The 123486-nt window shown below is 46.6% G+C and overlaps 4 protein-coding genes, 2 long non-coding RNA genes and 2 pseudogenes across 32 annotated transcripts; 6 read left to right on the top strand and 2 right to left on the bottom strand.

Annotated features, from left to right (window-relative positions):
* The first annotated feature begins 32919 nt into the window (after positions 1–32919).
* On the top strand, positions 32920–33883 carry LOC123170703 (uncharacterized; annotated as a pseudogene).
* A 5883-nt stretch (positions 33884–39766) lies between these two features.
* On the top strand, positions 39767–45458 carry LOC123166904 (uncharacterized). Of its 6 annotated transcripts, XM_044584724.1 has the most exons (4): positions 39767–40953; positions 41596–41755; positions 43041–43311; positions 45000–45458. In XM_044584724.1, exon 1 carries the CDS (start codon positions 39855–39857, stop codon positions 40602–40604), a length of 750 nt encoding a protein of 249 aa, XP_044440659.1. In that variant the 5' UTR covers positions 39767–39854; the 3' UTR covers positions 40605–40953; positions 41596–41755; positions 43041–43311; positions 45000–45458. The 6 variants fall into 6 exon arrangements, with proteins under 6 accessions (XP_044440659.1, XP_044440658.1, XP_044440657.1 ...); XM_044584723.1 differs by having other exon boundaries at positions 41596–43311; XM_044584722.1 differs by having other exon boundaries at positions 39767–41755.
* Positions 45459–49627: 4169 nt separating this feature from the next.
* LOC123167820 (uncharacterized) lies at positions 49628–52043 on the top strand. The gene is made up of 2 exons (XM_044585680.1): positions 49628–50804; positions 51652–52043. The coding sequence occupies exon 1, from the start codon at positions 49649–49651 to the stop codon at positions 50798–50800; it is 1152 nt and encodes a 383-aa protein (XP_044441615.1). The 5' UTR covers positions 49628–49648; the 3' UTR covers positions 50801–50804; positions 51652–52043.
* Positions 52044–58489: 6446 nt separating this feature from the next.
* Positions 58490–61805, top strand: LOC123169194 (disease resistance protein PIK6-NP-like; annotated as a pseudogene).
* Positions 61806–63664: 1859 nt separating this feature from the next.
* LOC123164479 (uncharacterized) lies at positions 63665–75239 on the top strand. 20 transcript variants are annotated; one of them, XR_006482465.1, is made up of 11 exons: positions 63675–64100; positions 65373–65470; positions 66216–66287; positions 66620–68797; positions 69205–69277; positions 69478–69940; positions 71416–71577; positions 73360–73427; positions 73520–73816; positions 74000–74092; positions 74887–75239. It is a non-coding gene; the product is annotated as an uncharacterized lncRNA (long non-coding RNA). The 20 variants fall into 20 exon arrangements; XR_006482461.1 differs by having other exon boundaries at positions 63665–64100; positions 66620–66708; positions 68733–69940; XR_006482457.1 differs by lacking the exon at positions 69478–69940 and having other exon boundaries at positions 66620–66708.
* Positions 75240–77321: 2082 nt separating this feature from the next.
* LOC123168559 (uncharacterized) lies at positions 77322–84713 on the top strand. 3 transcript variants are annotated; one of them, XR_006484400.1, is made up of 5 exons: positions 77322–77735; positions 78502–78668; positions 78753–79002; positions 79163–82575; positions 84253–84713. It is a non-coding gene; the product is annotated as an uncharacterized lncRNA (long non-coding RNA). The 3 variants fall into 3 exon arrangements; XR_006484401.1 differs by having other exon boundaries at positions 77876–78668; XR_006484399.1 differs by having other exon boundaries at positions 77322–78668.
* Positions 84714–85593: 880 nt separating this feature from the next.
* LOC123168872 (peptidyl-prolyl cis-trans isomerase CYP18-1) lies at positions 85594–86686 on the bottom strand. The gene is made up of 2 exons (XM_044586733.1): positions 86541–86686; positions 85594–86449 (listed from the first exon to the last, which is right to left on the bottom strand). The coding sequence occupies exons 1-2, from the start codon at positions 86541–86543 to the stop codon at positions 85970–85972; spliced, it is 483 nt and encodes a 160-aa protein (XP_044442668.1). The 5' UTR covers positions 86544–86686; the 3' UTR covers positions 85594–85969.
* An 898-nt stretch (positions 86687–87584) lies between these two features.
* Positions 87585–91550, bottom strand: LOC123165334 (probable aminotransferase ACS12). The gene is made up of 4 exons (XM_044582964.1): positions 90925–91550; positions 90680–90823; positions 89119–89279; positions 87585–89028 (listed from the first exon to the last, which is right to left on the bottom strand). The coding sequence occupies exons 1-4, from the start codon at positions 91405–91407 to the stop codon at positions 88170–88172; spliced, it is 1647 nt and encodes a 548-aa protein (XP_044438899.1). The 5' UTR covers positions 91408–91550; the 3' UTR covers positions 87585–88169.
* Positions 91551–123486: the final 31936 nt, after the last annotated feature.

Raw genomic sequence — 123486 nt, 5'->3', positions numbered from 1 at the left:
TGCATGCCATCAGGCATATCACCCTGAAACAAAGCAGAGAGATGACAGGTTTTGCACGTGTATAAACAAAGATGATAACTGTTCTGTCAATTCTATCCAATTTCAAATTAGAAAATAAAGAGTAAGTTCAAAATATCAATAGCATAATTTGGCATTGTTCATAATGCGGGGAGCTTCACCACACTACTGGATTACCATGTCAACATAACAAGCATAGATGAAGGGCAAAGAAAATCATTGTATCTATTTTGGATAATGTGCATGGCATGTTGTTCATATCATCAGCCACATCAGTAAGATAAAACAGGAGATGACAAGGTGCAAACGTGGGCTGCTTCACCACACACTGGATTATAGATCCACAAAAACAAGCATACATATAGGGAGTATTAAGTAATGTGCATGGTATGAATAAGGAATTTGGTTTTACAAGTAAAACTTAGAACTTACGGTTCTTACGAACATGCATTTTGGTAGAAACAACAAACTAAACAGCAGTAAACGATAGGGAGTATGAGCAAATTAAACAGCAGTTGAGGATAAAGGCTTTAGAAGGACTGACTTACATTAACAGTTAACACCGGCTTTATAATGCCCTTCTCCATGTCAAGGGAAGGATAACTCAAGAATTTCAGCACAGAATCTTCTTCATAAGCATTGCCTGTACTCTACATTTTGTAGAGAGTAATTATAGATATGATAATACTGGAAGGGATAGAGGATAATGAAGATAAGATGCAGATTGATGCTACATAATCAACTACCAATCCCTGGAAGTACAAGCGTTACAGGACAAAATGTACTGACAAGAGCAATGGGCTACACTTCTGCACTGGCATTGTCTGTGTATTCTACTTGTTGGTAAGATTAAATATAGATCTGATCTTTTTTAGTAAATGGTGGGCGAGGGAGATAAGATGCAGAATGCTACAAAATGAACCAATCCCTCTTCCCATAATACAAGAGTGTTTTGAACACTGGTGTACTGTACAAAACGTTCTTATATTATGGGACGGAGGGAGTAGCTGTTAATGTAAGTACAGTGATAGACCACGTTCAGTCCTTACAAGAGGACTGCAGAGCTAAACCTCTTCAAAAGCATTGGGTTGATTCTAAATTTATGTAAGAGTCCATACGGATCTTATAATGTCCACCAAATGGACGATTACGAGGCTAACATGTGCAGTGATGCTACATAATCAAACAACTATGAAAGTAAGTATGGTCATACAGGGCAAGAGGTACTCACAAGAGCAATGCAGTGTGCAGTATAGTTGCGAGATTCTGTGGTCCCTTGAGAACGAATGTTCTTCTGCTAACAGTTTTCGTACAAGTGAGACATTAAGGCAAATGCAGAAATGTAGTTCAAATTGTGATGTGATATCATAGACAGTACCTTACGCTGCAGCCGAGACCAATGTGTAACAAGATTATTCCAGTCACCGTCGGATAAATGTAGCACCGGAGACTTTACAGAAATTTCGTTCAGAGGCTTGCCATCGAAGTGCGCTTGCCTCAGGTAGGAACGATACTTCATCAACGAGTGCTTGAAAAGCGCAACCAACCCTTGCTCGTCATCACAATCCAGTTTGCTCCTCGCCTATTTAAAAGAATGAAATCTTGTGTCTTCTGTCAGCAGAAACATATGCAGTAATGACCATGAATAACATTAGTACATTACTTACGCGTAAGTTGCGGAGGAAGACTGGAAATTGTTCTGTGTCTGCGGTATAATCTTTCCATGAAGGAAAGATGCGCACAAAGTTCCTGACAACAACATAAGCTTCGTCTTCTAAACTGGGAAGAAATGGAACAGGGGTCCTATTTGCTGCAATTGGGGCTCTCTCTGGTTCGAAAAGGGATTTGGCAACTGGATTTGGTGTACTCTTTGCTGGAATGGGGGTTTTGCGTCGTACAGCTGGTGCTATGTCAACTGGCATAATCATACTGTTTGCTGCAGTTGGGGTCTGCTGAGTTGGGGCATCAGAAATGACCAGTGTAGTAGGGCTAGAGTCTGCTAGAGTTGGGGTATTTTGTGGGTCAGGTGATATTGCAACTACACCTAATGGGCTATTTGATTTATCAGGTGCCACTACCTTTTCCAAATACTTTGCTTGTGCTCCTCCACGATCAGCAATCGCCCTCTTCCTTTTGAACGTCTGATACACAAGAACAACATTTGAATGGATAAATATGGTATGATGACAGATGGAATATGTACTGAAAATGGATAGGCAGGGCGTATTCACATACACGATGTGTAAACTAAGCTAATGGCAGTTCAACAAAGTAGAAGCAATGCAAAGCATCAGTTGCAAGATATGTGCGAGCAATGTAACCTTGGAAAGTTAGAGCAAGTACCTTGATGGGTGAATAAGATAGGGCATCTTCCTCTGACTCCTCCACTAGGGAGCTACATTGACTTAGGTCTCCCTCTAGCTCAGAATCACTGTTAGGATCATATTCTGAGCATGAATCTGTAGGTGGAGAGCGTTTGCATTGCATTGCATCCAGACTTGATTTCAGTCCCTTAATGCCAAGTTTGACAGCCATGGCATTGTTCTGCTTTATTCTTTTCATGCGCGCAAGCTCATAATCATTATGATGCTGTTCAGAATCTGAGATTCATGAAAACATAAAAAGTAGTCAGATTATCTATGGAATGCATTGCGGATTCAACTCGGAGAGTGTCTCCCTATAAACCCCTGCATATGCAAAGTTCACCTCCCCAACCGTGCTGACCAGACCACACACAGAAATACAAACCCCTTATGTCTCTATAACAGGCAGGCACACATTTCAAAACTGAAGTAGGAACATTAGAATCATATGAAATTCGTATTTGAACAAATAAACTAAGCAATTATGAGTGGCGTAATGTTTAGCTTCAAGGGTGGAGTGTTGGTAGTGCGACACAAAGCAAGTAGGCAGATTGTATTCCATGTAAAAGATCGAAACCTATGTAAAAGCTGGAAATGACACTTTCTTTCTATACAATGCAGTGTTCGTTACCCACACATGATGGAAGAGATCACATAGAGAAATACTATTCACTCATGTCTACGGTTCCAGTATTTAGAAACAGGGTGGTCCACCCTAAAAGAATATTGACAACAAATATGACAAGGCAAGCATAGATGTAGTGAATCAATCATTTACTTGTGAGCTTACTAGGACAAGTATGCAGAATTGTAACTGCAGTAAGAGACCGTCCAAAATCTGAATGAAGAAGTTTGTCTAGCACTTATTGTTTGCAACTAATCGACGTGAATAATTGGATATTATATCGAATGAGTAAGAAAGACAAGTAAAATTGTCAACAAACCTGGCTTGCAGTAGTAATCTGGGTCAATGTCACTACGACCAACAATCCAAAATGACTAGTTTCTGTTCCGAGGGCCGGAATTTTGAAAACCCTGTGAACTTTAGAGGTACTAAAGATTACCGAAATACATCTGAACCATTAAGTGTAGGTAGCACTGAGCACAGAACAAACCCTAATGACAGTCCTGCCTAATGAGTAATGAATCAATTAGAAAATGGGTGATGAGGAGTGGCTGCTGAGTGTTGAGGACGTATCTCAGGATAAATCGGGTTGGCTTGGTGGGTGCTGCACGCCTGAGCCCTGAACGGACTGGGAAGGTAGGCACGGCGGCGCGCCCGGGCATCGGTGACGCTGTTGGGCGAGCGGCTCCTGGCCTCCTGTTAGTCCGGCGTCTCCTCCTAGAGTCATGCCGTCCGGGGACGGCAAGTCACCGGCGAGGCAGGCGGCTGGGGGCGAGTAGAGATCGGAAGCGCGCAGCAGAACAGAGGGGAATCGGGGCCTGGGACAACCCAAAATCCCAAGGTGGGCCGGCCCATCGTGGGCACCCTGTAGAGATACACACCCGAGCGGCGAACATGCATTTTCGAAACTAATTTAGGAACATTTAGCTGACCAATTAAACAACTTTGTTTGGCTTGATGGGTGGAGCAGTGTTATTATGACACGAAGCACGTATTCTGATCGTATAGTGATCATAAAAGGGGGAAACTCTAAGCATATTTTTTTAGCAAAAGAGGGTTTCCCCTCCGATTTCTATTAAAGAAACCACCACGGAACCAACATGATCAATTAAACCCTAAGCATGATCAATTAAACCGTATTATGGCTGTGCCATGGCAAATTTGAAGCTGCAAACCGGAGAAATGATATTTAGCATCCATTGTTTGCTTCGAACTAAGAACTAAATTCTAAGAGCTGAAAAGAAAGTAGAGTAACCAAGTTAAGATCTATTTTCTGGTTGAGATCAAAAAGTTGAGGAGATATGAAGTACCACCTCTCTTGCGGCGCCGTGTAGGCATCGGGGGTGCGATGGCTGTCGGTGGCGTTGAAGCAGATCTGCGACGGTAGATGGGTGCATCGGGGGATAAGTCCCGTTGCGGTGGAAGAGAAGGTCGTGTGAGCGGCCCCGGCAAAGAGGACGACGGCGCCGATGAAGCGAGAGGACGCGATGCAAGGCTATTGGTCCGTCGCCGTGGATGAGAAACGTCCATCTCTAGCAGTGGACGACGCGGTCTTGGTAGGCGCTCCGGCATGGTGGAGGACGGTGGCGATGGATGTGGTGGAGGACGGCGGCGATGGATGGGGTGGCGGACGGAGGCTGGTGTGGGGATGGGGTGTTCTAGCGCGGACGGTGTATGAATGGGAAAATGGAGGGAGAGGTACGGGGAACCATGTTTTTGGGACGCGCCTGTCTGAAATATGGGAAAGTTACGAACTTAGCCCCCGTTTAAAATTTGGACGTCTCGTCGGTTGGGGATAGGACGGTAATCTCGCATCTCGCCAATATTTGCCCAGAGCGATTTCGGGCGAGGAGAGGGTGGTTGGCGCCCATGGTTGGCGCCCACGGTGTATGAACGGGGCTGACAGGTAGGGCGGTTGTGTCACGTCTGAGTGAAGTTACAAACCTGCCCCTATTGAAAATATTTGCCTACATCGATTTCGGCCGAGTCGAGTTTGTTTTGCCGCCCACCGTGTATGAATGGGGAATGGAGGGAGAAACAGAGGTCTTTCGGACGAGCTTGAATCAAATGAGTTTTGCCGCCCATGTTTGACGCCCACCGTGTCGGAATGGGCTCAGAGGCGGTCGTGTCACGTCTAATTGAAGTTACTAACCTACCCCTATTTAGAGCAGTGGAAATCGGGCCGATGGATTGTCCGTGTAATGGGTAGACAGTAATTTCCATCTCCCAAACACTTGGCTTCGGGCAGCCGACGTGGGAGTGGACATTTTGCTGCTTCTTTCGAATTTTGGGACAATAAGCATCCACGTTTACCCTGGCAACTAAATTCGAATCCATTTTGTATTCCTATATGAATCTTTATAAATCATTCTATGTGTTTTTATATATCTTCAAAAGGACGACAAAGATGTATTCCACTGTCATATATGAATATGGTTTACAAATGCCGATACTCAAATTCAGAAACTAGAATCCAGTTTAAGGTGAATTCGAATATTTGGAACACTTCATGTCCAACTCAAATGTCACACGCAGCATAATGTGTACTCCCATTTAGATATGTACACAAGCGATGTATCAAGATTCAAATACCGAGTCAATCAACCAAGAATGTACAGAACTAACAGACATATAAACACTTATAGAGTATATGGATCAATAATATCAACTAACATACATAAGCCAGGCCGCTGTACTTTTTTTGGCTACAACAGCATCCTTTTTTTAGCCAGCATCTTGGCCCTTTCCGATGCGTGCCACTTATGGTCCATCTATACTACTACTATTGCTGAATGCACATTCAGCCCGATTGGCATATTTGTAGGTCTGGCACAGCAATCCAAATGAAATGTCTCCGAGTCTTATCAATTAATACAGACTTGTGCTCAAATAAAATTACAAACCAAAAACAAAAAAACAATTATTACATGATCTCTAAAACAAATGGTTTGATTGATTACATGAACAGACAACACAAAGGTTATTCAACTATGGAAAGAACATTTCACCTATGATTTACCAAGTAGGAATTTAATTTCCTTTTTTCCTTCAGGACCTTAACAATCTGGTCAGTCTCAGCTTGCTTCGTTTTGAAATCCACCAAATATTTAATGGTTGTCTTGAGTACTGCTTGTGATTGTGCTGTTTGCTTCCTCAACATGTCAACTTCATCTCTAAGTGCAGAAGCAGAATCTCTTTCTACCACTAGTTTAGCCTCTAGAGCATCAGCAGTTGGCAATTCATAATGCACGATTGGGCCGGTGCCACTGCTGTGGGATGATGCAACGTCCATGGGGACCTCGCTCTTTGATCTTGGGCTAACCTGTTTTGCCATTAAAGTTCCGATTGGATTCAGAAAAGTTGAAGTTAGCAAAACATCTCAACTGGGAGTTATAACAGCAAACCAGTTAAACAAACAAGGAATTAAAGAGTTTCAATTGGATGCTGAAAAGTAGTTATTAACATCATTGTAACCCGCTGTTGCAGCAGCAAAGCAGTTAAACAAACAAGTAGATATTTAAGTTAAGGCAAACAGGTAATTCTTAACAGTAAGTATCAAACACATAGATAGGCGCAGTCTACAATATGATTAACAGGCTGTGCCATTATGTAATCAGTAGCAAACTAAATTAAGCCAAGCAACGTAATTGAACAATTTTGCAATAAGTGGCTAACTAAAATTCCGAGAAGCAGGTAACTGAACTTACGCTAGTTCTTTGTACAGGCACACTGCAACTTCTTTTTCGCTTACAAGGTTGTACGAAGGAGTCCATGGCATCAATTGCTTGGATACGCAGTCCCAATACTTCTTTCTTCCCACACTGCATGGGTAAGTCGAATGGTTAATCTGGTAAGATGGTGCGTCCTTGATATGTTATATGAGGACGTGTAGTCAGACTAGTTGTAGCCAAACACATCACACTGGCTTTTACTGTATATTTCATGCGATTACTTTTGGCATATCGAGATCTAAGCAATCTACAATAGGATGAAAAGACTGGCATCCTTCACATTATTGGCGAACTCAGTTCATAGAAACAAGCAATTCAACCATTCTGTGGGTAAATCAAAAGCGCCACTGGAATATTTTTCACTATCCAATCATACACGCAAAAAGGGGCGACGCCACCATAGGGGCTGGTATGGGCGGCCGCCTCAGGTGGCTGGAAAGTGTGCACCTAGTTTGAGTCGTCCAGGTTGGCCCACGCTAGTTTTGTTCGTCCCAACGCACGAGCAGGCAATGTAAAAAATGAAGAAAAATGTTTCAATTTGGATGGGCCAATAACATAAGTGCAAGGCAGGCCCTATAGCAGGCTCGCGGCCCAAACGAGCGCCTCCCATATCGATCGACAGCAGGAAAAATCCCAATTCATTCGCTCCAGCCTCCAGTCTGGTTCGCTCCTAACCTAGCCGCCGCTGGACAGACCGACACAGCACTTCCTCGCGCCCTCGTTGGAGGGCGGTCGCCGGGCTTCAAGCGAACGGAAGGACAAGAAGATGAAGATCCAACCCTGGGTGTAGCCTGCGTGGGAGGCAGCGGCGGCAGCACGGGCATGGCATCGAGCTTGCGCAAACGGACAGTCGCAGCTTGCAAGAGTAGCATGCGCAACGAGCAGGTACATCACATCCCTGATTATATCTAATTCAACTCTTCAATTTCTGGCCAATAGTTAAACCTGACGGTGTTGTAAAACTGCTTGTATGTAGGGAATCTATGAGAAAATGAAACCAATTTCTACTTATTTTATAACTCCCCCAATCAATACTGAACTGACTGAATCTGATGTATCTAATCAAGTTTCCGGTGCAAACATACAAGCTCATGTTGTTCTTGAGCCTGAAGTGTCTAATGAACAGACTGCTAATGAAGGATTTGATGCAAACATTTTACATGCTCCTGGTGATGAACATATAGTGTCTAATGAGGGATCTAATGCAAGCATTTTGCAAGCTCATTGAAGGATTTAGTGTCTAATGATGATCTACTATGTTGAGAGAGACAGAGATTTGCAGGCATTGATGACAAGCAAATTATAGTGCATTTTCATAGCTTGAGGAAACGTCGAGGCCATCTACCAGAAAGTCCCCGTATCATGACAACATAGCATAAATACTTTTCTAATCTGTTGTTTGAAACTATTGGCATACTTGTGCAGGATAGATATATTGATATGCAGTTTGCGCACTGGTTATACGTGCAATTACACTTCGATATTTTCAGCCAGAGAACGAATAATTCAAGCAGGTACAGACCATGTTTGTAGTCCTTGTACACCATGTTGCATTTTGTGTTTTTTGGTGCTTGCATCATTTAGTGTTTATAATCTGAACTACTTTGGATCATTAGCTGGTTTTCAAAGTGCATGTAGCTTCACATTTCTCAAGTTATGTTGATTTCCGGAGTGCAAGTGCCTTCGTATTTTTTAAGTTAAATGTTCGCCCCTGGTAACTTGAATTCGTGGATCAGCCACTGCACACAAATCATACACGAATGCCAGTACGAATTAAATGAAATGCAGGGACTTACGCTAGCTCGTTGTACAGGCTCACTGCAGCTCTGCTTGCGCTTGGGATGTTCCATGTACAAGTCCATGTTACCACTTGCTTGGATGTGCAGGCCTTGTGCTCCTTGCATCCCCCTCTGCATTTTTGACACGGCGAATGGTTGATCAAATAAGAGGAATCGACCTTGATGTTGTACCGGAGGACAGATACTTACAAGGTTATACGGGTGTGCAGGATGTGTACCAGATCCCGTAGCGCCGTCATGCTTCGCTAAAAAATGGATTTGCTTGTTTCAGATGATATCTCCAGAAGAAATAAGAGTTAAAGTCAGAGTTGCATAGGCGTGTAAGCTAAGAGAGCAGTGAAAGGATATCCAAACATCGTCGGAACAGTGCACAAGGGAGTGATGTGTGGATACCTAGTTCGGGCCGGCGTTTGGGCATGCTCGCCTAGCTAGAGTGCGGGTCACTTCAGAGCCGTTGAGGGTGATGCGCTGGCGTTGGCTGGCCGCGCACGGATGCAGATCTTGAGTGGCAGCGGAGCGCTACGATGCGGTGGACGAGACCGTTGGTGAAGCCCCAACGGCCTCGGGGGGCGGAGGTGCGACGATGTGCTCGGTGAAGTAGCCCCGGTGAGCTGGGAGACGGCGTCGGTGAAGCGCACCTGATGCGGTGGAACTCGGTGTCTGTGAGGCACGTCGGTTGCGGCGGCCGACGTTGTCGGTGGACCACCCGGTGCGGTGGACGAGGGCGTAGATGAGGTAGCTCCGGTGCGGTGGTGAAGCGCGACCGTCGTCTTCGTCGTCGTCGTCCGGCACAGAGGTGGGGAACGGTGGGGAAAGAGACGAGACGAGGGGCGATTCGAGGGTTGGCGGCGAATTAGGGATTTGAGCAATCTGGGCGCGGAAGGGGACGGTGGAGAAGAGAGATTTTGCAGGGCTGGAATTGGGGCCGCCAGATATTTCAATCCGAAACGTGGAAGCGCGAACTTATATTGTCGTCGTCCTTTTTTGGGGGGAGGGGGGTGGGTGGCTGGGTGCTACGCGTCCGTCCGACACACGCGACCACCCCGACAGGACTATGCTTCGGTGCCTTAAGGCACCTGCCTTTGTGTCCATGACATGTGGGCCCAACAGGTGGCTGGCCCACATGTCAGTGACCCAAAGGCAGTTGCCTTTAAGGCACCGAAGCAGCGTCCACCCCGACACGACCCTGGTCTGCCTGGTGCGCCTACATTTGAGAATGCAAACGAATCTTCTTTCATTTGCAAACGAATCTGTATGTATTACCATGCCCGTGTTTTCCTTGCAATAATTAGTCATTCGAAACGAGATACTCCATCCGTTCACTTTTGTAAGTCGTTTCAGACAACTTAAAATGAACTGTTTTGCACATTGTCTGAAATGTCTTCAAGGTCTTATAAAAGTGAACAGAGGGAGTACTATAAATTAATTAATGAGGAGTTATTTGAAAAAAATCGAAACGGTACCCACGCTAACGTGGATTAGAGTGTGTGTCACATAATTAGTTATTTGAATTAGAGTGTGTGTCACGTAGTTAGTTATTTGAATTAGAGTGTGTGTCACGTAGCGATCTCCAATTCTAACGTGGATTTCGCATTTCACTGTATCCACGCTACTTTTTTAATACAAATTCATATGTATATGATGAACACCATGGTAGTGAGAAAACTTTTGGATGGATTCAAACATATGACCTACAAAATAGCACAACAAACTGAGTCAATGTCAACTTTTCGAAACTTAGTATGGCACGAATTCGAAATAATTACCCGTATGCCTGGTCCTCGGTTCAAATCTTACAATGTACACCGAATTGAAACATCGATATTAAGTCTCGTACTATGTACATTCAAATGTTGTTTTTAGCCCCCCCCCCCCCCGCACAAACGCTACATACTTCCTGTATCGGTCAATCTTCCTCTCCTAACCACCTTAGGAAGCTATCGGTTTCCAACACACGTTCATTCTTTCTCTCCATGTTTCGATCTCTAAGTCTCTCAACTACACAACCCCTTTTTCCACTCTGTTACCAAATGTATTTACCTCACACACCCGCCATTGCACCCCATGCCGAGCTCTCTCTCTCTCCCCCCTCTCCCTCTCACCCTCTCGCGCTAAATACATGCATTGCCTATCTAGCCCCCCAACCTCTCGTGCGCACGCACGCACGTTGTATATCTAGGTCACTCCCTCGAGACTGTCTCACTCTTTCTTCCGCACGGCGGGCCACACTCGCTCAATCTCGCTCTCTTTATCTGAGTCTCGTTTAACCTCGTTTTCTTTCACACACAAATGATATATCTCCCTGTTCGGGCCTCGATCGACACACTCTATACTCTCTCACGCAGATTGTCTATCTAGGTCAGTCCATCCAAGCCGCCGCCACTCTTTCGACCTCATGGTGGGCCACGCTCACTCAATCTCTCTCTCTCTCTCTCTCCGTATGTCTCGATTGACCTCGCTCTTTCTCGGACAAAAACGATATATCACCATGTTTGAGCCCAATTCGACCTATTCACATTGTATACTCTCTCACGCACATCGTCTATCTAGGTCACTCTCTCCAACCCGTCTCACTCTTTCGATCGCACGGCGACCCTATGTGATCGGTTGACCTTGCTTCCTCCCACGCACAAAATATATCTACACGTCTGTGACTGGATCATCTCTCAAGCTCTATCTTACAGCCCTCACCCTTGCCAAAAAGCTCAATCGGACAATATCTCTCCAGAGCATATATATTTGTTCAATGAATGTCGGACCACACTCACTTTGTCTCTCTATCTATATGTCTCTCGATTGACCTCGCTTTCTCACACCGTATCTTCCACGCGTTGAAGCTACTACCTCTCCATCCCTCGCAAAGCCGGAGCTATTTACATTGCGAGGGGCACTCCAACCTTGGATTAATTTGTGTAGGCATTTATTCCGGTCGGTTTAGATTATATTTTCGTAGCATTCGGCCCACAACTACTCCAAACACCGTTGCAACCCACGCAACTCCCCTAGTTGATTTCCCTCTGGCTCGGTCATCGCTCTCTCGCACGTCCTTTCTCGCCTTCAACGTCGCACCATGGTATTATTGAAAAAACTATGTTGTTCTCTTTAATTATTATAAATAAGCTACAAAACTACACACCGATAGTCCACTTGGAATGGAACAAATTTCGACCCACAAATTAAAGTGCTACAAACTACACACCGAGGGGCCCACATGTCATGAAACAAATTTGGACCCATATACAAATTAAAAAATAAAGGACGAGGATCGAACATGCGACCGGGCCTTCAAGCCGCACGTCAATAGGCAACATACGTAGAATAGCAATGTTTGTTGTACCCCCTTTGTTCACATAATGTTTTTATATTACCACAGCCTAATTAATGGATAACATGTAATATTATTTTTAGTACTATTCGCCTTCACTTACTGGTGGGTTCCATGTGTGCTCTCTCTCTCTCCTCCCCTTCTGCGTTTAGACGCACGGGCAAACAGGAAGAACTCGCGGGCGATGTTGCCGTTGACCATATCTGGACGCGTTCACAAGTCACGGCACCAGTTTCACGTACTAGCAGCACTAGTCAGTGTGTACGTGCAATGCACGTTAATTTGGAAGTATATTAAGTGCATGCGGATATTAACTACTAGGATATTATTTGCGTGTTGTCATGTGATTAGCACTATTTTTGGCATGAAATTAACTGCACGCTAAACGTGTTGAGCGCTCGACATTGAAGCAGTCTAGTCTAGGTCGTTGGATGACAAGGAATACATGTGGCTTGATGACGTTTTATATTTAATTTGATACGGCTCTAGCAGAACATTCAATCGATCAAACCATACATTTCGTTCAGTCTAACTCCGACTTTAAATTATACGAAGATCGATATAAAATAAACGGAAATGATAAACGTTCGGATTTTAAGCATGGCAATCCGAACGTTTTTCATGGCAAATTTAGATTACGCGGCGGCGGCGGGGGCATCTCGCGGTGGGAAGCGGCTCCTCTGCCGTGCTCTGTGTGTCGTCAGGCCACTGACCGACGGCGATGGCGGCGTCTTGCGCCGTTGTTGGCGTACTCCTGGACATTGGCCTAGCTTCAAGGAAGGCCAAAATGTTCTGGACTTCGGAGCGAGTCAACTGGCGGGAGGAGGCGACTGGCGTTGGTGCAAGGAAGCGGTCGACGACGGCCATCCATGCCGCTGAGGGGGGCACTCGCACCCGCACGGGGACAGGCGCTGTCAACGCGCCGCGGAGAGATTCGTGTGCAAGGGCACCGGCACGGGCACGCACGTCAGTGCACGCGCTGGCAGGTGCACGGGCACCGACACGGGCGTGCGCGTCAGTGCATGCGCTGGTAGGTGCACGGGCGCGTGAAAGTTGGCGGGGACCTCGTGGAACCCCGTGGGATCAAGCTCGGGGACAATGTGCGGCTCCCAGCCCATCAATGCCACGGGGATGGGCGCTGGCGCAGTCGGGGCGACAGGAGCCGGAACGGGAGCGGGGACAGGCGCGGCGTCTTCCCGCAAGGCCAGTTCAAGCTCATCCCAAAGCGCCTTATGTTCTTGAGACTCCGGCTAGGTGTCTTCCTCAGGAAACTGGAACACTAAGGGCAGACCATCGTGATGCGGCATGGCGTACGTTTAGGTCAGGCTAGTTGGAGGTAGACGACAGGAGAATTGGAGAGGAAGAGAGAGGATTGTAGCGATACCGGGTAGTGCGGGGTTGATTTTAAACTGCGGCGCCGACGACATTAAAAGTGGGAGCAGTTGGGACGACGGTGGGCGGCGGAGCCTGGTCAAAGGGCTCGCCTCCCGGTGAGCCTGCACAGCGGTCTGCTCGCACGCCTCCCTGACAGCCGGCGCAGCGGTCTGCTCGCACGCATCCCGTCGACTCACACGCTTGCTCGGACGGCACCTGCCGATGAGAAGCGGGGACTCGTGGCGGCACGTAAACGCCCACGGTTTCAATAGTGAAAGCGTTCGCCTTAACGTGACAGGTCTTTGTTCCAAAATACCTTGGCTCTTCATTTGTGCAACTTGTCATAAGCAGCTTGTCTCAAATTGAAGAAAAAACTTACGAAGTAATATTTGTGCCATATCACGTGACCATGCTTAGTTTCAAGAATTTATGCTCACTTTTGGATTTTCTGAAATTTAAGATCCAGGATTCGAAACAATATCATAACCTGCATCATGCAATAAATTTTCAAGCCGTACATCTGTCCTGTTGTATTTCTTAAGAAAGGATTTGGTCAAACATTTTGCTTAGTTAGACTTCAGACAAGTTATATATGTAGAGTAAAAGGATAATCCCTGCGTACGAGTGCATTGCCTGATATATTAACTCAAGTACTAGGCACGAACAAACGGGCTCAATTCTGTGCTCATCCTGGTGTAGTAGTAGTAGTACTAGGCAATGCAGTTGATGGGTGACCTTGACGAGCGGCGACCGAGGGAATTGAACCATGCTCGGCATGGTAGGTAACATTGTCTAGTTACTAAAGCATCCCTCCGTTGTTCATCGGTAGTCATTATGGACCGGGGACATGAGGGGAATTTCCTAGGGCTGGAATTCTGGCCGCCAGATATTTCGACTTGAAACACTGAGGCTCGACTGGTTGGGGTTGCCTAATGTGCATACCACGCACGCCACCGAAGGACACGAGCCCTTTTTTTAGGATCAACACAAGCCAAGGTCTGGCTGGTACACCGTTGGGTCCTACCATTCAAGAATACGAAAGGAACCTTTTAAATTGCCGAACGAATCTATGTGTATTACAATACCCGCATTTTCCTTGCAAATACTAATCTCAACGTGGTAATTGATTTATGACGAGTTGTTGAATTAGAGTGAGTTTGTGATATAGTGATCTCAACGTGGATTTCACATTTCATGGTATCCCTAGTAAGTTTTCCAATGCAAATTCAAATTTAAAAGATGAACAATATGGAGGTGAGAAAACTTTGTATGTATCAAGCATATGACCACACACACACACACACACACACACACACAGGGAGAGAGAGAGAGAGACACACACACGCACGAACACAACAACAATCCAATAAGTATAGTGCATCTATTTTTCCAACCCATGCATGTATGACACGAATTCAAAAATACTCCTTCTATCCCTAAATATTAGTCTTTTAGAGAGTTCAACAAGTGACTACATACGGAGCAAAATGAGTGAATCTAGACTCTAAAATAGGTCTATATACATCCGTATGTGCCAGTCCATTTGAAGCCTCTAAAAAGACTAATATTTAGGAACGAAGGGAGTAAAATGTAAGACATCCATGGTCCTCAGTTCAATATTTAAAATGAACATGAAACTGAAACATGAATATTAGTACTACAGTACATGCAAATGTTGTGTTTAGGTGGAGCTATGATTGTTGGGGGTCAACCCCTCGACCTTAGATAAAATTGTGGAGCTCTGTTTAGGGTTGTTTTGATTATATTTGTCCCCACCCTCCCAACCACCGATTGGTTGTGCACGCCCCACCCCTCCTCCCCGGGAGAATATCATGTACCCCCATACCTTAGATGCTATATGTCAATACGAGTTGCTTGGATCTTGTAGATCTGAGATATAGCAGCTCACATGATGTGTCTTAATTTTTTTGCACGAAACCTTGATGAGTTTGAGAATTGCACACAATTTGTACAAAAACTACTTAGATGCCCTTTGATCCCATATCCAACGACCTCGAAGCTCGTATCACCGTAGCATCTAAGATGAAGGAGGACATCATATTCTCCTGTATGTAAGAATATCATGTGCTACCACACCTTAGATGCTTTGGTGATACAAGCTCTTCGGAGGCGTTGGATTTGTGACCCAACACCTCCTCGGTGGTTCGAATGGTTTTTTGCAGAAAAGCCCCAAAAGAGATCGGCCACTGCTTACAAGCACAAAGACTGCTCAGATGCCATTGGATCTCAGATCAAACGACCTCCAAGCTCGTATCGCCATAGCATCCAAGCTGCGATAGCACCTTATGTTTTCTCGCACGGGAGAGTATGAGGTGCTCCCGTACCGTAGATTCTATGGTGATACGAGTTCACTGAGATCTAACTGGCCCACAGTAGGAGGTTTGAATGTTTTTGCAATATACGGCTGATAGAGTTTGGGAAATGCGCAGAAAGTACAAGTACTATGCATGTGCCATCTGATCACTGATCATACGACCTAGATGCTCATATCACCGTAGCGGGTAATTAAGCTACGGGGAGCACCTAATATGAGCACCGGGGAGCCGTTGGATCGAAGATGCAGCGGCACACACGAGGCCTGAATGTTTTATTTGCAAAAAAAACCTTTGGAGAGTTTGGAAATTGCGCATAATTACAAAGACTACTCCCAAGCCATTGGATCTCACTTCCAACGGTGTAAAAACTCGTATCACCATAGTATCTAAGCTGCGGGGTGGATGTGATATTCTATGCCGCTGTCATTCTTGTTCGTAAACTTGCAAAATACGTGTAACTCGTGCCGTTACTTGTCTAACCGCGCAAAGTGTTTGTTCAAAAAAACCATCCTACACTGAAATATCGGAACAACACACGGGGGTCCCACTTGTCATTAATCAAATTTGGACCTAAAACTAACAAATCTGAAAGACGAGATTCGAACTGGCAACCTGGACTACAAAGCGTAAGTCGATAGCCTGAAAAAACGAATGGTTGTTAGCTTTGTCCCATAAATTGATTTTATACAATACTTGCGTTGAGTAGAGTAGAGGGAGTGCCTCGTCAACACGTGCATGACCGTTGTCTCACTTACTGGTGGGTCCCAGGTCTGCGATCTCAATCTCTCTTCTCTCCATCCTCTAACCTTTGCACGGGCACACACGAAGAGCGGCGCTAGATTGCCGTGGTGTTATTACAACTAAAAAAAGCTTGGAAAATAGAAGAATCGCCTAGAACAAGAGACGTTGTGGCTGGTCGAGACGGAGCTAACCGTGCCACGTTTGCATGATGAAGCTGTGTGGCTAGTGGGGTGTTTTTGACCAACTGGCTGGGTCCCGAGATCGAACCATAGGTACTACGTCTGATACAGTATATTTTTACACGCACATTTTTCCTCCGTGCCGAGACGTGGCACACCTTACCGCGCGGTTTCGGGGTCCTCCTGGGTGGTGCACGCATATATTCTTCCTGACGTGGGATGCCCTACTGCGCGTTTTCTGGGTCCTCCTCGGTCGTAGCGCCGAAGCAAGTAAATGAGTCATCAAATCACGAAAGACCACCTTTCCCGCCGAGTACATCAATGAAGCACGGTGGTTAGCTAGTTGGGCTAGTTCGACCAATTAGGTAGGCCGCCGCAACATTTGTTTTTTCACCCCTTTTTTATCTACTTGCCAGCATGTAAATTTAAATGTCCACTGTGGCGTTGCTCTGGTGTTTGGGTGCGGCAGGATTTTTAATTTTTTGATTGATGGGAGCAGGCGCGGCAGGATTTTTAATTTTTTGATTGACGAGAGCAGGCGCGGCAGCAATTAGTCATGATGACTCTGCCTGTAAAAACCCACTGCTCCCTGATGTGAGAAGTCGTCGACTGGTGTTTTACCGTGGTGAAAACCAAAAGATTCCCTGCTCCTCGGCTGGCTTTCTCCCCCTTCTCGTAGATGCATTGCCTTTCAGCCGTTTTGCCCCCTTTGCTTCCTCTCCCCATTGCTTCTACCTGGTGCCATGGCGGCGCAGCAAATCATGGAGTCCGAGGTGAGGCACCTGACACAGGAGCTCCATGCCAAGGATGTGGAGCTCAGGGCCAAGGACGTGGAGCTCTGTGAGCTCAAGGAGGAGAGGAGTGCCATGCTCCTCCGTTATGTGCGGGAGTTCACGGAGCTTCAAAAGTGGCAGGCGTCCACCACAAAAATGCTCGAGGCGCCGGCGGCATTGCTGCAGAAAGCGGGAGATACGATAGGCCGTCGGGGGAGCCGGCTGGAGAGCGAGCGTGCCGATCGTGACGAGGTCCAGGATCGCCTCAGCCACTTGGTGAACCAAGTTGCCACGCACGTGTTGCGGCTGCGCGATGCCTACCGTCGTGCCAGCGCGACGATGCCGGCCGTCGGGCTAAACCTGTTCGACCACCCGGTCGACTTCAACGAGCTGCGGCTTCCTGACCTGGTCTCCTTCTTCACCTATATCTCCGAGGAGCTGAGCCGTCTCCGCGCGATGGTGGGGGCTGAGCTGGACAAGGAGGGGTTGCGGGCTGCCGTCGCCGTTGCCGGGCGAATCCTTTCAGGGCTCCATCACCGGAATCCATTCGTGCCATTGGACGCCGTCTTTGACGAGCTGGCTCCCGTCGACCGGGAGCGGGCTCTGCGGGCGGTTGCACCCTACATCACCAACGTCGTGCGCCTCGAGAAGCAGAGGGACTTCGGTGGTGTTTAGGCGCCCTCTGCATGGGCATGTCCATGTCTCGGCGCAACATGACCGTTGGATCAAACTCAGACGGTGCAGATCAGTCACTGTAGCACAAAGCGTGTGGGTGTGTTTGGTTGCATTCTCATCTCAATATAGTTGTTTCCTCTTCGTGTATTTTTGTCAACCTACTAGTGTGGACTCATGCACCCTTCATGCACTCTGCCAAACACCCAAAAGTGGGTCGAGAAGGGAACTTTTGCTCCCATCCCGTGCACCCTTCATACACCCTGTCTAACACTATTGGATGTGCTTCATATGGTTCATGTTTCGTGGAGTACTGTAGCACCGTACTCTCCGTGCGCTGTGGACCTAGTTCTGTTAACATTGATCTCACCGTTCATTCTCGACCGGACAGTCGAAAAAGCGGTACTATGTTACATATAGGAGTAGTTGACATGCGCACAACATCATTTGTTATCGTCATATCTTACTACACTAGCAACAAGATTGTGTAGTACTGACGTATGAACCACTGCACATGCCTAGTAGTAGGAGCACTGTGTATGTTCAAGTGGCTGCCGTGTTTCGCACTCCTCCGTCGTAAGAGTGGAAACGCTTGCTGTAATCATTTTTTTCTTCAGAATGAAAACAGTGGACACGCTCTACCGTGCGGATCCTCCTCCAGCCATGCACTAAATTACTCACTTTCGCCGACGTGTGGGACAGCCAGCACCTGGGTCCACCAGCCATGCACTAAATTACTCCGTAGTAGAGTGACGGTAGACTACCCCGATCGAACCGCCGCAGTAATGCCCAATGAGCCGTCAAATCACAAAACCCCCTCCTTTCCAGCAGTAAGTTGGACGGACGAAGCAACCATCATTTCACTCTTCTCTCTCAGCTTCCTCTCTTGAAGAAAACCCCCACTCGCTTCGCTTCTCCCTCATCTCGTTCCTCCTTTCACTCTTCTCTCTCAGCTTCCTCTCTTGGATGGACGCCGGAGCACCGGCCGACGTGATGTCTATGGCTCTGGCCAAAACCGTCGAGGCTCATGGTACGAAGAAGCGCAAGCACCCCGCCGAGACTACCGCAGACAAGCTCAAAGCCATCGCCCTGTCCAAGCCCCCCTCTCCGGGATCCCTCATTAAGCAAGTCCAGGTAATGTCTCTTGTTGACGATCTTTTTCTCGATCTTGATCGTGTTTTTTCATCTAACACGCAGTACTAGTACTGGTAGTACAACTTTCTGGGTGATCTTGCATGTGATTTTAGTGTGCCAAATGACGGTTCTAAATTCCTCTTTTGACCAAAACATGCGAGAGGTTGACACTGATTTCTTATAGATTACTTTCAACTACTCCCTCTGTCCCAAATTTCTTGTCTTAGATTTGTCTAGATACGGATGTATCTAATACTAAAATGTGACTTGATACATCCGTATCTAGACAAATCTAAGACAAGAATTTTGGGACGGAGGGAGTACTTTATGAACATCAATGCTACCTTTTAAGAGGGTATATTTGCCTCAGTAACTTGTGTTATGGATATTGCATGTAATCCCTCTGCTCTCATGCCTTTGAAGACATGTTCTAGTGTCTTTGTTCACTCATTTCTGTGCGTATATGTAGTCATATATGGAGTATAATATCGAAAATCATCTTATATTTCTGAACGGAGGTAGTAATAAAATATGGTTTCTGTTTGAATTAGAACCAGGTCCGCGGTGGAGATGAAGTTCTCAAAGTCATGCCGTGTGAACTGGAAGACCTGATGATGAGTTCTACTGCTGAACTATCCAGCTGCTGTGTCCTTGTCGCCACGTGTCCTGAACTAGTGTTTTCCTGTAGCATTGTTGTCAGGCGTGTTCTCGAGGCTGTACTTGACCACAACAATTTCCTGGTTGTGCCTTCGATTACGAAGGGTGTGGTTCTTGTAAAGCTTCCCAACAAATCTGATGCGGCCTGTCTTCATCATCATGTTTATGAGTGGAAAGACCACTCTGTTAGGTTCTCCAAGGTTGACAAGATGGTGATGGTGCATGTAGACATCTCACACGAAGTCCATGGCCTAGTCAGTTATGCGGGGTTCATCCCGTAGGTCGGTGGCAAGAAATAGTCTGCAGAGTTTAGTTAGTGCAACTTTGCTTGTCTGTAGTAAGTACTATTGTTCAGTACTTGATTTGTGTTTGTGAACCCTGTATTGTTTATTAGTACTGCCGCTTTTGGTGTGTGGTCAGTCCTGAGAACGGTCTATGTTAATGTCTGTCCACTCAATTCAGTCTGTATATTTTGAAGTATCCAGATCATATTTTTTGTGAGGACGGTTTATCAATTATGGTTACACTCCAATATCTGTATGCATTGCAGGGTTTATCGCACCCACCAGGATTTCCAGTCCCATGGATGTTCGGTCCATACGATTTGTCACGACCTTTGGACTGTCCTGCTTGTGGGAGTAGGCGGGGCCCCTGCATGCCACGCGTAGTTGGACGATCAATCTTCTGTTTAGTACTTCAACATAGTGATTTCCTGGTAAGGATTCACTCGTGTCACATCAAGTAAATCTTATTGATTTACTGTCTAAATCTTATTGATTTAATGTCATGTTTTCTTTCTTTTCCTGCAATTTTACGATGCAGGTTTTGCCATGTGACATTCATCACAGAATAAACCGTTTGGTTTGCTCTACGATGGCTATTTTTGCAGGTTTCACTTCTTATGTCGTGTCAGTAACGAAGGCACTGTCCATCACTTATATTACTGGAAAAAATTGGATCAGTCTATTGTCTGAGTACAAGCTGAATCCCTATGATGAACTGCAGTTTGGTTTAACAAAAACGCCACAATTAGTCCTTCTCGCGTTTAAAAGAAATGAAGAAAAAAACTGGATCACGGTCACGGATCCTAGTCAAGTTAGAAAGCTGATCATAGCAGACCAGACACGATCGCCGCTGTCTCGCACAGATCGAGCACCAGCAGTTGCTCTAGCACTGACAGCGGCAGCAGCTCAGTCTGATCCAGCTGAGGATTGGGCACCGACCGCGTCAGCGGATCAGTCTGATCTACCGGAGGATCGGGCATCGACACCGGCACCAGCTCTACAAGGAGCACCATCTCCGGCAGCAGCAGCGGCTTCGGCACCTGCACCAACACTTGCACTTGCATTTGGTCCGGCCCGTGCAGTTGCACCGGCAACAGACTGGGCTGCAGTTCGCACTTCATATACCAAAGTCCTTACAAAAACCGACATGTCCACCTTCTTGGTAAGCATTGGCCGCCCAAGTGCTTCGTTCTTTTTTCTTTCCATGTTGTTTCACATGATTCACTGTGTTGATCTAACTGTTTGGGTATGTCTTCTTGTTTGCAAACAGAGAATTCCTAGAGCAACGAGGGAGTCGTTCAACAATCCGGGCGACCGCGGCCAAGTTTCTCTTACCATGCGCAGCCTTGGTGTGAATGAACCTGCTCAATATACCGTAAGTACAAAGGATGGTCGCATGATGATTGATGCTAAAGGATGGTCAAGGTTCAAATCTAAATCATATCTTGCGGTAGGGGATGATGTCAAAATCGAACTTTCTCGGCAAGGAGAGCTGGTCCAAATCAACTTTGAAATTCTTCAGTAGCAGCACGCAACTGCCGAACTGATCTATCCTCCGAGAGATTTTGATGTAATAATCTGGCATGGTGAAACAAGTGTCCTGTGTGTATAAGTAGTACGACAGTATTATTTATCACATGGTATATCGTTGATAGAATTGCAACTCTGATTGCTGGTTAGGAACTGTCGTTCGATTTCATTCCAACAGCTGCCGTGCTTTATTCAATTTTGTGTATTCGCCTTGCGACAGCATCTAAAACCAGCGCCGTACCGATCGCTTGCAATATGAAAAGCGCTGAGGTAGAACACATGGGCCCCCAAACATGCAGGGTCGGCCTGCGGCCCAAAGTCCAGAACCGTGAGCCTATCTGAGTATTATATTCTCAGCTGAACCCCCATAAAAAAGCTGAACCCCCATAATGCCCGTGCGTTGCAGAGGGAGTATATTTCTCGGCAAGGTGAGCCTGTGATATAAAAGATTTGTATATTTCTTTACAGAGGGAGTATCTCTCTGTCAAAAAATATATTTATGTGTAACTAGTTACTCCTGTCTTTCTACTTCCTTTCGCTGATATGTGGGGCAACCGGCAACGGGGTCCACGTGCCATATGCACAAATTAGAGTGCACAACTTCACGGTAGACACACCCCGGTCGTAGCGCCGCAGTAATGCCCAATGAGCCGTCAAATCACAACCCCCCTTTCCAGCTTTAGCAGTAAGCTGGACGGACGAAGCGGCAATATTTCACTGGGCCTGAATCCCCTTCTCCCTCGTCTGCTTGTTCAGAGAAAACCCCCTCTCGGCGATTGCATAGGGTTTTCTCATGGAGAACCAGGTACGAATTCTTCATCCATCCCCGATAAATCCAAGTCCCTTGGTCGCAGGTAATCCTAGGATGGCAGCCGCCGCCGTTGATGCATTTTTCTTCCTACTGAATCTAGTGTGTTTCATTTGCAGTGCCCAAAGTGCGAGTACCCTACAGGTTTCTGCGCCCTCGGCGAGACGCCACACTTGTTCCTTCTCATCCTAACACAACATTTTGAAACGCGCACAGTATGTTCCTAGAATCCTCTTTTCTATCCGGGAGGGTGGGGTTTTTTTTGAACATGCTGTGTTCTCATATTATTTTTCCTGCAGTGTATTATTTGCTCTGCCAGAACACATGTACTCAAGATGCTCGGCCTTGCCATAACTGAATACACTAGTTTAATGGTCACAGTGAAGACAAGCCATGGATATAAGTTCCGAGTTGGGTTCATGAACCAAGAAGATCGCTGCTTTTTTTATGGCCGAACTTGGATAAACTTTCTCAAGTGTTACGGACTGAAAGTTGGCGCACGAATGTTGATGGAAATAGCAGAACCTGGTCTCATCTTCACTGCGATCTTCCACCCCGACGTCGTTCCAATTGTTCATCCATGTTAGTTTTGTATCTGGTTCTTGCTTGTTGCCTCGATTACTTCTTAATCCACCTATTCTGTCTAACTAATCACAATTTAACTTTAGAAGTAGCAACGAATCTCTCACGAAGATGCTACTTCTAACTAATATTTTCTTATAATTGGTGGCACGTGTAGGTTTTTTCAGAGTTAAGCAGTCTGCTCGTTTGTTACTCTGTAATAACTCGGCTGTTACTAATGGCACTGAAGTTGACTGGATCGACATCCACAAGTTCCTACACTTTATTGATCGTCTTGAGGTCCTTGTGGGGCGTTTCAATGGTGGAAGGCCACGTGGGATATGTGTGCCACTGCTGCACTCGTTGAACAGGTCCAACTGTGTCGAGAAACTTATGGTACGAGCTGTTTTCTGTTATATATGTTGTTCATAAACTATTGCTTATACACAGTTTTACAGCTGTGATCTTCTTGAAACAGGAACTGCCGAGTTCTATTGTTCCTATACAGATGCCTGACCATGGTCGGGTCAGACTTGCGCTTGGTCACAACATGATGTTTATGTCGACCTACTCAATTCCCCTTGGAGGTGAAAAGATACTTATTCATGGGTGGTCTCAAATAATGAAGGCCCGTCCATCTTGGAGAATAGGACAGAAGATTATGTTCATGCTTTTCCATGGCTCTAAAGCGAATATCCTGTTTATTGACCACGTTGCGAGATGAAGCCGCTTTCAGAAGGTTGTGGATGCGCGGGGTGGCGCCTGGGCCTTGTCCTGGGGCTTGGCGGCCTCACCCTTGGTTAACTGTAGGCAAAGTAGCACTGTTCGAGGCGTGCTTTGTACGGTTGAACCTGTATAAGTACTCATACTGCTTTCAGCTTTGGTTGTTAAGTGCCCCTGCTGGTTTCAGTTAAGGTTGTTAAGTACTCCTGCTGCTTTTACAGTCTGTCGTGTTTCTTCAGTCCTGTCTTCCTCCAGCCGCCAAAACCAAACCAGCGCCGGCGGGGCCGCCTGCTTCCGCCTCCCACGGCTGGCTGCGCCTCAGCGCACGCATCGCCGCCCCACCGTCTCCTAAATCGTTAACGCCGACGTCCTCCGCGCGCTTTGGTGCGCTCGCCGCGGCGCCGCCCTCTCGCGTTGTCAACATGGTCAACAAACAACAGGAATCGGCAGAAGTACGTGGAGAGGATGACAGTAGGGGCCCACCACGTCAGCGTATGGAAAAATAAAATGCTTCCTCCTAGTGTTTTCCTGACATCTGGGACCCACGACATTGTGAGCGTATATAGTCAATAGACAAGAGAACAGCACAAGATCGGCTGACACCTGGGACGTAGCTACTCGAGCAGTATTTTTTTGTTTGGTATTGTTGAGACGGAGCAGGGTTTGAACTGGGCTGTGGCCCGTCTAGCCCAGGCTTATATTTTATGTTCACCATGTGACCAGCCCAGCTATTTTTTCTTTGTGAAAATGAGCCCAGTTTATTTTTTCTGAAGAATACCCAATCCAGGCCTACTTATTTTTCTACGCCCTGATGGGCTGCAACTCTTTCAAGACGCCTGCAAATCTTGAAAGTAATATGAAATGGGTTGTAAATATAAAAACAGATGACAAATTGGCAATTACTTTATAATTTCTGAATTTTTTCACATTTTCAGATTCCTATTTCACTGGGCATTAACCTAATTTAAATATATCTTCAAAGTACTTTAAATCTGGCTCGACATTTCGGTATTAAAAATAGTTTGGAACCCACAGAAATATGCGAAATTGGCCCTGGCCAACCAAAAAAACGACTGCAATAAATTGCATAAGAAGTTGCCATGAGCTATATATAAATTATTAAAAAAAGAGGGAGTGGTCTGACTTGTGGGCCTGTTTAGTTGACGCGTATGCAAGATTTTTTTAGTTATTATATACGTCAACAAACGATTCTAGCAGACGTAACCGTTGGATGTCAATCCAACGGCCGTCGTGTTTCTTCAATCTCTGATCTTCTTGCTCCAGCCGCCAAAGCAGCGCCGGCGGGACCGCCTACTCCCGCCTCCCGTGGCCGGCTGTGCTGCCGCGCAGGCCTCAGCGCCCCCTACTACTCCCACCGCTGGCCAGGGCATCCCTCTACTCACCCACACCCCCTGTTATTCTGCGGCGACGGCAGCCTCACACCGCAGCCGAACCGGTGAACCCTCGTACTCCTCTCCGCGCGGGCTTCCACTGCCGCGTCTTCCCCGGCTCCGCGTCGTCCCCTTCCTAGGCCTCGCCGTCGTCCACCGCCGTGGTGCTCTCGGCGCGGCGTGGTCAATGTGGTCAACGACCGACTTCCATCGGAAGAGTACTGTACGTGGAGAGGCTGACAGCTGGGTCCACGGCAGCCGCAAGGAAGTGCCTCCTTATTACGCGGAAAATAATTATTCCTCCACCTGACAGCAGGGACCCACCGGACGGGCCACCAGTATTTCGCGAAAAAAACGTTTCCCCCTGACTGCTGGGACCCACAGGACGGGCCACCGTATTTCGCGAAAAAAACGTTCCCCCCGCTGTCAGCTCGGACCCACCGGAAGTGCCTCCTTATTACGCACAAAAAAATGAATACCCCCTGCTAGCTGGGACCCACCTTGGTGGGAGGCTGACTTGTGGGCCTACTAAGTTGACTGGGACGGAGGCCTTTGTCAACTTTAGTCAATATATGAACGATTCTAGCTCCAGTGACCGTACGATGTCCATCCAACGGCCGTAGTGCTTCTTCAACCTCTGGTCTTCTTGCTCCAGCCGCCCAAAGCAGCGCCGGTCGTGCCGCCTGCTCCTGCCGCCCGTGGCCGGCTGTGATGCCGCGGAGGCCTCACCGCCCCCTACTACTCCCACCGCTGGCCAGGCCATCCCTCTACGCACCCACACCCCCTGTTATTCTGCGGCGACGGCAGCCTCACACCGCAGCCGAACGAGTGAACCCTCATACTCCTCTACGCGTGGGCATCCACTGCCGCGTCTTCCCCGGCTCCGCGTCGTCCCCTTCCTAGGCCTCGCCGTCGTCCACCGCCCTGGTGCTCTCGGCGCGGCGTGGTCAACGTGGTCAAGGAATGGCTTCCATCGGACGTGGACTGTACGTGGAGAGGCTGACAGCTGGGTCCACGGCCGCAGCAAGGAAGTGCCTCCTTATTACGCGCAAAATAATTATTCCTCCACCTGACAGCGGGGACCCACCGGACGGGCCACCGTATTTCGCGAAAAAAATGTTTCCCCCTGACTGCTGGGACCCACCAGCTACATCTTCGCACGCAAGGAAGTGCGTCCGAAAAAAAACGATTCGCCCCCCTGACTGCTGGACCCACCAGCTACATCTTCGCACGCAAGGAAGTGCGTCCGAAAAAAAAAACGATTCGCCCCCCTGACTGCTGGGACCCACCAGCTACATCTTCGCATGCAAGGAAGTGCGTCCGGCAAAAAAAACAAAACGATTCCCCCTGACTGCTGGGGACCAGCAGTTACACCTTCGCACGCAAGGAAGTGCGTCCGGGCAAAAAAACAAAACTATTCGCCCCCCTGACTGCTGGGACCCACCAGCTACATCTTCGCAGGCAAGGAAGTGCCTGACAGTCGGGACCCACCTGGTCGAAGCGTACGTAAGCGTTGTCATTCTGGTCGCGAACGTGTACGTACATATATACTGGTCGATGTAGAGGCGCGCACGTGTCGTAGTAGAGGCGCGTACGTGTCGTAGTAGAGCGCGCACGTAGCATGTACACGTACGTACAGCGGCCAGGGTGCAAGAAAGAAAATACGGCCACGTACGTACATACGGGCAGGGTCTCGAACGCCTACTCGCGCATACGTACGGCCAGGGCTCGTGTACATGGCTGGGTCAACAGCGTCGTCGTCGTGTTCATGGGGAGGCAACGGAATGCGTCGTGTTCATGGGGAGGCAACGGAATGCGTCGTGTTCATCGGGAGGCAACGGAACGCGTGGGAGCCAACCGGCTGGGTCGGAACGGAATGCGTGGTCGTGTTCATCGGGAGGGCTTGGACGGAACAGGCGATGGAAACGAGGCCTGGCGTACCGCAAAACGGAGGAAACGGCCTTGTGTTCGACCGGCCACGTTCGAAACGGGATCCTGTTCATCGGGAGGGGTCTGGCGTACCGCAAAACGGAGGAAACGGACCTCCTACGGTCGAAACGGGGGTCCTGTTGATCGGGAGGGGTGTGGCGTACCGCAAAACGGAGGAAACGGACTTGTGTTGGAGCGCTACGGTCGAAACGGGGGTCCTGTTGATCGGGAGGGGTGTGGCGTACCGCAAAACGGGACTCCACGGGATACTGTTCATCTCCACCGTCGACCTCCTCCAGCCTCCACGGGCTACCGTCGACCTCCTCCAGCCTCCACGGGCTCCTGTTCATCCAGCCTCCACCGCGCGCTACTCCACCGGCTACTGTTCAACCACCCCTCCACGGGCACCCCTCCACCGTCTACTGTTCATCCAGCCCTCCACACCACGGGGTCCTGTTCAACCACCCCTCCACGGGCACCCCTCCACCGTCTACTGTTCATCCAGCCCTCCACACCACGGGGTCCTGTTCATCCAGAGGCAACGCCACCGCTCACTGTTCATCCAACCCCCCCCCCCCGCAACGCTCACTGTTCATCCAATCGATCGGCTTCAGTTAGCAGCAGTAGCGAAGGAATCGCTCGATCGGGTTCAGTTAACAGCCATCGATCGATCGCTCGGGTTCAGTAACGCGTAGCCTGCAGTGCAATCGCTCGGGTTCAGTTAGAGCCCAACGCCTCGCTCGGGTTCAGTTAGAGCCAACGCCTCGCACACACGCGCGTACGTGTACGAGAGAAACGCGCATCGCTCGGCCCCCGACCTCCCATCGTAACCGGGAACTCCCCGAAATTTTCCTCCCCCTCGCTTCTACCATGGTTTTTTCCATCATGGACGCCCCAAAGAATGTCATGCAGCTGCGTCTCCGGCCCGCCCAGGACGAAAAGCCCATTTTCTGTCATGATTTTTTGTCATAGAAGTACGAGCCCACCACATCTATGACGATACCGGGTTTTGTCACAATTATCGTCATAGAAGTGTCATATGTATGACAGAAAAAAAAATTCGTTCGGCCCAAAATGTCACGGATGTGTCTTCTTTTGTAGTGTATTTTGAGAGTCTTAAATAGCATGGTAATTTGCTTAAATAATCCTAATATGCTTGGTATTCAAGAATAGTAAAAAATTCTCATGAGTGTGTTGAATACTAAGAAAAGTTTGATGCTTGATAATTGTTTTGAGATATAAAGATGGTGATATTAGAGTCATGCTAGTTGAGTAGTTGTGAATTTGAGAGATACTTGTGTTAAAGTTTGTGATTCTCGTAGCATGCACGTATGGTGAACCGTTATGTGATGAAATCGGAGCATGATTTATTTATTGATTGTCTTCCTTATGAGTGGCGGTCGGGGACGAGCGATGGTCTTTTCCTACCTATCTATCCCCCTAGGAGCATGCGCGTAATACTTTGCTTTGTTGACTTGTAGATTTTTGCAATAAGTATATGAGTTCTTTATGACTAATGTTGAGTCCATGGATTATACGCACTTTCTTCCTTCCACCATTGCTAGCCTCTCTAATACCGCGCACTTTTCGCCGGTATCATACACCCACCATAAACCTTCCTCAAAACAGCCACCATACCTACCTATCATGGCATTTCCATAGCCATTCCGAGATATATTGCCATGCAATTTTCCACCGTTCCGTTTATTATGACACGCTCCATCATTGTCATATTGCTTTGCATGATCATGTAGTTGACATCGTATTTGTGGCAAAGCCACCGTTCATAATTCTTTCATACATGTCACTCTTGATTCATTGATATCTCGGTACACCGCCGGAGGCATTCATATAGAGTCATATTTTGTTCTAAGTATCGAGTTGTAATTGTTGAGTTGTAAGAAAATAAAAGTGTGATGATATTCATTTTTAGAGCATTGTCCCAAGTGAGGAAAGGATGATGGAGGCTATGATTCCCCCACAAGTCGGGATGAGACTCCGGACGAAAAAAAAGAGGCCATAAAAAAAGAGAGGAAAAGGCCCAAATAAAAAAAAAAGAGAAGGGACAATGTTACTATCCTTTTACCACACTTGTGCTTCAAAGTAGCACCATGATCTTCATGATAGAGAGTCTCTCATTTTGTCACTTTCATATACTAGTGGGAAATTTTCATTATAGAACTTGGCTTGTATATTCCAATGATGGGCTTCCTCAAAATGCCCTAGGTCTTCGTGAGCAAGCGAGTTAGATGCACACCCACTTAGTTTCTTTTGTTGAGCTTTCATATACTTATAGCTCTAGTGCATCCGTTGCATGGCAATCCCTACTCACTCACATTGATATCTATTGATGGGCATCTCCATAGCCTGTTGATACGCCTAGTTGATGTGAAACTATCTTCTCTCTTTTTGTCTTCTCCACAACCACCATTCTATTCCACATATAGTGCTATGTCCATGGCTCATGCTCATGTATTGCGTGAAGATTGAAAAAGGTTGAGAATGTCAAAAGTATGAAACAATTGCTTGGCTTGTCATCGGGGTTGTGCATGATTTAAGTACTTTGTGTGGTGAAGATAGAGCATAGCCAGACTATATGATTTTGTAGGGATAACTTTCTTTGGCCATGTTATTTTGAGAAGACATGACTGCTTTGTTAGTATGCTTGAAGTATTATTATTTTTATGTCAATATTAAACTTTTGTCTTGAATCTTTCGGATCTGAATATTCATACCACAATTAAGAAGAATTACATTGAAATTATGCCAAGTAGCACACCGCATCAAAAATTCTGTTTTTATCATTTACCTACTCGAGGACGAGCAGGAATTAAGCTTGGGGATGCTTGATACGTCTCAAACGTATCTATAATTTTTTATTGCTCCATGCTATATTATCTACTGTTTTGGACATTATTGGGCTTTATTATTCACTTTTATATTATTTTTGGGACAAACCTGTTAACCGGAGGCCCAGCCCAGAATTGCTGTTTTTTTTTGCCTATTTCAGAGTTTCGGAGAAAAGGAATATCAAACGGAGTCCAAACGGAATAAAACCTTCCGGAACGTGATATTTAGGAAGAATATGATCCAGGAGACTTGGACCCTACGTCAGGAAACAAAGGAGGAGGCCACGAGGTAGGGGGCGCGCCTACCCCCTAGGGCGCGCCCTCCACCCTCGTGGGCCCCCTGTTGCTCCACCGACGTACTCCTTCCTCCTATATATACCTACGTACCCCCAAACGATCATATACGGAGCCAAAAACCTAATTGCACCGCCGCAACCTTCTGTACCCACGAGATCCCATCTTGGGGCCTATTCCGGAGCTCCGCCGGAGGGGGCATCGATCACGGAGGGCTTCTACATCATCACCATAGCCCCTCCGATGAAGTGTGAGTAGTTTACCTCAGACCTTCGGGTCCATAGTTATTAGCTAGATGGCTTCTTCTCTCTTTTTGCATCTCAATACAATGTTGTCCCCCTCTCTCGTGGAGATCTATTCAATGTAATCTTCTTTCTACAGTGTGTTTGTTGAGACCGATGAATTGTGGGTTTATGATCAAGATTATTTATGAACAATATTTGAATCTTCTGAATTCTTTTATGTATGATTGGTTATCTTTGCAAGTCTCTTCGAATTATCAGTTTGGTTTGGCCTACTAGATTGATCTTTTTTGCAATGGGAGAAGTGCTTAGCTTTGGGTTCAATCTTGCAGTGTCCTTTCCCAGTGACAGTAGGGGCAGCAAGGCACGTATTGTATTGTTGCCATCGAGGATAACAAGATGGGGTTTTTATCATATTGCATGAATTTATCCCTCTACATCATGTCATCTTGCTTAAGGCGTTACTCTGTTTTTATGAACTTAATACTCTAGATGCATGCTGGATAGCGGTCGATGAGTGGAGTAATAGTAGTAGATGCAGGCAGGAGTCGGTCTACTTGTCTCGGACGTGATGCCTATATACATGATCATACCTAGATATTCTCATAACTATGCTCAATTCTGTCAATTGCTCAACAGTAATTTGTTCACCCACCGTAGAATACTTATGCTCTCGAGAGAAGCCACTAGTGAAACCTATGGCCCTCGGGTCTATCTTCATCATATTAATCTTCCAACACTTAGTTATTTACTTTGCTTTTATTTTACTTTGCATCTTTATCACAAAAATACCAAAAATATTATCCTATCATATCTATCAGATCTCACTCTCGTAAGTGGCCGTGTAGGGATTGACAACCCCTTATCGCATTGGTTGCGAGGATTTATTTGTTTTGTGTAGGTGCGAGGGACTCGCGCGTAGCCTCCTACTGGATTGATACCTTGGTTCTCAAAAACTTAGGGAAATACTTACGCTACTTTGCTGCATCACCCTTTCCTCTTCAAGGGAAAACCAACGCAGTGCTCAAGAGGTAGCAGTGACGCGGGCTCCTCCTTCTTCACGGAGCCGCGGCGGCACCTCGAGGAGGAGCCGGCCTCACGGTCGTGCTTCCCCTTGCGGTTCCAGAAGCCCATGGCTTCGTGGTGGCCGGCCGGCGAGCTCGAGGACAAGGGAGGGGTAGGGTTCGGCGCTGTCGGGTTTCGAGGAGGCCGCGGGGTGGCGTGGGGCAGTGTGGACGACGACCAGTCCAGGGTTTCCACTTAAAGAAGGACGGCGACCCTTCGATGTGCGGATGACAGGTGGGGCCGCCCGCTCGTGCGCATTGATGTGGGCGGGTGGGAGATAGATGGCCGCCTGCCACGCGGCCCCGACGCGGATGAGGCGCGCATCCGTTTGGTGTCCGCCGCGACCCAAACCCGGCGCAAGTTTGCGCTCGAAATGGGTCGGCCCGGACACAAAACGGACAAGATGGGTCCGGGCCGTCGCATGCTGGGCCGCCTCGTTTGTCCCTTTTACCCCAAACGGACGGGGCCGGACAGGATGGGGTCGCGCGGTGGAATTGGCCTTATCTCGCTGCAGCTGAGCCTTTTTCCCCAGGCACCCCCCGCGTTAGCTACATCTGGTGGGCCGCCCGTCCAAATGAAACGACAAACAAACGGGCCGCAGGAAACCCCGTCAGCACCCTTGGGCGTCAGTCACCAACGTAGGCTACCACGGCGTCTCTTGCCATCGCGTACACGCATTAACTATACCTTCGTCTGCCAGCTGCAACACCACGGAGGTTCCGCATCCCTAGGCGAACGAACGTGAGACGATACAGAGAGCGCGCGAGCTCGTCCACGCCAAGTAATTTTCGTCTTTGTCTGGTGTTAAACTGCATCACTCCTTCCTTGAAAAAACGGCATCACTCCTCCATCCTTACCTTGACCTCGAGCAACAGAGCCAACCGTGAGTTGCTAGCTCGCCTTGCAGTCTCGATTGGGGAGCTTTTACGACGCGGCTTCCCAGTCCAGTGACTCACCCCTTTTGTTGCCGAAGGTTTGGCCTTTCAGAAATCTGAGCTATGCCATGTATCGGTACGAATGACCTTTATCACTTTGCAACAGCTGCAGACTTGCAATTGCGTCCTCATTTCTCCACTAAAATAATGTGTCGTCACATAGGGATAGGGGTTGCCGTCCCGGGCGATGCTGCTTCCAACTGCTCTGGTCGAGCTTCGTGTGCTATCTTTGTTTGCACCTTCGGTTGAGCGGCTCGGCCAGGTGTTGTTGTTGGACGGTTGGCAGTCTTTGGTGCATGAACACATTTCTTTCACTGGGATAAGATCAAGGGGAGGGAAAATCATTAATGTTGTCAACCTGGTTTCCTAATTTAATGTGAAGTTAACATTGTTGTCAAAATCAATTAAAAATTAATACAATCAATGTTGTTTCTAACTCAACTTCAATTAATGCAATTCATAATTTTATTCCTAATTTACCAACAACGTAATTAATAAAGTAGCTAAAATGGCTGATATCATCTCGATTCATCCAAATCGTGGTTTACGGTAGTGGCAGATCCCCGTGCTCCGCCGGCCCAATGGCGCTCCCGGATGAACTCCTGGAGGAGATCTTCCTCCGCCTCCCCGCGGCCGCCGACCTCGCGCGCGCCTTCACGGCCTGCGTCTCCTTCCGCCGCGTCATCACCGGCCATCCCTTCCTCCGCCGATTCCGCGTGCTCCACCCGCCGCCTCTCCTCGGCATCCTCTGCTGGGATCTCACCCCGGCCCAGCCGCCCCACCCTTCCGCCGCCGCAGCGGCCACCTTGGCCGGCGCCGACTTCTCCTGCCCCTTCCTCCCCCCGTCCCCCGACCGCTGGTACCGCCGCGACGTCCTCGACGGTTGCACCCTTTTCAGCCCCCGCTTCAAGGCGGGCAGCCATTCGCGCAACAGCATGCACAGGCCCAGCGACCTGGTCACGGAGTTCGCCGTCTGCGACCCGCTGCACCGCCGCTACCTCCTGCTGCCTGCCCTCCCCGACCATCTAGCCGACCTGGTCCATCAGCCGGACATCGTGGAGCGTGAGCCCTTCCTTGCTCCTCCTGGTGACTCGTCATTCAGAGACTTCAGAGTCATGTGCTTGGTGCGGTGCACAACCAAGCTCGTCCTCTTCGTCTTCTCCTCCTGCGCTGGGCAATGGCTCGCTGATCCTATCACATTTGACGTGTTTGGGTGCGTCGCGGCGTTGCGCCGCTACTACGCCCATGGATGCTTCTGTTGGCAGACTTGTGATGGTGCCGACATGCTCGTGCTCGACACGCGCGGGATGGAGTTCTCCACTGTCGACCTTCCACCTCCACCTGGCTCTTATATGCGGGACATGGCCATTGTGGAGGCAGAGGAAGGAAGGTTTGGGATGTTTACTATCTCTGATAAAGTTAAACGTGGTGTATATCATCTCTTGTATGCCACACGATGCAAGGATGGGAATGGGGAAAACCAATGGCAACCCAAGCCTCCAATCTCTTTGCCAGAAAATTATCGCTATTGCATCAAGGGTGTAGCTGGTGGATACTTACTCCTAATTGGGTATCCAAAAGATGATAGGTCAACAGTAGACTATTTTTCACTGAATCTCCAGACTTTCCAGGTTGAATGGTTCTGTCAGACTGGTGATTATGTCATGATTGGTCACATGTATGCCGATCTCCCACCGCCCTTATCCCCACCAACTCTTTGAAGTGATAAGCTTGCCCTCTATTTTGAATTTCTTATTTTGCAGCCATATGACATTGCAATATGATGCAGGTGTTGGTCTTCTTGCAAGTGTGCATTATCATTATACTTTGACAAACGGTCCTGAATTAACGCTGACATGGCCAACTCCCAAGTTACTTTCAACCCTTTATAATACTCACTCATATTGCTTGTCATTATTTAGTTGCTATTCTAATGGTTAGTAGTTTAGTACATCTGTGAAATTCGAAAACTGTGAATTTCAGCATAGGCAAGTATTTGTTTCTCATCCTGTGAATATTACTGTCATCATTTTCAGTGTCATATAGAAACAGTAATCAACAGTCTTATTGTGAATAGTACGCACAGGATTTGGATATGTGTATTTGCTACCTTCCCTTCAGTGTCTTTTCTCGTACATTTTCCCCTCCGTCTTTAGTTAATTATTAAACCATTTGCTTCTGCTAGGTCCTTTCAGAATTGTTACATTCTTCTCACCAATTGATTTCTTTAGTTCGTTACTTTGTGGTGAGATCCATTAAGCACATTTCATACAGTCCTAAGTATTACTTTTAGTAGCAGCAAGCAGCAGTATTTATCAAAAGTGGCAATTTGCACCACCTATATTTGGATTTTGTTGGGCTGTGCAGTGTGCATCATGTCTAATGAATTCTTGTTTTGGCTGGTGAGACTCACAGTCAGCTGAGGTTGCATTAGATAGCATGCTAAATTTGGGTTTTGCCAGCTGGCATCATCACCAAGTTATCAAGTCTGGTGGTGTTAGGTGGAATAGCTATAATTTTTCGTGCAGTCAATTGACCACAATGGTTGAATGTTCAAATTTATGTGTTTTCATCTCATGATGCACTTGCAAGTAGCGACTTGGGATCATACTATTGCTCATGATGTTGCTAAATTAGGCCATGGGAAAAAAAAATGTTTTTTCACCATCATCATATTCGTAATGACCCAATCTGTAATTACGCTTTGTTGTTGTTGTATCATATTTGGAATGACCCAATCTGTGATTATGCTGAAAACTTGCAACTGACATATTGTAACTGACGCTGGTCTTCCCACGTGGCAAACGCACTAGTCAAACCAACGTCTTACTCATGGACAGCTGAGACATACACTACATCCGATTCCCAAACGTGTGTTGAGCCTAATGGGAAATATGAAAACTGTTGTGGACTGCACTCCACTGCTATGTCCGAATAGATGGCACAACCTCTGATTTTTCTTTGAAAGAGAGTAGTGGGGTTGGAACCTGGATGGTTGGTGGCACAACCAACTGTACCCAGCAACGCAATGCCCTAGTGATTCCCTAGTTTCAGCTCTTGTTGCTCCTATGACAATACGGCGTGATACTTGGTGTGACATTCTCAGAGCCAGTTTATGTAATGACGGCTCCTATCTTGCCTCTCATTCATCTACAAATCAATCACTCTGATTAAATAATGATAGGCTTCTGCAGTTCTACCTAGTGGCAGCTTATAACGTCTTTGCTTGTACTAATAAATCAAACTTCTTAATCTACATTTTATCTCTCTGTCTTGCATAACATGCAAAATGATAGGTGAATACTAAGTTGTTGCGATAACACATGAATCCAGATGCCGTGCTGATGTCTATGCCCAGTAACATTTCTAATCTGGAACTGTAAATACATGTTTAGTTGTCTAGATAACTTCAGAAACATGTTTGTGTAGTTTGGCAAATAAGAGTTGGCTTTATGAGCATTTCAATCAAATTGGATACTCTTCAGCATAATGACTTTTAGTGGCAGTTCAAAAGTAGAGGTTTGTATTGCAAACTAGTACTCCCTCTGTTCACAAATATAAGATGTTCTAACTTTTTTCTGAATCGGATGTATATAGACACATCTTTTATGTTTGTTCACTCATTTCAGTCTGTATGTAGTCCGTATTGAAATATCCAAAACATCTTATATTTATGAACGGTTGGAGTAGTATTCATGAAAATTGTGTATTATGGCGAGTTAAAATCCTCATTCCCATTTGGTCATTCAGTTGAATACATTCCTTTCTTTTTATAAATAAGAGAGGCTTGCAGACACATGCTTTATATTCCTCGGTTTGTTTCGGTTTAATATTTTCTTTCGAGTTGTCGCATCTAAACAGTAAACACCCTTTCCCTTTATAACCAGGACTTCGTCCAAAGAAATATGCTGATGGCCAGGACTCAAGCAAGTGTGACTGATGCCATGTTAAGGAGAATAAATGGAAGAGCTTCTGAAAGGGCAAATATGATGCCGAGAAAATATGATGCCCCTTTGAGCTACTGAAGAACAAGAAGCACACGGTGGATATCCGTCGGATCCACCTTCTTTTTCCTGTTGAAGATTTCATATCATTTCTGCTACTTGTGCTTATTATGTATCCACCACCTGATTGGCTCACTTAATTGTATAGTGTCAAGCTTCAGTAGTTTGTGCTGAACTATATGGTGGCATGCTTATCTCATGCAAAATGCATTTGTAAGATGTTTGTAGAAGTTCATGGAGGATGCTTATATCGCTTTTATTGCAAAGCTGATGTTTAAATCCAATCCACCCTCTCCTAGTATTGAACACTAATACTACCAATCTTCGTCGGTTTTCCACATCCATTTGAATGGTTAAATTCTAGAAGTGATGGTTTTCCACATCCATTTGAATGGTTAAATTCTAGAAGTGATGATAGCAGAGCGATCATTTAACGTCAAAAGATTACAAGTCAAATGGTGAATCTGCAGGCCGGGAGAGGATTGAGCCGGCACTTGTAGTTGTGTCATGATGTTCTTACAACAACATTCTTCGGGTAGACGAACAATCACATGCAGCGGTGGCGGTAGCACATCGCATATAGCTGCTGAGATCGCGGAAAAGTGGTAGCGACAACACATAAGTGACATTGATGGTGGTTCTACTCAAGCACCCGGACTCGAGCTCCGGGGTGAAAGCCTAAGTCTGACCTGAGTCGGTGGTGCTACTCAAGCACCCGGTCTCGAACTCCGAGGTGAAAACCTGGCAATGGCGATGTTTTTTTTCGTCGTTATCTTGTTGAAGGCATTGCTTGAATATGCCCGGACTGATTCTGCAGGGTGAAAACCTAGATTCTGGCCTTCGTGGCTGGATCCAGTGACGGCAGTGCTTTAGCGTTGCTCCCTTCTTGAAGGCATTGTTGTTGAAGAACCTCATCGTCCATGTGGTGTCATGATATGGTTGGTGCGGATATGGTCATTGTCGCAGTTTGCCGATTGCAGATCTGATCCCTTAGGGTTTTCCCCTCGCCTACACGTAGCTTTGGTCTCATATGATTTTGCTAGTTATCGGTGTGTTTGTATGCGTGTGTTGGTGTTGGCTGTGTGCATTCTAGGCTTCTAGCTATGCAGAGGCCGAATGTGTGCTCATCGTGTTTGTATCTTCTTTATGCTCCATTTTGAGTTAATAAAATTCACCCTTCCTCGAAAAAGATGAATAATCACAAGCCAGCAACAAAACATTTAACCAAACACTTACAGTATCAGTCAACACACTAGTATGTACTCCCTCCGTCTGAAATTAGTTGCTCAAACGGATGTATCTAGCACTAAAATACATCTGGATACATCCATTTGAGCGACAAGTAATTTCAGACGAAGGAATAATATACAAGCATGTTCTTGCAGGATGATGATACCAGAGGACAAGATATGTAAAATTCCAGTTCCTAGATCAAGAAGAAGAGCTCACATTGGGGGAGGTCGACAAGTGACTCCTTGATCCACCAACAATCTTCCCTCACTTAGAGGCAATTAGGGCTCTGGGGAGGAGGAAAGAGATCACATTTTTTCCATTGGGCAACTTTTTCGGCATTATCTATAGAATCAATGTTATGACCTCTTAGGATAAGAGTCTTATCTATAGGATCAAAGAATTTTCCCATTGGGCGGCTTTTTAGGCCCGAATTGGCACACAGACTACGTCCCTAAGCCTAGAACCACCTGGAGGGAGACCCGGAATCTCGTGCCCACAATAACACACAAGGAGTAACACACCCACAAAAAATGACATAACTCACTCCTGCGAACTCTGTTTGTGATGATTTTGGGCCTGTTTTAATGCTAACAACAATTTCCGAGGGTCCTTGAATAAAGAAACCGCCCAATATGAACTCAAAAGGAGGATGCAATACATGCAGAGGTTTGAAGAATCCACGATAACGTGATCGAGCTACTAATTCGATAACCCTCTCAAATCAACATCATGTAATCCATTGTCCCAGAAAGCACCTTGAGACCAGTAAAAAAAGTGAAATGTAACTAACATATATCTTTCCATCGAGCATTCCACTTGAGCTTGATGATGACATTCACACTTGCCACGGGTTGAAATCCTTCGCCGTCCAGAACCTTCACACGGCACCTCCAGCCTACATTGAGAGCAAATCATGGGTTCAAGTATGGTGCTTCTCTTTAGCTTATCTAGTGGTTTCCTCTCAAACTTGGATGTGTATATAATCTCAAAAGTTGTTTGTCTCCACACTCCTATTCATCATGTTGCCACTCTTAATAGTTAGTCTTTCCTTTGACTAATGCATAAGGTAAAATACATAAATGAAAACTAACAATCTTCTTCTCTACTTTTTCCTTAGGGGTCTTTGCCCACCTTTTCTTTTCATCCATGGAGCAATGCATGTTGATGAAACTTGTAAACAACCTTTTAGTCCCCTAATCACTTCATTTATACCAAAACCGTTCTAGAGGCTTAAATGTCATTTCAACGAGTATCACTCTAACATGCTTCACTATTTTCGGACAGATGCTGGAACACCTATCATAGCAAAGAGTGGTGGATGGATTGAACACCAATGTAGCCCGCTCGAACGGTTGGCGCGAGGAGCGCAACCCCACCTTGTTGCTCTTGCTCTTGTCGAGAGTAGGGCAAAGATGTTGTCCCGCCCCTTCACCCCCACACCGAGCGCAATAGTCTTGACCACCACTCATCGCTCCCCCAGGGACGTAGCTTCCTTGTAGGCATTGGGGTCAATTGACCCCAATGAAATTAGGAAATGCTTCATTAATTTACTACTAAACACTATCTATTTATTAACGATGACCTCATTGCCATAGATATGACCCCAACAACCCTTTGTTCTAGCTTCGTCCCTGGCTCCCCCACTGATGTTGCACACATGCCTAGTGTGTTGGGCCTCATTTTGTAGCCCAAAAGGTAGTTCGGTCCGAGTTCGGGCTTCTCAATTTCAAGGCAGGCTTTTGGTGGTCTAAGACATCCTTCAGGTTGCGCTTTTAGGGGCTGTTTGGTTCTAGGCCTAGGAGTACCACATTTTACCACACATTTCTTGCCACACTTGCTTAAGGTTAGTTTTTCAAAATGAGAGCCACAAGTTGGCAAGCCTAAGGGAATCTTGCCACACTTTTTGAGTGTATGTCATGTGGGGCCCTAGTGTGGCAAAAAGTATATCGCCTAAGGTAAGGCTAGAACCAAACACCCTCCTAAGTTGGTCAAAGTTGCCTAACCTTAGGTGTGGCAACATGGGGCAACCATAGTCACAAACCAAACAGCCTCTTAGTCTTTTGGTTTGACTTTGGGCTGGGCTTGGGCTTGAAAAAAGAGGACAATTCAGGCTTCGGTCTGGTATTTTCAAGGGCCGACTTATAGAAGCCCGGCCCGGCCCGGCCCATGCTCAGGTTTAGCCGTCAATCTGATTCCTCCAAGCATCATACACAAACTTGTTTCGATTCCTGCTGCTGTAGGCTGTAGCTCCCCCAAATCTCATCCACCGGCCGGCCCTAATGGCGCTCCCAGATGAACTCCTTGAGGAGATCTTCCTACGCCTCGCCGCGGCCGCCGACCTCGCGCGCGCCTCCACGGCCTGCGTCTCCTTCCGCCGCGTCATCACCGCCCACCCCTTCCTCCGCCGGTTCCGCGCCCTCCACCCGCCGCCCCTCCTCGGCATCCTCTGCGGCGGCCTCATCCCCGCGCAGCCGCCCCACCCTTCCGCCGCAGCGGCAGCCGCCTTTGCCGACGCCGACTTGTCGTGCTCCTTTCTCCCCCCACCCCTTTTCTCCCGCGCCCTCGAGGGGACCGGCGGCGACTACAACCCTAGCCACCTGGTCACGGAGTTCGCCGTCTGCGACCCCCTGCACCGTCGTTACCTCCTGCTGCCGGCCCTCCCCGACCTTCTGGTCGGTCAGGTCCATAGGCCGGACATCGTGGAGTGCGAGCCCTTCCTCGCTCCTCCTGGCCCTGACGACGTTGGGGCTGACTGGTCGTCATTCAGAGTCATGTACTTGGTGCGGTGCACAACCAAGCTCTTCCTCTTCGTCTTCTCTACCTGCGCCGGACAATGGCTCGCTAATCCTGTTACAATTGACGTGTTTCGATGCGGGGCGGTGCTGCACCGCTTCTGCGCCCATGGCTGCTTCTGTTGGGAGGTTTTCCGGTCTAACAAGTTGCTCGTGCTCGATGCGCGCAGGATAGAGTTCTCCACTGTTGACCTCCCGCCTCCACCTGGCCTGATGTGCGAAAGATGGCCATTGTAGAGGCAGGAGGAGGAAGGCTTGGGATGCTTACTATCTCTGAGCATCCTGAACCTGGTGCAGATCATCTCCTTTATGCCGTACAGTCTAAGGATGCGAATGGCACAAACCAGTGGCAGTCCAAGTCAGTAATTTCTTTGCCGGAAAATTATCGCTATGGCATCATGGGTGTAGCTGGTGGATACTTACTCCTAACTGGGTATCCAGAAGACGACATGCCAATCAGCTATTTTTCACTGAATCTCCAGACTTTCCAGGTTGAGTGGTTCTGTCAGACTGGTGATAAAAGTCATTTTTGGTGACCTGTATGCCGATCTCCCACCGTCCTTGTCCCCACCAACTCTTTGAACTGGTAAGCTTGCCCTCGATTTTTAATTACTTTGCTTGCATATGGCATTGCAATTGCAATCTGATGCAAGTGTTAGTTATATGGTAGTGTGTACATTATCATTCTCTACTTTGGAAACGGTCCTGAACTAACGCTGATGTGGCCAAGTTACTTCCCATCCTTTATAATATTCATTCATATTGCTAGTTGGTGTTTAGGTACTATTCTAATAGTTTGTGCATCTGGGCAATTCGAAATCTGTGAATTTTAGGGTAAGCAAAAAGTATCTGTTTCTCATCTTGTGAATATGACTCATTTTGAGTGTCATACCGAAATAGTAATCAGCATTACAGTATGGACAAGTCAAGCTGGATTTGACATGTATTGGCTACTTTCCCGCTAGTCTTTTTTCTTGTACATTTGAAACTACATATTTTCCCCTTTTCTAGCTACGTATTGAACAGTTTACTTCTGCTAGTTCTTTCTCCCCTCAGCATGCTCACATTCTAGATGTCCATTGATTGCTTTAGTTAGTTACTTTGTGGTAGGATCCATTCATTAGATTGCATAAAGCACCAGTGTTAATAACATTAGTAGCAGCAAGCACCACTATTTATCAAAACAATGGTACTTTGCACTATTTTTAAATTTTGTTGGGCTGTGCAGTGTGCATCATGTCAAATGAATTCTTGCCTTTGGCTGGTGAGACTCACAGTCAGCTGAGGGCGCATTAGATAGCATTCTAAATTTGGGTTTTGCCGGCTGGCATCATCACCAAGTTATCAATTCTGGTGGCATGTTAGGTGGAATAGCTTCAATTTGTGCAGTAAGTTGACCATAGTGGTTTAATGTTTTTTTTTTGTGTTTTTATCTCACAATGCATCTGTGTTTTTATCTCACAATGTTTTTTTGTGGTATGATGAAACTTTGCACGCACACAAGATATTTCTCAATGTTTGCAAAAAAGATTTTATTTTTAATTTTCATATTTTTTTCATTTTACTGTTCATCCGGTCTAATTTGAGCCCAAGCTAAGAAACTCTATGTCTTGCTTAGACTGCTTTTCCTTGAAAGCTTATGCTTAACCGAAAAAGACTAGAAACAACTAACTGGTCATAGAGATAATTCAGCTGCTCGCCTCACTCAAAAAAGTAATTTGCCGCGGCAATGTCTCCTCTCCCTCTCCCACAACACCTCTCTCTCTCTCTCTCTCCATTAGTGAGCATCTCCCCTTCATCTACCTCTAGAGCCCTCCCTGCTCTTCCGCGGCCTTCCCTGCTTCCACTATTATCTTCCTTGGACGCCCATCCTCTACTCTGATGACAACTTTGACCATCTGGTGTTAATTTGGGCCCAATGAACTTTCTGTTGTAGCACTCTTCGTTTGGTGTTAAACTGCATCGCTCTTCCTTCCCAAAAAAATTGGTGTCGCTCCTTCGTCCTTTCACAAGCAAACCCTCATGCGGCGGCCGACGCTGCGCGGGAGCGGCAGCCCCCCTCCCGTGATTTTGACATCGAGCAGCAGAGCCATGACTTGCTTAGCTGGCCTTGCGGTCATGCCTTGCATCCCTATCCAGCGACTCTTCCCTTTCGTTGCACGTATGTTGCCTAAGGTTTGGCCTTCTAGGAATCTGAGTTATGCCATGTATCGGTATGACCCTTATCACTTTGCATCAGCTGCAAACCTGCAATGGCGTCCTCATTTCTCCACTAAAATGACGTGTCGTCACATAGGGGTTTGCCGTCCCGGCGATGCCGCTTTCCAACCGCTCTGGTCGAGCAGTCGAGCTTCATGTGCTATCTCTGTTTGCATTGCACCATCGGTTGAGCAGCTCAGTCGGGTGTTGTCGCTGGAGTGTTGGCAGTCATTGGTGCATGAACACATTGCTTCCACTTAAGGGGAGGGAAAGCAATTAGTGTTGCCAACGTGATTTCCTGATTTAATATGAAATTAACATTGTTGTCAAACTCAATTATGAATTAATGCAATTTGTCTCTAAATCAATTTCAATTAATGCAATTCATAATTTCATTCCTAATTGATCGACGACAATATACTCCTAGTTGGTTAAATTTAAATTCACCCAAATCGTCTCTTGTATGCTGTACAGTCGTCCAAGGACGGGAATGGCGCAAGCCAGTGGCAATCCAAGCCCGCGACCCCTTTGCCGGAAAATTATCGCTATTGCATCAGGGGTGTAGCTGGTGGATACTTGCTCCTAACTGGGCGCCCAGAAAACAACAGGGCAATAGTAGACTATTTTTCACTGGATCTCCAGACTTTGCAGGTTGAGTGGTTCTGTCAGACTGGTGATTATGTCATTGTTGGCGACTTGTATGCCGATCTCCCACCGTCCTTGTCCCCGCCGACACTTTGAAGTGGTAAGCTTGCCCTCGATCTTTAATTACTCACTTTGCTTGCATATGACACTGCAATTGCAATATGATGCAAGTGTTAGTTATATGGTAGTGTGTACATTGTCATTCTCTACTTCGGCAAACAGTCCTGAATTAACGCTGATGTGGCCAAGTTACTTTCCACCCTTTATAATACTTATTCATATTGCTTGTTGGTGTTTAAGTGCTATTCTAATGGTTAGTGTCAATTCGAAATCTGTGAATTTCTGGATAAGCAAGAAGTATATGTCTCTCATCTTTTGAATATGACTGTCCTCATTTTCAGTGTTATACAGAAACAGTAATCAGCATCATAATATGGACAAGTTAAGCTGGATTTGACATGTATTGCCTACTTTCTCTTGAGTCTTTTATTTTCTTGTACATGTATTGCCTACTTTCCCTTCAGTTAAGCTGGATTTGACATGTATTTTCCCCATTTTTATCTTCACTAAGTTATCATTCTGGTGCCATTTTAGGTGGAATAACTATGTCTGCTAAATTAGGCCACGAAAAAAAATGTTGTTTTGCCATCATCATATTCGTAATGACCCAATCTGTAATTATGCTTGAACTTGCAACTGTAACTGACGCTGTCTTCCCACGTGGGAAACACTCTAGCCGAACCAGCCTATTACATCGACTGAGGCATGAAAAGCTGAGACATACACTACATTCGATTCCCAAACATATGTCTAGCCTAATGGGAAACTGAAAACTGTTATGGAATGCAGTCCACTGCTATGTCCGAATAGATGGCAAGACGATGCGAGTTTCACTAAATTTAAAACAGTTTTGCTAAAGCACATCTAGATATGCCATAAGTATTGCACATTTAAGTCCTAAGTCACTGATCTTACACGGAGATTCGTGTGGACATTTTCTTTTTCCTTTTTCTTTTCCTTCTTCTGCTTGATTGAGTGACTTATATGTGCACCAATAACCAGGGCACATCTAGATGTGCCCTAGAAGACCAAAGGCACTAGAGACTCTGATTTTCCTTTGGAAGAGAGAAGTGGGGTTGGAATGCAACGCCCTACTGATTCCCTAATTTCACTAAAATTTGCACCTCAGCGCTTGGTTCTTTTGTCTCAATATGACGTGATACTTGGTGTCGCTTTCTCAGTGCCCGTTTGTGTAATGATGGCTCCTATCTTGCCTCTCATGCATTTACAAGTCTATCACTCTGATTTAATAATGATAGGTAGTAGCTTATAACGTCTTGGTTGTACTAATAAATCATACTTATTAAATCTACATTTAATTTCTGCTTTCTTGCATAACGTGCAAACTGATAGGTGAATACCGAATACTAGTTGTCATCTCATATATGAATTCAGATTCCATGCTGGTGTTTATGCCCAGTAATATTTCTGTTCTTGAACTGCGTTTACATGTTTCATTGTCAGATAACTTCAGAAACATGTGAGTGTAGTTCTGCAAATAAAGGTTGACTTTGAGCGTTTCAATCATTCTATTACATACAAGTATTCATGAAAATCTTTGTATCATGGAGAGTTAAAATCCACACTCCCATTTAGTATTTCAGCTGAATACAGAAAAGAGAGTCTTGCTGACACATAGCCTCTATTCATCAGTTTGTTTCAGTTTAATACTACTTTCTTTCGAGTTGTCGTATCTAAACAGTAAACACCCTTTCCCTCTATAACCAGGGCCTCTCCAGAGAAATATACCAATAGCAAGGATTCGCAAGCGTGACTGATGTCATGTTAAGGAGAACAAATGCAAGAGCTTTTGAAAGGGAAAAAGCGGTTTGCATTCGACAACAATTTGCAGCCCGAGAGAATACGATGCGTCGTTGAGCTACTGAAGAACAAGAAGCATACACTGGATGTCCGTCGCATCCACCTTGTTTTTCCTGTTGAAGATTTCATATCGTTTCTGCTACTCGTGCAGTGCTTTTATGCCTTGCAAGAGACTAGCTTATTATGTATCCACCGCCTGATTGGCTCACTTACTTGTAGTGCCCAGCTTCAGTAGTGTCTTTGTTTGAACTGAGTTTGTTTGCGGCTTTAGTAACCCAAAATCTGTGTTGAATGTATGGTGGCATGCTCATCTCATGCAAAAGTTCATTTGTAAGATGCCAGCACCGATAGCAATGCGTCAATCCATATCGAGCGAATCATTATTCATAGATGTTCATAGAGGATGCAGTAATTACTGTAACTTCATTTCTAGATAGATGCTATCAGGTGGAGTTGGACAAACTATAACCCAGACCCCTCTCCCTTTGTTTTCTCTGGAAAAAAAAGTCCTCTGTCAGTGAAGGTTTTCCACATCCATTATCAATTTGAATTGTAAATTCTGGAACTGATGATAGACATGATGTTCTTACAACACCATTCTTCAGGCAGATGAACAACCGGCAGAGGATTGAACTGACACTTGCAGACGTGCCAGGATGTTCTTCCAAACCCATTCTTCAGGTAGATGAATGATCGCAAGCCAGCAACAAAGCATTTAACCAAACACTTGCAGTATCATCAGTCACCACACCAGTATGCAGATTTATAAGGCTAGCACATACTTTAAGAAAAACTTTAACCCTAGTTATTAGTTATATGCCACAACAAAAAATGCTTCATTAGATAAGCATTCAGAAGAAGTTTCCAATGATATAAATTTTGTGTCATGTAACTCATATTTTGGTGATTTTACTCCTAAATGGTTAGAGTTCTTCGTTAAGCTCGTTACTTTGGAGTTGAGTGGACTCCTAAACGGGCAGAGTCCACTGAGAGCATCCAGGCATGTGGATTTGCCTCGATAAAGTAAGGTCAGATCACCTCAAGATTTGCCTCGATAAACTTTCATTGGACGGTGGCTTATTCAGCCCATCTACATAGAGCCAAGTACCATATTTCTTGTCCTTCTCATGCACACCTGATCCGCACTCCTTACAATCATGACCAATCAATCCACATACGCTGCAGAAGCGCGCCAGTTTCTCATATCGCACCAAGTAAACTTAGCGCTCTTTCCCCCTCACAATACTGACAAACATGGTGAGAGGGCGACGAACGTCATGCCGAACCCTAACCCTAATGTAATCACCACGGGTGTTTCCGTTTAGCCTCATCTCCAAAATCTTGCCTGAGTTCCTGAGCAGATTTTCCACTATGTTCTTCTTGCAGAACCCCTCTGGTATCTTGTGAATCTGTAGCCAAATTGGCATGAACAACATTGGCACCTCCTCTGCCTTTGTGAACCCATCATATGGAACCATCAACACAAGCAAATTCCTAAAGAGCCATGGCCCTTGATACATCATAGATTCCCAATCTCCCAAACATGATGCCTGCACAACAAATAGCTTCGGACCAACAGGCTGAAACCTCTCCGGCTGCGCAGGGTTCCAAGCCGCACGCATATCCTTTGTAGAAGGCCGCCTGGCTGAAAGATTTGTCAGTGTGAACCCTAGCCAGCGCAAGCCATCTCACGCTGTCATTGATCTCCGGATCAGCCTCATCTATCACCAGGTCATCAAAGACTTCATCTTCCAGGTTGAGTTGCTCCATGAAATCGCCAAGATCTGGCGTTCCAAAGGAGCCGCCGCCAGCACTGGTGCCCGACAGGGCATCCGCAGGGGGATCCATCGCTTCCAAGGAGGAGGAGGATCGAAGGACGGTCGATCGAAGTTCCCACTCGAGGGGAGGGGGGTCGATCGGGACGGGAAACTCTCAGGCGGCGGAGTCGCCAGAGAGGAGGAGAAACCCTAGCCTTGCGGAAGGGGAAAACAAGTTGTGACTGTTTAAAAAAAACACATTGTCTTTGTGTGCTCCTCTATTGGTTATTTAGATCCTCTCTTTTATTTGTGTATAGTGTAGCCCTGGATAGTATTTACTTGTTAATCTTATTTTGCTTAATTTTTTTAGAGAGCTTACATACCCAATTTCTATAAATCAACAAATTGGTTAAAAATTTCGGTCGCATATTCACTCCCTTTCTAGTGGACATCTCTGATCCTCCAGTATCTAAGTATGTGTCCACATGTCTTTTCCTGGACAGGTGGGAAATACCTGCATGGTTCCAATCCCAACACATATCACTCTCTTGTGTAAACATTTCCACAAGTCATGTTCTTCTTGCTATGGCGACGACTATCCATTTCAGCTTTTGCTGACGAACATGGTTGGTGAGTGATAACCCACAAATATAGGGGATCGCAACAGTTTTCGAGGGTAGAGTATTCAACCCAAATTTATTGATTCGACACAAGGGGAGCCAAAAGAATATTCTCAAGTGTTAGCAGTTGAGTTGTCAATTCAACCACACCTGGATAACTTAGTATCTGCAGTAAAGTATTTAGTAGCAAAGTAATATGGAAGTAACGGTAACGGTAGCAAAAGTAATATTTTTGGGTTTTGTAGTGATTGTAACAGTAGCAACGGAAAAGTAAATAAGCGAAGAACAATATGTGAAAAGCTCGTAGGCATTGGATCGGTGATGGAGAATTATGCCGGATGCGGTTCATCATGTAACAGTCATAACATAGGGTGACACAGAACTAGCTCCAATTCATCAATGTAATGTAGGCATGTATTACGAATATAGTCATACGTGCTTATGGAAAAGAACTTGCATGACATCTTTTGTCCTACCCCCCGTGGCAGCAGGGTCCTAGCGAAAACTAAGGGATATTAAGGCCTCCTTTTAATAGAGTACCGGACCAAAGCATTAACACATAGTGAATACATGAACTCCTCAAACTATGGTCATCACCGGGAGTGGTCCCGATTATTGTCACTTCGGGGTTGCCGGATCAAAACACATAGTAGGTGACTATAGACTTGCAAGATAGGATCAAGAACTCACATATATTCATGAAAACATAATAGGTTCAGATCTGAAATCATGGCACTCGGGCCCTAGTGACAAGCATTAAACATAACAAAGTCATAGCAACATCAATCTCAGAACACAGTGGATACAAGGGATCAAACCTTAACAAAACTAACTCGATCACATGATAAATCTTATCCAACCCATCACCGTCCAGCAAGCCTACGATGGAATTACTCACGCACGGCGGTGAGCATCATGAAATTGATGATGGAGGATGGTTGATGATGACGACGGCGACGAATCCCCCTCTCCGGAGCCCCGAACGGACTCCAGATCAGCCCTCCCGAGAGGTTTTAGGGCATGGCGGCGGCTCCGTATCGTAAAACGCGATGAATCCTTCTCTCTAATTTTTTTCTCCCCGAACACGAATATATGGAGTTGGAGTTGAGGTCGGTGGAGCGTCAGGGGGCCCACGAGGCAGGGGGCGCGCCCTCCACCCTCGTGGACAGGTGGAGGCCCCCCGACATGGATTCTTCTTCCAGTATTTTTTATATTTTCCAAAAATAAGTTCCGTGTTAGTTCCATTCAAATCATGCAAGTTAGAGTCTAAAACAAAGGCAAAAGTGTTTGGAAAGATACGACGGGGACGTATCAGTGAGGAGGCGACATACATAGGCAATAAGAATGATGGGCTAGGAGGATTTGGATTTGGCAGAGTCGAGCGGTTTAATCTAAGAACAATTAAAAAATCCCTTGCCCGTCATTTTTTTGTGGGGTGCTCCTCCCATCTCAGTTTCTTTGAGACATGGTCCTCACATCTGAGTGTTTGTGAAGACCTGGGGATGTACAGACAGGCTCGGGCATGATTTTACCACCCAAAGATAATTCGGGCCAGGCTTTTAATTAGTTTCGGTTGTGACCAAATCTCAATCCTCTGCCCTAATGGCGTAGCGGCTCCAAAGTGAACTCGTGGAGGAGATCTTCCTCCGCCTCCCCACCCTTCTTGCTCAAGAAATGTCGCGTCCATATTGATTTTCAGAGTCCCTTGTTTCGGTGCACAATTGTTGCTTGCCTTGGACAACGTGTGATGAGGACAGTATTGCAATGTGATGTGCATCAAGAAGGGGTTGGTCACCACGTGCTGGGAAGAAGCACCACGATGGGAAGAAAGAACAATTCATTACGCTTATATAAGAAAGTGATGGCAAACTATCCACGTCGAGGAGAAGGGAAAATCTTCGAAGTGTGAGAAAAGGCATGGCGAAAAATAAAAAATTCCCTAGCTTGTCACATTTTTCAGGGGAGTCATAATTTCTTTTGTTGGGTGCTCGTCACATCTCATTGTTTGTGAAGGCGTGGGTATGTACAGCCTGGCCCGAGCCCAGTCCAGGTTCAACGGGCTGACCGGGCCAGGCATGATTTTACAGCCCAAAGATAATTCGGGTCAGGCTTTTATTTAGTTTCGGTTGTGACCAAATCTCACTTCCGTCCTCCGCCCTACCCAAAGTCCCAAACCCTAATGGCGCAGCGGCTCCAAGATGAACTCCTGGAGGAGATCTTCCTCCGCCTACCCACGGCCGCCGATCTCGCCCGAGCCTCCACGGCCTGCGTCTCCTTCCGCCGCGTCGTCGCCGCCCACCCCTTCCTCCGCCGATTTCGCACCCTCCACCCGCCGCCTCTCCTCGGCATCATCTGCGGCGGCTTCACCCCGGCCCAGCCACCCCACCCTTCCGCCGCCGCGGCAGCCACCCTTGCCGATGTCAACTTGTCGTGCGCCATTCTCCTCCCCCCGTCCCGCGACCGCTGGTGCCGCCGCGACGACCGCGACGGCCGCGCCCTTTACTCCCCCGAACGCGAGGGGCCCGGCGTCGACTACAACCGCCCGGGCCTGGTTAGGGCGTTCGCTGTCTGCGACCCGCTGCACCGGCGCTACCTGCTTCTGCCCGCCCTCCCCGACCATCTCGCCGGTCAAGTCCGTCCGCCCGACATCTTGAAATGCGAGTCCTTCCTTGCTCCTCCTGGCGACGACGAGAACTCATCATTCAGAGACTTCAGAGTGATGTGCTTAGTGTGGTGCACAACCAAGCTCGTCCTCTTTGTCTTCTCTTCTTGCACAGGGCAATGGCTCCCTGATCCTGTTACATTTGATGTGTTACCGCACTCGGGTGCGCTTAGGCGGCACTATGCCCATGGATGCTTCTGTTGGCATAATTATGAGGCTGACAACTTGCTCGTGCTCGACACACGCAGGATGGAGTTCTCCGTCGTTGACCTCCCGCTTCCGCCTTGCCCTCATCTGGGCTACTTAGCCGCTTGTCTGCGGGAGATGGCCATTGTGGAGGCAGGAGAAGGAAGACTCGGGATGTTTACCGTCTCTGAGCCTGGTGTGTATTATCTCTTGTATGAAGAGCAGTCTAAGGATGAGAACGGCGCAAACCAGTGGCAGTCTAAGTCTGTGATCTCTTTGCCGGCAAATTATTCCTATGGCATCGACGGTGTAGCTGGTGGATACTTACTCCTACACGGGTCACGTAAGCATACACAAGTAGTAGACTATTTTTCATTGAATCTACAGACTTTCCAGATTGAGCGGTTCTGTCAGACTGATTGTCAAATAGTTGGCACACTGTATGCCGGTCTCCCACCGTCTTTGTGCCCACCAACTATTTGAAGTGGTAAGCTTGCCCTCGATCTGTAATTACTTATTTAGCATGCATAGGACATTGCAATATGATGCAGGTTTTACTTTTTTTGGTAGTGTAAATTATCATTCTACTTTGGCAATGTTACTTTCCACCCCTTATAATAATCACTCATATTAATTGTTATTGTTTCTAATGGCTAGTACATCTGTGCAATTTGAAATCTGTGAATTTCAGGATAAGCAAGTTTTTTTTTTCTCATCTTATGAATATGACTGTCATCATTTTCAGTGTCATACAGAAATACTCCCTCCGTTCCAAAATAACCCAACTTTGTACTAACTTTAGTATAAAGTTGGGTCATTTATTTTGGAACGGAGGGAGTACTAATTAGCATCACAGTATGCACACATTAAGCTTGATTAGCATCACAGGGTGCATGACGCAGCAAGTTAAATTTATGTTTTGTCAGTTGGCAATGTCACATTATATTTCCTCTGTCTTGCATTGCATGTACATTAGTAGGTGCGTAAAAAATGGTTGTCATAGCATATATAAATTCAGATGCCATTGTAATGCTTATGCCCGGTAATATTTCTGGCCTTGAACTGCAAATACGCTGTACATGTTTCTTTGTCAGGTAACTTCTGAAACATGTTTGTGTAGTTTTGCAAATAAAGGTCTAGAGCATTTCGATAAAAATGGATGCTCGCCTTTTTGGCATAATGACTTTTTGACCCCCATTTGGTATTTTCAGTTGAATATAGTTCTTTCTTTTTTTAATAAAAAAGAGAGGCACAAGCTTTCAGTTCCTCAAGTCCTTTTCAGTTTAATATTTTTCTATTGAGTTGTCCTATCTAAGCACCGTTTCCTTCTATAGCCAGGACTTGTCGAGAGAGTACGCAGATGGCAAGGACCACTGGCAAGTTTAGCAGAATAAATGTAAGAGCTCTCAAAAGGGTGAAAGCGGTTACCCAATTCGACAACAATTTGCAGTTGAGAGAAGATACCGCCTCTTTGAGCTACTGAAGAAGCATGCAATGGATGTCTGCTGCATTCACCTTCTTTCTTGTGTTAGTTGTGTTATGCCCGAAAAAAGACTAGACTACTATCTTATTACTACTATATTCAGGGCCTTGTTTGAACTGAAGTTTTGCGGCTTCAGTAACCCCTCGAAATAATTTGCTTTTGGTGTGATGTATGATTCTAGTATGAATGGTACACCCAAAGTCTGCTTATGCTGAACAAATTTTATCTTGGCTGCACATGTACATGCAAAAATGCGGGACAATCCATTCCGAGAAAAATCATATTACAGAACTTTGGTGAGGATCCACTGCACGGACGAGGGAGTCCTCTTTGTCGCTGTGGGTCAGACGCCAGCTTCGCCGGTTGGGCTATGGCTAATGTGCTCGTCCCCTCCAGCAGGTATGACGGTGCATCAAAGGGGGCACTTGCTGAAGCACCATGTCAATGGTGGACGGCACATACCCACAGTTGAAAGGCCACAAACCCTGTCACAAAACCCTCTTTTTTTTTTTGACGAAACAGGGCAAATTGCTGCTTTCATTCATTAAGGAAGGGGTTAAAACATCACCAAGGTTCAATTATAGGTACAGCTACAAGCTAGGGTTGTACAGTCAAGAGTACGGAGAAGGGGAAGGAAAGAAACTATGCACGGCGTTCGCAATTTAGAAGGGGAAGGAAAGAAACTATGCAGCAAATCGTGTATTAGTCCATCATCATCACAATTTAGAAGTTGCATTCAGTAATACGTCACACAGTTGAAGGCAACAAACACACAGTTGTATATGATGTAAATTCGGAAACCTATTGCAGCAAATCATGTATCCGTTTGTTTGTTCGTTCGTTCAGCATCACAATTTAGAAGTTGCAATAAGTAAAACGAATGGCTAGTCTACTTACAGCAAAGCATCAAGCGGGGACTATTCTTGCAGCTACACTCTTCGGCTGGATGAAGAACCGCACAAGCCAGCAACAAATCATTTAACCGAACACTTGCAGTATCATCAGTCACCACACCAGTATGTGTATGCTACGATTTTCCTGCAGGTAGGTAGAATTCAGGTAACTATACGATGATGATATTACAGAAGAAGATTGCTATAATTGATTCCAGTTCCTAGATTAACACCATAGGCATGAGGGGGTCAAATCACCAGCCAAGGAATGTCTATCCCGTGAGGGGGTTGGCGTGGACAGTGCCGCGGTTGAGCCAGATCTTGCCTTTCATTGATCGGGATTGCCCAAATAAAATTATGTTTTCTGTGGTAAACCAATTGAGTGCTTACCAAATAAAATCCTAAAATTTATTGGGCAGGTAAACCATGCGTAGAACTTTTTGTGAATACTTGTTTTCACAATCACATTAACATAAGAAAGTAAAATCACTGGCTAACGTACTAGAATATTTATACCCTGATGCAAAGGATGAATAATTATCTAATATTAGACCAAAATATCCTTTAAAAAAAATTCAAGGGGGCTACTGATGCATGCCTCTTGCACCGTATCAACAAATATGGAGTTCTAGACCCCACATTCTCCGGAGACTCCATACTAGTCACGAAAGCCATGAAAGTTTTGTAAATATGAAGGGCATATATAAATACACCCCTTCTTCTCCACAGGAAAGTGACTTCTCAATAAGAGTTTTCCACCATACTCTTAAAATAACTCAAAGCTTCTTTCCAACCTATACACTACAATCTTCAATCTAAGTGAGGAAAGTAAACCTAGTTGCTAGATCCAATATCTAACCAAACAAAATTTGACACCCCCTTCCTCCGGGTTCTCTACTAAGCTTGTTAGTGTGCAACCGTGAAGACTCTAGGAGGTTGGCGTCCACAAAAAGCTTCCAATCTTGTTGATTTAGCTGCCTAAAGTTTGTAATGGCTAGAGATCGTATCAAGATTCACCTTTTGGTTGATGTCAACTACTGTGGCCATGGCTACAATTTGTAATGGCAGTATATAGATCATCTCAAGATTTACCTTCACTGGTTGAGCTTGGGATTTTTTTTCCAAATCTAAAGGACAAGGATGACATGCCTTTGTGGTCAGTGGGCACTTAGAGCAACTCTAGCAAAGTCGCCATATCTACCCAAAAAGCATAATAACCATCGAGATGGCGATTTTGCCCGAAAAGTTCACTCTAGTAGAGTCGTCATATGGGCCCTGAGTTGCCATAAGCCTTCGTATTTGGAGGATGGGGGCGTTGGTTAGGAGGTGCACCATCCGCGAACCGCTTGCGAGGGAGGGAAGTTTCACCTCCCTCGCCAGCCTCCGGCATGGCCCATCTCCTCTCCCCACCAATGGCGTAGGCAACCAGCTGGCCAAGGCACCGGTAAGCATGCCAATTAGTGAAAACCATCACGTACCAATTGCTCGTGGCCACTCTCTTCATGTCTCCACTTTCCTCACCAATGCCGCCCACAACTTCCACTTTCCTCATTGGCACCCACAACGTCCACTTCCTCCCCATCGCCTTGTCGCATGGCCCACATTCAGACTGGGTGCCGCTCTTGGAGACAGAGTGGATCCTACACAAGGAGTAAATGGAGGAGGAGACTGCCCTCAAAGCCAAGGAGGAGTGGCATCGCTGCAACGCGATGGAGGCCAAGCAACCCTCTCTAGTGAAAATTACCCTAAAAAACTTTGCCTCCTTAAACTTGCCTGTCGATTATTTCCATCATCTCTGTTGTATTGTGCTTAGTGTGGTCGTAGCTAGTTTACTGATTATTAGTGTTGCTTGGACACTTGGGTCACCTAGTCACACTCTATCTAGTCAATATTTTTTTTGAGTAAACATTTGATCTATTCATCTTCAATCATGGCAGTACATCGAACACCAGAAATAATAAAAATTACATTCAGATCTGTAGACCACCTAGCAACGACTATAAGCACTGAAGTGAGCTGAATGCGCGCCACCGTCTTTGCCCTTCCCTTGTCGGAGCCGGTCAATATATTTGATATTTTAACCTGCAAAAAATATATTTGATATTTTCTTGGACAAAAGGAAAATAACCTTTGGTGATTAGGTCCACATCCTAACATTGACCACTCCTTTCATACACCATTCCCCTACTCCAGTTTTTTCGCTGTGGGGCTTACTATCCACGTCGGCTTTTTTTGGTGAACACGACTGGTGAGGAGGTTGCTTAGCTTCTCCCTCCATTCCTAAATATAATTTTTTTAAGACTTCAAAACGAACTACATACGGATGTATACAGACATATTTTAGAATGTAGATTCACTCATTTTGCTCTGTATGTAGTCTGCAATAAAATCTTTAAAAAGATTTATATTTGGGAACGGAGGGAGTATAGACAATAACAATGGTAGGAGCTGAATAAATTGCATAATAAAACAACCATTTTGAAGCATTGATTTTTTTTCCATAGCGTTTATGAATGCGTTTTCCTCATGAAACTTGGAAGTAGGTGAACGCACAACAAAGTTTGTTGAAAAAAAGTTTTAGATGTTTTGAATTTGCTTACCATGTTCTCTCATTTTCTTGTTATTTGGGTGTTTGCACTAGTAGAAAAGGGTCAAATGTTCAGCTCATTAGTCCCGGTTTGAATTTGAGCCGGCCATTAGTGCCGGTTCCAACGGCTAGACGGGCCGCTCTCATTAGTACCGGTTCGTGCCGAACTTTTAGCACCGATTCGTGCCACGAGTCGGTACTAAAGAGAGTGGTGGCAGGATGTTGTCAGTCTGGGGCCCCTCCAGCACCTTTAGTACCGGTTCATGCCTCGAACCGGTACTAAAGGTCATCCTATATAAACCCTTCGTCCACCCGCGCTCTGTTCTTCCCCCTTTCCCCTCTCCTCTCTGTTCTTCCCTTCTTCCTCTCGAGCTCATCACACATTTTGCCCAAAATTTGTCAAGATTTGAAGGCCCCCATCGATTCAAATGATCACAAAGGTTAGCAACTTTGTCCTTTCATCTCTCATTGGTAAATTAGCTCTTGCAATGGGTTATATAGTGATTAATTTGTGGGTTTTAGTAATTTGGGAGGAATTATATATATGTGGTAGTATTTGATTTATATGCAATTTGAGGTCAAAATAACACTTAGTTTGCATATGTAGGTGTGGTTTACTTAGTGCCTTCTAAATCTCCGTCGTAACCACCGTCGATCGCCCGCACCGTTCCGTCGCCGGCACCACCTTGTGGTGAGCCTCTTGTTCTTATCTTTTTTATATAAAAAATTCATGTTTGTGTGATTTGGATATATAGTTACTCGTATAATTATCTTACCCGTACGTTGTTTGTTATACATAGTGTCATGGTTTTTATATCCGTCACCGTCGGCCCTCGTCCGTGTTATGATTCGGATGTGGAATATTCTCTTTTAAAATTATTTGTTGCATTTCGTGTTTATGACAAATTATGCCCATCAAGTTGACATAGATGAACCAGAAATTCCAACCGACCCTATTGTCGAGAGCTTAAATTTAGTTGAAAGAGAAAACGAGTATTCAAAAGAAAAATTGAAAAGAATTGAGGGGGAGAAGATGGAATTGAAGTTGCATGTTGCCGATGTCGTCGATGATCACAAGATCAAGATGGAGAAAATGCGCTTGAAGATTAGAAAGATTAGAAAATATGCTATTGATAGTGAGGCTTGGTATCATTATGCTGTTGGATCAATTGTTACTTTAGTTGCGATCTTGATCGCATTTGTTGTTGCATTTAAATGCTTTAGCTAGAGAGTTATTTGTTTGTTGCATTTAAGTGTTGTATGAACTTTATGTATGAACTTGTATTAATTTGGTCTTTTCGGTGTTGTGTAATGAACACTAGTAGAAAAAGGGTCTTTTGTCCCGGTTTATAAGGGCCTTTAGTCTCGGTTCTGGAACCGGGACTAAAGGGTCGTTACTAAAGCCTCCCCCTCACTACTCTAGCCTGAGCACGCTTAACTTCCGGGTTCTATTCTCCCTCGTTTCCAAGTCTGCACTTGTTGTTTTCCTGACAATAGTAAGATGTCAATCCTATTAACCCTCGGGAATTTAGCTTGAGCATGAAGTCACACATTTCATTGTTTGAGTTTGAAACTATTGTTTTAAAAAACAATAATTATTTAGTAACACTAATATTTCTTGAATAAGTAGTTTGACCATAGTTTGACCACAGTTTGACCAGATTTGACCAAAATTTAAAAAAACTGAAATAATTATTTAGTAGCACTAATATTTCTTGAATAAGTAGTTTGACCACAGTTTGACCAGATTTGACCAAAATTCAAAAAAACTGAAATAATTATTTAGTAACACTAATATTTCTTGAATAATTAGTTTGACCATTGTTTGACCACCGTTTGACCAGATTTGACCAAAATTCAAAAAAACTGAAATAATTATTTAGTAACACTAATATTTCTTGAACAATTAGTTTGACCACAGTTTGACCAGATTTGACCAAAATTCAAAAAAACTGAAATAATTATTTAGTAACACTAATATTCTTGAATAATTAGTTTGACCATTGTTTGATCACAGTTTGACCAGATTTGACCAAAATTCAAAAAAACTGAAATAATTATTTAGTAACACTAATATTCTTGAATAATTATTAAGTAACACTAATACTTCTTGAATATGTAGTTTGACTAGATTAAACAAAAATTAAAAAAACTGAAATTTGAGCATAACTTTTTTTTCCTTTTAGAATTTGAGGATTCTAAAAATTTGCAAACAGGCCGTAGGCAGTCAAAATCTTGCTGAACATTTTGATATATTATACGTTTTTTCTGACATCGTATGCAAAAGTTATAGCCGTTTTACATTTTCCCTACACTTTTTGCAAAACATGTCCAAATTTAAGTTTTTAAATTTTCCTAACTAGTACATGTAGTAATATAACTACATCTGGAAGGATTTTAATTTTTGAAGTTTTTATCATTTTCTTTTGCTTTTTACAAAACTGAAAAGGTGATCCAGGGGGAGGGGGGGTGTGTGTGTAGAGTTTGAAAATGGGACCTTTAGTACCGGTTCGTGCCATGAACCGGTACTAATGCCTCAAACCCCATGAGTATCGGTTGGTGGCTCGAACCGGGACTAAAGGTCAGTATCGGTTGGTGCCACGAACCGGTACTAATGCGCATCGCACCCTTTAGTCCCGGTTCGTGTCTCAAACCGGGACTAAAGGGCTCAGGTGAACCGGGACTAATGCCTTAGCCGCACGAATCGGGACCAATGCTCACATTAGTCCCGGTTCGTTACTGAACCGGGACTAATGTGAATATTGCCCTGTGACCAAAGCCCTGTTTTCTACTAGTGGAAGATGCGCCGACAATGGATGTACGATGACCGATGCTCTCCCGAGTTCATTAATGGCGTGCGTACTTTTCTGCTTGCGGCTGAAGCAAACAAGCGGGCGGATGGTTTTATGCCTTGTCCATGTGCTAGCTGTAAGACCCTGTATGTAGAGCTGGCATCCATCATTAGTCCACACCAGTTTTGCAATCTAGCTCAAGACCGATTAGCCAGATCTGTCGTGCATCGATTTGCACTTTCCCTTCTTCTTCTTCCCTGTATGTAGCACGCGGCGTCCTGATCCCCGTTGCTAGCAGCGTCAATTCATCCGGCGAAAAGGTGAGAGGCTCCTCACGTTTTTGGTTGCTCCTGTTCATATTCCCTACTTTCTGGTTGTATTCTTGCTGATGTTCATTCCGGGCAGGTACAGAGAGAGATGGCCGACCTCGCCATCGGCTCAGCGCACGGCGCCTTAGACTCGCTACTGGGACGCCTCACTAGGGTCATTGCAGACGAGGCAAAGCTGCTGGGTGGCGTCTACGACGACGTCCAGTACATCAAGGACGAGATGGAGAGTGTTTATGTATTCCTCCAAAACATGATGGAAGATGACTGCACGGGCAGCCAAACAGAGGTGTGGATGAGGCAGATTAGGTTAGTCGCCCGCGAATCCCAAAACTGCATCGACATCTATGTGAATAAGCTCGGTGCCAGTGCCCGTGCCGGACGTTACAGAGGCCGTTTAGGTCCTTTGTTCCGGTTCGTAAGGCTTATGTCCACACTGACTACTCGTCACTAGCTCGCCACAGATATCAGGAGGCTCAGAAGAAGGGTTGAACAAGTGGGTGAAAGGCGCAATAGGTACGGCATCGAAAATCCTACAGGTGGGAATCGGAAAAGCCAACTTGATGAAGTTAGTGGAGAGAATGCCGATGGGAAGGAAGACCCCAGGATACGATATTTGCTGGGCTACAGAGATGAATGCCCAGATGAGATTTTGAAGGGTGATAAAGAGATGCTGGTATCTTGGTTGACTGAACAAGGAGAGGGGATACAACCGGATATACTGAGGGGCAACGGGCTGACTGGGCTAGAAGATGAGATGCCATCGCAGGAAATTCCGGTGGAGGAGTGGAATGAGAGATAACCCAACTCAGTTTCAGTTGCCGGGACGTCTAGGCAGGGGAGGGGCAAGAGGAGGCCTGGGTTGACAACAGCGGTCTCAAGGAAATGGGCGCTGCGCTCGATGTCCAGGAGGAAGATCCCAGGCCTCAAAGAGCAGCCAGCTGAGCTAGCTAGAAGATAATATGCCACGGCAGAATTTTCAGCTGGAGTGTATTACTGGTCCAAGAGACGAGGTGCATGCCAGGACAGGATAAGCAACTGTTGTGGTTCACTAAGCCAAGTGACAAGACATCAGGGCCCAGGGTCATCTGAATTGTGCAACAGCGATCAGGTGATGACAGTCTGAATCATGCACAGAAAGTGTACGAGGACAGTTTGATAAAGCAGTACTTCGGTTTCAGATGTTGGGTGAGGGTCGGGGAAACTCATGTCGATTGGGTATTTGAGCACATAATCAAATCCATCTCATCTCACCAGATGGACTTAGAAGATTGGCAACAAACCAAGTATTTAGTTGTTCTTGATGATGTCCGTGATGAATCACTATGCCACCAAATCATATCTGCCTTTCCTCCTACTGCTGCTGGTGGTCATTCTGCACTTCTGGTGATCACCCACTCATATGCTATAGCCCGTTCCTTCTCTCCAAACAAAGTCTTCCCGCCTCTGGAGCCTCTAATCGATTTTTTCTTTGTGAAAGGGGTTTCCCTTGTTGAGAATAATGATACCCTGAAGCCAGTCATTCAGTCTATTATCTCAAAATGTGCACCCAATCTCGAATGCCTCAAGGCATTCTTACATGTTCTCTATGTCAATCCTAACATACGAGAGCTTGAGAGATTATGTGACGCCCTAAGTAGTGAATCTCCCGGCAATTAATATTCGGCAAATCTTAATGCCGTGGTACAACAGCCTTCCTCTTCATTACAAGAACTGCTTGATATATCTATCTATCTTCCCCCAAAATGATGGCAATATCCGAAGAACAAGCCTAGTCAGGCGATGGGCAGCTGAGAACCTGATCGCCGGAAGAAATGGGTCAGCTGCACATGATGAAGCCGAGCACTGCTTCACTGTGCTTCTTGCAAAAAGATTTATTCTTCGCAGGGACATCGGTGCTGCAGGGAAGGTCAAAAGCTGCAGAGTAAATGATTTCATATCAAAGTTCATCATGGATATTGCCAGAGAGGAGAAGTTCGTGGATGCAGATCTCCAACCGAATTTCGGTCATCGGATATCCATTCACAATAGAGGCCAACTGCAACAAGTCCTATGGACACTTCAGGCATCTGGCCCCAGCCCCTGTTTGAACATTCGCAAGCACTCAACTAATACTGAAGATGGTCAAACCTTGGATGACCTTACCAAGTTCCTTGAAACACTGCCTTCATTTGCTCAGCTGGGGTTGCTTACAGTGCTGGATCTGGAAGGCTTTGATGGTTTAAAGGATTACCATCTGAAAAACATCTGCGAAATATTTCAACTAAGATATCTGAACCTACGGAGGACTAAGATTACCAAATTGCCCAAGCAGATAGAGAAACTTCAGCAGTTGGAAACACTGGACATTCGGGAAACAGCTGTAAGATCATTTGGCACAAGCAGTGTTGTACTTCCAATGCTAAAGCATATGCTTGCTGGGTGCACCCAACACCCAAACGAAGACGTGGAGTCATTTTCCACAGTGTGCATGCCCCTTGGAACTGGCAGCATGACAAATCTGCAGATACTGTGCCATGTTGATGTTTCAGGCAAAGAAGATCGTCTGGTCGAGATCGGGAAGCTACTGCAGCTTAGAAAATTGGGTGTTGTCTTCCGAAGCAAGAGAGATAATTTCAAGCACTTGCTCCAGGCAATTGAGAAGCTGAACCAGAGCCTCCTCTCTCTCTCACTGTGTGGAAATAACAGATGGCCACAGGACTACAGACATTAACACAGCAGAGCCTACAGCGTTCACACCTCCAAAGTATCTTCAGAGTCTAAATCTTCGTGGCAACATGGGAGGATTGCCCCGTTGGATCAAGGAGCTTCACAAACTTGCAAAGTTAACTCTGCGTGACACTTACTTGGGAGAAGAAGATATAAATTCCCTTGGCAAACTTAGTGGGTTACGCAGTCTCAGGCTGCGTCACAAGTCATATGTCCAAACCAAGTTTACCTTTCAGGAAGACGAATTCAAAAATCTTGAGTTCATAAGCATCGAAGGATCAGACATTACTGACATCCACTTCAACAGCACCCCTAAGCTTGAGAAGATAGTTTGGGACTTCAAAGAGATGAACTCAATTCATGGAATCAGCCACCTTCCACGCCTCAGCCGTCTTGAGCTTATTGGCAACTGCAACCCAACTACTATCAAAGCAGATCTTTCGAAACATCCAAACAAACCTGTGGTAACTCACAACGGACAGTGCTGAAGAAGATAAGTAAAGCCACTTGTGCAATTATTGGAGAAGGTTGCTCGTTAGGAATCATTGGATTGCATTTTGCGTGTGTGTTTACTTCCCATGTTTGTTTTCATCTGTTCTGTTTCAAAATAAGCTTGTAGTGGTTTGCCTCTTAATTTCATTTCCCAATTTTGCATGGTTTGATTTGCTGTATCTTCAATAAGCGAGACATTAATACGAACCCCCAATGTATCAGATTGATAATTATGTATGGACTGCTGCAGTTTCCCTTATTTCTTGACTGATCTTTTTTTGGTATGGCATGTTCAACAGTTAATCTTTAATAGAAGTTACTACATACTTGGCCAAATGTGACTTAATTGAGCACTGACAAAAATAAATGCAAGAGCATCTGACAACAATTTGCAGCTGATAGATACCGCCCCTTTGAATTATTGAAGAACAAGAAACATGGAATGGATGTCCAGCTATTTGTGCCTTCTTTTCACTGTCGAAGATTTTGTATCGTTAAATCGTTTCTGCTATTTGTGCAGTGCTTGTAATGTCCAGCTTCAGTGGTGGCTTTGTTTGAACCGAGTGGTAAGTCAGTTTTGCGGCTTTAGTTTGCTTTCCTGATATATGATTCTACTCCATATTGAGATCAAACTCCAATGAGTGAATCTACACTCGAAAATACGTCTACATACATCCGTATGTAGTCCATATTGAAATCTCTAAGAAGGCTTATAGTATTTAGAAACAGAGGGAGTACTATGCATTCATGGCATTACCCATAGTCTTGCTTGTGCTGATATATCATTCATAGTCCTCCTCTTACAAAAGCATAGATTGGATGAAGTACCAAGTTCTCTCTACCATTGTTTTCCTTTTATCTTACTATTAAACGAGATCATCTATTACTTCCTTCGTTCCATATTACTCGTCGCTGATTTAGTACAACTTGGGAGTAGTTGTAAGTGACGGGGTGCTTAGATCACTTCTACTGGAAATCTGATGTTTAAATCCAACCCAGTACTCAACACGAATACAAATCCTTGTCAGTTTTTTCACAACCATTAACAACTTGCTTGCTAAAAAGAAGAACTCAGAAGACAATCAATCGCACCAACATTATTAGCACACCTTTCCTGTCCGCCGGCTGGAGATCCAATTGCGCCGGCAAGGGAGCCCCCTTCGTCATCTCGCGGTCGGATGAGCTGCTGCAAATGCTTGTCCCCTGTGCCGGCCTCCCCTGTGCGGATTCCGGCGGGTACGACACACGGGGTGCAGATCACAACAGGTTGCAGCAGCTAAATCATCATGCCAATGCTATATACCACGCAAACCCACAGTTGAAGGCCACAATCCAGCAGTTAACCAAGCACTTGTAGTATATCCAGTCAGCGTAACCATTACACTATCATGTTCAAACATCACAAATTACAAGTGGCAAGCAGCAAAACGAATGGCTAAGCTCATGGTAGTACAGTGGACGAGCTTATGTTTTGTTTCTTTTTGTTCCAAATTTAAGCTCATGGTTGTTTTAGTGCTGTAATTAAATAAATGGATAGTCATATAGCCTTCTGCTAATTTATTTTCAGATAGCTTTATTGTCTGCTGTCTACATACTACAGTTTTATAGATAACCTACATCTTTCAGCTGATGCTGCGCTTGTTTTTACAAACAAAAAAGACACGTCTTTGATAGATGAATCGTAGTACATGTTCACTCTATTTGTTAAACCTGATAAAACTGGATCTCTTGTGGTTGTGGGTTTGGCTGATTCTCAATGATTTTTGATGTATAGTGATTTAATCCAATAAAATCAATTTTGTTTCTCATCAATTTTGCAGCAGCCTGGTCTTCCATTTTGTCAGACATTGGCTCCCCCTATTCACAATCAATAACAAACCCTACTTGGCCACCTTGTTTAGCCTATTGAACATATAAACCCTCCTTAGACTCTAGTCACGACCGTTGCCTCCACGTCGCCTTTAAATCGCTATGCCACCGCCTGTAAATTCCGTGCCCTGCCAAGGGCATTTTAGTCATTTCACACGCAGGCATATAAAACGCAGCCCGCCCGTGGAGAAACCCTAGCTGCTGCCTCCGCCCGCACTCGAGCCCGCACTCGCGCCCCCACCCACCCACGCTGCTCTCTTCCCGGATCCCCTCCCACGAACCCTAGCCTCCTGGTGACGCCACCCCTTCCTTCCCCCGTCCCCCTCCCCCCCGCGCGCCGCGAGCCCCTCCCTCCTCTTCGCGTTTCGGGCGGCCATGGACGACTCCATGAGCGGGACCACCGCCGTCGCGGCGCTCGTGGCCGGCGGCGCACTCCACGGGGCTCGGGACGTCCGCGACGGCGCGGGCTGTGGACCGAGAGGCAGGGCTCGGGACGTCCGCGGCGGCGCGTGCGGTGGACCGAGAGGCAGGGCCCGTGATGCATTCCGTTCGAGGGGCTGGTCGGGTTGGCGCGGGATCTGAGCCACCGTCGATGGATTTCTCGCAGCTTGGCTCCTGTTGCTTTGGATCCGGTACGATCCCCATCTCTCTCTCTCTCCAATACTCAACCAGGCACTCACTCGCTCACTCTGTTTGTGCGCGCGCGTGTGCGCAGTTTCACATCCCTGAACCCCCAAGACTTAGTTCTGAAATATTCAGATGCTCATGTACTGTTCCAACTTGCCATCTTTGTTACTCATGGCTTGCTTGACGGACATACAAAAGATGGAAAGAGAACATTGCTTCTTGTAGATAGTCTGTTAAATTTCCATGAATTAACCTTTTCATGTTTAGGTCATATTCAGTGGTGTCATTTTCCTGTTTGTCTGACAATTACCAGTTAGTGTATTGTACAAAGTGTATGCTGTTTGACATTGACACGAAAGGCAGAAAATACAAAAAATGCATAATTTCCAAGACATGATTCTACTAACCGCATTCTCACGTTATCATTCTAATTATTTTTTATTGTTAGTCAATACAAAAGTAGTTTTGGTTGTAGCCATTCTAAAACCATATTTGTTTGCCTCCGCACATAGTTAAACTCGGTCTCATGACACCATTTGTTGTCTTCATATTTAGATAAAAGCATCATAGTTATCAATTTAATTAGTAGCACCACCGCTATGTGATTAGGACAGCATGCCGGCCATCGAGGATGATCTGATCATGCAGTTCTTGTTTGCTGCCACACATACTTAGCAACCTGCCCTATGGACTGTAGTTTCATTTTTTTTGGATTCTTGAGATATGTTATCTGCAGGGAGCATCCTGATTTCTTCAGTTGCAATTGTTTTGTTCATTTCCTTTTTGCCTTCTTGATTGGCTCAAACATGCTCATTGTGAAAGGGCGAGGAGCCGCCGCCATGTTTCTCCCCGAGCTCTGTGGTGGAATGGTCTATTTGTATCAGATTGTGTTTAGTGGATGCGAAGAGCTCAGTTCTGGTAAGCTAGACCCTGAGGCGTGCAGCAGGTATGTGGAGATTAAGGAGCGTGCCCATGTGAGCGGCTTCGATTTTGTTGTGCCAAGATCTCCGGTGGCAGGGATTCACTTCTTTTTTTGGTGATAGTCAGGATTCAGTTTGATGTTTCTGAATTTTAACAATCATGTTTTACAGTACCCTTGACATGAATGAGATGACTGGGCTTAAATGAGAACGATGAGAACCATCCTGTTCTCCGTCGCAATTAGCATGTGTTTAAACTACTACTGCAGCAAATGTTTGTCGTACCTTCAGTTTGTGCCGCAGAATCTGTGTTTCATTGGCACTTTTGTGTGTGTTTGATTTAGTATCTTTACCCAGGTGCTTGCTAGAGGAGAAGATTAATGGTCCAACACGGCTTCATGATTTATGAGCTGGAGGAGAGGGCATTGGATGAACTAATCAGTTCGAAGCTGTAGGTATGCAAAAACTTCAACATGTATGTATAGTAAATTTGTAATAGCTAAACTCTTGCTTCCTTGCCCATAAGAGAAAATACACCAAATTTTTTATCACCTTAACTTGTCGATGGCATACCATCCTGTCACAAACCCTCAATAATGTGTAACTCTTTTTTACCGGCTCTGAGATATTGCATAGTGATGTCTCACAATTAAGATAATTACTGTGAAAAATAACTAGCCTCATGTTATCTCATGTACTTTGGTACAGCCTTCGCATAAGAAGCTGTACACTAGAGGCAAGAACATGATGTGTGTGTGTCTTTGGGGAGGCCAGGGAGGGGGGGGGGGGTAAAACCCCTGGGTATGCATTCTTCACTTGAACAGATTCGATAATTTATCCCAATACTCTCTTTGTATTTTTCTCTTTGAGGAAATCCTATGATAGATATATTTTGTCCGTTGTTTCATGCATTCTTCAGCTTCATGATTAATATTCCGAGAAATTTGAAAACTTTAGTCATTAAATATATGTCCCAAGAAATTTAGAATGGGACCATGGGGTTACTCCTTTTGAGGATTTTCACCTTAGAGAGGAAGAAATTTAACATTTTTGTTTGCAATATCATTTTCCCTGACGGATTACATACATGTTGTTATTTTATTTACAAACATGTCAAGCGTGGTTTTTTTCGTTTTCTGTAAAGATCATTCACATCAATTTTTTTCGTTCCTCCCATCTGGATTTCTGATTTGATTCCAGAGTTTGGAGGTGGATGTTACTAAAGGGAGGAAGTTGATCACAAGTTTTCTTTCAGCAATTGGTGAGTTACAGGTCAGCCCCATCTCACCTCACTAAATCTGCAACTCATGCTTTTTTCTTGCTTGATATTAATTCAGCAATTTTCATTTGACCGGCTGTATGTTGCCGCCGCCGGTAAATTGGATGATTGGTGCAGTTTCACATCCCTGAACCCAAACCCTAAGACTTAGTTCTGAAATATTCAGACCATCTTTACAGAAGTGTGTCAGTGTTGGTTTACTTGTGATACTTGCTCCATTGTTGTGTTTAATCATATTGTCCGATCTTAGCATATGCTATGCTCGCCAAGTTCAACTATCAATATCTAATTTCTCATCTGATTTTGACACCTTGCTCTTCTGCAGTTTTGTTTCACTTTTCAAGGATGAGTATCTTTACTTTGAAAATGAACTGGTCATATTTCTATTGGAAATGAAGTGATGTTGCTTCCCAGGTAAATAACTGAATTCTCTTCTACTTTAGTAGATTCAGTAACTTTTCTTTAGAGTTGTTGTTTAACAGTAGCACTACCCTTGAGTAACTAGATCAATGGCTGCCACTATGTAAATCTTAGTTCCAGTACATATGATAATCATGGTTCTTCTGTCTTGGTCTGATGATTTTACACATGCCAACAAGCATCCATGCGATATGTTCTTTACTTCTGCACCTAACAGCATGTTTTCCCACAAAAAAGTACACGTGTCGCGGCAATCATGCGTTTTATCATCTATACTACTATTAAAAGAGCAAACATAAACCCCTCTAAAGCCACCCAACAAATTATACACGGAGTAATCAAGACCCTCCGATTAAGTCAACTTAAACACATCCTACAGTCTATATTACGCTAATGATGTATCAACCAGATCGACGTCTCAGATGAAAAGTTCTGCCCAGCAGACGCCGTGGTCTGCCAATCCTCTTCGCGCTTCGTGTCCCCCGCCCGCAGCTCGCGGATAGATTCCGCCCGTCTCCATCGTTCCCCACCCCTCCCTCCTGGCCTCCTCTCTCCTCCTCGCCGCCGCTACAGGAGGCCGCCGGGCGAAGCTCGACCTGCGTCGGCGGCGCCGGGTTCGCTCTCCCTCGAGCGGCGTCAGCGACGCGGGATGCGGCAGGCTCGGCCTGCGTCGGCGGCGCCGGTGTCCCTCTCCTCCGTCGAGCGGTGGCGGCGTGAGGCGCATCAGGATCGACCTGCGGCGGCGGCGGCGGCGGCGGGATCACTCTCCTCCGTCGAGTAGCGGCGGCAGTGCGGGACGCAGCGGGCGGCGCATCGCGGTAACCTAGCTCCTTCCCGTACAACCACTCCGTCCCCGTGCTCTATTCTGCCCGACCCGACTAGGATTCTGCCCGTCCCCGTGCTCTATCCGCGCCTCACATCCCCCAGCCTCCTCTCCATGTGGCCCTGCGATGCTGCCGCCTCGCTGTCCCCATCGCTCCCCGTGCCGGTTGCAGCCTCCCCAACCCTCCTCTCCATTCACCAGCTTCGCACGGTCTCCACGGCTGCTACAACAATGTTCATATCCTAGATTGACGCCGCATGGGTAGCAGCTGGACCCGTCATCAACCAGAACCAGGTAATACAAATCCGCCTATGCGTCTTCTATTCTTAATCATTGTTTCTATACAGGTGGAGAGACAGCCCTGCTCGAGTTGATGTTGCTTTATGTGGTTACGAATTACGATCATAGAGTTGTCATCCTCGGTACCTTGGTCATCCTCACATGTCAACCCGCCATCTAAAAGAAGCGACATTGAGAAGAAAATGGGTAGAATGGTGTACCTGCTGATGTGTTCTTTATACTCCTATATGCGACTTGTTGGTTCAGAATCCGTTATGTGATTACTACATTATCACAAAATGTTAGATGTGTTTGTTAACCATGCAAGGTAAGTAAATACCGCGTAAACAGATCCCATGCCTATTCACCCCCGGCTCTACCCAAATCCCCACCTTGAGCTCCTTCCTCATGTGGATAACCCTTGTCGAGTTCTATATAATTGATTGGATAACCCATGTGGATTTCCGTATAACTGCTTTGCTGTAAAATTTGTCCAAATCTAACTAATGCATGACGATAATTTCAATCTCTTGTGTTCCTAGATTTTATTACAAGATTAATTACTGGGTCCTATGAATTTTTTTAGTAAAAGATTTGTGAGTATTTTTCTGCATCGGGTACTATGAATTGATAAATGTTGGAATGTTGACTAGATTGTCTATGCATTGGTTGAAACAAACAGGTTTCTTTTTCTTTCCCATTCTGTTGACGCTAACAACTTGATCTGATTACATTTGCGTTTGCATTACCATTCCTCAAACAAACACATCCCTAAATGCTTTACTTGGTTTGGTCTTTTGGGGTATGCCAGATTTCTTTGTTTCATTAAAGGATATTGGTTATTATGTAAATTTGACCCTTAACAGTTCCTGACGGAAAGTATATATGAACTCCTAAATGTCTTGAAATTTTGCAGCTCATGAAATGGATCTCTGTTATAGTGAAGGAACCAGAGGGAAGGATGCTACTGTCTTAGCAGTGGTGTTGATACTTAAGCACTCCACCTATTCTAATTTTTTTGTACCTTTTCACAAATAACTATCAAACTTATGTATTGTCATGCAACCTAATCTGTGTTCTCCATTGCATCAGCTACAATTTTTTTTGAGAAAGAGACTAAAAGGCGTATAGATGAGTAACAGATATGAAAAATACTTGTATACATCATGTCTTGGATAAGAAACAGTATGAAAACTTCAATGAAAAATTGTTAGTCAATATCAAACAGCCGCAACTATCCTGATTTGACGACGCTTATGCCAATTCAGTTGTTGTAGCAGAGTATTGATCTAATACTCATCTGTATATATCTTTTTAAATCTAATAAGTGAACGGATGGTCATGAAGTGATGTTTAATTATCAAGATGTGAACTTGTTCTTTCGACAGGTGATTATGTGGAGCTTGTGAAGGAAAAAGGCAAACCAACAAGCTTGGGCAATCGTCTATTGGCGACAACCTGGTATAGATGACCTACCTATTGTTAATTTTCCAACTCTCACTTTGTAGGTCTGCAATTGTATCTCCTGTACTAAACAAGAGAGCATTTAAATTTGACGCCTACAAATTTGTGGCTTGCTGCATAGGGGTTTTCCATATCTACATTCTAATATTCTCCATATTTTTTTATTAACGTTCATATCAAATGTTTGTGGTATGTAGGTTCAATAGTTGACAAAATTGAATCTCTCTTACCAGCTATGACTTCATGGTCAATATATATACATGTGCAACATCCAAAAAGAGAGATGTCATCAAACTTCTCATTAACTTTTTCCGGTTCTACTTTCTCCTTTACTGTTGAAAGCATATGGAGTGCTATCAATCAATATGAACAACTTCCTGCCGCCTCTCTTCTGTTGGATTGCTTTTTTTTCTGAAAATATTTGGTAACTCAATATTTTTCTCTTAATTCATGAGATTATATAGTGCCAAGATTTTACTGGTTTCATCTTGCGTGTTTGTGCCATCATGAGTTTGTTCTTTCTGCGGGAAATGGCTATATGACTTCAGATCTTGATAATTAATTTCGGAACTTCGAAAATTCTGGAGATGAAGAATGTGTCAGTAACCTAAAACACATATTGAAGTATCATTCACCGAGTAGTGCTCAGATGGTAACTTGGTGAGTTATACTGCATATCAGTGCAATCACATTTCTGTACTTTCCCTCCAATATGGAGGTACGTACAAGGCTGTAAATATTAGTAGCACATCTTCTCACATAAGTTACCAAAGTCATGTCCTTCTATTTTTACCCTTCTCATGCTCATAGAGCTTGGAAAAGGGTTGCTAGCTTTGGTAGCTTGATTTTGGTCCGGGGGTACAGATTTACCGTGGGAACGAGGAACAACAATGCTACGTAAATTAGAAAACATGTATTCTTCTATGAACTATATAATAATTCTGAGCCTGTATGCATATCAGTTTTGAGATTCCAGTTTCTACTATTGTGGATGCTACCAGTTACAATTGACAAGAATTTATTATACCTTTTTAGGATGTAAATTCGAAACCCGTAATTTGCATTCCTGATCTTTTTAATTATTCTTGTTGTGATGAACATTTTAAGTGTGTCAGTGTTGATATGTGCCATAAAACTCGCAGGTTTCTTTTAAGCTCTTTCATTAATGATGTTTGCTCCTCCTTTGTACTTCTAATTATTATGGCAGGAAGTCTCACTACTACACAATTCATGCCTCTGCCAAATATTCTAATCATTTGTATTTTTGAAGTTGTAGATGATTAGATTTTCAGCTAATTTTCTGTTGTAGCATACACATTGTGGCAAGCTAACACTGAAAAAGTAGAAATTGGACGCCTCAAGTTCCTGAAGTTTTCATGGCAAAAAAGAGAAAATACTAGACTTAATGAGGGCGGACAATGGAATTCTTGATTTTTATGCGTGCCATTCAAAAGATGTGACATATTTGTAAGCCTTGGAGCTTGTACATTGGCATGAGACCACATTCAAGACCAGAGTTAGTTTTTTTAGGGAACGATCAGAGAGTTAGTGAGGATGAGGGAACCTGCTTTTGTTAGAGTTGTTCATGGATGATGGGAGATGCGGTTTTGGGCCTCCCATATGTTTGTTTGCGCCTGAATATGAGTGTACTTCCTTCAAGACGTAATACAAAAATACTTGTTTTTGCAATGTAATGTGGATATACATGATTCTATTGGGGTGTGCATACTTAAGGATATCATGAATGGAATATTGTACTTTTTTGCGATGAAATGAAACATTGTACTTGTATAATCAATTTTGTCCACATGAATATAATTTTATCTGATGCTTCAGATGATTACAGCTCATTCAGGCTATTAGATTTTTGGATGCCTAATCATTTGTTACAATAATTAGATGTTTTCTATGCATTGCAATATGCAACTAGGAAGGTTTGTAAATCTTACCAAAGTATTTTCTAGAAATTTACATGTGATGTTTTTTGTTGGCTCATATGAATGTATTTTTTTCCTATTGTGCTATCGTGCGTTGCACGTGCACACTTACTAGTTTTAATAGGCAGTCAAGTTCATCCTTCAAATGATACAGAAGGCAGTCAAGTTCCATCCTCTAATTTCTTGTGTTCTTTGTAGGACCAATTAGGATGTATACCTGAAGGAGTGAATCTACTGGTTCAGCTGGAAATTGATCTCTATTTGGTTTCTGTTTTTGCGTTTGGTTTTGCCGGCTGCTCGTCCTTCGTATGCTCATCCATCTTGGCTGCTCTGCTTGCCTGCTTCTCCTCTCTAACTCAGGTAAATGGACCGTTCTTTAATTTATATGGGGTGTTGGAAATATGCCCTAGAGGCAATAATAAAATGGTTATTATTATATTTTCTTGTTCATGATAATTGTCTATTGTTCATGCTATAATTGTGTTATCTGAAAATCGTAATACATGTGTGAATACATAGACCACAACATGTCCCTGGTGAGCCTCTAGTTGACTAGCTCGTTGATAAACAGATAGTCATGGTTTACTGACTATGGACATTGGATGTCATTAATAACGGGATCACATCATTAGGAGAATGATGTGATGGACAAGACCCAATCCTAAGCATAGCACAAAGATCGTGTAGTTCGTTTGCTAGAGCTTTTCCAATGTCAAGTATCTTTGCCTTAGACCATGAGATCGTGTAACTCCCGGATGCCGTAGGAGTGCTTTGGATGTACCAAACGTCACAACGTAACTGGGTGACTATAAAGGTACACTATAGGTATCTCTGAAAGTGTCTGTTGGGTTGACACGGATCGAGACTGGGATTTATCACTCCGTATGACGGAGAGGTATATCTGGGCCCACTCGGTAATGCATCATCATAATGAGCTCAATGTGACCAAGTGGTTGGTCACGGGATCATGCGTTACGGTACGAGTAAAGTGACTTGCCGGTAACGAGATTGAACGAGGTATTGGGATACCGATGATCGAGTCTTGGGCAAGTAACGTACCGATTGACAAAGGGAATTTATACGGGATTGATTGAATCCTCGACATCGTGGTTCATCCGATGAGATCATCGTGGAACATGTGGGAGCCAACATGGGTATCTAGATCCCGCTGTTGGTTATTGACCGGAGAGTCATCTCGGTCATGTCTGCGTGTCTCCCGAATTCGTAGGGTCTACACACTTAAGGTTCGGTGACGCTAGGGTTGTACAGATATTAGTATGCGGAAACCTGAAAGTTGTTCGGAGTCCCGGATGAGATCCCGGACGTCACGAGGAGTTCCGGAATGGTCCGGAGGTGAAGAATTATATATAGGAAGTCCAGTTTCGGCCACCGGGAAAGTTTCGAGGGTTATCAGTATTGTACCGGGACCACCGGAAGGGTCCCGGGGGTCCACCGGGTGGGGCCACCTATCTCGGAGGGCCCCATGGGCTGAAGTGGGAGGGGAACCAGCCCCTGGTGGGCTGGTGCGCCCCCCATGGGCCTCCCCCTGCGCCTAGGGTTGGAAACCCTGGGGGTGGGGGGCGCCCCACCTGACTTGGGGGGAAGTTTCCCCCCTTGGCCGCTGCCCCCCATGTAGATGGGATCCCAGGGCCGGCGCCCCCCCAAGGGGCCTATATAAAGGGGGGAGGGAGGGCAGCCGCACCCTAGCCCCTGGCGCCTCCCTCTCCCTCCCGTGACACCTCTCCCTCCCGCTACTTCCACCACCACGCCGTCGTGCTGCTGGATCTCCATCAACCTCTCTTTCCCCTTGTTGGATCAAGAAGGAGGAGACGTCGCTGCTCCGTACGTGTGTTGAACGCGGAGGTGCCGTCCGTTCGGCGCTCGGTCATCGGTGATTTGGATCACGACGAGTACGACTCCATCAACCCCGTTCACTTGAACGCTTCCGCTCGCGATCTACAAGGGTATGTAGATGCACTCCTTCCCTCTCATTGCTAGTAAACTCCATAGATGGATCTTGGTGATGCGTATAAAATTTTAAAATTCTGCAACGATCCCCAACATGGGGAACGACTCTTCTTTTACCTGTCTATTCCATAGCATGCCGGTGCACTGACCACTTCATGTCCATTTATTTATTAGGTTCTGCGATCTCTTGTGTTGCTGCGTCCCGATCTTCTGCTTTGTTTCATCTCTGTTCTGTCATCGAGGTTAGCTTGCTTTCTGTCTAGCTAAAATGCATATTTCCTTTCCTATATGTGTTGTCATGGTGTTTAAATTACTGATCATTTTAATTTTCTAGATCTGGCACGCCATCGTGTATTGTTCGGCCTCGTCCCACTTATATGTCATGCTTGTGTGTGAACAGAATGCGTCCGCTTATTTCAGTCGTTATACATGTTTTGGAGGTCGTGGTGGCGGCGTAGTGCGGTGTGCTTTATGACGCTTTCGTACCTGTATGAGGTTGCAGAGGACGTGTCTGTACTTGCTGGGGTAGAATTCAAATTGTGAGGGATGGTTGTGCTTAGATTTGGTCGCTGCTGGTCGGTTCTTGAGTTCAGCGCATGAAAACCTGCAACTGCTATCAAGCGAACCACAGGTAACTAAACTTCTGATTTGGTGATGTAGACATAGATCTAGCTGATCCCAATTGCTGGAGTATTTTAGTTCTATTGATTTGTAGCATCTATATTATTAGATATACACTTATGGATGTGCTTCTTTAGTGTGCCTTCTCTCATCTCACAGTAAATTGTTTTGTTGTTCCAAATAATTGCTGCAGGAGGGAGCAGCAGGCATAGAAGAAATCCCAAGCCAATTTTGCTCAGCTGTAGCATCTTCCACGGACAATAAGTCTGCACAGCAGCCTGGTGAGGTTTGTTCTTGCATTTAGAAACATAAGTCCTTCAGTTGCTCTCTACTCGCTGGTAAAAAAGCATAGTGAATTCCCTTTATAAATACCCAGCTGAAGAATACCTTAGTTAAATCAATCAATAGTGAGTTGTATTACTAGAGACTAGAGACGTAAGCAAACGCCTTAGGTGTGACACTCTACGTGGTTACCTTCTTAGTCCCAGCTATTGACATCATACTGAGATCACACTCTGCCAAGCGGAATGTTTGTTTCTATGTACTTCTGGATGCTAATGTACCGTTCTTGATTTTCATGGGGATATTCTTTCATTATTTGGTTACCTGTCAATGCTCGGTCCTATTTCCCACCTTGTGCTTTGACTTCTTGCATTTTTTCCGTCTAAGTTATTAGGCTACTGCTGCCTGGTTTGCGCATGATGAACCACTGATTATGATGCACTCCTGGCTGGTCTGCTTTTTTTATGCTTTTTTAGTGACAACATTCAGACTTAATGTTTATTACTTCATTTCAGAGTTTTAAATTAAGACATCGTGGTCAATTTATATGGTTTTCTGAAGTTTCACCTTCCCTTTGTCATATTAGTTTGATGAAATCAATGGGAAGCCGTCATTACTTTGATGTACTGGCTTACAGTCTTATTATGTGCTCCCTCTTCAAACTAATACAAGACCTTTTAGATCACTACTTACCTTTTAAAAGGTCTTAAATCTTAGCGCATATTTAACTACTTTATTTGCTGTACTATTGTGGATGTACCGCAGAATAAAGCAGTCCTCCATTTTTCTTCTCTGCAGGCTGATGTTCTTGCTTAATATAAGCCAACAATGGAGAAACGGACCAAGCTATCTTTCATGATCGGTTACACACCAAGCCTATGTTTTTGTTGCTTCTACATGTTGCTATGATGGTCATTCAGCCCATTTTCTTGAACCTGCACTACAACGAGAGATCTGGGCTGCTTCTTTGTGGCTTCCAAACTTGAAATGTTTGTTTGGAAGTTAGTTTAGATTTTTGTTGTGGATTCACAACTTCTCACATGTACCATCCTCTTAGACCTTTAGATTTCCAAAGAAACTAAATGAAGATATGGTGGTATGGTCTCAATAGTAGAACTTAAAGCCTTCCATGCTTTATATTTTCTCTAAAATTTGCTCTCGAAGAATCATGTATCTATGTTAGATCTGGTGAGAAAAGGCAGCTTCCAAGCAGAGGATGTGGGAGTGTTGGCCACATTTGATTTTCGACTTGGATGTCTAAATATTCTCACAATACTTGGCTCCCTCTCGGCCTTTGCGCCATTGGCGCAACGAGTCATCTAGTATATGCAAATCATCAACAAAACAATGGTACAACAAACAAACTGACAATGAGTAAATAAATGAGCAAACTTGTTCACTGGAATGCCTGCGTACACTCTACTACTACCTCTAAGTCTGCATAAATCAGTGTATATTCAGTATAATTTTGCCTTTCTGGTTATCTTATGTGCGCTGCCATTTTCTTGTTATTACGCTTGCTCATTCCTTGCTGTTTTATTTTCTGTTCTTACCTTTGGCATTGCTTGTACAGTGCTGGTATGTTTGCACTTGTATAGCTTTGTCAAAATGTAGATCCTGTCAAAACATGATGTGTGTTTCATGCCTCAACAGTATAACTGATGAGCATGCATTACCTTTCATTGATGCCAAACTGATGCTTCAATTTCAAATTTGCTAGTTCAGTAGGTGAAAGACAGAGATAAGAAAGCGGTAAGCGGTGATTCTTTCTGAGCTAGAAGATGACATGTTGGCAGTCTATGAAGTCATGTTCAAGTCTCTTTAAGCCTGCCAGATGTAATGAAAAAAGAAATGGTTCCTGGAGTCAAGCTATATCACCTTACTTAGATGCAAAATTTCAGTTTTTGTTGTCAAGCTATAAACTGTAGCTTTGAACCTTTGTTTTGCTTGTGTCGGACTACATTTTGTGCTTTATGGAGATGGACATGTCAGTTGTAATTGAATTTAAATATGTGGATTAGTTCTTTATGGAGCTGCTTATATGAAATATGGCGTGCCACAACTTGTTTCATTTTGACATGAATGTTAAATATTTCAAAAGATGATGTTTGTGTATTATGAAGTTCATTTTTAAGCTAGACCATGTGTGGGTTTATCAATTCTTGCCAAATGGCAGCCATACATGATATGGTAGTCATTTCAATCTAGAAATCTTTGTGGCAGCCAAACATTATTTTTGCAACTGGATTTCCATTCCAACCAAATGAAATCCCCATGGAGGTTTCATTTCATTTCATTTCCACCAAATGAAATGAAATGGGGTGTGCCAAACAACCTATAAATAATTTGGTACTTTAAAAAACTTTTGAAAATAAAAAAAGAGAATTTTTAAATAAAATGTTCAATAAATTATAAAATATTTGTGGATTTAAAAAATGTTCGTATTTTTAACAATGTTCGCATATTCAAAAAATATTCGCAACTAAAACAAATGTTTGTGAAATAAAAAAATGGTCATGATTTTTTTAAACCGTGTATTAAAAAATGTTAAGGAAATTCGCCAAAATGTTATCGGTGATGCAGCAAAATGTTGTCATGGCCTTTGTTAATTATGATTTTTTTTCTCCTGATGTAAGCATGGGCTCTTTTGCTACTTTTTTAATAATAAAGCACTGATTGGTTCTGCCCGCTCACCGTTGCGGCATTTTTACAGGAAGACGCCTGATTATAGGCTAGCTCAACAAGAACGGGATGATCAACCGGCTGTGTGGTTGGACCCCCACCCCCACCCCCCTCCCCCTAATTTTATTTCGATTTTACTTGCGGATGATGTAAGCATTGGATAAAGCTGGCCGGCCGTAAGGCCTTCCCTAAAAGAAAAGGCCTGAAGATGCACGGGTGAGCACAACACGCCTCGTTGCGGGAACCGGATTCTCTAACATTGTGAAGGAAAGTAAGAGAAGCTACAATATCCTAACTTTTCTTCTTTCTATCCATATGATTACGGCTAAAACGACTTAAATTAATTTGCAAATTGATAATCTGCTGTGTACATTTATAGTAATTACATACAAATAAATGGATGATGAAATAAAATTAATTTTAATTATTTATATCGGCAGTAAATATCAACTTTAAACAACCAACTAACAGTCCTTAACTTTCTTTCTTCATTTTACATTAGGCAAACACCGTAGCACCGTGACTTTGCTTCACAATGTTAGAGGATCCGGTTCCCTCCTTGCGAGCAGAAGGAGCCTGCGACGCACGGGCGAACAGATTTTTTTTTTTTTTGCAAACAAAAAAAACACGAGGGCCCTCCTCAATGCGTACAGCGGCGGCGCCGCCGCCGCCCCGGCTTGCGGCCGCCCTGTTCTTGTTTCCCTTCCCATCCGCCCCAATCTTCCCAAGCCTCCTCGACCTCCGACCTCCTGCTGTCGTCCGTCTCTGACTTGGATCCAAGTCGGAGTCCGTGCGACGTTGCCGTTCTGTCCGCATCTTACTCCACCCCTTGGCGATGAGCGTCGGAGCCAAGGAGCGGATTCAGGGATGTCGCGGTCGTGCGAGAGTGGGGGCGGGCAGACAGGGGATGGGGACTTGGGGAGCAAGAGCATGGGAAAGGAGGCTATAGGAGCAGGGTTATGGAGGTGAGTGTCCCATCCATGACAAGCATAGAGGTCTCGTGAATTCATGGTTGTTTGCCATAGAAGCTACAGCTACCTATCTCATTCTAGTTTCAGAATCCCGTGTTATTATCATCTGAGCTGCACTTTTATTGCTTTCATAGTTGATTGTTCATCCGTGGTGAACATTGTTGATGGCAAGTCAATTGCGGAGGACATAAGGATGTAGATTGTTGAACAAGCTCGTCAAATGAAAAAAAGCAGTTGGACACGTTCCTGGGCTAGCTGTTGCGCTGATAGGCAATAGAAGGGACTTTCAATCCTTTGGGCGATTTAATTAAATTGTAGACTTGTGAGGAAATTGGGATGAATTCTTTGTTGTCAGAGTTGCCTGGGAACTGCGTCGAAGATGTGGGGTGATGGATTTGGTGTTAACATTCAATGAAGATCCATCTCTTCATGGCCTGCTTGTTCAGCTAACACTACCACAAGCAATGTGTTTTACTTTCTGGATGCAGCCCTAGAAAAGAATTATGTTTGGTTTAGTTCATAGACTGATGTCATAAAGTCCTTTTTAGTCTACATACTAGACAACTGTTTTGATATAACTGAATAATAGGGAGTATATTAGTTCTGATGGTAATAGACGACCAACTTCAGTTGTATTTGATTTGAGTTTTTGTTATCAGTACATGTTGTTGGTCAAGATTCAACATTGTTTATGTCCATGTTTTGCTGGTATAATGCCTCATCAAGCTTTCTTTTTATATGATGATATTGTGTAAATCAGCATATGGATGAGGAAAATATTCTTAGTGGCAGTGGCCTGGATAAGGATGCTGATGGTTTCCATCCCTTAAACGTTGGTAATCTTGCCCTCAGAAGCTGGAAACCTGTGTTTGTTTCTTGTGCTACAATCTGGATTTATCTCATGGAAAGCACGTCTGGTGAAACAAAGTTATTACACAATCCTACAATGTTTTGGTTTATTTTTCAGATAGTCCTTTTTGACTGATTAATCATGTGTGACGTTTCATGCAGTGATCTGTCCTAGTCAGGAAGACAATGCTGAGGTAGTACAGGTTACATCTATGTTCAGAGATGAGGCTAAGATAAAAGATGCTCACAGTTAGTTCATAGTTTGAGTTCATGAGGAAGCCATGGGGGTGGCGGGTGTTTGGTATGAGGTGGTGTATGTGCTGCACCTGATGGCCGTGGCACGCTTCCTGCATGCCAATTTACTGCTTCTTCCGAGGTCATATAGTGATGCTATGGCACAGAGAATCTGAAGGTTAGTAATTCTCTTCTATTCTTCTCGATTAAGAACAGTGTTATTTTTCATGATTTAGTGACTGCTAAGTGCTAATAAATTAATTCAATCATATTTGGGCCATCTGTTATAGAGCTAAACAAACCATCTGAAAGTGGGATGCATTGCATTTTCTTGACAGAATTTACAGTAGCACCAAGCAGGGTTGCGTCCATCATCCTCATCATGTCTGGTCTATGCCGCCGGAGCACCAAGTCGCTGGCCTATTCTAACAAGCCACTCCAGGCCCTCGAGGCAGCCCTTCTCGCCGGGGAAGGAGACCCTGATCTGTAGGAGCGCCGGGCATGGCCCCATAATTAACAACAAGACTCTCCTCTGTCCGTCTGCATAACTCCCATGAAGAAAAATCTCTAAACTCCAGTCACCACCTTTATGTCGATCTAAGTGGTGGAGAGTTTGCTATGGTGGCAAATCAGGCAACCGTAGATGGAGTCATTCCATGTTACTGCATTGAGTTAGCATATGTGGCATGGATGATAGATCAAACCCAAGTGATTTTGATTTTCATGTTGGCTACCTTCTCACAGGCATGAACAACCGTGTGTGAATTTGGTTATTTAGAACAAAATCTGATAGTTGGCCAAATGAAAGTGGTGTTTTCTTGAACTGAATGACACACATTTTGCCTAAACATAATTCTGTTGCCTATCACGACCTCAAAGTGCTCCTGAAGCAAGCTGCTGTGTGTTGTGTGTACAAGCTGTACACTGAATTGTCCATGCGGAAAGACACAGCAGCAGATCATACAATCTACGCCATGGAGCCGCTGGTGGAGCTCGACGTGGACGAGCGCCAGAAGGAGCTGTGCATGATGCCCAAACGTGGCGCCAAGGCCTTCCCCGTCCGCACCCGAGGTAGGCAACGACTTGCGTCACTACCAAGTTGCTACAAGCATACAAGGCCTTCCGTGTTCAAGCTGAAAAGGCAAGAAGATTTCATTATTAACATGGATAAAAAAGGTGGATCGTCTTCTTCAGTAGAAGTACACAATGGTTGGCTGAAGCTTTGGAGTGCTAAAGTTCCAGGAAAGGTAAAAATACATCTTTGGTGTATTTTTTTTCAGAGTATTTATGTTGGAGATGAGCTTAAGAGAAGAAAGTTAAAGATATGGTAAGTTGTCCTTGCTGCTTCATGGGGGAAGCATTTATCACTGCTTTTGGGGTTGTTTTTATGTCAGAGGCCTGGAGAAGCTGTAAGTAATTTGTGATTTCTCATGCCCACTTTTCTCTAAAAGGGTAGGTTGGCTGGTCATCTAAAATCGTGGATCGGAAATGTTCTTCATCAAAGCCCATCCCAATTGCCAACAATTCTGTTTGCACACTCAGGTTTCTGCTTTTCTGTGGTGATTTACTAAACATACTTTGGCTTATGATCCCCCTTGACGTACACTTGTGCCCTCCACTACACATTATTTTCAGTTTGCCAAATACTGTAGTAGGTAAGGAACTACACAAAGTGGATTGTTGAGTTTGCCAAGCATAATGGCACACCTAATTTTGGCAAATCACCTGAAGAGTATATCAAGCAAAGATGCTTTGAGATTTTCGCATGACTATATGAGGTTACCATAAACTCATGTATTGCCACAATAGCTTCTTTTAATGCACTAGGGAGTTGTCTTTTTTATATCAGGTAAATAGTTCCTTCCTCACCCGTTTTTCAGACCGAGATCATGTGCTGCTGCTGTGTGGTGTTCTATGCTCTGTTGTGTTCCTTTTTGCTTTTTCTTGGGCTTCTTCTCATTCTTTGGCACCTACGCTCTGCTTGGGGAAACTTTATACATGGCAATACATAGATTGGGATTCAGATTTGGAGCAATTTTGTTCATTTTGCTTTGTACTGATGTTGCCATTATTGTACAAAGGGAAGAGACAATTAGAGAGATGGGTAGAAGTTACTAGCTACTGTATTTGTGTTGTGATTGTTTGTTGTCAAAGCTTATTGTTTATTGGTTGTTGTTGCAGATTGTTGTGATGGAAAGTCAATTTTGATTATTTCAAAGCAATGTTCGATTGAATAATTTGAACTAGACTGGACTACAACATGTGGATCTCGATGAGTCTGAACATGATTAACATGATCGTGCAATTTTTAGTGACTAAAACAGGTGGATGAGGTATTTTTACTCCCGTTGCAACGCACGGGCATTTGTGCTAGTCTATATCTATATCAATATAAAAAGAAACATGTCTCACCCGTTCAACCATGTTTGTCCAATAGTCTTTGATTGTACCAATCTTTAGCGCTAAATAAGGTTAGCAATTTCTCCTAATTAATAGCATACCTTTATCAGACCCAGCTCAAGCCAATTAATTATATCCTACTCCTGCCCAATATTATCATGTATGTAATTGTCATCTTCCAAATATTGGTGTGCAATATAGCCAATATATTCTCTAATACTGCATATACTTAATTACCAGTGAGGATTGTGAGTATAGCTGGGCATATCTCGGGCCAAGCCAAAAAAAGCCCGGTGCTGAAAACCCATGCCCGAGCCCTGCCCGACCGTCGGGCCTACTAAATCGGACCCGAGCCCAAAATGCCCGACACAGCCCGGTCGACCTGACCCGACTACGGCTAGAGTCTTGTTTTTCACAAGCCCCGCCCGATCTTCTCGTCGGGCTCAATTTTCAGGCCCAAGCCCAGTCCAATGGCACGCTCGGGCTCGGCCCGGCCTGGGATTTTGGGTCGGGCCATCCGGGCCGGGCTGCCCATGGCCAGGTATAATTGGTAGCCTTGCTCTCATTCCCCATCCTCTGCTCGTTGCAAATTGCTGATTTCCATTCTCGTCCTACACCCTAATGGCGCAGCCGGCGATCCCAGATGAACTCCTGGAGGAGATCTTCATCCGCCTCCCCACGGCCGCCGACCTCGCGCGCGCCTCCGCGGCCTGCGTCTCCTTCCGTCGCGTCATCACCGGCCATCCCTTCCTCCGCCGGTTCCGCACCCTCCACCCGCCGCCTCTCCTCGGCATTGTCGGCGGCAGCCTCATCCTCGCCAAGCCGCCTCACCCTTCCGCCGCCGCGGCAGCCACCTTTGCCGACGCCGACATTCTGCTGGGAGGTTTTTCTGGAAGACACGCTGCTCGTGCTCGATGCACAAAGGATGGAGTTCTCCGCTGTTGACCTCCCGCCTCCACTTGGCCCTTGTAAGTGGGACATGGCCATTGTGGAGGCAGCAGATGGAAGGCTTGGGATGCTTACTATCTCTGAGCATCTGATGAAGCTGGTGCGTTCCAATACCATCTCTTTTTTGATGTACAGCACAAGGATGAGAATGGCGCAAACCAGTGGCAATCCAAGTCCGTAATCCCTTTGCCGGTGAATTATTGCTATGTCATCTTGGGTGTATCTGGTGGATACTTGCTCCTAATTGGGTATCCACAACAGAATAGACTGGTACTTGATTATTTTTCACTGAATCTCCAGACATTTCAGATTGAGTGGTTCTGTCAGACTGGTCGCTGCGCCATAACTGGCGGCCTGTATGCCGATCTCCCACCGTCCTTGTCCCCGCCAACTATTTGAAGTGGTAAGCTTGCCCTCCGTCTTTAATTACTTTATTTCCATGCATATGACATTGCAATTGCAATATGATGCAAGTGTTAGTTATATGGTAGTGTGTACATTAGCATTCTCTACTTTGGCAAATGGTCCTGTATTAACACTGATGTGGCCAAGTTACTTTTCACCCTTTATAATACACATTCTTATTGGTTGTCAGTGTTTAGGTGCTATTCTAATGGTCAGTACATCTGTGCAATTCCAAATCTGTGAATTTCAGGATGAGCAAGAAGTGTTTGTTTCTCATCTTGTGAATATGGCTGTCCTCATTTTCAGTGTCATGCAGAAATACTACTGAAATAGTAATCAGCATCACAGTATGCGCGAGTTAGGCTGGATTTGACATGCATTGGTTACTTTCCCTTGCACATTTAAAACTATATATTTTCTCCATTTTTAGCTACTTATTGAACCATTTGCTTCTGCTAGTTACTTCTCCTCAGCATGCCGTGTTCTTCTCATTGACCATTGATTGCTTTAGTTAGTTAGTTTGTGGTGGGATCCATTCAGCAGATCGCATAAAGCACCAAGTGTTACAGCGTTAGTGGCAGCAAAACACCACTAGTTTTCCAAAAAACTGTCACTTCGCAGCATTTTTTAATTCTGTTGGGATGTGCAGCACGCATCATGTGTAATCAATTCTTGCTTTTGGCTGATGAGAGTCACAGTTCAGCTGAGGGTGCATGAGGCAGCATGTTAAATTTTTGTTCTGTTGGTTGGTCGTGTCACCAAGTTATCATGCCTGGTGCCATTTGAGGTGGAATGGCTATGATTTGTGCGGTAAAATTTACCGTAGTGGCTTATTTAAAAATTTTATTTGTTTTTATCTCACGATGCACTTGCAATTAGAGACTTCGGATCATACTATTGCTCCTGATGTTTGTAAATTAGCCCCCAAAAAATGCTGTTTTGGCATCATCATATTCGCAATGACCCAACAATCATGCTTGAATTTACAACTGTAACTGACTCTGGCTTTCCATGTGGCAAGCACACTAACCAAACCAGAAACATATTTCTAACCTAATAATGTTAAGCTTCTACCTAGTGGCATCTTGTAACAGCTGGGTTGTACTAATAAATCAAACTTATTGAATCTAAATTTTACTTACGATGTCATGCATACCATGCAAATTGATAGGTCGACACTAAATGGTTGCAATGATATATATGAGTTTAGATGCCATGCTAATGTTTATGGTCAGTAATTTTCTGGTCTTGTACTGCAGATGCATGTTTAATTGCGTAGGTAACTTCAGAAACATGTTTGTGTCCTTTTGCAAATAAGAGTTGAATCCGTGAGCATTTCAATCAAATTGGACGCTCTTCAGCAATCAGCATAGTGATTTTTAGTGACACTCCAAAAGTAGCTGTTTGTATCGCATAAAAGTATTCATTAAAAACTTTGTATTATGGTGAATTAAAATCCTCATTCCTATTTACTCCCTCCGTTCCAAAATATAAGTCTTTTTAGAGATTCCACTACGGACGAACGGAGGGAGTAGTATATTTCAGTTGAATACATTTCTGGCTTCGTGTAGAAACAGAGAGGCTTAGAGACACATGCTTTGTATTCCTCAGTTTGTTTCAGTTTACTACTTCTTTTGAGTTGTTTTATCTAAGAACCATTTCCCTCTATTACCAGGGCTTGTCAGAGAATAATGCAGATGGCAAGTGCGATGCCATGTTACGGAGGATAAATGCAAGAGCACTTGACAGCAATTTGCAGCTGATAGACAATGCCTCTTTCAACCATTGAAGAACAAGAGCCATGCAATTGATGTCCGCCGCATCTGCCTTCTTTTCGCTGTCGAAGATTTCGTATCGTTAAATCGTTTCTGCTATTTGTGCAGTGCTTGCTTGGCAAGAGACTAGATTTAGGGATAAGCGAATGGACTGATTGGCTTGCATACCTGTAGTGTCCAGCTTCAGTAGTGGCTTTTGCTTGCTTGAACTGAGTGGCAAGTAAGTTTTGCAGCTTTACTTGTAACCCTGGAATAGTTTGCTTTTGCTGATATATGATTCTAGTACTATGTATTTATGGCATTACCCAAAGTCTACTTGTGCCGATATATTATGATTCATATATCTCTTTCAAAAGCATGCATAGATTAGATGAAGTTGTAAGTAATGTCCTCTCTGCCTCTTTTTTTGCCTTTTTTTGAACGGGAAAAGGTGCCAAATTTCATTCAGCTCAAAAACACAGTACAGCGTGAATTACACATCCCTGTAGGGCTTGAAGAGATAACAGAGAAAGAACAGGGCAATGAGTGTGCCTATGAGCTAAATTGGAACAACCAAAGACGGGTTGAACTGAACTGTTGAGAACCTGGTGAGCAACATTATGGGCAATGCGGCAAAGAAATCTGCCAGTGATTGTCTGATAGCCCAAATGGATTTTATCTGAAGTCACATCCCTAGTTGCCCGCAGCCATCGCCAAAGTAGGATTATCTGTAAAACAATTGGGCTGATCGACCTGAAGAAGTTTCTTATTTAAAGAGACCCTCTATAAGTGACCTGGTGTTTGAATCCAAGCCACACAAATACAAATCCTTGTCAGTTTTTTCACAACCATTATCAACCTGCATGCTTAAAAAGAACGAACTCTATAGCCAGACAAGCAATCGCACCAACATCAGCACATCTTCCTATTAGCTGGCTGGAGATCCAACTGTGCCGGCGAGGGAGCCCCCTTCATCACCACCGCGCGGTTGGATGAGCTGCGGCGAATGCTCATCCCCTCCTGTGAATACTGGCGGGTACAACGGAGTAGATCATGACAGGCCATAGGTCGCAGCAGCTAAATCATCATATCTATGGTGTGCCACACAAACCCTCTGAGAGTTAAATCATGTAAATTTTGGAGCTGATGGCAGCAAATCGTGCTTCAGGTGGCATAAACAATCACAAGCCAGCAAAAGCATTTAACCAAACACTTGAGTATAATCAGTCACGGACACACCAGTACGCAACCAGCAAGGTAGGTAAAATTCAAATTCAGATTCAGGTGACAAGCCCTCTCACAGCTGAATCATACAAATTCTACTTAAGGATGACAGCAATTCTTGTATTCATTCCCTCGCTCAAACATCAAAAGTTGCAAGTGGCAACCAGCAAGACGAATGGCTAACCCAGCAGCACAACATTTAACCAAAAACACTTGCAGTACCATCAGTCACCACACCAGTATGTTCTTGTATAGACTAGCATCATGTTTTTGCAGGCAGGTAGAATTCAGGTAACCAAACGAGCATGATATTACAGAATCAGACAGGTAAAATCGATTCCAATTCCTAGATTAGCTAGCAACAGAGGCATGAGACTGAGGAGCAAACCAGCAGCCGGCCAAGAAGAAGCCTGCCTATCCGGCGAGCGGGTTGGCGTGGACGGTGACGCGGTTGAGCCTGATCTCGGCGAGGGGGCGGTCGGCGGGGCCGGTGGGGGTCTTCTCCATGAGGTCGAGCACGTCGAAGCCGTGGATGACCTTGGCGAAGACGGTGTAGTGGCCGTTGAGGTGGGGCTGCTTGGCGTAGGTGATGAAGAACTGGCTGCCGTTGGTGTTGGGCCCGGAGTTGGCCATGGAGAGGGTGCCCCGGGCGCCGTGCTTGAGCGCCTCCCGGAACTCGTCCGCGAACTTGCCGCCCCAGATGGAGGCGCCGCCCTTGCCGGTCCCCGTCGGGTCGCCGCCCTGCACCATGAACCCCTTGATGTTGCGGTGGAAGACGGTGCCGTCGTAGTAGCCGCTGGCGCAGAGGGCCAGGAAGTTCTCCGCCGTCCGCGGCACCTGGTCGCAGTGCACCTCCACCTTGATGTCCCCCAGGTTCGTGTGCAGCGTCACCGACTGCGGGGCAGAAAAAATCGGCTCGGTCAGGGCCAGGAGGACGAGAGGGGAGGGGGCCGGCTGAGGAGGGATCTGGGGTTTGGTTGCTTACCATGGCGGCGCGGCGGAGCGGAGGGGGCGGCGGCCGGCGGGACGAATCGGCGGCGGAGAGAGGCCTGGAAGCGAGCGGAGTGGGGGAAGGCGGTCTGCGGGTCTGGGTCTCGTGGGTTTGGGCTGCTGGGCCGCCCGCGCTTTATGGGTCCCGGATTTGGATTGCTTTGGCGGTATCAAATTCGACAAGATATTTTTTTTTGAGTTGGAACTGCTGCCTTTTGCATAGTCTTTTATACACTCCAGGCTACCACAGAGTAACGGAACTCTGGAACCAGGTCTTGCAGATTTTATTCAAGAGATCATACGTACCGGTTGACCAGTAAAACTTACCACACACAAAAAAAATGGCTGTATAAGACGAACAAAAGTGACCGAATACAAGTGAGTATCAGAATAAAATTTGTTCCCTCCGTTTAAAAAAAACCGAAGCTCTTGTTTTGTCCTAGCTCAAACTTTATTAATTTTGACAAAGTTTACACAACAACATATCAACATCTGCGACACCCAATTTGCGCCATTAAATTGCGTACGGAATGTATTTTAGATATTAGCCCATTTTTCCATAGGCTTGGTCAAACTTTTTAAATTTTGACTTGACAGTCCTAGAACTTCAATTATTTTGAAATACAAGGAGTAGGTTACAACAGTGTCAAAAAAAGAATTAGGTTACTACAGCCCACACGAATTTGAGTAAATTTCATCACTGAGCTTTCCCGTTGGGGAACATTAGTCCATAAGAAACAAAACTGAAAAATCATACTACTTAGTGAACAAATAAATGCTCCCTCCGTCCGAAAAAGCTTGTCTTAGTTTTGTCTAGATACAGATGTATTCAGACACATTTTAGCGTTTGATACTCCCTTCGTAAACTAATATAAGAGCGTTTAGATAACTAAAATAGTGATCTAAACGCTCTTATATTAGTTTACAGAGGGAGTACATCCGTACCTAGATATATCTAAGACAATCTTTTTAGGACGGAGTTATACTTTTGATGACGCAACGCAACGCGATGCGGTGCGTCAACAACGCCGTCACAAACTGGATACTTTACAGATGATAAGAACCTGAATTCCTCAACACCAACTTATGTCACCAAGGAACAAAATTGCCAGAGGAGAAAGAACCTGAATTCACAAACTGGATACTTTACAGATGACAAGAACAGAAGAAACTGAATTCCTCGACACTAACTTATGTTACCAAAGAACAAAATTGCCAAAAAAAAAAGAGGATAACAGGATTTAACAGGCGAATGAACACAAGACTTGGCCCACGCCTACCATAAGACGGACAATTTACCGCCTGTGACACCTACAGGGAAGCAGATGAGAATCGACACAATTACAACCTTCCGAAGAGCTGCCGTGCTTGGATTCAACAGGAACAGAGAGGACATGACCAATATGAACATGATCCCTGTTCTTTGTTCCACCACCAAAGGCATGACTGTTTCCAACAATTGTCAGTTTCAAACCTACCCCAATGGTAGATGCCAAGACGGAATCCCTCTTATCGGAACAGGTAGGCATTTTTTCCCTGTGTGTTCCTGCGTTTTCTTCGAAGCACCTGGCGAAGCAGTTATTTCTTGACACCCTACAGGCCCAAAAGGAGTTCTCTAGGCGTTTCAGCGGTTTGATTTGTGGCCATCTGTGACCCTCCTGAGCCTTTCCACCACCACAGGAATATCCTGCTCCCTCAACGTTGTGAAACAGCACCTAAACCAACCAGGCTCAATGCAATGGCAAGATGAACCTGGGGTGACATTGACCTTCGCCTCCTCCAACAGCCTGTCCCAAAGCCTGCGTTCCCCTTTCTCACTGTAAGACCGGATGAACTTGCTCATGTCTGCCCAGCAGTAGAACCCTCCGCTGCTCTTGAAGCACTCGATGCCCACCTGTTTCAAAGCATCAACGAGCAGATTGTACGCCTTGCGCAGCCTCTCTCTGTTAACTTTCAGGTAATTTGAAATAAACTTCTGGTCCGAAAGCATGGCAACAAGAAGGCGCTGGGTCGGGGTCGACACAGATGAGAATCTGGCAATCTTGGCAGCTGCCTCCACAATGCTTTCGTTATACGAATATATGATTCCGACTCGAAACCCTGCAAGAGATAGGTCTTTTGAGAGCCCGTAGATTATGTGAACCCTGCCTCTGTCAAAGTCTTCTAGCTCGTTCACAAGCTCTGCCACACTGACAAATTCACCACTTCCGAATGTTGAACCGGCAAATACTTCATCAGAAATTAAGTGTATATTCTTCTCTGTAGCAAAATCTAGAAGATCGCGCAGTGTTTGCTTGGGCACAAAGCTTCCTGTGGGGTTGGAAGGATTAGATATGAGAACCCCACGAACCCTCACCCCTCGCTTCTTTGCCTGATTATACGCTATTTCTAGAGCAGTGATACTGATGTTAAAGTTGTCGGTGCTACGGCAAGGAACAGGAATCAACTCAATACCGGTTCGCCATTTTATATCCCTGTCCCACCTGCGGAAACAAAGTCACAAATTCAGGACTTCGCACTGAACACCAAACCATGATTATAAACGCACCTGAGAGCGAGGAAGATAGACATACCCAGGGTAGTACGGTGACGGAACAAGAAATGCATTTCCTGGATCAGCAAGACAGAAGCTCAGTATTTCCATTGCAGGCGTCGCACCAGATGTTATCACCATTTGAGATGGATCAAAGGATACTGACTCTTGCATTATTTGCCTCATAAATCCAGCAACAGCCTGAAAATGAAATCAAACAGTTTATATAGGAAAATTACCCCATGAGGAAAAACAAAAAGGTTAGCCATGGAAACTAGTTTCATTATCTGGTGCCAGATTCAAACTATACTAATAAAGACTTAGAGCTTTTTGTGCTAACTTAATGACCATCTAGCTAATAGTATAGGACAAGCAACAACATATTAATGCGGAAAACAGAGTGGCATCTCAGCACAATTTCTGCATGACGTGTGCCCAAGGGGCTCATCATTAAATTTATTTTCTGATATATCAGCATGACAGCACCTTTTAAAATACGCTATTGTTTCAGTATTAATCTTGAAAAATAACCACCAGAAATGAGGTCAAGAGGCAAGTTTCATAGAAGCATGACAATGCAGAATGGCTTGGTTAGATTCCTTAACTGATTTCGATAGAAATCATCCACTAAAAGGCTATAATAAAAGACAGAAAAATAAGCAAAACAAAAAGGCAGCTCCAATTCTAAAATAGGAGTTGTGCGCTGTTTTAGCAGCATATCATCTAGATTAATCTCCAAGGTCTGATCTATCTAGAAGTATGCCTTCAGTTCAGATTCACACAGTTGACAGCAGCTACAAAGACACGGGATCAGGGAACTGAAACTCTTGAAAATCAATTGTTGTTTCAGGAATGAGCTGATCAAAATGACAATGTCTGGGAAGTCAATAGTTGACAGATGGCATCATTGCAACCAAGAAAACTAAAATTGACAACCAAGAGCAAACAGACATGAGATAGCGACTCTTTGGCACATATCAGTTAGATGCAGATAACATGTATATGGCCACAAAAATTCAAAAGAGGAAACGAAGCAAATTACGCAACATCACGTCAACAATCGTACCTCACTCCAGGCTTAACCACACAAAATTCTAGCGGAATTGCTACGATTATTTGTAGGTTCAATAATTGACTGGACACTACTGTTCTTCGATTGAGCTGATCCAGAACTGTGGGTAACCGCCTAGGCCCACGCTACCAAATCAGAGCAGTGGTACTACTAATGCCAAAGATAGCATAGTTGAAAGACAAAAACTGAAGATACCAAATGTATTTATCAATGTGACGCAGGCTAATTATCATATTGTTCAGTGGACACAAATAAGTTAATTCTCAAGTGTATTTATCAAACTAATTATCATACAGCTCCAAGGACACAAACAAGTTGGAACGAACGACTGCAGATTGTAGAAAATTTGATGCGAATCAAAGAGAAGTGAATTGTTAAACTGGCTGTTTCTGTCGATGGAATCAGGAAAAGGAAGATTCCGGCAGCACTTAATTTTGACGTTGCCGGAGTTAACATAATTGGTAGCCTTTTTATGGATGGGATGGAAGGAATGAGAATGAGAATCAGGGGCTGGTTCCGTTAGGCTTACCATCTTCAAGGCAAGTATCCCGTCGTATGGCTGGTACGTGGCGAGCCCGCTGATGGTGAGGTCCCTCTCCTCGGCGCCTCCGCCCGGCGTCATCGCCGGCCCCGCGTGCTCCTCCATCCACTCCCTCACCAAATCCAGGGACAGCTGCACAATCATCAGCAGGCACCAACTGCGTCAATCTATCTATGAACGCTGATTTCTAGAACGGAGCAGGAATGGGGGGAGGAGGGAGGAGGGGCGCTGACGTGGTTCTCGGCGAGGCCGAGCTGGATGACGCCGGAGGGGTTGGAGGCGGGGTGGTAGGGGTCGTCGGCGCAGCGGCGGAGGCCGGCGTAGTAGAGGGAGTCCTCGTCCCCGGCGCGGACGACGGCGCCGCGGGCGGAGAGGGCCGGGAGCGCGCGCGGGGAGAGCAGGCCCCGCGAGAGGGAGCGGTGGATCGGCGAGAGCGGGCCCGCCGCGGCGGGCGCGGCGGAGGAGGCCGCGGTGGGGGAGCCCGGCGGCGGGCGGTTGCGCTTGATGTAGAGCTGGAGGAAGTAGAAGAGGGCGCAGGGGATGAGGGAGCCGAGGACGAGCCCGCCGCGGCCCTGCACCACCCCCTGCAGCGGCACCACGATGCGCATCCCCCCGTCGGCCCTCCGCTGCCGGCCGCCGCCCTCCCTGTCGCCCCCGGCGCCGCGCGGTGATCTCGGGTGCGGCTTCTTGTCGGCGCGGTCGCCCTTCCTGCTCATGGACGGCCCGCGCGGCGCCCGCGGTGGCGCCGCGTCGTCGTCGTCGTCCTCGCCGTCGACGCCGCCCTGCTGCCGGGCATGCGTGTGGCGCGCGGGATTGGGTTGGGTTGGCGCGGGCGGGCGGGAGGGAGGGGCGGGGGATTCTGGGGTTTGGGAGAGGGGGCCAGCTGGGTGGGGTGGGGTGGGGGTGGGTGGCCGAGGGGGGGAGGGGCGCCGGGTTTGGCGTCTTGCCGGTTCTGACGAGACGGCGGCGGCGGTAATTCCGTTGGGGTTGGGGCCAACCGAGGCGAGGCCAGGCCAAGGACAGCTCGTGGCTCTCGGCGGAGGCTCAGATGCGGCCGAACCGCAAAAGTTACGGCGTGCTCCGGACTCCTCCCTCCCCCCTCCGCCCGTTTTCCGTGTGAGAACGAGGATAGAAACAATCTTCCTTTTTTCTCTTCGTGACAAACAATCTCCCCTTTTCACTTCGTCACTAGCGTTCAACAACCAACCATAGCCGGATACTATAATGACAAGAGCGCACGGCGGTATCCCAGCACCCCAAAGTTCAAATCTTGGTGCTCCCATTGGTCCTGAATTTATTTCAGAATTCCAAGCCGTGTGCGTTCCATGCGGCCGAGGGGGACCGAACCGCAAAAGTTACGGCGTGCTCCCTCCGCCCCGTTTTCCATGTGAGAACGAGAATAGATACAATCCTCCTTTTCAATTTCGTGACAAACAATCTCCACTTTTCACTTGGTCCTTGGCGTTCAATCAGCAACCACAACCGGATACCACAGTGACAAAGAGCAAAACCTTCGAGGTTTGGATCGAACATCCCGTCGACATGGCTATTCTTTTTTTTTTGAACTTTCAAAGTTTATCCCAAGTTCACCAAAAAAAACTGAAAATAATCTAAACCAATCCCGTCAACGGTGGAGGTGGGTGCCCGGCCGGAAGGTTGTGTGGGAAGCGGACAACCAGGGCGCGATGCAGGTGCTGAGGAGCGAGAGGCTGGGTCGATCACGATATGGCCCTCTCATCGGGGAGACACAGGACCTCATATCCCCTCTGGATGACACTCGGGAAGTAGTCATGCTAAGCTCGGGCCTCACAAGACCAGTGCACCAGGATAGTAACCATCGCCAATGAAGAGAAGCGTAGAACGAAAGTATCCAACCTATAGACACACAAACACATAGAACAAAGACTGATCCACATAGATCTACAGAGGACAAATGTCAATGAAGAGAATCATGTGGGATCTGCAGGCGACTTACCTTCATATGCCCTCCGATTATGCTACACGCACCACCAGGATGAGGGCTAGGCGTGGAGATCCTTGTGACACTTAGGGCGTGTTCGGCAGCTCACCGACTTCCCAAATCCTCAACTCCAGGACTGGAGCGCATCCGAACGGGTCAACTCCTGGCTATTCCATATAGAAGCGGGCGACCCGGCGCAGTGCAAAATTGCAGGATCGGTGGAGTTGGAAAAACTGAGCTCCACAGAAACTAGGAAGCAGGAGTTGAAGAAAATTACTTTGTGCTGCCACCGCCAAGTGACTCGCTCGACCAAGCATCATGTATTGATTCGCTCGCAGGTCGTCTCTCTCCTGCGAGCAGTCCCTCCCCGACCAGGCTTATGGCCTAGCCCAACTTTTTCCAACCTTTTGCATTGTCAGCCTGCTACTGATGGGCCACAAAGAGGTGATTTCATGGGCTTGAGGCTCGCTCCCTCGCCCGAGCGAGAAGCCGTGACGCCGAACGGATCGCTCACTCCAGGATCGATCGTGAGAAGCTGGGGCTGGATTTGTGGCGTTGGAGTTGAAGATTTTCTGGGAACGGAGGGCTCCCGAACATGCCCTTAAAAACGGAGCAGGAGCCCTCCCGTCGACAAGGACCAAGGTCCACCGCGCCTACATAAAGGCCATAGGAGACGAGGCAAACCTGCGTCGGTGTCGACAAGAGGCGAGAAACCCTAATCGCCCGAGTCACGAGAACATAGGGGGTGAATGGGTACAAGACTTCGCTTTATGTATATGATGTAAGTTGGGCTTTAAGTACATCGCACTACCACTTTTTTGTGGGGAAGCCCACTGTCACTGTTGGTATCAATTTTTGTTATACCTTTGTTTCTCAATTTTGGAATTGAATTTTGCTGACATTATAGATTCATGATGTGACAAATAGGCTAATACTATTTCTTTTTTTTTCTCGAAGATCTATAAGCTTATAAATGAAGCCAGATGCATATGATGGCTTCATAGCTTCCTTTAAAACAAAGAGAAGTACATACTACAAACACGTAGTTAAAATGTAATGTCGCAAGGTTGTGTTTGGATATCTTTGTTTTTTCCTCCTTTAGCCCTAGACAGCTAGGGCAAAGTTTCTCCTCCAAACTTCACCGAGGAGCCCGTGGATTCGCATCCCCTCTGCCTACCGCTCGGTTGCCGATGGCAGGGAGGAGAATCCTGATGCCTCCTCTTAGGTTAGTAGTTTATTAGGTTAGGTTTTTTCAGTCCTCGCAAGTGTGGCGCTCGAGTTGATGGTGACGCTTCTTCTTCGAGTTCGTCTACCGGGCTCCAATCCTCCTCGTGTGTGTCTGTCTAGATGTAGTCGACGGAGCTCGGGCATAGATTACTTTCGTCTCCTTGGACGGTGAGATTAGGGTTTCTATGTATCGAGATTTGGTGGCGGGTGCTTCATATCTATGCAAGGGTTCCAACCGCGAGTACCGCAACTCCAGGCTGCTGTTCCTTAGGGTCACGTGCATGAAGACTTCCCAGCTGTCGTCGACAAGGTCAAGTCGGCTCCGTCAGTGGCTCGTTCAGCCGTGGTCGTTTGGTGGTCTCGGAATCTCAGTTTGTTATTTATGTTTGAGATGCTTTGTAATGTTGCAGGAACCAAGGAACAACGAAGTTTTATAAATCAACGGTGACCACCAGGTCCGGTGCCTCTGCCCATTCCGTTCCGGCTAGTCGTGGTTCCGCCCGCGGTCCTTGTGGAAACAACAATAAATAAGCTCATTTAAAGAAAACAATTCCCTCCGTCCGAAAAACCTTGTCATCAAAATGGACAAAAAAGAGGTATATGTAGAATTAAAATACATCTAGATACATCCTCTTTTATTTATTTTGATGACAAATATTTCGGGACGGAGAGAGTACATAAACTGCATCGAGGTCTCGGCCGTACGGCGGCATCGTGACGCAGCACACGCACCTGCGCGGCTCTTGTTTGCGCCCACCCGAGCCATGCCAAAGCCTTCACCTCAAAAAAAGAAAAAGCCAAGCCGAGGCCAACCCAGGACATTTGGCCTCACCTACCTGCGCGGCTCGTGTCTACGGAGGAAACACAGAAAAACGAAGGGCCGTTTCCGTGCTCCGAGGGCCGTAGCAAACAACGGGCTCATTTTTAAAGAGGAGGGATGGGATGGCAGCAGTACAGAAGCTTCCGAAGCCAGCCACAGAAAAAGAGAGTGGCTCTTGTCACCTTCCTTGTCTTTTTTTCCTTTTCGCTTTCTTCTTTGGCGACTGGCAAATTTGACAATTTTGACTTATAATCGAAATCAAATCACAGAATGAACTGGTTGCGAAACTATTTCACTTCCCTGACCCTTTTGTGTAGCGCCCGCCACGTCGGCGCCACACCCTACTGTGCAACGCCTCCCAGATAGGCGCTACACGGCCAGCGTCGCACCCATATGTGCCCAAGTCAGCGTGCAGCGCCTGAGAGCTAGGCGCCACACTACACAGTGCAGCGCCTAGCTCCCAGGCGTTGCACTAGTGCAGCGCCTGAGAGTTAGGCGTCAAGGGTCAGCCGCGTGAAATAGTTTCACGGATAGTTCATTCTGTGATTTGATTTCGATTATAGGTCAAATTTGTCAAATTTGCCTTGGCGACTCGATTCTCACGTGTCAGTCCCTCTTCCTCGCTCGCCGCCTTAGTTTTCACCTCGACAAATATATGGATACGCGCTTTAGTTTTCACCTCGTACGTACTTACATTCCATGCATGTTGATGTCGGCGCTGTCCAGCGGCTTTTTTGCATCTCCAACACGTCCGTCGCAAGTCGCAAGCGAGTATACCATACCACGCTCCTTGTTGAAAAAGGAGGCGAGCGAGGGGTGCACACACGATACCGTCTACTACCTTGTTGGTGGTGCTGGCTGCGCCGGGAAGGTAGGCGGCATGCATGAAGACTCGATCGAGGCGACGACAGGATCCCACTGAGCAAGAAGCGTCGAGCTAGGTAGGTCCACATTCGTTGAACCTAGATCGCGCGGCTCGTGTCTACGGGGAAACAAGAGATTTTTCTAGGCCCTTCTCTTTTTTTTAAATTTCTGTGAATGGAAAGGGAACCTGGCTTGCTCACAATGATACTTCCTTCGTCCGAAAATACTTGTCATCAAAATGAACAAAAGTGGATGTATCTAGATGTATTTTAGTTCTAGACACATCTCTTTTTACCCATTTTGATGACAAGTATTTTCAGACGGAGAAAGTAGATAGGATTGCCTCCCTTCTTGTCCGTACCCTGTTCCAACCACAAACATAACATAGTAGGCGTACACCGTGGGTCTGATCTATGGCCAGATGCACGGAGACCGCATGTATGTATGGGCAACCAAATTGATCTGGTGACTGTTTTGCTCTGTCAAATCTTTGTCAAACAGGTGGTGAGGCCGTACCCCAGATCCCGTTTAGAGGAGTTAGTTAGTTGTACATTAACAGTAGTAGTACTCCAGTGGGTGGGGTCAGGGCGGCTGTCGGTCCGACGCCGCTGTCGCCGGACAGACAGACGGATGTCTTGGAACATAGCAAGGGCGCTCTCCCCCATCGTCCGTGGTGGCCTGTCGATGGTGGGGAGCTGCAACGCCGACCACACGCGACGCGAACGATCGAGCTGACGGACGTCCACCGGCATGTGGTGTTAGGAGCAAGGATTGGGATCTATATATTTAACTGGCAACAATCTCTCAATGTACAGGTAGTGGCGATTACAAGGATCTCGATCGAGCTAAGGTTCATCCAGAGAGAAGGGGAACAAAAGGGAAAGCCGGTGTCGCCGCCGTTGATCCACTGGATGGGTTGAGTGTAGTGAGCTGACGCATAAGTAGTGCAGTTGCTGGGCTTCACTGGACCCAGGCCGGTCCAGTGACTCGCGTGTTGGGCCTCCGGGTGCGCTGTGGTCGCAGTCCTGTTGCAGGTGGAGGCGAGACGCTGGACGTGGGGGCCGGCCTGTCAGGGCTGCTGACATCCCCCTCTCCTTGAGACGAGGCTTGCCCCCAAGCCTCCGCTGCAGCAAAGCGAGCGCGTAGAGCTTCCTTGTCTTCCCAGGAATCTGGCACAGTTGCAGGATTGGACCAGCGGATCCGAACTTGCTCCACCATAGCACCGCGGCGTTTGCGCCAATGCCGCTTCAGGACTGAAGTTGGCACAGCAGGAATGTCAGAATATTCAGGCAATTCAGTAGACGAGGAAGTACCTGGGAGCAGAGCACGTCGCAGCTATGACACATGGAAGACAGGGTGCACTTGAGAATGGTCAGGCAGTTGCAATTTGTAGGCGACTTCATTGACACGAACGATGATGCGGTAAGGCCCAAAGAACCGGTACGAGAGCTTGTGGTTAGCTCTCGTTGCAACAGACGTCTGGATGTAAGGTTGAAGCTTGAGGAAGACTTGATCGCCGACGTTGAAGACACAGAAAGATCTCTTCTTGTCGGCTTGTTGTTTCATGAGGTTGCGGGAGCGATGAAGTTGTTGTTGGATGAGCTGTTGTACCGTGGCTCTCTCATCCAGCCATGAACGAAGAGCGGGAACGGTACATGCCGAGGCTGCTGTAATGCCCCATTGGCGCGGTTCGTGCCCGTACATAGCTCGAAAGGGAGACATACCAATAGCTGAGTGAAATGAAGAGTTGTACCAATATTGCGCCAAGGGAATCCAGTAACTCCAGCGGCGAGGACAGGCTTGAGTGAAGCACCTGAGAAATGTCTCAAGACATTGATTGACCCATTCCGTTTGTCCATCGGTTTGTGGGTGATTGGCTGTACTCATTCGCAGACCGGTGCCCACATATTTGAAGAGTTCTTGCCAAAAGTGACTTGTGAAGACGGGATCACGGTCTGATATGATTGCCCCTGGGAATCCGTGCAGCCGATAGATGTGATTCATGTAGAGGAGGGCCACTTTTGACGCTGTGTAAGGGTGAGAGAGAGCCAGGAAGTGGGCGAACTTGGTGAATTTGTCCACAATAACCAATATGCAGTTGGCGTTTCCTGACTGAGGCAAACCATCAATGAAATCCATGCTTATGAATTCCCATGATTCTTTAGGCACAGGTAGGGGCTCCAGCAACCCTGGGTAGGCTGCTCGACCAGGTTTGGCTTGCTGGCATACTTGGCAACACTTCACATATTGGAGGGTGTGAGTCTTCATTTTTGGCCACGCGAACAGTTGACGTATGCGCCGATAAGTCACCGAAAAGCCCGAATGCCCCCCATGGGTGTATCGTGAAAGGCTGCAATGATCTGTTGTTGCATGGAGGTGCTGCCCCCGAGCCAAATACGCCCTCGAAAGCGCAGGATACCTTTGTCCAGAGCAAAACGACCTTTGGGATCAGGGTGCACTGTGAGTTGTTCCAGGAGCCTTTGTGCCTGAGGATTAGTGATATAACTAGTAATGATATCTGCCATCCATGCTGGCTGACAGGAAGAAATGGAGTTCAGAGAGTCTGCATGAGTGGCTCGAGAAAGAGCATCAGCTGCGCCGTTCTCCACTCCTTTCTTGTACTTGATGGTGTAACGGAGGCCCAGGAGTTTTGTGAAGGCCTTTTGCTGCCATGGCGTCGTCAGACGTTGCTCCTCCAGGTGAACTAGGCTCTTTTGATCCGTGTGTATCACAAACTCGTTGTGCTGGAGATAAGGTCTCCATTGGTCAACGACCACCACCACGGCTAAGTATTCCTTCTCATAGGTTGAGAGTCCGCGATACCGTGGGCACAGGGCCTTGCTCATGAAAGCAATTGGATGACCATTTTGTTGCAGAACAGCACCAATCCCAGCATCGCAGGCATTCGTTTCAATCACAAACGGCTTGGTGAAATCCGGGAGAGCAAGAACTGGAGCGGATATGAGATGTTGTTTCAGTAGACGAAATGCTTCAGCTGTGCTTTCAGTCCAGACAAAGGGTGTCCCTTTCTTCAACAGATTGAAAAGGGGTCGAGCAATGATCCCAAAGTGGCGAACAAAACGCCTGTAGTATCCTGCTAAGCCCAGAAAACGTCGTACTTCCTTAACATCAGTTGGAATTGGCCAATTTTGTACTGCTGTAATCTTGCTAGGCTCGGTTGCAACCCCTTCAGCGCTGACCACATGATAAGAGAGCTGTTGCTGGCCGAACGAACACTTGGAGAGTTTGACCTTCCATTGGTCTCGTTGGAGCAGCTGGAAAACTTTGGCGCATGTTTAACATGGTCCTCCAAACTTTTACTGAATACCAAGATGTCGTCGAAAAAGGACAGCACACAAACACGGTACACAGGCTGCAGAGTGTCTTGGATGGATTCAATGAAGGTTGCTGGTCCACCTGCCAAGCCAAATGACATGACCAAAAACTCAAAATGCCCTGAGTGAGTTTGGAAGGCCGTTTTGTGTTCATCCCCTTCCGCTAACTGTATCTGATGGTAGCCGGCTCTCAAATCCAGTTTGGAAAACCACTTGGCTCCGTGAAGTTCATCTAACAGCTCTTCAATGATTGGCACAGGGTATTTTGAAACTATCGTCATAGCATTAAGGTGACGATAGTCTATGCAAAGGCACCATGTACCATCTTTCTTCTTTACTAAGATAGCTGGAGAAGCAAAGGGGCTTTTGCTTCTTCGTATAACGCCTGACTGCAACAGTTCAGCGACTTGCTTTTCTATTTCTGTCTTGTGCTCTGGTTTGTGGCGATAGGGTCTGATGTTGACAGGTTGAGCACCTGGGATTAATCGAATGTGATGGTCAGACTTGCGCCGAGGAGGTAGACTAGTGGGTTCCCCGAAGACATCCTCAAACTGATCAACTACCTCTTTGACTGAAGGAGGAATTGTTGCCTGTTCTTCAGCCGACAACTCGACGTGATGTAGCTGCACCATGTGAGAGATGGCTCCCTGACGACATAAACTGTGTAACTGCGAGCTGTTGATCACAGTGCAAGTGGTAGTAGACGGGTGACCAGACAGACACACTATATTGCCCTTCACACGCAGCTCAATCCGTTTAGCTCGCCAGTCCACGGTCATTGGGCTATTATCCTCCAGCCAATCCATGCCTAAGATTGCATCATAAGTGCCAAGAGGTAACACCTTCATATCAGTTGTGAATTCATGGCCCTGAGAAAACCAATTGCAGCGAGGAATAACTGAAGAACATATTAGTTCACCATCCCCTGCCACACGGACACGCCCTGGTGTTTGCAAAGCCACAACCTAGTGAGCTGTGTGGCCAATTGCTCATCCACGAAAGAAGTGGAACTTCCTGAATCAACCAACATAAGAATCTCCCGGCCTTGGATCCAGGCATGCAGTTGGAACGCCTTAGGCGAAACTCCTCCTGTGAGAGCTTGGCGAGAAATGGCCATCACTGTATCGCATTCCGGTTCTGATGCTTGTTGTTGCCCTGTATCAAACACTGTGTCGATGCCAAATAACTCCATCAGTTCTTCCACGACGTGCAACTGGACAGTGGTGGGGCAAGTGTGATCATGCCCCCACCGCTCGCCACACTTGAAACACAGCCCTCGAGCACGACGGTACTCCCTGAGTGCCTTAACCTTGGAACTGTCCGCTCGGGCAGCATCGATGCCACGACGGTCCACTGCTGCATTAGGAGCCGGACGTGGAGCAGGTCTTGCTGGTGGTGGAGGTAGAGGCAGAGGAACTCCTGACCGAAGAGTGGCGTCAGCTGCGCGTTGCATTGGTGGTGGCGAACGCGGACGATGAACGCTCTCGATCACCTCCTCTTGGAGCAGAGCAAGCGAGCACGCTGTATCCAGGTCAGCCGGCCTTTGAATCAGCACCACGGCTCGGATGTCGGCGCGGAGTCCCTCGACAAATCAAGTCAAATAATAATAAGGATGAATTGTGTCAGAGTATGAAGCAAGATGATTAATAATCAACTCAAAACGCTCTATATAATCAGACACTGAAGAGGTTTGACGAATGGTATAGAACTGATGAATTAAGAGTTGGTGGCGATCACGCCCAAATCAAGTACAGAGCAATGTTGTAAACGATTCCCAATCATACTCAGATATTTTGCGTTGGATGGATTGCAACCAAACCGATGCAGGGCCGGTGAAATTCAACGCGGACATCGGGACCCAAAAAGAGGTGTGAATTGCAAACATGGCAAAATACTGCTCGCACAAGGTCTTCCATAGCTTAGGATTTTCACCAGAGAATTGAGGAAAACAGATCGAGGGATGTGACTGTCCCAGGCCTGCAAGAAGCTGGCTAGCGTGCGCGAAGGGTGAAAGGGCTAGAACAGCTGACAGGTTCGGGCACTGACCTATGCCCGGGAGAGACGCCGGCGGAGTTACCGGCGCCTTCTCCCGGTGAAGGAATGCGTCACCGTGGTCCATGGACCCGTGAGGCAGCTCCTGCACTCGGATCGCGGCCTCTGGTTGCGCGTCGATCGAGTGGAGGTTGGGCTCCCGGAGAGGAAGGCCCGTTGCCGCCACACCGGACGCCGCCGCCGCAGGCGCGCCCCCCTGCTGCAGATCCGCCACCGCATCGGAGAGCTTGGCGACACGACGCTCGAGATCGGGCCGCCAAGTGAGTAGATCGTCCAGCTTGGCGGTGTTCGCGTGCACCGCTGCTGTGTTGTTGCGGAGCTCGACGCGGAACTCGTCCATGGAGCTGGTGATTTTCTCCATGTACTCCTTCATGGTAGGATCCATGGCTTCGATATGGCCGCGAGCTTGTCGGAGGCGCCTTGTTTCCACGAACAACGCCAGATAGTGGGTGGTCTCTGATACCAGATGTTAGGAGCAAGAATTGGGATCTATATATTTAACTGGCAACAATCTCTCAGAGTACAGGCAGCGGCGATTACAAGGATCTCGATCGAGCTAGGGTTCATACAGAGAGAAGGGGAACAAAAGGGAAAGCCGGTGCCGCCGCCGTTGATCCACTAGATGGGTTGAGTGTAGCGAGCTGAGGCATAAGTAGTGCAGTTGCTAGGCTTCACTGGACCCAGGCCGGTCCAGTGACTCGCATGTTGGGCCTCCGGGTGCGCTGTGGTCGCAGTCCTGTTGCAGGTGGAGGCGAGACGTTGGACGTGGGGGCCGGCCTGTCAGGGCTGCTGACATCTGGCTTCGGCTCTTGTCTCCTCCAGCTCCTCTCTCGGACCTGCCGACCCTTTGCCGGACTGAAAAACAACAAACCAAACCATGCCGCAAGTCCACGACAAATGACGTTGTACCACGTAAGTACGTGATGACATACAGCGAATCTTTTCTTGTTCACAATAGCTATTCGTAATTAAGTTGCCTGTTTTTTTTGGATTAGTTGGTTTGGGTGAGAAGAGGAGACGTAGCCCCGATGCCTAAGATGACGGCATCGCAGCGAGCGCAACAAGGAGCATGAGGACGCCAATGAGGCCTCACACGGAAAAAATTCGAAGCTAGAGACACCGCGGCGCCTCAAACAGAGGCAGGAGGGCACAAGAAGATTGCCCCAACTATATACAGCAGAATTCCACCACGGATCAAGGCGACAATGATGGTTGCCCCGGCCATTGAGGATGGGGCTTGGGCAATGGAGATTGGCCCTAACATCGGGGTACATGAACTACATGAATTCCTGGAGCTATGGACTAGAGTGAGCACATGGGAGCCGCAGATGGACGTGCCGGACTCTGTTGCCTGGTCATGGGAGCCCAACGGTCATTATTCCGTACGATCCGCGTACGCAGCAAAGTTCTGGGGCCGGACTGTTGACCCAGTGGCCCAGCTGACTTGGAAATATAGGGGCCCATCCACATGCAAATTCTTCGCCTGGCTTGCGCTCAGAAACAGATGTTGGACCTCGGATCGCCTTGCAAGGAGGGGGCTACCACACCAGGATGCATGCCCCTTATGTGACCAGGAGGATGAAACCATCAATCATGTGCTACTCACGTGTGTGGTTTGCGAGATTGGTATGGGTGGTGGTATGCGAGGCTTTGGGCAAGCTGGAATGGTCGCCGATGGCACATGATTCGCTTGCCCTATGGCTAAGGGACAAGCAGGGGATGGACAACGACAATCGGAAGGATCTCCATACTATCTTTCTACTAGTGCTTTGGGAGCTGTGGAAGCATAGGAATGCGATTGTTTTCGATGGGGCATCGCCTTCAATTGTTGGACTTATCGGTAGGGTTAGGTCGGAGGGAAGGTTATGGTCGCTAGCTGGCAAGTTCAAAGGGAATGTAGACCCCTTCTTCCTTCGGCTAGAGTGGTGGGCGAGTAATGAGTAGTCCATTGTAATGAAACCCTTGTAATCTTGGTGGAGGCATGCTTTTGCCTTTCTTCTTTAATATATGATATGCACACTCGTGCATATTCGAGAAAAAAAAACAGAGGCGGGGTCGGAGGTTGACAATTCGGGTGGGAGGTAAGGTGCATGCTCACCGGAGTTATCTGGTACTTGGGGAGGATTAGAGGGAAGGTCGGGGGCGACGACGAAGGGAGGAGGGACGAGGCGTGCGTGGCAACACCGTCGGTCGCGGGGGGTGGTACGTGGGGGGGGGAATAGAGGGGGATGTTTGGGAAAGAAATACAAACATGAATTTTAAAGCAACAACAAAAGGTTGTGTGGGTGGGTGGGAAGGGAAGGGGGGGAGGGGGGATAGTCGAATTTTCTAACTGTTAGACAGTTGGCCCCTTTGTTGTTGTTTAGAAATTCATGCCACATTTTTTGATTTTCCGTAAAGTTTGTCGTGTTTCTGAGTATTACCTAATACTCCCTCCGTAACATAATATAAGAACCCCCCGTCACATAATATAAGATAGTGTCAAAAATCATCTTATATTATGTTACGGAGGGAGTATTTCAGAAAATCACATAAGTGGCATTTACATTTTTAACATATAAGTCATAAGCTAGTACAGTGCGTGCCACATTGCTCCTTTGGTTCATATGTTATGAATATCATAGGGCACGAAAATCGTAGGAAAGGTGATGACATATATCTCAATTTCTATTTCTATAGAAAAAATATATCATTTGATGCATAGGATTTGTTTTCAATAAGCTTAGGATAATAGTTTTTTTCTTTAAAATTTAAAGGAATGGTTCTCATCCTACATAGGAATAGGAATAGAAATCCATTCCTACAACTAAATCAAAATTTCTATTCTTTAGAATTCTTATAAAATTTCTCTAAAACAAAGGAGGCCTTTACCAAAAAGGAAGCCGTAAAGCGAAAAATGCCTTCGAAGGATGAGTTCTAGTGAGCTCGCATTCAAATTTTATTTTTTTGGAGCGTGAAAAATTCTAAATTTATTATTGAACACACGTGCACATGTATAGTACGTATGTGCAAAATTTCACAGCATTATACTTTTACATGTGGTGTACAGAAAAAAGACAATACGCATTTTAAATGGGCCTTTTATTTTTGTTATTGGGTCAGAATTTTATTTTTCTTGTACTGCCTACAAATCACAACATTTTTTGATGAAATTTTATCCTTCCATCGTTTTTTTTTCAGATGCTTTTCAAACTTTGAAATATGCTTTTTGATATTTTCAAAATACCGAGCTCACCGGAGCTCAGCCTCCAAAAATCCACACTCGCCGTAAAGCGAGTACTCACAAAGCTTTATACGAATAAAAAAAACTTTACGAAGAGTCAACGCGGTGGCGGAGGTGATTCGTTCAGCATGAGGCGTCGAGGTGGGTGGATCGATTGACGCACAAAATAAGCGAGGGCATGAGTGGGTCCCACGAACCACGATTGGTGAGCAGAGTGCCGTGTGTGGGACTGCAGATTCGTTGGACCTGATGCATGCCCTGCTGAGGAGGAACGCCGCGGCCGGAATCTTCCGAGACGTCGTACCCCGGCCCTTCCCCTACGTTAGAGCATCTTTAGCCCACCCCGCATCCCGTCGGTCCATAAAACGCGTTTGCAGTTTGCGAAAAACGGGCTTTACGGGCCGGCGCGGACGGCCGCAAATACAGACCCCCAAACGGACTCATATAAAAAGATATTTGCGGAATGTACTTTTTTTATGGATCGGCTTTGCGGGGTCTGCTCTTGTGCCACTGCATCCCGCATTCCACCGGCCCGCAAATAACAAATCCACAACACAAAAATAAAACAAACATCCACACTACAAATAATTATTCAATACCAACATAATACAACAATTATCGACATTACAAATAATTATTTAAATCACTGAAGCAAACTAAATAATGCAATACAAAACTTGTCCCGGATACAAATACAAATGAATAGAAAAATGAGTTTGTTATTGTCCAGCCCTTTGCCAATGAGATCCTCCTGAAGTTGAAAATGGGTGTTTGCATTTTCAATCTCTTTGTAGGTCTTAAGAAAAGCTCTAATGCGGTTAGGGTCTCTAGCACGTTTGACACGGCTACGCACATTGTTGTAGAAGAACTCCAAGTTCATTCCTCTCTCATCTTCGAAAATCATATTGTGAAGGATAACACAACATGTCATGATATTTTTCAAGGTCCTCTTGTCCAAAAAACGAGCACGGCCACGAACAATGGCAAACTTAGATTGCAAAACCCCGAATGCTTTTTCAATGTCTTTTTGGGCTGCCTCTTGCACCCTTGCAAATTCACAATGTTTTCTAGTTTTTGGGATCTTTGATGCTCTTGACAAAGGTGCATCAAGGGGGTATATACCATCTGCAAGATAGTACCCTTTTGTGTATTCATGCCCATTGATAGTGTAGTTGCAAGCAAGAGCATCACCACTAGCAAGCCTAGCAAACAAATGAGACCGTTGCAACACATTGATATCATTGAGAGTGCCCGGCATGCCAAAGAATCAATGCCAAATCCATAAATCCTCGGATGCTACGGCCTCTAGCACAATTATTGCATCACGAAGTTTGCAACAATACATTCCTTGCCATGCCTTCGGGCAATTTTTCCAAGTCCAATGCATACAATCAATGCTACCTAGCATGCCAGGCCAACCACTCCTCTCATTAGATGCCATCAATTTCTTTGTGTCATCCTCGTTGGGTGCCCGAAGATACTCAGGACCAAAGACACGGATGATCACTTTGGCAAATCTACGCACTGACTCAATTGTGGTATCTTCACCAATGCGAAGGTACTCATTAGCATAGTCATCCAGAACGCCATATGCAATCACCCGCATAAATGCGGAGATTTTTTGATATGCACTAAATCCCTTTAAGCCCGCAACATTTCTTCTTTGAGTAAAATACCGACAATTTGCCTTGCAAGCTTGAACAATTTTCACAAAGAGGGATCAGCGTATTCTGTACCTTCTCCGGAAGAGGTGCGGTGGATACGTTGGATTCTCCGCGAAGTAGTCTTGCATCAACATCTCGTTCCCAAGATGGCGATTCGAGGAATGCAAAGACGCTCGAGGTCGATCCTCGTCGCCTCTTCCGGTTTTCGTCTTCGTGCTCCTTCACGGCAAGTGCCATCACTAGTGTCTGCTACCGAAAGGTCGTAAGCATCGTCTCAACATCCGAGTTGTCCGAATCGGACGAATCGAAGAGCAAGAACTTCTCGCACGGGCTCAATTCCATCTACATGGACAAGAATCGCACGCCGCGTCAATCAACTAGGCACACCGCTCGGCACAAAGCACAAAACAAACACTAACCGGTGGCTCTTGTGGCGGATGATCCCGGGCGGCGATGAGGGGCGGGCTCGACGGCGGTCGATCCCCGGTGGCGGCAGCAACGAGGGGCGGCTCTTCTCACCAGATCCGGGGGGGGGGGGGGTGCAGCGTATCAATGCTGGCGGGTGGGGGACGCCCCTGCGGCGCGATTCTGCCCGCAGATTTGGCCGGAATCACCGGCGGCGGACAGGCGGAACCAAAGGCGGGCGGCGGCGAAAGGAGTTGAGGAAAGGCGCGCGGGCTGAAATGTCCCTCCCCCAACCACTTCACTGGGATACGGGACACCGCAGGGGCGAGGGGGAAACCCACCGAGATTTTGCCGCGCCCCTCAAATTTTTTTGCGGGCCGGCCGCGTTTGCGGGGTCTGTTCGGGCGGGATTTTCCGCGCCGACCTGCATTTTGGCAGTTATTTTGCAGGTCGGGGCTTTTTGCGGGGTCTGCTAGAGTTGCTCTTAAAAATCCTCGTCATTTTTCTGTTCTCGTCATGGACGACGAAATCTGTGTAACATGGAACGCGTTTGGTAGGCTGCATATACCTCAGTCAGACCCGTGCGATGCGGGAAGACAATAACCCTTTTAGATACCCGCATTCATTTTGGGCCTGCATAGCACGAAGATTAAAACACCTCTGAGCCTGCATCTAGAGGAAGGCTCAAATCGGTCGTTTTTGTGGAGCTAGGCCCGTGCGGTGCAACCCTAGGCACGTGGGCGTGGGCAGTTGCACGTGTGGGTGCGGTCCCAAGATGCCGCGTTGTTTCCAGACGCGTCGTCATATATTATCCTCACCTCCCTCACCGCTCTCTCCCCTCTTCCCCACTCACACCAGCGGCGGCGACCACCTGAGCTCTAGTGCGAATCGATCCAAGACGGCGGCAGCAACCACCAGAGCGACTGCAGACCTCCACCGGAGCGCATCGGCCATGACAGTAAGACCTCGACCTCTCTGTACATTCACTGCCTTTGACTCGGGCTAGATTAGATTAGAGCACGCGATTGAAGAGTTAGGGAGGGGATTGGACACATCGGGGTGGAGGATTGCCATCAATCGATTCTGCATCGACGGCTAGTAGGGTTCATAGGTTGTTTTTCGATTACATCGGGTGGGGGGATTGGGGTACAAACTTTCTTGTCTAGCCGCGACGACCCTAGAGTCGCGCCGACCGCGCGCGCGGGGGGGGGGGCAGTGGGTGGGTAGCCATCTTCTTTTCATCCTCATCGTCTTTGTCAAGAACGATGGGTCTTGCACGTTCGCCTACCGCCGGCGCCCTGGCCACCATCTGGACCTCGTCGTTGTCGGCCTCCGGCGACCCAAACGTGCTACTCCAGTACGTCGTGACACGCTGGTCTTGAGGCGCCTTGTACTGACTGTACTTGGCCCATCTTGCCCGCTGCCCAGCTTCGTCAGAGTCTGCCTGATTCATGGCCCAGCATAGGATGTCCACTGACATCGCGCCCTTGGCTAGGTCCGGAATCAGTGTCTTCAGTTCGTCCGGCGTAGCCTTCTTTATCATAGCATCGGCCTCCTTGTGCATGTCATCGAACATCGATGCTGCTGAAGTTCGAGCACACTTCCATGGTGTGCTCGAACTTCTTGCAGTCACCGAGCGAGCACCCAAGGAAGAAGGCCCTCCATCCAATGCCCCAGGGGAAAGGGTTGAGGTTGGAGTTGGAGTTCATGGTGAGGGGGAGCTGGTTAAACAGAGAGGTGGAAGAGGAGAGGTGGTGAAACAGAGGGGTTTGAGTGCGGTGCTGGGTTAGTGGGGTGGGTTAATATAGGAGCGTTAGGCCGATATGAATGAATGCTAACCATTGAAGTGCGTGATGTTCATAATGCAGATAGACAAGGGCTTGAAGGAAATATGCCCTAGAGGCAATAATAAAGTTGTTATTTATATTTCCTTATATCATGATAAATGTTTATTATTCATGCTAGAATTGTATTAATCGGAAACTTAGTACATGTGTGAATACATAGACAAAACAGAGTGTCCCTAGTATGCCTCTACTTGACTAGCTTGTTTATCAAAGATGGCTATGTTTCCTAGCCATAGACATGTGTTGTCATTTGATGAACGGGATCACATCATTAGAGAATGATGTGATGGACAAGACCCATCCATTAGCTTAGCATTATGATCGTTAAGTTTTATTGCTATTGCTTTCTTCATGACTTATACATGTTACTCTGACTATGAGATTATGCAACTCCCGAATACCGGAGGAACACCTTGTGTGCTATCAAACGTCACAACGTAACTGGGTGATTATAAAGATGCTCTACATGTGTCTCTGAAGGTGTTTGTTGGGTTGGCATAGATCGAGATTAGGATTTGTCACTCCGTGTATCGGAGAGGTATCTCTGGGCCCTCTCGGTAATGATCATCACTATAAGCCTTGCAAGCAATGTGACTAATGAGTTAGTTACGGGATGATGCATTACGGAACGAGTAAAGAGACTCGCCGGTAAAGAAATTGAACTAGGTATGTTGATACCGACGATCGAATCTCAGGCAAGTAACATACCGATGACAAAGGGAACAACGTATGTTGTTATGCGGTTTGACCGATAAAGATTTTCGTAGAATATGTAGGAGCCAATATGAGCATCCAGGTTCCGCTATTGGTTATTGACCGGAGATGTGTCTCTGTCATGTCTACATAGTTCTCGAACCCGTAGGGTCCGCACGCTTAACGTTCGATGACGATTTGTATTATGAGTTATGTGATTTGATGACCGAAGTTTGCTCGGAGTCCCGGATGAGATCACGGACATGACGAGGAGTCTCGAAATGGTCGAGATGTAAAGATTGATATATTGGAAGGCTATATTCGGACATCGGAAAGGTTCTGAATGGTTCGGGTATTTTTCGGAGTACCGGAGAGTTACGGGAATTCGCCGGGGGAAGTATTGGGCCTTCATGGGCATTAGTGGAAAAGAGAGAAGGGCCACAAGGGGAGGCCGCGTGCCCCCCTGAGGGACTCCTGGACTAATGGGTCCTCGGGCATCCGGCCTGTTAGCCATGGGCCGGATTGATGGGCTGTGAAGATACGAAGACTGAAGACTCTCCCCCGTGTCCGGATGGGACTCTCCTTGGCGTGGAAGGCAAGCTTGGCGACCGATTATGAAGATTCCTTTTTCTGTAACCGTCATCATGTAACCCTAGATCTCTCCGGTGTCTATATAAACCGGAGAGCTTAGTCCGGAGGATATTCATGACCATAGTCATACAAGCTAGACCTCTAGGGTTTAGTCATTACGATCTCGTGGTAGATCAACTCTTGTAATACTCATATTCATCAAGATCAATCAAGCAGGAAGTAGGGTATTACCTCCATAGAGAGGGCCCGAACCTGGGTAAACATCGTGTCCCCTGTCTCCTTTTACCATCGACCTCAGACGCACAGTTCGGGACGCCCTACCCGAGATCCGCCGGTTTTGACACCGACATTGGTGCTTTCATTGAGAGTTCCACTGTGCCGTCCTCAAGAGGTTTGATGGCCCCTTCAATCGTCAACAACGATGCCGTCCAGGGAGAAACCTTCCTCCCCGGACAGATGTTCGTGTTCGGCGGCTTCGCACTGCGGGCCAACTCGCTTGGCCATCTGGAGCAGAGCGATAGCTATGCCCCTGGCCACCAGGTCAGATTTGGAAGCTTGAACTACGTTGTGGACATCCGTAGAGACTTGATCTTCGCTGGATTCGAGACCGCAGTGGCCGCTCCCTGTCACCCCGATGCACACGATCTAAATTTGTCATCGGACCACACTCAGGAGATTGCTCCCGTAACTGCTCTGGCCTTAGATCCGGAGCAGATCGCGCCATCTGAGGATGGGAAGCTCAACCCCACCACGGAGGCCACGGATTCCGCGGCATTGGAGCCGCACACAGACTCCAACTCATGGGATATCTGCGTCACCGGAACTCCGTACTCGTCTCCGGCTATAAATTCTGAACCATGTGCGCCCGCGGATACCGAGCTTGATCGGCTATCGATCTTCGAGTTCAGCGCCGCAGACATCTTCCTGAAGGAAATATGCCCTAGAGGCAATAATAAAGTTATTATTTATTTCCTTATATCATGATAAATGTTTATTATTCATGCTAGAATTGTATTAACTGGAAACTTGATACATGTGTGAATACATAGACAAACAGAGTGTCACTAGTATGCCTCTACTTGACTAGCTCGTTGATCAAAGATGGTTATGTTTCCTAGCCATAGACATGAGTTGTCATTTGATTAACGGGATCACATCATTAGGAGAATGATGTGATTGACTTGACCCATTCCGTTAGCTTAGCACTCGATCGTTTTAGTATGTTGCTATTGCTTTCTTCATGACTTATACATGTTCCTATGACTATGAGGTTATGCAACTCCCGTTTACCGGAGGAACACTTTGTGTGCTACCAAACGTCACAACGTAACTGGGTGATTATAAAGGTGCTCTACAGGTGTCTCCGAAGGTACTTGTTGGGTTGGCGTATTTCGAGATTAGGATTTGTCACTCCGATTGTCGGAGAGGTATCTCTGGGCCCTCTCGGTAATGCACATCACTTAAGCCTTGCAAGCATTGCAACAAATGAGTTTGTTACGAGATGATGTATTACGGAACGAGTAAAGAGACTTGCCGGAAACGAGATTGAACTAGGTATTGAGATACCGACGATCGAATCTCGGGCAAGTAACATACCGATGACAAAGGGAACAACGTATGTTGTCATGCGGTCTGACCAATAAAGATCTTCGTAGAGTATGTGGGAACCAATATGAGCATCTAGGTTCCGCTATTGGTTATTGACCGGAGAGGTGTCTCGGTCATGTCTACATAGCTCTCGAACCCGTAGGGTCCGCACGCTTAAAGTTAGATGACGGTTATATTATGAGTTTATGTGTTTTGATGTACCGAAGGAGTTCGGAGTCCCGGATGAGATCGGGGACATGACGAGGAGTCTCGAAATGGTCGAGATGTAAAGATCGATATATTGGACGACTATATTCGGACATCGGAAAGGTTCCGAGTGATTCGGGTATTTTTGGAGTACCGGAGAGTTACGGGAATTCGTACTGGGCCTTAATGGGCCATACGGGAAAGGAGAGAAAGGCCCCAAAGGGTGGCCGCACCCCTCCCCATGGACTAGGGAGGGGGGCGCCCCCTTCCTTCTTTCTCCTTCTCCCTTCCCTTTTCCTACTCCAACAAGGAAAGGAGGAGTCCTACTCCCGGTGGGAGTAGGACTCCCCCCTGGCGCGCCCTCCTCCTAGGCCGGCCGCCTCCCCCCTTGCTCCTTTATATACGGGGGCAGGGGGGCACCCCATAGACACACAATTGATCATTGATCTCTTAGCCGTGTGCGGTGCCCCCCTCCACCATATTACACCTCAATAATATCGTAGCGGTGCTTAGGCGAAGCCCTGCGTCGGTAGAACATCATCATTGTCACCACGCCGTCGTGCTGACGAAACTCTCCCTCAACACTCGGCTGGATCGGAGTTCGAGGGACGTCATCGAGCTGAACGTGTGCTGAACTCGGAGGTGCCGTACGTTCGGTACTTGATCGGTCGGATCGTGAAGACGTACGACTACATCAACCGCGTTGTGTTAACGCTTCCGCTTTCGGTCTACGAGGGTACGTGGACAACACTCTCCCCTCTCGTTGCTATGCATCACCATGATCTTGCTTGTGCGTAGGAATTTTTTTGAAATTACTACGTTCCCCAACAGTGAAATTACTACGTTCCCCAACACTTCCAGCACTCGCCCTTGGGCGATGTGCTAAACTCGTTAAAGAGCTTGTCCTTGGCGGGAGACTCGCAGTCGAACTATGTCCGGTGCGAACTAGCGGCTGATGATGGAAAATTTTGCTACCCACCTGCCATCCACTTCATAGCCACTATCGAGGATCTAACCGACATGCTTGATTACGGCTCCGAAGACATTGACGGTATGGACGACGATGCCAATGAGGAGCAGGGCCAAAACCCGCCATTTACTGGACGCTGGACGACCACTTCTTCGTACGATGTGTACATGGTGGATACACCCAAAGCAACTAACGACGATGACAAAGAAAATCCAGTTGAGAATAAACCTCCTGAGACACACCCCAAGCGCCGGCGTCCCCGACGCCGCTCTAAGTCACGTCGTTCAAAGGATAGCAATACTGGCACCGGAGAAAATAATACTCCGGACGAAGCCGAAAACAATGAAGACCCTGTTGAGGAAACATCCGAACAGGAGGAACGAGAAAACGGGCAAGTCAGTCCCGACGAACAGGCCATGCCCAACGGCTCGGAGGATGGTAGTTATCATCCTCTCTCCGAGGAGGAGGAAAGCCTCGGCAACGAGGATTCAATCGTGCCTGAAGAACCCCTCGAGCAGGAGCGCTTCAAGCGCCAGCTAATAGCCACGGCAAGGAGCCCGAAGAAGAAGCAGCAGCAGCTTCAAGCTGACCAAGATCTGCTCATTGACAGATGGACGGATGTCCTGGCAGCCGAACAATATGGCCTCAAGCGCCCAGTCAAGAGTTACCCGAAACGCACACTGCTACCTCAGTTCCACGAGGAGGCGCCGGAGCCCATACCTCCCTCGCGCAATGCGGCCGACCGACCACCACGTGGTCGGGACAGTGCGGCGTACCGACCACCACGCGGTCGGGATAAAGCGGCAACTCATGCCGAACAGCAGCCCGCCCTACCGCCACGAAAAAACGGAGACAAAATAGCTCGGGGTTATACATACGACCTTCGGCAGGACCTGGACAACAAAGCAGGATACACTAGATCGATCTACGGATCGCGAGGACGTTCCTCGACACGCGACGACGGCTACCTATTCGGACGTGACAAACCTAGTCACGCCCGAGCCGACAACCGTAGACGGACTCCATCGGAGCTAAGTCGCGACGCGGCCCGATATAGAGGCGCCGCACACCCTCTTTGCTTCACTGATGAAGTAATGGATCACGAATTCCCCGAAGGGTTCAAACCCGTCAATATCGAATCATATGACGGAACAACCGATCCCGCAGTATGGATCGAGGATTTTATTCTCTACATCCACATGGCCCACGGAGATGACCTCCACGCTATCAAATACCTCCCACTAAAGCTCAAAGGGCCAGCTCGGCACTGGTTAAACAGCCTGCCTGAAAACTCTATCGGTAGCTGGGAGGACTTAGAAGAAGCCTTCCTTGACAACTTCTAAGGTACATATGTCCGGCCACCGGACGCCGATGATTTAAGTCACATAGTTCAATAGCCTGCAGAGTTAGCCAGGAAATTCTGGACTAGGTTCCTAAGTAAAAAGAACCAGATCGTTGACTGTCCGGATGCCAAAGCCCTAGTGGCCTTTAAACATAGCATCCGCGACGAATGACTTGCCCGCCACCTCGGCCAAGAAAAGCCGAAATCTATGGCAGCCCTCACGGCACTCATGACCCGCTTTTGCGCGGGTGAGGATAGTTGGCTGGCTCGCAACAAAAACACAGCCAGCAGGCAGGCCCCTCCGAGGTCAAAAACAGTAACGGCAAGCTCCGACACAACAGACACAAACGCCGAAGCAACGGCGATAATACCGATGACACTACAGTCAACGCCAGATTCAGTAGCTCCAAGTCCGGTAAGCGGAAGAAGCCGTATAAAAGGAACAGTCAGGGACCATCCAGCTTGGAGCGTATACTCGATCATCCGTGCCAGATACATGGCATCCAGACAAACCAGCCAATCATACCAACAGGGATTGTTGGGTTTTTAAACAGGCCGGCAAGTTAAACGCCGAGAACAAGGAAAAGGGATCACAAAGTGAGGACGATGACGAAGAGGGGGACAGAAGAAGTTTCCCCCTCAAGTCAAAACAGTGAACATGATATATGCTACACACATCCCCAAAAAGGAGCGCAAGCGCGCACTCAGGGACGTCTACGCGATAGAGCCAGCCGCCCCAAAATTCAATCCATGGTCATCATTCACGATCACCTTTGATCGTCGGGATCATCCGACTAGTATTCGTCACGGCGGTTCAGCTGCACTGGTCCTCGACCCAATCATTGATGGATTTCACCTGACACGAGTCCTCATGGACGGTGGTAGCAGCCTCAATCTGCTCTATCAGGACACAGTGCGCAAAATGGGCATTAATCCATCAAGGATCAAGCCAACAAAGACCACCTTCAAAGGAGTCATACCAGGTGTAGAGGCCCGCTGTACGGGCTCAATCACACTAGAGGTTGTCTTCGGATCCCCTGACAATTTCCGAAGCGAAGAGTTAATCTTCAACATCGTTCCATTCCGCAGCGGTTATCACGCACTGCTCGGACGGACCGCATTTGCTCGGTTCAACGCGGTGCTGCACTATGCTTATCTTAAGCTCAAGATGCCCGGTCCACGCGGCGTCATAACGGTCAACGGAAACACAGAACGCTCCCTCCGTACAGAGGAGCACACCGCCGCCCTAGCAGCAGAAGTACAGAGCGGCCTTCTCAAGCAGAACCGTAATCCGGCCACCGAGCCCCTGGACATCGTTAAGAGGGCCTGGACTACGCTGCAACAGGGCAACTCGGCTCGTCAAGAGCTCGACTAGCAATTTGGCCTCCGTCGCAGTCCCGATCAAGTAGTGGCATTCGTACCACGCGTACATAATTACGCACTCGAAATTCCATGGGCATCGACGGAGGCACATCTAGCTTGTGATCCACAGTTCGGCTTGACCGATCCCAAACACACATATACTTTCTCTATTTTCCTCTTTCCTTTTTTCAGGTTTCTTTTACATAGGCCTTCTTTGACGGCCTGATTACTGGTCATGTCAAAGGATAAATATACCAAGATGGCAAGAAGCACAGACGTACGGGGGAAGCTCTAGAGGTCAATTCAATGATCACTCTACCTGTTGTCAGGACCTACACGCAGCTCGCCTTTGGTTATGGCATGTTAAATAGCCGGTTGCTTATCGCACTATTTGCATCAATGCGCTTTGACGCATTAATCCAATTCTAATGGAAACAGTTCGTGGCCCAAGTTTAAGGGCCCCAGATATTACCTCTGCTCTCTTTCTGTTTTCCTTTTTCCCATTGATAACTTATCTTTTAGAACCCGTACACCTTGGTACGTTTCATATTTGCCAGGGGCTCCCCAGCGCCCCACAATATGATAGCAAAGTCCGAACACTTCTTATCGAAAAGTTTGGCACCCCGAATTTAGCATTATATGCATCGGCTCCGAATCATGTCTTTGGTCAATAGTTGGGTTGCCCGGCTCCTGTGCTTGCTACCTTACGTTCCGCTATATCGGCTAAGTTAGTAAAGGGAGAACTACTGCGGTTGTGCCTTGGTTTATCCAAATGAGCACCTCAGTAGAGAAAGCTGAAAACTGACTGTCATGATACGGCGAGAGCCGGTCAGCTATTCGGAGGTTACAAATCGTTGGAGGTTTCTACCGCTTTACGCGAAGGATCGACACTTTCCGATCGGGTGCCTATAGCACTCTAGTTCGATACTAGGGGCTGCGCCAACATTCTTATTATTCAAACTCCTATGGCTAAGTGAGGGCGTTAAAGCTGCATAGTCCGATTGCCTGGTTCGTTGCGCTAAACAACTCCTTCAAGGACCATATAATTGGATCAAGATTGTTTAGATCCCATCCCGAAAACCTCCGTACTACCTACGTGGGGGTAGAAGCCGACGACTGGCCAACCCTCAGATTTCATACAACACGGCCGCATAGGAAGTAAAATTTTCAAAACATAAATTATATTACATAACCACTTTGTGTCATTATACAAGGGGGGACAATTCGAACATATTCATTCAAATATAATGTCTTGCGAACACTACGTCGCTACAATGCGGGACCCCTCCAGAACGTCCCCAAAATACCGCTCAGGTGTGCGGTACTCCTTGCCTTCGAGCGGCCCCTCGGTCACGAGCTTAATGGAATCCATCTTCGCCCACCACACCTTGACTCGCGCGAAGGCCATCCGCGCGCCCTCGATGCAGGCTGATCGCTTGACGACGCCCAGCCGAGGACAGGCATCCACCAGCCGCTTCACAAGGCCGAAGTAGCTGCTGGGTATAGCTTCGGCTGGCCACAGACGGATTATTAAATCCTTCATGGCCAGTTCGGCCACCCTGTGTAGCTCGACCAGCTGCTTTAGCTGACCGCTGAAGGGCACCAGATGTTCTGGCGCAAGATATTGCGACCAGAACAGCTTCTTCGTGGAGCTCCTTTTTTTGGCCCGGAAGAACTCCGCGGCGTCGGACACACTGCGTGGCAGATCCGCAAAGGCCCCTGGAGAACTCCGAATCTGAGTTAGTAAAAGATACTTCCTCTCCACATACTTGCTTTACATACTAAAAGCCTTACCCGATGCGATCTTCATGGCCTCCTGGATCTCCTGGAGGGCGCCCTGTGCCTCATTCCGGGCCATTTCGGCGCTTTGATGAGCCTTGGCGAGTTCGGTCTCTTGAGCCGACGCATCACGCTCCAAGGTCTCGCACTTCTTCACCGCGTCCTGGAGCTCTTGTTGGACCTCGTTGACCTGGGCCTTGAGCTTCTTACGGGCAGCCTGCTCCTTGACGACCTTCCCGTCGGCTTCGGCCAGGGCCTTTTTCAGGGCCTCAACCTCGGTCGCGGCTCCTACACATATCATGACACTTTGGTCAACTCACATCATTTTACTCTTTTCGAATATATAGCGGGTTATCACATACCTTGCTTCTCCTGGAGCTGTCTCCTCACCTGGCCGAGCTCCTCCTCGGCCCGCTCCAGTTTCTCCTTCAGTCCGGAGACTTCGGCAGTGTGTGAGGCCGCGGCCAGCAGCGATGCCTGCGTAGTCATTTAATACAAATTTCGTTAGTTCCCTGCAATAGAGGATTGATCCTCTGTCCGGCCTTTCTTTCCGAACACCGGACAATGTCTCAGGGGCTACTGACTATATTGGGATTTTTACGTCGCTTACCTCAAAACCTGTCAGCAGGTTGCCGCAGGCTTCGGTCAGTCCGCTCTTGGCGGACTGGACCCTCACAATCACCATACCCATAAGGATACGATGCTCGTCCACAATGGAAGCGCCTCGAAGCACTTCCATCAGATTATCCGGTGCCCCTGGTTGGACAGGGGTCACCGGTGGAATTGGCGCACCCCCCTCTTTCGAAGGAGGTTGCTCGCCGGATTCCGGAGCCATATTGGTCTCCAAAATCGTATCCGGCTGAGGGCCGAACTGAATACGGCCCTCCTCGCCCGTCTCCATGGGGATATGTTCCCCCATGTGTCCGGTGGTAGAGGTCTCGCCCTCTAGCACCTCCGTGACAGCGGCCTGAGCCTCTCCCCGGACTGGAGCGGCCCTTCGGGACAGCACCTTAGTGTTGTCCTTGGCCTTGGGAGAGTCAGCGGCCGGCGGAGACTCGCTGGCCATCGCCTTTGAATCCAACGAACCCCCTGATGAGGATCGCTGGAAGCTGTCGTGAGCCGGACTGTAATAGCACAATTAACCATGTCAATACTTGAAGAGGAGAGGCTGGACATATGGGTATGCGGGAGTCATAGCACTTACGATGCAGCTTGAGGCTTAGTGCGGGGGCGTCGCTCTGGATTGCTGTCGACATCCCATGCGGAGTTATCCGCGAGGGAGCCCTTCCCTTTCTTGGACGTCCCCGCCTCCAGGTTTGTGGAGGCCGCCCTCTTCTTCCTTCCCTCATCAGGGGGAGCGTTGTTCTCCTCCTCCTCCTCCCCCTCCTCCTCATCGTCATCATCTTCGGCGGCGGAGGAGCGGGTCTTATCTTCGGATGTCGCATTCGAAGCGCCCTTGCGACGGGGGCCACTCCTGACCCCCTTGGCCTTCCCCTTGGCCTTCTTCTCCGGCGCCTTATAGGGCGCCAGCACCAGCATCTTCGCTAAACGCGGGATGACTGGTTCTTCAGGCAGCGGAGCCGAACACTGGATCCGCTTCGCCCTCTCCATCCAGTCCTGAAGAAGCAATGATAATAAAATCTTAGATATCTTCCTTGAAACAAGCAAGTAGGGGATGCGTTAAAATAACATACCTGGTTGGCGAGGTGGTTAATGTCGTGCCCGCGGTCCGAATCTGTGGCCGGCGGTTTCTCGTTGCCCTTAAAGAGCAACTTCCAGGCGTCTTCGTGAGTGGTTTCGAAGAGCCTCTTCAGGGTATGGTGCTCCTTCGGATTGAACTCCCATAGAGGGCGGCTTCGGCTTTGGAACAGGAGAATCCGGCGAACTAGCATCACCTGGATTACATCGACAAGTTTGACATCTTTGTCCACCATGCTTTGAATGTGCGTCTGCAGCGCTATCAGCTCATCTGGCGAACACCAGTTCGGGTTCTTCTCGACCCAGGAGGTAAGTCGCATGGGAGCGCCGGAGTTGAATTCGGCGGCTGCGGCCCAGTTGGCGCCGCGGGGTTTTGTGATGTAGAACCACTGTTTCTGCCATTCCTTTACCGTCTCCACGAAAGTGCCTTTTGGCCAGGGGACGTTGGCCAGCTTGCTCACCATGATGCCCCCGCACTCCGCGAGCTGGCCGTCCACCATCTTCGGCTTCACGTTGAAGACCTTAAGCCACAGCCTGAAGTGGGGTTGGATGCGGAGGAATGCCTCACACACGACGACGAACGCCGAGATGTTGAGGAAGGAGTTCGGCGCCAGATCATGGAAATCTAGCCCGTAATAATACATCAGTCCGCGGACGAAAGGGTGAAGTGGAAACCCTAGTCCACGGACGAAGTGGGGGAGGAAAACTACCCTCTCAGTAGGCTTCGGGGTGGGGACGACTTGCCCCTGGGCTGGAAGACGGTGGGCAATTTCCTTCGCCAAATACCCGGCCGCCCGAAGCTCGGCAATGTCCTTCTCCTTGACGGAGGAGACCATCCACTTGCCTTGACCTCCGGATCCGGACATGGTCGGATGCTTTCCGGAGATGGAGAAAGATGGGGACTTGGGCGCTGGAGCTCGAGGATGGAAGGGCAGAGAGAAAGAGAAGGCGTGGGTGAAGAAAGGGAATCCTTATCCCCTTATAAAGGCCATGAATATCAAGCGCCTCCCCACTCGCCTTAAAACTCGCCTATTCCCAAGGGCTGTGTAAACGGCACGGTTGGGTTACCCATACCCGTATTGATGAGAATCCCGCAATAAGGGGACACGATCTCTACTTCGACAAGACGTGCCAATGGAAAACCGCGCCTCAAAACGTGGAGCGGCAGACGAAAAACGGTTCGAAATAATGACCGGGCAGACGTGATGTCATGTTGCAAAAAAGTTGTCAGCGGTTTGGACTTGTGGAATATTATACTCTCGGTGGTCAGGTCCGATACAGTCATTACGTCCGAAGACTATCTTGGAGTTCAGAAAGGGGAACCCGCCTTGCAATGCCGAGGACACATCTGCGCGCCGGACTCCTCGTCATTGAAGCCAGGTTCAGGGGCTACTGAGGGAGTCCTGGACTAAGGGGTCCTCGGGCATTCGGCCTGTTAGCCATGGGCCGGACTGATGGGCTGTGAAGATACGAAGACCGAAGAGTCTCCCCCGTGTCCGAATGGGACTCTCCTTGGCGTGGAAGGCAAGCTTGGCGACCGATTATGAAGATTCCTTTTTCTGTAACCGACCTCATGTAACCCTAGATCTCTCCGGTGTCTATATAAACCGGAGAGCTTAGTCCGGAGGATATTCATGACCATAGTCATACAAGCTAGACCTCTAGGGTTTAGTCATTACGATCTCGTGGTATATCAACTCTTGTAATACTCATATTCATCAAGATCAATCATGCAGGAAGTAGGGTATTACCTCCATAGAGAGGGCCCGAACCTGGGTAAACATCGTGTCCCCTGTCTCCTTTTACCATCGACCTCAGACGCATAGTTCGGGACCCCCTACCCGAGATCCGCCGGTTTTGACACCGACAGCGCCCCCCTCTTTCCTTCTCCCTCTCCTACTACTTCCCTCTCTCCCCTATTGGAAAAGGAAGGGACTCCAACTAGGATTGGAATCCTAGTTGGACTCCCCCTATAGGCGCGCCCCTCCTAGGTCGGCCTCCTCTTCCCCCCTCCTTTATATACGTGGGCAGGGGGGCACCCCAAAGACACATAAGTTGATCTTTTAGCCGTGTGCGGTGCCCCCCTCCACAGTTACACAACTCGGTCATATCGTTCTAGTGCTTAGGCAAAGCCATGCGCTGGTAACTTCATCATCACCGTCATCATGCCGTCGTGCTGACAAAACTCTCCCTCAGCCTCAACTGGATCAAGAGTTTGAGGGACATCACCGAGCTGAACGTGTGCAGATCGCGGAGGTGCCGTGCGTTCGGTACTTGGATCGGTTGGATCGCGAAGACGTTCGACTACATCAACTGCGTTACTTAACGCTTCCGCTTTCGGTCTACGAGGGTACGTGAACACACTCTCCCCTCTCGTTGCTATGCATCTCCTAGATAGATCCTGCGTGATCGTAGGATAATTTTTGAAATTACTATGTTCCCCAACAGTGGCATCCGAGCCAGGTCTATGCGTATATGTTATATGCACGAGTAGAACACAAAGAGTTGTGGGCGATAATAGTCATACTGCTTACCAGCATACTTTGATTCGGCGGCATTGTTGGATGAAGCGGTCCAGACCGACATTACATGACCGCGTTCATGAGACTGGTTCTACCGCCGTGCTTTGCACACAGGTGGCTAGTGGGTGTCTGTTTCTCCAACTTTAGTTGAATTGAGTGTGCCTACGTCCGGTCCTTGTTGAAGGTTAAAACAACACACTTGACGAAAAATCGTTATGGTTTTGATGCGTAGGTAAGAACGGTTCTTGCTAAGCCCGTAGCAGCCACGTAAAATTTGCAACAACAAAGTAGAGGACGTCTAACTTGTTTTTGCAGGGCTTGCCATGATGTGATATGGTCAAGACGTGATGATTTATAAATTGTTGTATGAGATGATCATGTTTTATAAAAGTTATCGGCAACTGGCAGGAGCCTTATGGTTGTCGCTTTATTGTATGAAATGCAATCGCCATGTAATTGCTTTACTTTATCACTAAGCGGTAGCGATAGTCGTAGAAGCAATAGCTGGCGAGACGACAACGATGCTACGTGGAGATCAAGGTGTCAAGCAGGTGGCGATGGTGATCATGACGGTGCTTTGGAGATGGATATCAAAAGCACAAAATGATGATGGCCATATCATATCACTTATTTTGATTGCATGTGATGTTTATCTTTTATGCATCTTATTTTGCTTAGTACAGCGGTAGCATTATAAGATGACCACTCACTAAAATTTCAAGGTATAAGTGTTCTCCCTGAGTACGCACCATTGCGACAGTTCTTCGTGCTGAGACACCACGTGATGATCGAGTCTGATAAGCTCTACGTTCACATACAACGGGTGCAAGCCAGTTTTGCACACGCAGAATACTCGGGTTAAACTTGACGAGCCTAACATATGCAGATATGGCCTCGGAACACTGAGACCGATAGGTCGAGCGTGAATCATATAGTAGATATGATCAACATAGTGATGTTCACCATTGAAAACTTCTCCATCTCACGTGATGATCGGACATGGTTTAGTTGATATGGATCACATGATCACTTAGATGACTAGAGGGATGTCTATCTAAGTGGGAGTTCTTAAGTAATATGATTAATTGAACTTTAATTATCATTAACTTAGTCCTGATAGTATTTGCATAACTATGTTGTAGATCAATAGCTCGTGATGTAGCTCCCCGTTTATTTTTTATATGTTCCTAGAGAAAAACTATGTTGAAAGATGATAGTAGCAACGATGCGGACTAGGTCCGTGATCTGAGGATTATCCTCATTACTGCACAGAAGAATTATGTCCTTGATGCACCGCTAGGTAACGGACCTATTGCAGGAGCAGATACAGACGTTATGAACGTTTGATGCCGATGCAGGATGATCCAAGCCCCAAGCGTAGGAACTATGGCCACTACCCCAGGACCAAAGCACTTCTACAAGGTTATCCTTGCGCCAAAGCTGGACAGTCTGCCATTGCCTCTAGATTCCCCCCCCCCATCCCTACAGAGTTCAAGCTCAAAACGAACACCGGTTGCGCATGGGGGGTGACGGTGAGGGTGATCAACGGTAGGGTCACCCTTGATCAGGGTTGGGCCACCTTCGCCGCCGTTCACCAGATCATGCTCGGGTTCATGCTGATGTTCAAGCTGCTGACTCCGACACCATTAAGGTGACCGTCTTCAACGACGAGGGCGTGGAGGTGGTCACCAAGTGCAAGGAGCACGGCAACACCTTCGCCGTGACCGCCTAAGCTCATGTTGCCCGTTCTTTGTTGGTTCTTGCTTTAAGACTTGGATTTCCTTTAAAACTTATCGTGCAATGTTAGTTTAAAACTTGTAATGTGTGGTTAAGACTTGTGTTTGTGCCTAAAATTGTTCTGCTGCTACTAGTTTAGTTGTTAGTAGTTCATGTGTGCCTTTGGTATGCTCATCACATCGAGGAGGAGGTTACCACACAATTGTCCTCGATGTAACCAAACAACCGGACTTGTGTTTCCCCTCAAGCAAGTCTGCAACCAAACAGCATGCCTTCTGTTTTAGCAAATGTAGGCTAGAGGGGATGCATGCAGCCAATCAACATGCAGATGTTTATTTTTTTTTGCTTGCACATGCTCAGGCAGGCCCAACTGAAACAAGTATGCAAAGTGGCAAAAAAGATGCAGGTAACCAAACACGTCCACAATGTTTTTACGTAGAAGATTGCGTTGTTGTCCGTAAGCTGTTCGATTCGTAGCGCGCGCACACACCGCTGATGTCGGACGTCGGAGAGGCGCGAGATCAACCAACCCAGGTTACGGCAGTGGCATCACTCCTGTTAATGAAGGGTTCGTCTCCCCTCCATGTTGCTCCCTCCGTCTGGTGAAGAGGGTATGTTTGGATTTTAAAATTTGTCCACAAAAGAGTGTACTTCTATCTTCGCAATGCATTTTAAAGTAGAAAAATGTTTCTCCCTCATCACATTGTAATCAAGACCAATAACATTCTACACATGGTCTCCTTAATTTTTACGTGCACTTAGCTCATTATGTGTTGGTAATTAAAGAGAAAAGAGACGGTGGCTTCCACTTTTCTAATGCATTTTTTACTCCACTCCATAATTTATTCTAAAGTTTCTATATATACACTTTTCACCCGATGGAGGAAGTATGTTAGCACATGAATCAGTC

Source organism: Triticum aestivum, chromosome 7D, assembly GCF_018294505.1.
Source record: "Triticum aestivum cultivar Chinese Spring chromosome 7D, IWGSC CS RefSeq v2.1, whole genome shotgun sequence".
Lineage (NCBI taxonomy): Eukaryota > Viridiplantae > Streptophyta > Magnoliopsida > Poales > Poaceae > Triticum > Triticum aestivum.
This window is presented reverse-complemented; position numbering and strand designations above follow the sequence as displayed.

What these genes read in the sequence shown, in the direction of transcription:
- LOC123166904 (XM_044584719.1), top strand. Translation starts at nt 39,855, where the DNA reads ATGGCGCTCCCAGATGAACTCCTTGAGGAGATCTTCCTACGCCTCGCC.
- LOC123167820 (XM_044585680.1), top strand. Translation starts at nt 49,649, where the DNA reads ATGGCGCAGCGGCTCCAAGATGAACTCCTGGAGGAGATCTTCCTCCGC.
- LOC123165334 (XM_044582964.1), bottom strand. Translation starts at nt 91,407, where the DNA reads ATGAGCAGGAAGGGCGACCGCGCCGACAAGAAGCCGCACCCGAGATCA. An exon ending in TCGGCCTCGCCGAGAACCAC is followed by an intron (nt 90,824 to 90,924) that starts GTCAGCGCCCCT and finishes ATGATTGTGCAG; the next exon opens with CTGTCCCTGGATTTGGTGAG. An exon ending in CCGTCACCGTACTACCCTGG is followed by an intron (nt 89,029 to 89,118) that starts GTATGTCTATCT and finishes TTGTTTCCGCAG; the next exon opens with GTGGGACAGGGATATAAAAT.